Source organism: Pocillopora damicornis, chromosome 3 (genome assembly GCF_964200805.1).
Source record: "Pocillopora damicornis chromosome 3, jaPocDami1.2, whole genome shotgun sequence".
In the NCBI taxonomy this organism is placed as follows: Eukaryota; Metazoa; Cnidaria; class Anthozoa; order Scleractinia; family Pocilloporidae; genus Pocillopora; species Pocillopora damicornis.
Genome location: NC_142672.1, coordinates 21,606,195 through 21,728,628, shown reverse-complemented (window position 1 = coordinate 21,728,628; position 122,434 = coordinate 21,606,195). Strand labels below are relative to the sequence as shown.

The 122,434-nt window shown below is 38.3% G+C and overlaps 11 protein-coding genes, 1 long non-coding RNA gene and 1 pseudogene across 23 annotated transcripts in view; 7 read left to right on the top strand and 6 right to left on the bottom strand.

Annotated features, from left to right (window-relative positions):
- The first annotated feature begins 774 nt into the window (after nt 1-774).
- Nucleotides 775-14,396, top strand: LOC113684138 (death domain-containing ATP nucleosidase-like). 2 transcript variants are annotated; one of them, XM_089200864.1, is made up of 6 exons: nt 775-1,099; nt 8,989-9,722; nt 10,613-10,798; nt 11,781-11,921; nt 12,446-12,541; nt 12,998-14,396. In XM_089200864.1, exons 2-6 carry the CDS (start codon nt 9,002-9,004, stop codon nt 13,300-13,302), a joined length of 1,449 nt encoding a protein of 482 aa, XP_089056990.1. In that variant the 5' UTR covers nt 775-1,099; nt 8,989-9,001; the 3' UTR covers nt 13,303-14,396. The 2 variants fall into 2 exon arrangements, with proteins under 2 accessions (XP_089056990.1, XP_089056991.1); XM_089200865.1 differs by lacking the exon at nt 12,998-14,396 and having other exon boundaries at nt 12,446-12,806.
- A 619-nt stretch (nt 14,397-15,015) lies between these two features.
- LOC113684147 (cleavage and polyadenylation specificity factor subunit 3) lies at nt 15,016-30,209 on the top strand. The gene is made up of 27 exons (XM_027201489.2): nt 15,016-15,315; nt 15,720-15,783; nt 16,464-16,561; nt 17,545-17,590; nt 18,268-18,320; nt 19,176-19,205; nt 19,986-20,070; nt 20,165-20,257; nt 20,743-20,832; nt 21,303-21,363; nt 21,840-21,929; nt 22,911-22,991; nt 23,817-23,863; nt 24,067-24,114; nt 24,286-24,348; nt 24,601-24,696; nt 25,065-25,134; nt 25,783-25,859; nt 26,201-26,275; nt 26,368-26,445; nt 26,632-26,740; nt 27,249-27,283; nt 27,583-27,744; nt 27,931-28,018; nt 28,550-28,592; nt 29,458-29,575; nt 29,671-30,209. Exons 1-27 carry the CDS (start codon nt 15,239-15,241, stop codon nt 29,758-29,760), a joined length of 2,067 nt encoding a protein of 688 aa, XP_027057290.2. The 5' UTR covers nt 15,016-15,238; the 3' UTR covers nt 29,761-30,209.
- A 790-nt stretch (nt 30,210-30,999) lies between these two features.
- Nucleotides 31,000-33,447, bottom strand: LOC149048823 (forkhead box protein O-like). The gene is made up of 3 exons (XM_089200877.1): nt 33,314-33,447; nt 32,287-32,604; nt 31,000-31,382 (listed from the first exon to the last, which is right to left on the bottom strand). The coding sequence occupies exons 2-3, from the start codon at nt 32,404-32,406 to the stop codon at nt 31,137-31,139; spliced, it is 366 nt and encodes a 121-aa protein (XP_089057003.1). The 5' UTR covers nt 32,407-32,604; nt 33,314-33,447; the 3' UTR covers nt 31,000-31,136.
- Nucleotides 33,448-35,063: 1,616 nt separating this feature from the next.
- Nucleotides 35,064-47,043, bottom strand: LOC113671342 (uncharacterized). 2 transcript variants are annotated; one of them, XM_089200862.1, is made up of 7 exons: nt 46,885-47,043; nt 46,649-46,750; nt 46,294-46,419; nt 43,448-44,086; nt 42,824-43,230; nt 42,236-42,460; nt 35,064-35,331 (listed from the first exon to the last, which is right to left on the bottom strand). In XM_089200862.1, the coding sequence occupies exons 1-7, from the start codon at nt 46,907-46,909 to the stop codon at nt 35,176-35,178; spliced, it is 1,680 nt and encodes a 559-aa protein (XP_089056988.1). In that variant the 5' UTR covers nt 46,910-47,043; the 3' UTR covers nt 35,064-35,175. The 2 variants fall into 2 exon arrangements, with proteins under 2 accessions (XP_089056988.1, XP_089056989.1); XM_089200863.1 differs by lacking the exon at nt 42,236-42,460.
- LOC149048822 (uncharacterized) lies at nt 35,442-37,402 on the bottom strand. The gene is made up of 2 exons (XR_016184675.1): nt 36,796-37,402; nt 35,442-36,483 (listed from the first exon to the last, which is right to left on the bottom strand). It is a non-coding gene; the product is annotated as an uncharacterized LOC149048822 (long non-coding RNA).
- On the bottom strand, nt 37,406-39,196 carry LOC149048821 (uncharacterized; annotated as a pseudogene). The gene is made up of 2 exons (XR_016184674.1): nt 38,133-39,196; nt 37,406-37,804 (listed from the first exon to the last, which is right to left on the bottom strand). The product of XR_016184674.1 is annotated as an uncharacterized LOC149048821 (transcript).
- Nucleotides 47,044-48,614: 1,571 nt separating the features above from the next.
- On the bottom strand, nt 48,615-55,408 carry LOC113671341 (ras-related protein Rab-20). Of its 6 annotated transcripts, none has more exons than XM_089200856.1 (6): nt 55,073-55,408; nt 53,690-53,831; nt 52,636-52,719; nt 51,655-51,751; nt 51,064-51,120; nt 48,615-50,065 (listed from the first exon to the last, which is right to left on the bottom strand). In XM_089200856.1, the coding sequence occupies exons 3-6, from the start codon at nt 52,662-52,664 to the stop codon at nt 49,592-49,594; spliced, it is 657 nt and encodes a 218-aa protein (XP_089056982.1). In that variant the 5' UTR covers nt 52,665-52,719; nt 53,690-53,831; nt 55,073-55,408; the 3' UTR covers nt 48,615-49,591. The 6 variants fall into 6 exon arrangements, with proteins under 6 accessions (XP_089056982.1, XP_089056980.1, XP_089056981.1 ...); XM_089200854.1 differs by lacking the exon at nt 53,690-53,831 and adding an exon at nt 53,404-53,490 and having other exon boundaries at nt 55,073-55,251; XM_089200855.1 differs by lacking the exon at nt 53,690-53,831 and adding an exon at nt 53,404-53,437 and having other exon boundaries at nt 55,073-55,241.
- On the top strand, nt 55,402-60,162 carry LOC113671339 (uncharacterized). The gene has a single exon (XM_027187554.2). It carries the CDS (start codon nt 55,591-55,593, stop codon nt 58,960-58,962), a length of 3,372 nt encoding a protein of 1,123 aa, XP_027043355.2. The 5' UTR covers nt 55,402-55,590; the 3' UTR covers nt 58,963-60,162.
- Nucleotides 60,163-60,648: 486 nt separating this feature from the next.
- On the bottom strand, nt 60,649-65,516 carry LOC113671340 (E3 ubiquitin-protein ligase SIAH1A). Its single transcript, XM_027187555.2, has one exon. It carries the CDS (start codon nt 63,492-63,494, stop codon nt 62,661-62,663), a length of 834 nt encoding a protein of 277 aa, XP_027043356.1. The 5' UTR covers nt 63,495-65,516; the 3' UTR covers nt 60,649-62,660.
- Nucleotides 64,322-67,201, top strand: LOC113671338 (uncharacterized). The gene has a single exon (XM_027187553.2). It carries the CDS (start codon nt 64,322-64,324, stop codon nt 64,919-64,921), a length of 600 nt encoding a protein of 199 aa, XP_027043354.2. The 3' UTR covers nt 64,922-67,201.
- Nucleotides 67,202-68,563: 1,362 nt separating this feature from the next.
- LOC149048820 (uncharacterized) lies at nt 68,564-69,452 on the top strand. The gene has a single exon (XM_089200859.1). The coding sequence runs from the start codon at nt 68,689-68,691 to the stop codon at nt 69,307-69,309; it is 621 nt and encodes a 206-aa protein (XP_089056985.1). The 5' UTR covers nt 68,564-68,688; the 3' UTR covers nt 69,310-69,452.
- Nucleotides 69,453-104,078: 34,626 nt separating this feature from the next.
- Nucleotides 104,079-115,074, top strand: LOC113664812 (uncharacterized). The gene is made up of 15 exons (XM_089200846.1): nt 104,079-104,253; nt 104,339-104,430; nt 105,155-105,269; nt 107,242-107,348; nt 108,078-108,171; nt 109,402-109,474; nt 109,563-109,637; nt 110,372-110,436; nt 111,188-111,273; nt 111,401-111,438; nt 111,889-112,216; nt 112,501-112,551; nt 112,907-112,983; nt 113,186-113,260; nt 114,092-115,074. Exons 1-15 carry the CDS (start codon nt 104,195-104,197, stop codon nt 114,566-114,568), a joined length of 1,812 nt encoding a protein of 603 aa, XP_089056972.1. The 5' UTR covers nt 104,079-104,194; the 3' UTR covers nt 114,569-115,074.
- Nucleotides 115,056-122,434, top strand: part of LOC113664805 (atrial natriuretic peptide receptor 2) — a 36,198-nt gene continuing 28,819 nt past the window's right edge. Inside the window, exons 1-2 of one of the 4 annotated variants that reach the window (XM_089200838.1) lie at nt 115,056-115,185; nt 115,485-115,656. The gene's annotated coding sequence lies outside the window, so the exon portion shown is untranslated. Of the gene's footprint in view, nt 115,186-115,484; nt 115,657-118,731; nt 118,833-122,434 lie in introns of those variants that run through there. The other 3 variants (XM_089200834.1, XM_089200835.1, XM_089200836.1) reach the window with 3 other exon arrangements.

The following is a 122,434-nucleotide window of genomic DNA, read 5'->3' as shown; positions in this document are numbered from 1 at the left end:
GTGCCACACGAGAAACGATACGTTATGAAAACAAAAAGCAAATAAACTGAAAACCAAACATTGTAAGAGATACAAAAAGAAACGGGGGAATAGTAACAACTCCCGCTTGTTTCTTCCTCCATCCCCTTCCCCCCCCCCTCCCCTACCCACCCCAAGCCACCCCTTCGACACTAGTAAGGTGTTTCTTTCCATTTGAAAAAAATACCTTCTTCGTGATTGAGTTATTTAACAATATTATGCAATTTTTCAGTCAGGTCTTTCTATGTTTTTATTGCCACAGCCATAACTTCCTTCCCTCTCGGCAAGGAGAGGATTCCTATGTAAGATTACATCTAATTAAATTAAGGCGGTCTCGACATTCGTTAATTTGAAACACTCTCGGTCTTTTGGAAATTTTTACAAATTTATTTTGTCTCCTCTTTTAAGAATTATGAGACTTGACAACCGTTTTCAGATGATATCTGCCCTACTCACGTTATATCAAATGCAGTCGTACTTTCTCAGCGCTCAAACTTTCTAAATCCCTTTTCCTTCGTGACGAGCACCGTCATTTCTTAACAGTAGAATGCAGCCTGTCCGACTGGCTTCAAAAACCGGTCAGCTTTACAGCTAAGCATAAATATCTTGACAGGGTCAACAAGGAAAAATATACTTTATTGTATCTATGCAAGTAGAGAGCGCTCAAATTAAAAGCTTCTTCCGGCCTCGTTTTCATGTTTCTTTCCCTTAGCCATTGCACTAAAAATTATTTATGAAGCCCACAGAATCCCATTCCCTGAATGTAAAAGAATCATCACGTTACGAAACAAACGGGAAATTAATATATATCTACAAATTAACAACTTTAATCCATTGGAGAAAGTAACATAAAACCGCTATGAATCTACTTCAGAATGACCTTAGCTATGATTGCATGATTAAAGAATCTTATTAATTATTCTCTGTCATTTGCCAGTCTGAAACGAAACTGTCTGAGAAGTGTTAACTTTTCGAGTGGTTCCGTCGATTCACGAACTACCTACCAAGTAATATCGTGTGTCCTCACGGTCTTGTTCACAGAGTCAAGTACAGACATTTTCATTTTAAAGAGAAAGTGAAGGTGAGTAAAGAAAGTCGTATATTTTGACTGTAGACGAAAGCGGAAGCGCCAAGCATTATTCCTTCGCTATGATTTGAACCAAGACAAAGCGGGTTATTATCAATTTCAGATGACTAACTTTAGCATAGATAAACGTCCAAGAGCGAAGGCCGTAGATTAAAAACCCCTCAATGCATTTGTTTTAATTTTATACGACACAGGAATGAGCTAAACAACATTGGACGCTGTTAGAATTAAGTCACGCATATGGCCGTATGACTTTGTCTTTGTCAGTTATTTTCATTACTCCTCGATAGTTCATCTACTCGATCAATTCCCTTCCGAGCCAGTTAAAGTGACGATTATTTACAATGATTGCAGTTAAAAGATACTGATCCGCTTATTTTAGTCAAGTCTATAGTCAAAACGGCGATAGCTGATACTTGCCCAGACGCAAACAAATACATTAGGATGTCTTGAAGATAACAAATGGCTAAAACTGTTCGGTAAAGTTATTATGAATTTTAAAGCAAAGGAGACTAAAATCTTCTTTAAAATACAGGATCAGTTCGATTTACCATGCAGCTATCCGTGCTTCGATTGTAAGAATCTCAGAAGATCCTTTCAGATATGCCAGCTTCAATATGTGTTTCGCTAAGAGAAAATAATTTTTAGTCTAGGCGAGAGCATTACTCGCTCGATGTGATTTGCCCTGAAGCAAAGCGGCGATTCTACTCAATCCTGAGTGATAACTTTGTCGTGGAGGGACATGCAAGAGCGCGAATTTTTCACTGAGTTCATGGCTTACAACCACTTCTTCCCACTTTTTTAAATGCAAACAACACCTGGATGATTTGAACGGTAAGCAATAGAAATCCAGGCTGTGAGAATTGATTTGTTAGTTGTGCTTCGATTCTAAGAATCTTGAAAGATCAAATATATGACCTTTGGCTTACCCTATGAATATCTGTTTTAGTCATGAAGGCAAGTTTATCGATTTGCTCTGTCTCTCTCTGTTGAAAGGTTATGAATTTGTGAGCTAGACATCAAAACTTTTGTTTTCGTACAGTCGTACAATCGTTCTTCGGTTCTCGCTACAGAAATGAGATAAGTTAATCTTGCGATTTGTTTTGGTAAAACTTGCATTGCTCCTAGGGCTTCAAGTTATTATTATAAATGTAACTTTTCATAATTGTAGTAGTTCTGGTCTCTTTTTCTGAAAGGATTTTAAGACATATTACTATTTGTTCATATTTCATGCAGCCTAGGGGAAACGTAACAGCAACATATTTATTTGACTTGAAATTTCAGTAGACCAAAATTTTGTCATTTCGTCGAGTAGTGTAGATTTGAATAGTTATCCAAGGTTATCATAACATTTACTGTCAAGTGAGTAGTTAAGTATCATCGCTTCAGCTTTATCATTTTGCGACTCAACTTGTTGTGTAGCAAGATAGCCCTGAGGTAAATCCAAACGTTGTGATTGGTTCTTACTTGGTCTGTATTTTGCCATAGAACTGTTTCCACGGAGACGGTCAAAAGGCGTTCATTTTTGTTCACCGAAGCTGGCTCAAAATAAACAAGTTTGGCCCGAGTGCCACATAATAAACTACATACTATATGCTTGCTTTCTTGAACCGTACTGGGTAATATTCAGTTTGCACTCGTTCGATTTTGTATGCACCTCGCTGCGCTCTGTCCTTACTGTCACGACTTCGGGTCAATAATCCTCGGTACGGCCCTCGTGCTCGATTATTAAGAATAATGCTGTAACTGGAGAAGTTCTGTTTTAGCAACCAAAGTAGGGCTGTTTCGGTGATTGAAATACAGTTCTATTTTTGGGTCTAATTTGGCCCTTCTAGAAAAGGGTTGTTTTAGCCCGATTGCAGTTTTGGAGTCAATTCTTTCTTTAGAGAGAATGAAAATTGATTTCTATTTTGTGGCCAATTTAAGTAAACTTATGTTACAAAACAACGTAGATAAATGGCTAAATGGGCATCATAAGGACTGGAATAATGCTCATGACAGGAGCTGTTTTGAAGAACTATGTAAAACAGCCTCTGAAAAAAAAACTAAAGTGGTTGTTATATGATGTAAATAGGCCTTACTTCAGGCATTTCATATCTGTACCATGTAGTTGAATGGCTTCGTATGCAGTGCAAGTTTGAGTTGAGTTCACACGTGAAATTTCAGACCAAAATGGCACAACATGAGGTTCAATTACCACTTCATTACATCCATTTTGAAATCACAAATTCAGTTTCTATTTAGGATTTTTTAGTCTGTACAAATGTTTTGTTGATCCCGCAGTGAGCTTGTTTGTAGAAAATTGCAAAAGTTGTTTTTTCATTTTCCTGCAATTTGATTTATTTCTTTAAACAAACAATGGGTTGCTGTATTTTAGTTGATGTAACAAATAAACACATATATATACACCCGTTTTTTAAAATAAATACATATATATACACCTTTTTTTATCCATTAGGTGTTAACAGAACAAATTATAAGTACAATTTTTCAAAACTAAGTACAATAGTTGCTGTCCAAATGACAAAAAAATAGTATTGCTCCTTTGACGTGGAATATACATGTATCGTGCATCACCTTATTTTTTTTCCTGCCAAAATATTGCTTACAGTATACACTTACATGTAAGACATAATAAAGCTATACTTAGATCTCTACGTTACATACGTTACATACTTTACTGACATAATAGTTTTTTCTTCAGTTTCCACTTACGTAAGAATTTTCCCCTATGAGTAAAGTCAGATGCCAGTTTTTTCAATGTTGTATTGAAACTTTAAGTAGTACGTCTGTAAAATCGGGGTTATGTCCTTCCATAAACATAACCACTGTAAAATTCAGTTCAGCTGCATTTTTACAGGCAAGCAGATTGTGTGGCCCGAGAAAAACAGATTCAAGGGAGAATTCAACTTCAATTTAAGTTACTTCCTAAATCCAATTAGTGATAGCGCTCCAATGTTGAAAGATCCGGTAAAAAGTTAACAATTAGAAGCCCTGCACCTACGAAAACTGTAAAATGATCAACCAATGCCTAAAAGAAAGGATTCCACGGCTTAAAAAGCTTCAATCCTAACTGGCATATATTTTGATCACAGTAGTGTAGAGCAAGGGGAAAAGTTCATCATTAAAAAAATTGCACCTACATGTACTGTTAAATAATCAATCAATACAGAAAGAATTCCTCAGCTAAAAAAGGCTTCAATCCTAACTGGCATACATCTTGATCACAGTAGTGTAGAGCAAGGGGAAAAGTTCATCATTAAAAGAATCGCACCTACATGTACTGTTAAATAATCAATCAATACAGAAAGAATTCCTCAGCTAAAAAAGGCTTCAATCCTAACTGGCATACATCTTGGTCACAGTAGTGTAGAGCAAGGGGAAAAGTTAATCATTAAAAAAATTGCACCTACATGTACTGTTAAATAATCAATCAATGCCTAAGAAAAGGATTCCTCAGCTAAAAAAGGCATATACCTTGATCACAGAACTGTAGAGCAAAAGAGAAAAATTAACAAATGAAAGCATAGCACCTACATGTAATTTAAATATTTAATCAGTGCTTAACAGTAAGGATTCATCAGCAAAAAGCTTCATTCCCAACCGGTAAATCCCTTGAACACAGAAGTGTATAGCAAGAAAAGACTAATCAGTAGATGCACTGCACCAACATGCACTGTTAATGATTAATCAATGCCTAACACATGGGATTCCTCAACAAAAAGCTTCCCTCCTGATTGGAAATTACCTTGATTATGGTAGTATTGAGCAATGGAAAAAGGTAATCATTAAAGGCAATGCATATAATTTCCAGTAAAATGATTAATCAATGCCTACCAGTTAGGATTCCTCAGCTAAAAGCTTAACTTGGAGGTGGTAAATTTTTTTATAGAGAAAAAAATTTATTGTTAAGCATTGCACATCCATGTATTGTAAAATGATCAGTCTGAGCCTAACAGCAACAATCCATGAGTGAAAAAAAAGTTTCACTACTAACTGACTTATCCCTTGATCATAATAGTGCAGAGCAAAGGAAACAAATAATCATAAGATGCACAGCACCTTAATGTACAGTGATTGATCAATGCCTTACAGCAAGGATTCCTCAGCTAAAAGCTTCACTCCTAACCGGCATATACGTTGATCACAAGAGTGTGGAGCAAAGTAAAAAAAATCACAAGATGCACTGCACCCACTTGAACTGTAAAATGATTATCACTTCCTGACAGTAAGGATTCCTCAGCCAAAAGCTTTACTCCTTACTGGCATATACCTTCATCACAATAGTGTAGAGCAGAGGTAGAGCATATTACATGGCCACGCGTTGATACGAATTTTATCTTTGAGTGTAATGAGTGAGCGAAGCGACTATACCTATAACAGTAGGGATTCCTAAGCAAACATCTTCTCTTCTAACTGGCACCTACCTTGACCACAGTAGTGTAAAGCGAGAGAAAAAAAGTTAAGCATTTAAAGCAGTGAGCCTACAGTACTTTAAAACGATCAATCAATGCCTAAAATTAAGGATTCCTCAGCTAAAATCTTCACCCCTGGAAGGCATATACATTGATCATATGTAATTTAACGTAATGGAAAAATTTATCATTAGAAGCATTGCACATGCGTGTGCTGTAAAACGATCAATCTGAGCATAACAGCCAGGATTCATCAGTAAAATGAGGCTTCACTTCTTACTGGCATATACCTTGATCACATTAGTGCAGAACAAAGAGAAAAATAATCATAAGATGCATTGCACCTACATGTACTGTAAATATTCAATCATTGCCTGACAGAAAGGATTTTGTCAACAAAAAAAGTCTTCACTCCTGAATGGCAATTACCTTGATATCAGTGGTGTCGTGTCAGTTAGGGGAAAAATAATCACCTATACATAGTGTAGAATGATCAATCAATGCCTAACCGAAAGGATTCCTCCGCAAAGAATTTTATTCCTTACCCCATCTACTTTGATCACAGTAGTGTAGAACATGGGAAGAAACTAGTCATTTGAAGCATTGCACCTATACGTACTGTAAAATTATCAATCAGTGCTAAACAACAAGGATTCCTCATCCAAAAATCTTCATTCCTAATTGGTAAATACCTTGATCACAATAGTGTAGAGCAGAGGAAAAAATAATAAGAAGAACTACTGCTCCCACAATTTACTTGGATTAATCAATTAATGAGTAACAGTGAAGATTCCTCAGCCAATAGCTTTAATCCTAACTAACATATACCCTGATCACAGAAGTATAGAGCAAGGGGAAAATTAATCCTTAAAAGTAGTCGTATGTACACTGTAAAATGATCAGTTAATGCCTAACAGTATAGATTGCTCAGCTGAAAGCTTAACTCCTTGGTGTCTCATTCCTTCACCATAGTGGTGTAGGGCAAGGGAAAAATTAATCAATAGAAACACTGCATCTAAATGTACTGTAAAATGCTCAATCAATGCTTTAAAGTTAAGATTATTTAGCTAAAGCCATACTCCTTACTGGCATATACTCTGATCACAGTAGCGTGGAGCAGAGGAAAGTGTAATGTGATTGTGTGGGCCTCAGTTACTGTCAACTTACTTTTATTGTAAACAGTGGTACAACCAGAATTCCTCAAAACAAGAACGATAACCACACAACGTCGAGCCTGCCATGTGTCCCTGCATAACGCATGCGCGAGACCTATAACCGCAGACCTGTTATGTTTACAGAAAGAAGAAATTGATCATTTGAAAATCAATCAATCAATCAATCAATGAAAGAATCAATCAGTGTTTAAAGGTACGAATCTCTCAGGAAAATACTTTTCTCCAAACTGACATATACCTCGATCACATAAAAGTATGAGTATCGGATTACTTATGCTTACTTGCCTAGGATGAGGCCGAGTGGATAATCCCCGTAACGAAGCAAGCCACGTAAATTATGATCACGAGGGAATCGGATGTCCGCAACTTGACTCTTGTTTGCAAAAAGTTAAATCGCTACAATAAGTAGCTGTGTAAAACTCTCCGTCCCTTCGTTCGTTAAAACCTCTGACACTCTCTGACATGCGTGCTAGCTGAGAGAATGAGCTCTCAAAGATATCTGGGACTAACCAGTGTTGGTAACCATGCAGGCTTTTTTTTTTTTAACAAAAGCATGTCGAGTTAAGTACAAATAATACTTCTCAAATACTTACTTGATATTCTCCCAATAGTTTTCGATGGAAATCCATGTTTTAACGGCCTCTATGGTGAACCATTCGGTGGACTTCTCTATGTTTAAATGGTCGGTTCTAGTTATGAATGAACTCAGCTTTTTTTCTTAAATCCTGGCAGAGTAATCTCGCTGACAGAATAGGAAGCAGCTCTAACTGATCATGAGAAAATGTTTCTTCATACTGCAGCTGAACAAAAGGCATGGTGAAGCAAACGGTTACGACCAATGAGAGGCTTAAACGTCTGTGAATATATGAAAGTCATATACTTGAACTGCGGATAAAGACGTGAATATGAGCGATCTTCGCAGTAATGAACACCACTTGAGCAAGCACTGCTCCGGTATCGCAGAGGTCATGGGCTCAAATCCCGTACACGCCTGAATTTTTTTCAGGCCTTATTTTCACTACTGCCCAAGCAGTGTTCATTAGTGCGAAGATTGCTTTCATATTCTCAATGAGAGGCTCACAACCTTTTGTTCACTTTTGTTAGACAACCTTACGTTACAATTCGCCTTTGTAATTTCTAGCTGAGTTTGTTTTTGAGAGGACCATTTATGATGGCAATCCCTCAGGTACAGAATTCTACCTAACGCAAGACCGAAAACGGTCCATGAAAATGGCTGAGATAGCCCAGTTAGGGCTAACTGACCATGAATATAAATGCTTCTCCCAATTTGTGAAGTTATTAGACACCATTCCCATCAAATGTCTCTTGCATTGATATATGTCCTTTTTTCAGCTGGAATCCTCTTGTTATTTCTGGAGCCTTATCGAAATGTAATGAAACAGGAGCTTAAATGACCGGTGAAACATAGCTCTGAGATCGATTGAACACTACCTCGCATTGTCACTGTTGTTCCTAACTGTCCCACAATTCATGATCACTTATATGCGACGATGAAGCTTTAGCAAGGTGTTTATTAACGTTGTCATATTAACTATAGCAGGATAGTTTTACGATCCTTATAAATATCAAGTATCCTGGCGAAGTAACCTGAGACAAGTATATGTCTAGATTAAAGCTTCATATCGCTTCTTTGAAAACTCAACAGATTCCTCGAGCGACATGTTACAATATAGCCCGCCATGTTGAAGGGTTGAACTATCGGTTAATATCCAGCAACAACAATATGCCACTGAGGTGCTAATTTGCTCTTCCGGTTTGATGGAGCCTTTACCGGAACAGCAGGATAATTCTCTTCAAAACTTCAGAGAATTTCCTATCTAAACATTACTTCAGTTGTAGAAACACTGGAAAAAAAAAAACACCTCCTTTAACTCATGTTCACTTTGCTTTAATTATTTAATTTTTTTCTCAGGTCTTATTTCAGCTACTAGTTCAGTAGTGTTCATAGCTGCGAGGATCTCTTATATTCGTTTCTTCACCGCAGTGCACATATATGATTTTCATATATCTTACAGTCATTATTTTCTTTGATTAGTTATCCATCACTAAGTTCCTGTCCAGCTAGCTAGTTAACTCATGTCAATAATAATATCTAAACATTTTCCAAATAATTTGGCATATCATTTTATCACAATCGATTTTATGCTACATAAACCAAAGAGGTGACTGTATTTCTAAAATATTTTAGAACTCAGACAGCCAAAGGCTGATCAGCATTGACTCTGAGCACTGAAGATCATAACTATATTATTGATCAAATAATTATTCCCAGGAACCTGTTGAACATGGCGGACGCTACCATTACTGAAAGCACGAATCAAGCAACAAGCAAAAGAAAACCACCAGAGGTAGATGTTAAAGTGCCAGAGGTTGAAAATCTCCCGCAGCAATCAGAACCTTGGAAAAACGTCCAAAACAACTTTCTGCCGGTCCATTTCCTTTTGCTGACGGTAAACGACTGCGAATTCCGAAGCTGTCTTTCCTTTCTCAAAGAAGATTTTGTGAAAAGTTATAGCAAAACCCTTGGCTTTGTATACTTTGGAAGTATCCTTGACAACGAGAAAGTGAAGGTTGCAGTGATAAAATGCAATATGGGTGGTGCCGCTACCAGTGGTCCCCTGGTTGTTGTCCCGAAAGCGGTCCGCATCTTGAAGCCCAAAGCTGTGTTTAATGTGGGTTTCTGTGCTAGTTTGAACAAGGAGAAAGCAAAGCTAGGTGATGTGGTCGTGTGCTCAAAGTTAATAACCTACGCCTTCATAAAACGAGAGGAAGATAGGATCGAGGAGCAAGGTGTCAGAGTTCCTTTAAATAAGGGTCTATCAGGTATGGCCAGACACATTGGAGATGGATGGAAACCACCCGTGAAGAACTCAACCGGTCTGAAGGTGAAAGCAAGCACGAATGGCGTATTTCTGAGTGGGCCTGAGGTGATTAACGACCCAAATCGACTTGCTGCACTGATGAAACGATTTCCAGAAGCAACAGCAATTGAGATGGAAGGGGAAGGTAATAAATGAAAAGTAAAAGTACGTATTTCAGAGTATTTATATCTGTACAGGGTCATGTTTGGCCTTCGGTCTTTCTTTCTGTCTTTCTGCTTTTAATGTCTGTTGGTCTCTTTTTCTATCTGTTACACATGCCAGGATACATTTAGCTGCTGAATCAAGTTAAGGTTCAACATCATTTCATTTTTATTTTTTAAATCAATTTTTTTCAGGAATGTTGATGGATAATCACTGTAAGAAGTATTTTTGACTGCCTTGTCCTCAAAATCAATAAAAAGTGGCAAGTTACACTAAAATTTTAGCCCAACTTACATTCATAACCATAACAATCGATTCTCATTGAGCTTCGCACCTGCGAACGAAATAAATTATGTCCAAGTGATGGAATATCGGCTACAGTTGAACGGAAGTTGCAGGGGAAGTAAAATCCACATTACAAACATCAAAACAAATTAAAGCTAGAAGAACGAAGATTACAACTCTGATGCCTTTCGTTTGTTGTTTGTTTGATATTTTAGTTATTTTTCGCTCTCTTTATTTCTTCCTTGCATGCTCCCCATTACCTTGAATGACAACTTTTCATACAATCCCTTACTGTCTTTCTCTATGTCTCTGTTTCTTTCCGTCTAAGTGTCTCTCTATTTGACCTAGTTGTGTCTATTTCGCTGTTTCTATCTGTCCTTCTATGAGTCTCTCTGATAACTGTCTGCCAGTGTCTCTCTTTCTAACTGCTTTAAAATAATATGTAATTTCTTTAATCGTAGCACAACTGCAAGGATCATATCTTTGCTAATATTTACTGATATACTTATCCATTTACTTGTTTAAAAAGGCAAAGTGAAAACCCGGCGTCTATTCAGTGTCTCTTATAAACCAATGCTTTTCTTTAAGGTCTTTACGCAGCTGCCCATGATCTCAACATTGAATGGATTGTCATTAAGGGCGTGTCAAACTTCGCCGATGGAAAAAAGTCTGAAACTGATCATTGGAGACTATTTGCCAGTGTTATGGCGGCCTCTCTCGTTGCACACATTCTAAAAGATTCTGGTATTTTTGAGTCCTGGCCTCACTTCGAAGGTAATTATGCAGTTGGTTGAAAAAGTAGATACTTTTATCAAGGGAACTGTACATTAAAAAAAAAATCCACAGGCAAGTTATCGTCAGTATGACTAGGATTTGCTGTATAAAAACGCTGTTTAACGATGTCGCGCAGGCGAAAGTTGCATGATGTGATTTACAGTGGCAACCGATTCTCATGAACTAAACACTGCCAGTCCTGAGAGCAAAGAAACCAGTATACATCAAAACAAACAGAATAAAAGGAAATAAAAAGTTTTAAGATCATTCCTAACAATCACCGCTTGCGAGGTCTAAGGTTCATTGAATAAATATTAAATAATTAATTTAACTGATGGATATATGAAAAATTACACAATAAATAACAGGAGCCACAGACAGCCCAAGCGCACTATATGTGATTTTGGGGTTTAAATATCATTAACAGGAATACCTGATAAATTAAGATTGATTTTGTAAGCGTTAGTGTGTGCCGTAAAAAAAAGAATGATGATAAAAAAATTTTAAAATACACAAAAAAGTCTCCTTACCTTTATTCCGTGGCCGCTTTGTTGCTTCCGGCCATTTTAACGCTATTTGTCGAAATTCTTAGTACTGCGTGTTGTGCACTATTTTATAGCTTCTATTGTCATTTGTACGTTTATTATCATTATCATTTTTTTATAGGACACGCTTGAGTTTCATTTAATTTATTAGATATTCCTGTTAATCACCTTTAAACCCCAAAATCACAAACACAGTACGCTTGGGCTGCCTGTGCAGGAGCCAACCTATTGGTACAGAGACGGTTTTTGTCAGTTTTTATGCATAAAAGATGCGGTTTAACTCTTCTCCGACAATGAACCCATACTTTGGTGCTCCTTTGATCTATTCTAGTTAAGAGGATAACTGAAAGTGGTCTTTTTGAGCCTTTTAATTATCTTGTATTTTACGAAATGCAATATGTTTGACTGTAGGTACGATTTCTTGTCATTTTATACAGACAATTCGGATGCTGAAGATGGTTCTCCTCGAAAGAGACGACGGTCGTCATCTTCTTCCGGTTCAGACCCTAAAAGAAAGAGACGACGGTCGTCATCTTCTCTTTCCGGTTCAGACCCTAAAAGAAACAAAGCGACAGCAGGTAATAATGTTTAATTTTTAAGTACATTGTTGTAAGAAAATGCCTGCTCAAGAGTTTTGTTAAGTAGCGTGGAACAAATTAATTTAAAAATTTGTCCAAATATTTTGTGTTGCTAGCCCATAGTAGCAAATATCATGGCTAAAAAGCACAAGTCTTTAACCAGAGTATAAAATGCAAATAATGCCGGGTAGCGAGAGGGGAGGAGGAGGAAAGAGAAGGACGAAGAGAGAGAGGAGAGTAGGAAGAGAAAAAAGGAGAAATTGAAAGGAGGAGAGGGAGATATGGGATGGATGAAGGGAGAGAGTGAAAGAGGGAGGAAGATAGGGAGGGTGGAGGAAGATTGGAGACAAGGACAAAGGGATGGATGGAAGGAGGGAAGAAAATAAGAAGGAGTGGAGGAGGACAGAAAGAAGGGCAGAGGAATCGTAGGGGGGAGAAGTAGCAAGGAAAGGGGGAGGGGAGGAAGAAAAGAAGGAACAATGAAGGTGGTTAGAGAGTTAATCTAATCTATTCTCGTCTTTCAGGAGATTCTTTTGTACAAGGTGCACCGCAGGAACCTTCAACTCGAAGAGGACGGCGATCCACACGATCCAGTAGTAGTGAACCGCGTGCTACTCAAGGTATTTTACCAAAAAAATCTTGTTAATTCCGTAGATGATAAATCTAAAGGGAATTATAGGGTAATTCCCATGTTCACTAATTGAACTCAACAGTAACGCCTATTAACTCTGTCAACGCTTTGTTTGATTTTCGTCTTTAATTCATTTCCTTAAAGCAGCAGATTCAGCAAAAGTTATTCTTATTACATCATGATTATACTGAAATCGAGAAGAGAGACTCAATCACCATGGAAACAGAGCGACATTAAACAATTTAAGCCTCCTTTGTGAGTCTTTTTAATGCAAATTGTCCGATAAATTAGTAGTAAGACTTCATGGCATTCAATTCGGTCTGAAATCATGTTCGTGATAAACAAATCGGACTCCCGCTGCGCGTTCGTCCGATTTTGTCATCACTCGTATGATTACAGTCCGAGTTGAACTCCACTCAGTCCTATTACCATTACTTATCCTCAGCTCCGGTCAAGGCTGGTCGACCACCAGACGAGGAGTTGGAAGGGCTGTCTCTAAAACTTGGAGAAAATTGGAAGAAATTAGGAAGACGCCTGGGATTCGACGAAGCCGCAATAATTAACTTTGATCACGGCAATAGGAAGCTGGCAGACAAAGCTTTTGAAATGTTACTGGCTTGGAAACAAAAAGAAGGCTTGAATGCCTTTTACGAAGTTTTGTACGATGCCTTGTGTCACAATTTTGTGCAATGTAAACTTCTTGCAGAAGAGTTTTGTTGCGATAAGATTATAGAAAATGTCTCTCCTTAGTCTTCTGTTATAAAGATTAATGATGGTAACAGGACTTCGTGTCGTCCTATTCTGTCAGTAATCATACGAGTGATAAACAAAATCGGACGACCACGAAGCGGGAGTCCGATTTGTCAATCGCGAGTATGATTACTGACAGAATTGCACGCCACGAAGTCCTGCTATTAATCAATCATAACCATTACGATTTCCGGAAAAAAAAAACATTTAGGACAAACATCTCCAGTTGGGACAATGTCTAAAGCAAAAAATTTTGATATCTCCCAATTTCCAGGCTAAGTGATTGTTGCTATGGTTATTATGATCAATTCTGTGATTGGTGGTTTAGCTGAATGGTATGATTGGCTGCTTTAACTGTCCGATTACAGGAGTCCGATTACACTGTCCGATTACAACTGTACACAGTGATAAGTGAAATATAAAGCAGCTGATGCACCGATCACATTTGAGGAAATTGTAATGGTTATGATTCAATGATTTATATACAATTTCATATGTCTGTCTAAGTACTCCATAAAAGATCTGTATCGGCTTGCATTTGTAAACTCCGCTTATTTTCCTAGCTCTTGAAGATAGGAAAAATATTAGCTTTAGAGGATAGATAATCACTCTAATTTTTCGGATTTTTTTAAGAACCGCAGGTCAAGGAACGTGGCGGTTGGAATTCATTCAAATGTTCGTAACACACTAAGTACACTCCCAACCAAAATACCATTCATATATCCTTCACATTCTGTCATTAAAATGTACCTTCTCCTTACTATTCTCTTTGCAATTTTTATGGAACAGACAAGGATAATTGCGTGCTTAACAAATCAAAAGCTTTTTTGGTTGCTGATCATTTCCTTTATTCTCGAAAACTTATTTTTCAATTAATGAGTGATACTGTAAGGAGAAATAAGATGATAGACACAATTTATGTTTAAGGGATAATCGTTTGTGGCGAGCCTAGAACATGAAGTAACTTCTTGTTCTGGAGAAGGATTAGATTTTTCTTGTATCAATGCGGTGGATATATATGCTTAAATATATAACCCTCTTAGAAGCTAGGAGCTGTAGGAGTTAGGCTATTGATAAAGATCGAGGATACAAATGCACTCCTCAGCCTGAGCTCTCATATTTTTTTTATGGGTTATAAAGGTTTCGCCTCATTGCAAGTTCGCCCTCAACAAGTTCGCCCCTACTACGACCAGCTCTCCCCGTCACCGCTGTGCCTTTCTTATCTTCTTCTTATAAAATCGGTTTCTAAAATCATATCATAGTTCGTTCAGCACGAGAAATACATATAGAAGTTGTTTTTCTTCAACTCAAAACTGAGTCCTTGTGCTCCAAAACCAATGAAAAACAAAAAATTGTTTCTTCTATGTGGGTTCAATTTACCGCTGAACTTGCAGTTGTAGCAACCATATAACGTAACATAGCTTTTGAACGACATGAAATAAAACGAGTTATAGATCCAGGAAGAAGAGAGTGGAAGGACTACTATTTGAAGATAACCGACCGATCGTGTTTCCCTTTGTTGGCCTGAAACATTTTTTTAAAGATGGAAAGGTCAATTATTGCAATTTTTTCCATTGTATTAACAATTTTGACACCTGCCCGATTCCCCAAGAGATTATAAACAGTTTATAATCTCGTGTTTCCCATTCAAGTCATCAGTAAGCACGCTGTGCGTGCCTATTATCACGTCTAAAGATCATAAAGGAATAGAGGGGGTTTAACAGTGGTTCTACTTCAGGGAGGGGAGGGGTTGCAAGATATTGTGGTTTATTGACTGAGGTGAAAGTGTAAATTTCTCTCGTTTCGAAGGATACTGAAAATGTCAGCTCTTAAAAATCCTTACAGCGGCCAATGGAAAACCTATTTTGATACATTGCATGATTTTTACACCACACAACGTTTGCGCTGATCGCGGACTCTAGCTGTCGGTTTCAAAATGGCGGCGGCAGTGAAGAGAAAACCGGAATCTGTTGTGCCGCCAGAAGAAAGTGATTTGCTCAGAATAACGCCACTGTAAGTTGCTTTTTACCTCAAATCTTGAAGTGACTATGTAAATAAGTCAACGCATTTGTGTTTGATGGATACCGATCTGTTGCTGGTTGTAAACTGCATTAGAACGTGCGTCTGCACGTGTACTTAACCACAAAAACTCTTTAGTAACCTATCGCAATCGATTTCGGACGTTTTCGACATATTTGACCGTGCATTCTCGCAATTTAGTGGGCCTTTTTCACCAGTGACCTCAGATATCCTGGTGGACGTGTCGCTGTAAATAAATGAACAGTCGATTAACGGTGCAAAATATTATTTGTACGTACGTCATCATTGTTATTATAATGGTTTGCTGAGACGGAGATGGCTTCTCAGACTTTAGGCGTAGATCTTAAATTGAATTATTTTCCGGTATGTTTACTTAGGGGAGCTGGGCAAGAAGTTGGTCGGTCATGTCACATCCTGGAATTCAAAGGAAAGAAAGTGATGGTGAGTATTACTGGGTACTGAACCCTTTCACTGGCAAGATTGAAAATCTTACATTTTTTGCCGTGACTGTGGGAAACCCAATAGCCTAATGATTCATAGACTGGACTCTGTGCCAAGAGGTCTGGGTTTGAAACCTGGCTGGGTCATTGTGTTGTGTTTTATGAGCAAAATACCTTACTCTTACAGTGCCTTGTTATGCACAGGAGTAGGACTGGGCATAGGCATATTGACACTATATTATAGTCAGGGAAGCCTGACGAAATGCTAGGGGGGAACTTTGTGATGGACTAGCATCTCATCAGGAGGGAGCAATGATACTTTTAGTCACTTCATGCTGAGATAAGCTCCAGTTGGAAGAAGCACTTGGTTTAATTATTGACTCTTGACCTGTCCTAACAATGTAGTGTTGTATCATTGTTTGGTTGATGATTTTTTCAGTTCTTGTCACCTCTAGCTGTGTAACAACTCCTACCCTTTTTGTATGTCAATTCACTGAGTCCTCAGGGTTAATGATACTTTCTTTTGTGGACATTGAGGGTTATGCAGGCACAAATACGAACAATTTTGAAAGAGAGGAACCTTTGAGTAGTTCAACAAAAAAAGAGATGCAACAACAGATTTTATGCAACTGCACCAATCACTCAAGCTCTTTTTAACTCTTTAACATTTCCCACTTTTAGCTGGACTGTGGAATTCATCCTGGAATGTCAGGAATGGAGTCTCTACCTTTTCTTGATGAAATTGATACAGCAGAAATTGATCTTCTCCTTGTCAGTCAGTAAGTGGTTATTAAAGAAACCCAATTTGTCATAAAGGAAGTTTACTCATCATCATCAACTTATACAGTAGTTGACCACAACAAACCCTTGCTCAGTCACCTGATTCAATACTTAATACCGACAATTAAATTCTAGTCATCAAACTTGATCCTATGAAATATTGTACAAAGGGGGAAAATGCTGTCTAACAGATAAAACGCTATCCAGTGGTGAAAAATACTGCGGTATCTCCTGGATACTGGAGATTTATCCTGACCAGTGGATGGTGCTATACAAACTCATAACTACTAGGAGCCAGAGTATTTTTGTTTTGTTTTGTTTTTTTTGTTGTTTTTTGGAAGGGGGGGATTTTTCTTGTGTTTGGTGGGTGGGAGGAAGGGAAACTTAAAGTATTCATGTACATTGTATCTAGAGATCATGTAAATAATTCAATACGAGCTAATAATAGAAACTACAAGCACTTGATGACACCAAACAATAATATGAGACAGTTAAACATCAATCTTTTCTTCTTTATTTGAGCAATAACGAAGGGGTGCAAGCTTAACCCTTTAACTTCCATGAGTGACCAAGACAGAATTTCTCCTTACAATATCAATACAATATCAACCAGATAGGTGATGAGAATGAAGAAAAATATGAATTTGGGAATAATTAGTTGATCCAACACTAATTCTCTGAACTAATGTGTGAGAATTCTATGGTTGACTATAAGGAGAATTGCAAATTTTATCTGGGAATTAAAGGGTCAAGGGAAGGGTGAGAATTAACCGGTATGGCCTGTAAACAGGGGCTGGGGGAGGGGGGAATACCTGCAAACCAGAATAATTTTTTTGTAATTATTTGTAAAAGTGGACGCATGAAAAGGTAGTGGGGTAGGGGGTTAATTAGCAATATCCTGTGGTGTGTTTTTTATGTACTCTAAGTATTCAGATCAGTTTTGAACCTATGTGCAAGAAATTTTGTTGTTATCCATTTCCAGCTTTCATCTAGATCATTGTGGATCACTTCCTTGGTTTTTGGAAAAGGTGAGCAACCACCACAATGTTCTGATACATTGTGATGTGTGGAAACAACCTGGTCATTTAATTTTATGCTGAAAACTTAGTGTAAAAGTTCAGTAAAATTAGTTATTCTTGTTCTTGTTTGAACTCCAGCACAATGTTCAACGCTCTTCAACACAATTTTTCTTCAGCACTTATCCCTGAAATCTGTTTACCCTTAACCCTTTAACTCCCAGATCAAATTTGTTATTCTCCTTACTGTTGACCATACAATTCTTATAATGTTAGTTCAGAGAATTTAGTATTGGATCAACTGATTATCCTGAAATTGATATTTTTCTTTATTCTCATTACTTGTCTAGTTGTTGTTGTATTGATATTGTAAGGGGAAATTCTGTCTTGATCACTCATGGGAGTTAAAGGGTTAATACCCTGATATCAGTATGTATATTCTCTGCACTGTTCTATACATTTCCTATGGAGAATTGGTTTAAAAGCCAAGGGCATCTTTAGATGCCGATCATTTCCTCAAATCTTGTGACCTTAGCATGTGATTCATCAGTGATACTGTAAGGAGAAATCAGATGTGAGTCAGTCATTTGGATTAAAGGGTTGTCTTCAATTAAAATGGCTTTTTTACTCATAGTTCATGTTATTTAAATGGTGTTTAATCTTTAAAGGATTTTTTCTTTGCTTTTTAGACAACATTCAAGGGAAGGGTGTTTATGACACATGCAACCAAAGCAATATACAGGTACATTGCATGATTAAGATTATACAGATGAATATTGCATATTAGGATATACCACACGAATGGATGGTGTGCAGGTGATTAGCAAGTATTTTACACCTCCAAGCCATCAAAGAGACAAGATCATATCTTAAGAGTTTAATTTCTAACCATTTTTCAGTATATTGACAGAAATGAACTTATAAGCTTAAAGCTAGAACTTTTTGGCTTCTATGTAGTACATACTAAAACCATTATTCGCCTCAGTGTCCATGAAAGTGGTGAATATTTACCATGCCATTTTTCAGCATGGTAAATATCCACCATTATGAATTTTTCAACTCTGATTATTGTATTTCAACTGTTCTGATTGATTCACTCAACTCCAGTTATCAGCTTATACTCCAAGTCACCTTATATGGAAGGGCAAAGCAACATCTGTTGCAGAGCTGAAAAAAGGCTCCAAATATATCCTGCTTGGCTATTTACCATCTTATAACCATTTGCGCCCTCATGGAATGATTGTTAACTATTTCCCTCCACCTCCAAAGCCCCGCTTTCAAACAGAATAGGCACCAGTCTGCCTCATAATTGTTTTTCGATCATTATTTTTTTCATACATCAATTATCATTTTTTATTTATTTATAATTATTTTTTAATATATTTTTAAATTAATTTTTATATATTTTTATTATTGTTTTATATATCCATTTTTTTAGCACTACTAACATTATTTGCAATGTAACAATACCCAATACTTGATTATAGATTTATTTTCTTTAGCAGATTCTTTTACTGTTTCAATTAATCTTTCAGAATTCTTGGGAAAAATTTTTCTAGCAAGCAGTTTGAGTTTTTCTCTTTCCTTTCCTTTTTAGGTGGCTTCTTTCAGATTATGTCAAGGTTAGGTAAGTATCATTATACATTTCAAGCAAAGGAGGCCTTTGGATAGAGATTCTTCTTCGCATATTAACTAGAACATTACTAATTGCTATTCCAAGTTCATGTTCTACTACTAGTGTTCTTCAGATATTTAAGCCAGCTGCAACAAGAGTATTTTTCACCAAAGGTGCAATGACAGGCTTACTTACTTAAACAGCTATGTTTCAGCTGTTTCTACCTGTGTCAGCTCATGCATTATACAGCCTGTTGTGTTTGGCACGAAAGTGAGCATCCACCTTTTGAGGACACTCTTTAAATACATTATTCTCCTCTGCATCGGCCAGTCCCAGTAAGCTCTTCACAGATCTCTTTGACTTCCATTCCTGCTCTATGGCTTTTTTTATGAGCTGCATATGTAACTCCATTGAAGTAATATAAATTCAGTCGTTTCCACAAACTATACAGACACAGGACAGTTTCACTCCTGGATGTACTTTTCCTTAGTGTGATACCTCTGGCCTAGTTTAGCAAAACCCATCATAGATTTGTCCTCTTTGTTGGAAACACTCAGAAATCTCTGAAAAAATTATCCTTAGAAGTTATTTACTGGCATGCAACAAGTGGCTTCATGATTTAGTTGGTAGTACAGTGTAGTGCCCATCAACTATCTGGGAATAGATGTTGAAACCTCATTGGAGCCTTCAAATTCTCAGACTCAATGTATTGCAATGACTACTATTGCAGTGCACCTGGGAAGAACAGTTTGTCACGTGTCATTTTCATTACTGTTCATTATTTTTAATTAGCAACATTGCAACAGAAGACATGCTGTACACTGAATCAGATCTGGAAAAGAGCATGGACAAGATTGAGACCATTCATTTCCATCAGGTTTGTTTCAAACTACAGCTTTATCATTACATAATTGTAACTTATGATATCCAAAGTAGTATTTCTTCATCTTTTCTTTTTTTTACTCTTTTAGGAAAAGGAAGTTAATGGGATTAAGTTCTGGTGTTACCATGCTGGTCATGTTCTTGGGGCAGCCATGTTCATGATAGAAATTGCTGGTGTAAAGGTTTGGACAGTCTTCTAAAAGTTTTTTGTCAAACACTTACATAGTGGCTATCCTGTGCACAAGAACACAGGCTAACAGGCTGAAAAAAGTGTCCTTGAAGTGCAAGTTTTTTTATATCCACATCTACAATTTGATTGAGTGTCTAGGTACATTTTAGAGTATTTTAATTAAAAGAAACATTATAACAAATTTAACTTAAGCATAAACTACACAGTTTCTAAGATTTTTAAGTGAGATACATATTCATTACTGTCGGAAAGAGGTGGCCTCTCTTTCTATGTTACAGAAAATGTGAAAATATGTATGTGGGTAGCTGGCCTTTGTTTGAGGGTGCCAGTTCACAGAGGCTCAAATGCACTGTTTACTAATAATACTTACTGCACTTTCTAGAATGAATTATTGGCATTTATTCGTAATTATCCATTGAATTTTGCACCTAGTTTGCTATGTTTTTAACATTCTTTGATGTTGTTGTTGTTTTCCAGATTCTTTATACAGGAGATTTCTCTCGACAAGAAGATCGTCATCTGATGGCAGCAGAGATCCCTAGCATTTCTCCTGATGTTCTCATAATTGTGAGCTACCAATCATTTAAACTCATCAGTCTGTTAATTCATTTTTGTTGTGTATTTGGAGCATCCAGCAGTGTATTTAAAAATGATTTTGGCTTCAAACTTTAAACGTTTAACCCCTAAGAGTGTAAGTGTAATATCTTTAAGTATTATCACCACTGAATCAGACATTAAGTTCACGAGAATGAAGAAAATTATCACAAACTCAAGAAGCACTTGACTATGAGACAAATTCTGCATGTCAGTACCATAGGAAATGTATAGGGAACACTATGAAAAATTACATTTTGATGTTTGGGTGTAACAGGGTTAAAGCACAAGGTTTCTGTGACAAAAACAAGTACATGTAGAAATTTAGATTCTTTGTTTTACAGCCATGGCTTAAAGTATTAATATTTTAAAAACGTGAGATCAAATGTATTTAATTTTCTACTTTATTTTGACAAATTATTGTTTTCTAATAACAACTATAGGAATCTACTTATGGTACTCACATTCATGAGAAGCGAGAAGACAGAGAGAACAGATTTACAAGTATGTTCTTAAAACTGATACCAAAAGAAAATACACCCTACTACACCGTAATCCATTTTATTCACCCAAGTTGGTGGAGAGTTTTGCATCAAAGAAAACAACACAGTGACTCTAGGAAAAGCAGAAACAAGGTGTTCCAGTAGTTGAATTTTTTCTCTGTACCCTGAGATGTACAGGTGTAGGTAGACACACATTTGCCACAACCTCTCTCTGCATAAAATGCAGTACTATTCTAGTAGGTAGGCTCTTCAATTCTTATCAAGAGATGATCCAACAGCTTGATATGAGTACGGCTTACATTCACATTTAAACACTCTAGTTAATTACATGACATTTCATTCATTTGATAAATCATTCAAGAGAATGCTGAAATCGCAGACCAAAGTACAAGTACTGAATTTAACTACAGTATTGATCTATTTTTATGTAATTTGAAGCAAGTAGGCCCTTTTGTCAATCGTTTTGAATCTATTCAGGTACTGTCCATGATATAGTAAACCGTGGAGGAAGATGCTTGATTCCTGTCTTTGCTTTGGGGCGAGCTCAAGAGTTGCTTCTCATTCTTGGTATGTTAGGTCCAGTTTTCTTTGCAATTCTCTGTTATAATTTTGTAAATTTCCCTACGACTAAACCCCATTTTATGATTGGCCATAAAATGCAAAAAAATACCAACTGAGTAAATTTTTAGGGACTTACGGTTAGAGGAAGTGTTTTGTTTTGTTTGTTTGTTGGTTGGGTTTTTTTTGGGGGGGCGGCGGTTCTGTGTGGATTTTTAGTTGTTTCAGTTGTCTGATAGTTTCAATGTGCTTTTCTAAGCTAATACAGCTCAAAAAAGATGTAACAGTGATGCTTTAAGAAGACTTGTAACGGTCAACCGTTACAACTGAATAAGGGGGTAATTTTCTAAATAAACTGTGGTGCTGGGTCGGTAGGGCTGGGGGGGGGGGGAAGGGGGAGATTGGGGGCGTTACAAGACAATTGAGTTGTATAAATTGAGTTGATAACGTAAGTTGGCCGCCGAAGAGACCCTCTAAAGCTGACCTTTCGAGTGTCAGCCCTTTGTCAATCGCTATGACGAGGGGCTAGCGCTCGAAACTCAGCTTTGGAAAATCTTTACGGTGGCCAATTTATATTATCAACTCAATTTTTTATTTATTTATTTATTTTTTTTTTTTTAAACAATTTTATTTACAAAACAAGAATGCCGTTTTTAACGCCACTGGAACTACGCTTACTTTCTTGTATTTAATAATAAGTGCTTAAGTGTAGTTTGTAAATGATTAAAAGGGGTACGTTTCTTGGTGCTGCGTCGGTAGAAGAGTATAACTGGGTAATTTAGTATTATAAACTGAGTTGATAACGAAAATTGGCCATGGTAAAGAGTTTCAAAGCTGACGTTAGAACGAATGACAAAGGGCTAATGCTTCGCTCTGACGAAGGGCTAACGCTCGAAACGTTAGCTTTGAAACACTTTACGGTGGCTAATTTGCGTTATCAACTGAGTTGATAATACTAAATTATCCTATTTTGTAAATGGATTCCTGTAGATGAGTATTGGCAAAATCATCCTGAGCTTCACGATGTTCCAATCTACTATGCTTCACAACTGGCCAAGAAATGCATGTCAGGTGAGAGAAGAATACCAAGTTTGTAATTGTTTATGTTACGTTAACTATATTTTAGAACGTAGAATGACAAGAAGAATTTGTTTAACAATCTGGAGCTTCGTAAATTGGTGATCATTTACTCTCGCGACTTTAACATTTGATTAAAAGCAGATACTACAGGCCAGTCTCTCTTTGCGGTTGAAGGGTTAAAGAAAGAGGTTTGTGAGAAGTTAGTTTTCACAGTTTCAGAGCACTGGGCCCCCTTCAATTTTTCTTAGAGCATAACCTTGAAATGCGACACTTTTTTGAAGAAGAGAATGTAGGTACATAGAACACTCAATGTGGTCTAGAAAATATGCCGCTGAATAAGATACCAAGGAAATCATCAGATGAAGAGACGATCAGGTTACAGCGAGTGTTTCATTTTGTAGAATGTGCGAAACATTATTTAATGTTGCAAACATCCTATGCCCTGTTTAAACAACGAGAGAGAGTTGTATGAGATTGTCTGTCTGAACTATTTATCGGGTATTGTGCAACACCGTTGTAAAAAGGGGTTAAAACTAAGAGTAAACGAAAGGACTTTCCGCCGGGACAAAACAAATTACCGTTGACAGGAAGTGATCGTTGAAGACGGGGGCATGTTAGTGGAGGTAAGACACCGAGACTGTCACCAAGACTAAGTTAGATAAAAGAAAACCATATGCGAACCATACTCCTTGAGGCCGTCGTATCGATAGGAAAGTGTCCTCCGACAGGCTATTTCTTTTCGATCCAAAAACGTATAGGTTAATTATTGGCCGTTATGGTTTACACATAAGTATCGTTATTTGCTTTTATTTGCAGTGTTCCAAACATATGTCAATGCAATGAATGAGAAAATCAAGAAACAGGTAAGATGATTATCGTTGCTTCACCATCCAGGCTTAGGTTTAGAAAAAGTCACTGAAATGCAATTATGTACTCTGCATATTTGACGGTCGTATTGAAGAACTGAATGGTGGTAAAATGTTGTTCATTTTATGCTTGCTGATATACTCAGGACATTACCTTTTTACTAGGTTATTTAATTAAATCTTTTTGTGTGTTTTTGTAGATCGCCATTTCTAATCCATTTGTGTTCAAACACATATCGAACCTGAAGGTAAGTTAGTACTGTAGATGGTATGCATGTGTGCATGTCAATGCCATGTATTTACAGTAACGATAGAACACTCAAAGCGCATGTTCATCATCTGTTTGTTTGTTTGTTGATTTCTTGGCTGTTTGCATGCATGTTTGTTAGTTTATTCTTTTGTTGGATTGTTTTTTCTAGGGTATTGATCAGTTTGATGATATCGGCCCCTCGGTTGTAATGGCAAGTCCTGGAATGATGCAGGTTTGTGACTGACACAAAAGTTAAGATTCCAGACATAGCTGAATGTTTTTAAAGGAATAAATAAGCAAACTTTTTATATTTTTATTTGTTTCTTTGTTGCTGATTTCTCTGTTTTTAAGCTGCATAAACTATTAAAATCTTATCAAGGAGTAGCAGCAGCACACAAAATGGGCGTTGTGTCAATGATAGAAAACCGCGGCCCTATAATTTACTTCTTGTGCATGAATACAAACCGGTTTGCTTTGCACACAGAGTGGCTTGTCACGTGAACTCTTTGAACAATGGTGTACCGATCGTCGAAATGGTGTGATCATAGCTGGTTACTGTGTAGAGGGGACACTAGCCAAGGTATCGTGATGAAATGAACTATTCAGTATGGTGCCCTGTTAACGTCCTTTACAGTTTTACACTACTGTTTTATGTGACCAAGCAAACTGTTTATAGGAAACATGAAGCCATTTTAAGTTCAACAAAGGCCTGCTGGACGGACAAACGGAAAAGGGAAATGGGCGGGAAAGGAACCATTGTCAATAAATAAGTGTTCTTGCTAACGGCTCGATTACGGCTTTAAAACTTGAATGAAGTGAGCCAAGTTGCTTATTAAATCGCGTCCAACTCCTGATCCGATGATGCACTCGTAGAACTCATAATCTCTTTACCTTGTTTTGAGAGCTCTGTCATTAGTTTATTCTTAATGTATTTGCATTTTGTACCAGACTTTGATGTCAGAACCTGAAGAAATAGCGACCATGACAGGACAAAAGATTCCACGCAAATGTTCTGTCGGTGAGTACTGGTGTTTCTAATACTCAGAATATTTTCTTGTGGTACATGAAGCTATCTATTTGAAGAAAAGTTCGAGTTTCCTTCGAAGAAACGAAGCCTCGAGTATCAGACTTTTTTTCCATGGAGAGTAAACTTTTAAAATTTTTTACATGATGTTCCGACTACTCTCCGTCATGATAGAAGTGATTCGTGGTAGTAAAGAACTTTTCAGTGGCTTTTCGGAGGAAATCCGAGATGCAATAGGCTGTACCTCAGTGCGATCAGCCAATCATATGTAAGACTTGTGTGTAGTGACATGCATAATCTTTAAAATTCCAGTCGGTATCCAGTGATATGAACACCTGAATTAATGGTTTGTTCCTAGTTCTGTGAGATTAGCCTTTAAAGAGTTAATTGATAAGCGCTCTTTTCGAGCTATGGATGCACGCAGAAAGTTTGGAGAGCATGAGAGAAGAGTAAGAGTTGTTCGCGGCGAGATATAGTTGCTTGAGATATTTTTTCTTCCTGATTTTTTCGACTGGTTTTCAAGGTACTTTTATTGTAGTCTATTTGAAGTTTCCCAACAATGAATGTATTCCCTTTTAGTGCATTTCAGACCATGCATTAGTGTAAAAATAACAAATTGATTCTGTGATTTGTTATTTGCAGACTACATTTCATTCTCAGCTCACACGGATTTCGAACAGACAAGTGAATTCATTCGAATTCTAAAGCCCCCTCACATTGTAAGTGAAATGTAGAGAGTTTCACGAAATTTAAACAAGTTGTAACAACTCAGCCTCAGTTTCCTGTAGACCCTTCTTACTTTAGAAAAGAAAAAGACTCCCCTTATACATAGGCACAGAAAGTAAGTATTTAAGTGGTCCAAAAGGCACGAGTTAAAATTTCAAGTTCAAATGAATATTTTGACACAGTTCTAGATTGGAAAAAATGAGCAAGTCCCTGCTTATTTTAAGAATCCAAACGCGTGAGCGCATCATGGACAAGATTTTCAATACACTGGTTGGATAAAATTAACCTTAATCGTCTTGTGATTGCTTCAGAAAAGTTTGTTATATTTTCTCAGGTGCTGGTTCACGGTGAACAGAACGAAATGGGTCGACTGAAAGCCGCTTTGATTCGTGAATACGAGGACAATCCAGTAAGTTACGCCCGGGCAATGTTTTGTAAGTATTAGCTTTTTCAATAGATAAAGTGCTCAGACTATTTCTTATTTTTTACCTTCATCTACAGGATGCCAGTGTGGTGGTTCATAACCCCCCTAATACTCAAAGTGTAGAGCTCTATTTCCGGGGGGAGAAAATGGCCAAGGTAAGCATGATTTATTGTTTCGTGTTACTGCATGAATAAACTTGAGTGAATTTCTCCGACCACTTACTGTAACTCTTTTAAGGCTTAAAAGTCTTATTTACATTTGGACCGCGTCTTATTCTCATATGGAGTGAAATAGTGAACACTTCTTGAATTGACATATTACACTGCGTGCGACCCTTTCAGGTGATGGGAAGTTTAGCCGCCGAAAAGCCTGAGCACGGAAAACCATTGTCGGGAATTCTTATCAAACGAGGCTTTAATTATCATCTGATTGCACCAGATGATCTCCAAAGTAAGTCCGCTGACAATGTGCTGTGAAGCGTCGCACCGCACTGCATCGCGCCGCATTGCATTGTTCGTAATTTCCATACTGAAGATCAGAGGAAATACTTTAGTTTTACCTTGATGACTGCTCGCACATTGACTTACCTGTACCAAGCATAGCAAAGACGAATAAGAGCTAGTTTGAAGAACTTTAGATGAAAGCAATCTGACACCAGCTACCTGTGGATTGTAGGAAATAGTTGCACGCTCTTCAATCTCTAAGAATTTAAACAGAATTTCAAGAATATTACAACTTTACGTGTGCTGTTATCCTCTTATCTACCAAATCCAGACAAAAAAACTTTTCCTTAGCCTTTTGCCCGTAATGTTTGCCTTGGACTACTAAAAGACGTTTTCTTCGAGCCCTAATTAACCCAGGAGAATATGATAAGTTTCGATATTTATGGTTCCTCTACATGTAGCTTGGCTCCCTTTGCTAATCATTTATTTCATTTTTCCATTTTTTTTTTTTACAGATTACACAGAGCTATCCACGAGTGTTCTTACTCAGGTATGAAAATTAACATGACTCAGCATTATACTTTGAGAACTGGGAACGAGATCATCGAAATAACCAAACCGTACTGACATCATAATTCCCAAAGAAGTGTGCTGAGAATATTGTTGGTATACGAAATTACTTTATTAAAACGACATAGAATTTGCAAAAAAATAGTAGAAGAACACTGCAATGGTAGAAATGCACCTTTTGCAAAGCAAGATTGATTTGAATGACCGCTGCTTACGTTCTAAAGAGATTTTCTGTTTGCCCTGACCATTTTTTTAGTTGTATTTTCTTTTCTCCTCTAGAAACAAACTGTGGCTTTCCACGGTGCCTTCTCCCTTCTTCTGCAGTGCATGGAGAACTTAGCTGGTGAGGTGGAACAACTCTCATTACAGGGAGGCAAACTCGCGCTGAAAGTGTTTAAAGCTGTCACAATCGTTCAGGAGAAACGAAGCGTTGTTGTGGAGGTACACAATAGTGCTATTTGTTCTTCTCGGTGTGACTTTATATTAACTTAGATGAGACTTCCGCTGTGTTCCTAGCGTTTCTTTAGGCGAAAGCTGAGCAACATCTCTTGTGTTCTTGTCGTTTTCCTTGCTATTGCCATGGATATTATAGGTCTGTCGATTGATGACAGTCTTGTTTCCTTTTAGTGGATAGCAAACCCTGTGAACGACATGTACGCCGATGCTGTCCTGGCCGTGATTTTACAAGTTGAATCTAATCCCACAGCTGTTCAAGGTGACTGATTTGACTTGGACTGTTGTACTGAACGCATGTTTGCCTCTATCTTCAGTGTGTCTGTGTGATACACAAGTAACTCCTTGTTTCCAATTGGTGGCTGTAAGACTATGTAAGAAAGGCTTAGTTTGACCTCTGTTTTTTAGGCCCTCTTCCATATTTGACAATTAGGTTACGAACTCGATATTCTATCACATGATAATTGATGAAAGCGAAGCCCAGACTACCTATTTCGCCTGGAAATCGAGAGCGTATTATGTAATTGTTTAGTGTAAATATACTTGTCGACAGGTACAAGCTCATGTTTTTATTTCATATTTATAACACCACACAATGTTTGGGTACTCACTTTACACACGATCTATCGCGGTGTTGGGAGCAAATAGCACAACCAATCAGATTGCAGCATTTTTGTTAGAGCGCAGTTTAGTTTATATTAATTTTAATTAGTTGGTGTCGATAGCTCTGAATGTTGTCACGAATTTTCCATTGATCATCAACTAACTTCCCTTTGACTCTTTGTTTTGACAGCTGCTCGTGCTAAGAAGCCAGATATAAGTCAGTTTCCAGAAAGGTATTTTTTTTTGTCTTCCTGTTTCTGTTTTCGTTTCTCCTTATCTTAGATATGCCCTTCTCTAGAAATAGAGGTGGTCCTCTCTTTGGAGTGATACACCTTTATTCTGGGGACGCCTCCAACCAAGAGGCAATTTTTCAAACCACTGAAAAAAGGCTCATTTAATCTGTGTTTGTTGCCTTGGAGAAAAATCTCCATGAAAGGAATGGTATATTTAGTCTTAAGATTGTTCCCGGAATGGAGTTTCTACTAAATAAGATTTGTTGATTGAAATGACTCTGAGGCAGTTGCAAAAGCTGAGGATACTTGAACGTCGTTATGTCAATGATTAGATAACTGTTGATTCCCCCCACCGCTTCAGCCTCAGATTAACTTAGAGGTATTGTTTTCCTCGCCCTGACCACTACCGATACCAACTGTGACATAAGTTGGTAGGACAAAGTCCCTTATATAATTCACACGAATGGACAACCAGACCTTAAAGTGACCTGTCACTAATGGCGAGCTTTCTATCTTGGACTTATCGCCAGAGAGTTTGGCCTCCAATCAGGAATCAAACCTTAGAACCTCAGGTTACCAATGATCTCGTGGCTCGGCAGGCCATTCACTCAGTCCATGTATGAGAAGGAACGAGGAGAAAGAGAGAGGGAGAAGTGGGTGGGACTCCTGGTCTAAACATTAGCATCTGGAAAGGGGATCTCAGTTTACGTCTAGAAGTCAAAGTTAATTCATTGGAATTAACAAGTCCCCGCCAACGCCCAAACTTCCTCTCTTTGCAAACAAGCACCCTACACACTATTCAGGTCACTGAGTGATCAAAGTATTTGTTCATTTACTCGCCACCGGCTCTCCTTTTATCCAACAGACTGATGAGGCTTTTAAGCGGCACTTACGGCGAGGATGCTGTGACAAGAACCACAAAGGGAGACCAAATCTCCGTCAAGTTGGACGGACAGATAGCTGTCATCGATCTTGAGACACTGGTAAGATGTCAGTCAATTGTATGACAAAGGTTAACGAAGTCGCAACAGCGATTGATAGAGGGACTGATTGCTATTATCTTATTTTCCTTTCAAAGGAAGTAGAATGCTCGGATGAAAGTCTACAGAGTCACGTGGCCTGTACGGTGAAACGACTTCACAATACTATGGTACCTTGCCATTCCTGAGATAAATGGAGATGAACGGCACCCTCAGGATGAAAAAAAGCATGTAAAATCAAGTTAAAAAACGCATGTATTCGCCTGTAACTTTAAATCCTTCGTAGAAACCTTCACCTGCAGTATCACGCCTATAAAAATAGACAGAACTGTCGTTTGCATCTCACGGTTTCATTTGACCTTATGTTTTACAAAGAGCAAGGGGCAGGAACGCCTCGCTGTGTTTCTCTCATCCCCTGTCTCAGTTCATACCAGTTTTCATCAACCCCTTAAAGAACATTTGACTTGAGAACTCAAGAAGTCTCATTAAAACATTACTTAATTAATAAACGACAAAACGCATCTCTTTTACCTCATTGTTATAGCGGATATTTTAGCATCGCATTTACTTGTAAACCAATATGCACGAGAAACAACCTATTTCACTGGTAAGGAATAAAGATTTATTCATTTTGAAATTGGAATCGTAGAGGCTCCGGTGGGTTCGTGGATTCGAAGAAGCAAAGCAACTGACCGAACCAATTATGGGCAATTCAACTGAATTTTTATTTAATCCGCAAATTATTGCTGTGCTAGTCTTTATCAGAAAACTCTACAATAACTGTAGGGCTCACTTGAGCAATTACATCCAATTCTATATATTATTGAAAAATCTCGGATACTTCGCTGAGCCTGCCGAGTATTTGTAGCCTGTTTTACTCTTACAAGTAAGGAAATATACTGAAAAACTTATTTTCCGGAACAATTACATTCATTTGTTTCGGTTGATAAGGAATCTTCACCGCTGAGCTCACAAGGTCGTCGGAGCAAGTATTGTGCAACTTAATGGCTCTAGCTGGTCAAGAGATGCTTATTTCTGGTTGAGTAGCATGTATCACAGAGGTCATATAATCAATCAATTACGTAATCTCAAATTGGGTTTGATTACTGCAATGAACAAACCTACCCTCCATGAATAAATCACCAGATTTTCAGTTAAATGTATGAAACTTTAGTAGATAAGAGTGGTAACTTTCTTGAAGTGAACTAGACTAGTATTTCGGAGAAGTAATGAAAACATTAACCAGGGGTCTAAACTTGCTGATCCAGATAGATTTCCGATGCCATTGCTAGCCACTGAAATCGCAAGTGCACATAACTTCTAATATTTTAAATAAGAAAAAAGTAGGGAAATTGTTTTTACTCATGACTGTAGAGAACTAACCCTTCAAAACTTTGGTGAGGAATACAAGTGAAACTTAGAATGTCACTGTGAATGTCTTTAAGAATATGCACAAACAGTGGGTCGTCAATCTTATTATGTCAAACAGACTATCGATCGAAAAGTTCGATTCCTTGCATATGACTAGATTTATCAATTTAGTTTCCAGTGCCGCTCTTTGCGTTCACATCCTAATAAAGGGGCGAGAACACCATTCACAAACAGCCATTTGCGTTTGTGTTTGTTTGCTGTCCTTGTACTCTGGGTCAACTGCAGGTAATGACTCTAAAGAGCTAGTTCGCACAGCCGTTCGCTTACGTAGGAAGTCGTCACTCAAGGTCCACCAGCTCTTGTGTGACACGCTCCCATTTGAGACACGGGGCAGTCGCACAAAACGTTGCCTCACAGACAATGTATGACGAATTGAATTCTGAAAAGAAAAAGCATAGTGTATTATTGCACTTAAGATCCGCTATTTAGGTTTCAAGAATATTCTCCGTAACTCAGAGATACTTAGTAGATCACTTAGAAGAACGGTTTGGATAGCAACAATTTCAGGAATGTAAGCAAGGAGACCTTCTGGAGGATCACGCTTAAAATATGCACAATGAATTTAGTTCAACATTTCACAGGTAGCGAAGAAGTTAGTATCAGACACTGGGCAGCTAACCTTAGCGTCAGAAGGATGTCGCTGTTTGCTTTACAATGGATTTACACTTGTAGAAAATCACAAGAAGGCCACCAATTGGCAGAGAACGGCGATGAAGGAACTGATCAAACGGTGCCTTAAGTATGGTGAAGCACGTGCTTAAGCGAGGGAGAGGGTTTAGAGGCGAGATGTGATTGCATGGGAACAACGAGGTTGGCTTTAGTTGTATGATGACCCTCGAATAGACAGGGTCGGCCAGGGTTTTTGGGTATTCGGTATTCAGGGGCGTTTTAAATCGGGTATACGGTATATTGCAGCTTAAATATGGGTATTCAGTATATCACTTTCTTTGAATTTCAGGTATAAAGTATTCAAAGCTTCGATTATTTTTGGGTATATTTGGAGGAATTTGGGGTATTTTGGGGTATTTTGTCGATTTTTTTTCGGGTATATTGGTATTCCACTACCCCCCCTGGCCGACCCTGAATAGAGATTAGCCCTTGTGAAATTATAGAAGGAAAACTCGACCAGTGCCGAAAGATTTCACATCTCTAGTAAATCTGAGGTATAGCATGTATTGACGGGCCTGAATAAAATTTATTCCTATTTCCCCAGGCATAAATATGCTTCAATTTATGCGAAAGTTGGAATAGTTCTGTTATTCGGCAAATTGTGAGTCCTGTACCTTCCATCCGGATGAGGATATCTCCTCTCCTTTATTTTTGAAATATGGAATATTTAGTGTAATCCATCGATAAATCTCATCTAGTGTCATTTTCTTCTCTGCACAAGATGCAAGAGCCATCGTTATGAGATCTGAGTAGGAGCCTTTACCCCAGGGATTATTAGAGCCCGGCCTTCCTCCAACAGTGGCTTCCCCCTGAAGTTGATTTCGCCTTAACGGGTAGTGTGAGTAGCCATTTGACGTGTTCTTTGGGATTCTGATGACTGGTGGCTTCTTGTCACGTGAAGGGGTCGATGGACTGCTACTGGCCACCTCAACCTATGTCAGGAATTCAAAAGATAACCTAAACGACACTGATAGAATAAAGGCCCGGCCAAGCACGTGAAACAGTTCAACCCAACACTGTTGGATCGGGTTGTGAGAAGTGAAGTAGGTGGCCAAACAAGTGCAACATCGAAAAATATTGCAACCAAAAAAAAATGATCATTTTCATACTTGATCCAACGCCATTCGAAGTCTTGCAACATTTTGCAGCATATTGCTACACGGTGGCCAAACATGTGTCGCTTCAAGTTTCGCGTATCAATGTTGCAAGTTGTTACGTTAAAATGTTGCGCGTGTTTGGCTGGGCCTTAAAGAAATGACTCATTGATCCACTGAAACAAGCCACCTTAACCTGTGAGACAGAAATTTTAAGTATAACTCATATACTACTCAAAGAGAACACAGATTACTTGTCAAAAGACAGAAATTTAGGGAATAACCCATATAACACCGATAGGAAAAACAGATAATTTATCAACACACCGTAACTGGTCACTCTTACTAGGACAGAAATTTAAAGCATAGCCCACGGGACACCAATAGACAATTGAGTAAAGAGCTTACTCATCGATCCACCGCAACCAGCCAACCCAGCCCTATAGAGTTAATAAATGACTTATCGATTATTTTTTTCGTTGCAAAGTGTATTATGCTCGTTTACACTTTCACTTGTTGTATTATCACAAAGAAATCTTGGTTTTACTCCCTGTCCAAATGACTTCTTTCGGTAGTTTGAAACTTCATGCCTCGAGTTGCTTTTGCTTTCATCCTCTACACTGTTTGATGGGAAAGGACTTGAAGGATGGACATTTTCCTGTGGAAAAGTATTAGGGAGGGTTTCCTATTTTACGAGAACAAAAGAATATTGTTTTGATTGAGTTTGTTGCTCTATTATTCAATTACAAACGTTAAGAATAAATAGTTGAAAAAGAAAACGAAGAACGCAGAGATGACATAGAAACAAAAATGGCAACTGAAATGACTTCATATGTAGGCAAATAATTTCGAAAATGGCACACAACAAATTTCGTGAGTTAAAACTCGGAAAATCAGTTTTCTCTGCCCAGAGAATTCTGATTGGGTATTTCAAATTTCCACCTTAATGTCAACTGTACGCAAGGAGGTGCACTGTACTCGAAATGTATACAAAGAAATCAGGGAAATGAAAGAGAAAGTCGACACTTAATGAAGATTTAATGGGTATTTTGCAGAATTTGAAGTAAAATGTAGGTATATCAGATGTTCATTTAGTTCCGCATGTTCAATAAACGTTTTAAAAAGTCATTATCCTATTTTCTTTTGCCTATTCATAAATCTTTGACGTAAATTAAAGAAGCTGCATAGCGGAAAAGTCTCAGTTCTCCCCATTAAATTAAAGGACTGCTCCTCGATCCCTAAGCCAATTTATCATCAAAATTAGGAAAACGACTTATTTGGCTCGGTTAGTTTTGTATCCATTGCAAAATAACTTTGCAGTTATCGATATGGGTTTGACGTTTTTACTATTTACATGCCAATTTTGTTAGTTTTGAATTATTCTCTTTTGTTTCTGTTTTTTATTTTTTACGAGAGCCACATGTAGATTATCTTTTAATATTTCGTGCCATCCTAAATAAAGAAAGATTATTGTTATTAGTAGTAGTAATAGTAGTTATAGTGGCAATAGTATCAGTATCATTAGTATTATTATGAAAATTATTATTTTATGCAGTTAAAATGGTGAAACAAAACTGAATTAAAACGCATCTGTAAATCTCTTTAGACGTTTATTGCTACAACTGATGGTAGCCTCACATAATTTGCAGTCTTTAAAGGGAAACTAAATAGAAGAGAGCCACCCAGTGTAACTGTTAAGGTTACTTCCCACCTTCAGGGGCCAAAAAATCGATTTTTCTTTTCTTTGACTAAGCTGAATTCAAACATTCAACCTAACGTTTCCATAAAAAAATTTTCCGAAATCTTTAAAAGCACCCGAGTTATTTAGAAAAAACGTATCTTTCAAAAAAAAGTCAATAAATCTGGGAGGTGTCATAATCTCGGAGCTGGGCGAATCCCCTGGGAGGAATTTTCGCGGCAACCGCTCATGTTGGGGCTCGATTTTCACGTTATTTCCATATCTTGTTTGCATTGCGCACTTTACAAAATTTACACGTGGAAGCTCTTTGTTTATGGAAAAATCTTTGCTCATGGAAAAATAAAAACCCCTACTATCATCATACTTCATTTCATCATCGCTTTTTTCATCATAATCAGTATTGATTTAGTAACTCAGTTTTCCCCTCCCCCCCTTGGTAAGAAGTCTCCACTCTTGCTGTACTACGTCAGTCTTTCTTAACCCCCACTTACAAAAACGAACGCTTTTCATTCAACTAATTTCATCTTGTGTTTTTCACGTTATCATGTTCCTACCAATAGCATCTCTTTCTGTATGTATAGACCACATGCAACACACAACGTCACAATTTGCTCCGACGAAGTGCTAACGCTCGAAACTTCGGCTTAAGAAACTCTTTAGGGTGGCCAATTTACGGTATCAACTCAATTGATAAAACCAAATTATCTAAATCATTCATACATAAGAATAGTAAATTGTACTTCCTTTGCCATTTTATTTTTAGAAGCTCCACATTTTCCTTGCTGAATCGTTTGCTCCGTCTGAGCCATGTCTTCACTGCCATCTTCTTGACATGGAGAGGACTGAGGGCTCGAAGAAGCCGTTTCCTTTTGAGATTGAAATGTTTCCATTAGTTGGAAAAGTCGTGATTAAAGAGTGAATTAGGTAATATATTTGTGTCTCACCTATGTGCTAAACATGTTCTTCAAAATTGCTTTTAAGAATGGCTGCCTGTCAGGATCGAGAATTGTCCGTCAACGACCATTTTGGTGAATTGCTCATATTTTGCTCAAAGATACCCTTTGATAAACTATTTTCAAAAATCATGTTTTTAAGTTTCAGCGATTATTAAATTTTCATAAATTTGCGAAAATCTGAAAACGCGGTTTTCAGGCTTCCGGAGCTCAGGCTCCGCATGACGCACAGTCAAAAATTAACTGCAAAAACCAAGCCCCGTTTAAGGATGAAAATGGAATCAATCAACACTAAACTTCACACGATTTTAGGACAGCTATTCTCATTCAATTCTAGTGAGTGATTTTTTTTGGGCACATCGATTTTGGGATTACTTAAGCCCTTGAAAGAACATCCTCACAGACCGCGTAAAATGGCAGCGAAAAACGGGTGATATTTCACGCGAAAAAAATGTACCTGGTACCACATATTTTAGATTTTCAACAACATATTCGTGAAATATTGCTATTTTCCATTCACTGTGGAAAGTGTGATGCTCGGAATCGCATTGCTTCCCTTCGAAAATGGCAGAAGTGTTTGTGACTTGAGCGAGCAAAATGATGCAAAGTGTGTAAACAAACAACAAGGTAATTTAATCATATCGAGTTGTTCAATCTCCAAATTAAATCCGGCCTCTGCTGTGTCGGTTTGTAGCTCGAAAAATGTAAAGTGACAAGTAAATTATTCCGTAAGATATTTGAAAAGGTTCTACAAAATATTTTTTGGCTAAAAATCTGCAAGTGAAGTACATATTACATTAGCACCAACTCACATTCAAGTAATGCAAAAGATACATTCGAGAGAAGCTACTTAGTAGATTAGTACTTGATTCCATGCTGATAAATTAGATATTTTTTTTATCTTTTACTTTGAGAACTCATTTTCTGTAGGTTTAAATACATGGAAAGGCGACTTTTGACCTTCAAAGTAATTAAATGCAAGGCGACGGTTCTTGTTATCCTGGTGATTATAAATGTCACGCAACGTAACGCCATTGGAAACGTGTAGGGGGTGCTGAAACATACCTGCGTAGAAACCGCAAATGAAATAATTATGTCGTTAAATTATAGAAAGAAATCCCGCATTTCAAAATGAGCGGAAAGAAATGTAGGTTGAATACTCTCACGTCTGTCAGTTTGCATGTGTCGGCTACCAGATGAGTAAACTTCATTACCGATGTGAAGACCAGAAAAGGAAAGTGAGGGTCAATATTGGCATGATTAAAAGAAAAACAGAACAAAACGAAAGAACTTCTAATTACTCTACGAGCTTTATAAATGAGATAACTAGTAACTGACGATTAGGAACGAGTCACCGTTAATTCGTTTCTTCCTCACTTTTCTATTCTGCTGAACTAAAGAGAAAGTCAGCATCACGATGACTTTTGGCAAGTACATTTGCTGACAATCTCTTTTAGTAGAGCCAAGTACGGGGCCTTTTTACGCATGGGCTTTGATGGTATATGGTTTGCACATCGTCTGGCGTTTCTTCGATGGTATCCAGAGAAACCACTCGTACACCTTCCAAACCGCCATGGGATAGCAGAGCTTCCTTCAGGTCGCTGGCGGTGCAGACATCGTGGCCTTCATTAATAAACGCCCTAATGTGGCCTTTACAGCTCGCAGCTAGTCGATCTGCAGCCCCTTTCCCGCCTTACGGGTCGCTGAAATCAACGCGGACTATCTTCACTCCGGTGTTCGCTGAAATTTCTTGGCACTTCGTTAACGTGCGGGAGGAGTGGTAACAGCCGGCTTTATCTTGCCTGAAGTAGGCCTTGTTGATTTCAGGATACTCTTGCTTCAATGTGGCTAGAACATGTTGCATAATCGCGGTAACAGCAGAACTTCCTTGGGTACAGGACTGAATCAAATGGATAAAGGCTTGCCACTGTAGCACACCCTATATTCGTCTGTATACCACAGATATGTGCCAAGAAATACCCCGCTCACCAAACCAGTCTGTCTGTAACTCGCGATATCTCTGAGGCAAGAACTTCATGGCCCAGTCATTTACAATGAATACTGTTCCAGAATTAAGGGCATCGATGACGTCCAAACGAGCCTGCTCTTGATGGGTCGACCTCAGCAAATGGTACTTCCATGACTGGATGGCAAGCGTAGCAGAGCTAACGAGAAACAAAGCTTCGTCTTTGTCTTCTTCTGTGGTAAAAGATGCTTCATCGACCGCAGTAGATATGTCGTTCAGGGTCGAATGCAAGCTTTCACATTGGTCATAGAGCTCATCATGGTTGTGTTTGCATTGCTGCCGCAGGTCAGAATCTTCGGTGTCACTCAGAGCAAATACACTGCAATGACTTGCAACGGGAGAAGAAGAGATCACGTGAACCTGAGTGAAAATAGGAAACACAGCTTGACACAAAGCATGGATTACCATGTTACTGCAACATTAACGACAAAAAATATATGCAATATGTATGCTTCATGTTATCTAAATCGAATAACCTCAATAATCTGAGAAGATAAAATCTATTACAAAGCATAATTTATACTGATAAAAAACGAATACCAAGAGCAAAACCGACGTATATTTCCCAGTCAGGGTGGACCTGTCATTGGAACTGTGCTATACTTTCATCCATTTGCGAAATAAGATCACCCTGCTTGAAAAACATAATCCAATTTTCTTGGAACTCTTGACACTTTCGGTTGCTTACCTTGAAATCACCCTTCAGGTAGAATTTGGCCACCTTTAATGATTTCACGTATCGCACTTGCCACTCCTTTCCAAGACCAAGCTCCCCCAATTGAAGAACCAAGCCTTCTAGTTCATCGAACGCACGCGCCCCGTCTGCTGCAAAATAGTCAAGGCCTTGGAGAGACTTTCTGGTCGAGGCCTTGCACTCATTTAAAACACGCAGCACCGTCCGCTCGCTGAACGCCTCAAATCCAGTCTATTTCCAGTACTGGGTATACTGACGCACTATCCTTTGCGGTATCATGGTGCGAATAACATTGGGTACTTCAACCAGTTGTCCAGAGGAGAGCTTCAGTGTTTTTTGCCCAAATGGCAGATCTTGCACCAAATGGGGGCTTGTTATATAAGATAAGAAGTGATCCAGTTGTCTTGGGTCGACTCTTATCTTTGATGAAGGCTGGGGGGTCACTGAAGCGCCGCTTCCGTGCTGAAGACGATGCAGATTAGCTATGGTAAAACGATATCTACTTAAGCCAGGTATGAATCTCGAGATATCATTATAATTGGAAACACCACACATCATCGAAAGAATTTGCCGTCTTGTGTCCCACCCATGGGCTTTGTCATATGCCTCAGCTAAGACCTGGAGGTAGCATTTGGAAGTTTCGGAGAGTTCGTCCAGCCCGAGTGCTTCGTTCATGGCAGGATAAGAGACGACTGCTTGCCAAAGAGAACCTGCACAACTGGGTGTTAGGTCGTGGAGCACAGAAGAAAAAATCTCTGCGGTTCGTCTAGTATACCGAAGCTTAGTGCTGTCACTGGCCTTTTCCCACTCAACCCAAGGTTGAGAGACAGGTTCAATGTTTTTGGACACCAGATACTCGTTCAACTTTTCACGGGAATTTGGCTTTGAGGTGATGCTCTCTTCACTCGTTGAGGAGACGAGGCTTGCAGTATCGGGACTGAGAAACGTCTCATCATCCTTCAACCCCTGGGATGATATTTCCAGAAACATCAAGTCAGAAGATGACTCACTGCCAGCACTTGATTCCTCTCCTGGACGGTCTGTTTCCATCTCATGAACCTACGAAAAGGTTTGCTCTATAAGCATCAAATCTCTAAAACCGATTTCTTTGTATATGTTTGTAGGGAATCAGTTTCGGGTAATAAAAAATCTCAGCAGCACCAGGTACTGTTGCGGGACATCCAGAAAACAAACAAATGTGGGACAGGAATTAGCCTACCAAAGTGCGGCATAGCACCCCTCCCCTTTCCCACCCCTCAAATAAAAAAAAGTGACCGAAAAGCAGTGAGTTTACTGATCAACGAAGGAGCCTTGTCCCAGATTAACAACTGTGTTTGTCACGCTATGTTTGTGTTTGTCACGTGTTTTTTCTTCCTCGATTTTTTTTCCAATTTCTATGCTCTTCTAAAAATGACTATTTTCCTTTTAACAAACAAGATTGAGATCATCAATTCATATTTGAAGCTTATCATTGTCTGTTGTTCAGGTATCTGCACCACTCGAGGCTCTTTAGGGGTAGACACAGTACTTGCTCCAGCGCCCTCCGCCGGCGTCTGTTCATCTGCAACTTGCCTGCAGATAAACTCGTCGCATCGCCTACAAATTGCTTTTATTAAAAAAAAGCAAAGTAAATAACTCATATCAACAACTATTTCTAGGTATAAAGTAATCAATCTGTCATCAATCAATGGATTATCAGCTACTCAGACGAGAAAAAAACGTTGGCAATATAAATTGCAAAGTTTCCTCACAAATATAAAATTTGCTAGCTTGAGAAAGTTGAAACTTATAGTGCTTTTTTTTTTGTGTAAGGTATTACAAATAAACGTGAGAAAAAGCAATTTCATGAGAACATTTATCAACAGAAGCAATTCAACTTACTCGACCCAACTGAAACTAAGGTGTTGGTGTTGCAAAAAATATACATCGATTTTCGGCTATCCACACGGTTGCTTCCTTTGGCACTTGAGGACTTATGTGTCGCTAGATCCTTTGGAATTGCTCAAAGGGTTTTCCTAGTCCTCCAACGTATGCCAAAGTTTGCCCTATGGCGTGGGCAAATAGTCAGGGTAAGATGCTTTTGCTCAAATAAGAAAACACCTGTAAAAAATATAACACCAATTAAATCTGTTGCAGCACTCATTCATAAGCACAATGAAGTTACCTGAAAACACACAAAATCAATATTTACCGGCTCTGGCTAATAGCAGCTTCATTTCAGTTCTAGAACCTTCATCTGCACTCAGTCCAAGAGTCGATAGATGTCCAGTTACATCTTTCGTGCAATCCTCGAGTGTAATGCATTCCACCTGACCAGGATAATCAGGAGATCGCCCGCAAGGGGTCACCTTACCAACTAGCGTTATATAGCTACAGAGAGCCATAAAATGACAAGAAATAATAACTTCTGATGAGAGCACGTATGAAAGTTCAAGACTCGTCCGTGAAATAACTTTCCTTAGATCTGTTACGAAATTTCAACCATTTGCGCAAGAGCTTCGTGGGCAGTGATGACGTGACAGGCTTTACCACGAGAGAAAATTGTGTTTGAATTACAGCATCTTAGTCAAGATGGTGCGAGATGTTGGAAGCTCAATGAAAATACATCTGAGATTGAAGTATAATAGTGTTATCGTGTAGTTATCAGACCTTGAGTAAAGTTTTTGTTTTCAGTCTTTGGTATATTTCATGATGACAGCCCATTTAGGGTCTCATGTGGTGCGGCCAGTGTTTGTTGGGACCGGATGTCGGTTAATTATGATAAATAGGAACAATTCGCGTTAATACGCTGAACTGCTTGTAAAGAATGCTGTTCTCCTTCTGTATTCGCTGGAATTCTTGATTTATATATACATATATATCTAAAACAAACTAAAACAAAGCCCTTGCAGCTGAAATGTTTAAGAGTCATTCAACAGACTGATCAATTGTCACAATTTTCGTAATCGTAATACTTGTAATGGTGATCGATGAAATGACTGTAAGAACATTTTCGACCGTGATTTTATTTTCTCTCAGCTCTCACACAACTCTGAATGTACGACTTCACTATAACTCAATATTTTGTGGAATACAAGTCAAACATTTCCGGAATTAAAGTTTATTTTAAAACCTTTTTCCACCAGGGAAGGAATGATAAGATAAGCGTTTGTTTACACAACACACATCATTTTGCTCGCTCTGGACACAAACATTTGTGGTATTTTCGAAGGGAAGCGGTCCGATTCAAAGCATCAAAGTTTACTCAGGAAATAAATAGTATCATTATATTACGAATATCAAGTTAAAAAATTTAAAAATGAGGTACCAGGTACACTTTTATCGCGTTAAATTTAACCTATTTTTTGCTCTCATATCAAGCGCTATTTGAGGGTGTTGCTAAGAAGACTTAAAAATTCTCAGTATCAATGTGTACAGAAAAATTAATATAGTGAAAATGGATGGGAAGGCTTTTTCTTATATCGTGTGAAGTTTGGTGTTAATTGAATTCATTTTAAGCCTTCAACGGAGCTTGGTTTTTGCAGTGAATTTTGGACAATTTGATAGGCGGAAAACCGCACTTAAACCGCGTTTTCAAATTTTCGCCAATTTCTAAAAATTTAATAATCGTCGGAACTTTTAAACTTGATTTTTGAAAATAGTTTACCAAAGGATATCGTTGGGCAAAATATGAGCAATTCACCAAAATGGTCGTTGACGGACGATTCTCGATCCTAACAGGCAGCCATTCTTAAGTATCTGAGCTTATCCCGGCTCATTTGGCAGAAAGCGACAAAATTTATGGATCAAAGGTTATTACTATTCAGCGCTAGGACATTATTCTAGTAAGGAGTTCATAATGTTAATAGCTAGTGTCCTCGATAGCTCTCCACACCGTATACTTTAACAATTTTGCAACACCACCACCAAGTGTTGCGATTCTAAATTTGATCATCTTAGGTCCACACCAGCTTTTTCAGCTGCCAATTTCGACCTAAGTTAACATATAAAGTACGTGTGTATATGTGTATGTAAGAAGACATCAAACGGTAGGTGACTGGTCCTGCACCTAAACAAGCTAGAGAAAGAGATTGTTTGCCTTGTTTGATTATTCTCACCTCCACTTTCCCTTTCAGAAACTTTGGATACGTTTTCATTCTGTCACTGGTTAAGGGAAGTCCTCTGACAGGGTGGTTCAACTGCACAGGCAGCATATCATTGCAAACATTTTCAAAACGTCTCCAAGGGAGTGATGGCAGGTTCGGAAGTGCATTGGAAACCGTCATGTAGGGGTGATAATTAATCCCAGGGATAAATCGTTGCTTTCCATACCCCGTGGAAAACTAGACCATTTAAAATGAGAAATATTCAATTAACTTACTTTTATCTCTTTCTACCACAAACTTAACACTTTTCTCTCTGAATAAGTTTAATCCAAACCAACGATGAACTCAGTTTGATCACGAGAAACTAAATATCTTTATGAATATCAGTTGGCTTGTATGAATATTGACCAACAAACCAAAAATTGGTCTCTGAGCAGACCCCCATGGGTGCTGCCGTAGAGACGGTGAGGACATAAGCAGGAGAGACGCCGGCGAAGAGGATGGCCCATCTTGCAGGCACACTTGCTAACACGTCTTTCTGGTACGCTTCTCATGTTGCAGCACGTATCAGAGTTCGTCTCCCAAATAGTTCTAACTTACCGATCTAAAGTGACTTTGGCGCCTTGACATCTCAGCAGAATCCAATGTTTTGTGCACGGGTGAGTTCAATGAAATTTCTTTGCCGTTCTTCCGTGCAATTTCGGGCTCTACCATGGCTTCATCGCTACTATACAAGAAGCGTTCATAATCTTCATATGACTGGTGTTGACTTGTTCCACTAGTGAGTATGGAACATCTATTGTTTTCGCCATTAATCCATATATCTCCGAAATTGATTTCATCTTTCGTTTTCCTAACGGTAGTTACATATCGACCAGAACTAATGGTCTTTGTGTTCTTGCTTTTGTTTTTGTTATCTTCAACAGGGATTGTTTCTTCAATTTCCAGCACATTCCTCCCCAATATATCATGGTTTTTCAGACTCATTCGTAGTTCACCGAGTTCACCTAAGAAGAAAACGGGGACTTTTTATAATTGTAGATTAACCGTTTCCACTGCCAATTACCGATGAGTCTCACATCACTTTGATAAAATGTTTTTTCTTTCTCTCGATCAGGTAATACGGCATAGTTACTCTCTCCTCCCTGACAAAAGTTCATTTTTTAAAAGGGTTTTTGGTACAACAGTTGGTTTTTTTATCTTATTTATAAGCGTTAACCATACCTCTTTCTCTGTATTCAAATTTCTCAGTTTGAATTGGGTGGGCATGAGGTTCCTCTTTTGATGATCTCTTCCATGGTAAGTCATTCATTCCACAATCCTCCCTTTTTTCTGCATATTTACACCTCTCCTTCTTAAATTTAACGGCATTCTCTCGAAGGCGCCTGCACGGTATTCCTTTCCTCGAACGTTGTTTGGGTGTTCCCAGTGCACTTGGGTAACTACGATCAAACTGCGATAATGCGTTTCCCCTATCCATTATGTGTTCATGATTCTCCGGACAGCCAGCCAACTTACAATTTGTACTCTCTGACATCATCTCCGACTGCATGCGGGAAATACATCTATGCTGCCGAATTTTGACTCTGTGTTCATTTTGGCTGATACCTGGGCTATTGTTCTGCAGATCGTCTGTGTCACAACTCTCAATGAGAGTTTCATTAAAATGGCATCTGCGGGCAACCTTTGGCATCTGAACTTGACAATTTACTATCTTCACTGCATTTCCTCTGTCTGTTTTATGGTTTCTCATGTCCCATGCCATGATAACGTTTTGCCTTTTTCTACTCTCAAACTCGTCCCCAAAACTTGCTTTGCGTTTCTTTGCTGTATTTTTTGTCTTGCTATGACCAATTTGGCTCCCTGATAAGAACATTATATGATTGATAGACGTAAATAAAGAGTATCACTATTTTTCGTGAATTAAATTTCATAACGAATCAACTTATTGTTAATAATTTAGAATTGCAACGGCTGATGATCAACCCCTTTCGATGTTATCTTACAGAATCGCTTTTAAGTCGTGAACACGTTACTTTTTAAATTCAGGTTTTCTTATGCATTCAACTTAATTCATTTTTCCAAGAAAAGCTTTAATTGCGATGTTTGGAGAATTTCTTTAAGAAGGAATGGCTATCATGATCTTTTCAGCGCATTATGTCCATGAAATGCTGAGAGATACACTTCTGATGGCAAACTTTTGATTAAATTTGGTGACAACTTCATTGCTCTCCTCCTTGCAACTTCAAGCATAGACCTTTAGCTGCCGATGTGGGAGCTATGTTTTCTGTTCTTTTTCTTTTCGTTTTCAATATCTGTTTCCTCATTTGATTCTTAGAATGGAGATGGAAAATGGGTATGCTTTCATCATTTCATCATTTCACGCTTTATTCTCGGTTGAGCTTGGGGTTATTTTTATTAAAATTTTCTTGAAAGGGCTGGTGCGCACAACTGCGTATTGTATGTAAGAACACGGTACATTGTAAATTCTTCTACAGAAGAAGTTTCCTTTGGTGAACCTGTCTCACCTAAATAAACGAGTATCCTATTTACTACCAAAAGAGACGAACTACATACGATTCTGGTTTTTTGTCTCAGCTTCAGATGACGCTGACAACTGATGTGCTGGAAAGTTGGCTTAGTGTCTGCTAAATATTTCTCTTCAATTGGTACATACTTCTATCCAGGGTGAAATAAATCGCAAGTCCCGATGATGGTATTTCCTGGCTATTTTTCTTTGCAACTGGGTTCTATGTAGTGGGATGGATCAGAGTAGCCGTGGTGTATTGTTCCTTATGTTCCTTTCTTTAATGTGCCTTGGCCTATCCAAAAAGTTTTTCAGACATTCTTCTTTACTTAAATACCACGGACGGTAAGTGGCAAGGTACTGAGAAGTCCAAATAATCTGCTGTGAACTCTATAGTTGTTTCGAAGAGAGTTTTATTAATTTGCTTCGACTCTTGCCTAGGGACTTGTATTAAGATGTCAAGATGGACAGGGATGTCGGCATGTTCCTTGTCTACCACCGTAAACGAGATGATCTCGAAATTTTTCTTGTTTAGAAGGTTTTATCAATTTGCTTCGACTCTCTTTGCGGACCCTAAGTTAGGTAGTTGGGGGGACAAGGACTTCTGCATGTTCCTTTCTTCCACTGCGCATAAAAAAATAATGATCTCAATTTTTTTTTTTTTTTTGCTTTTTGAGAGGGGTTTTATCAATTTGCTCCGCCTCCCAATACGAACTCTTTTAAAATTAGATACCAAGGGGAACGAGGAAGTAGGTATGTTCTTTTTCTTCTACTGTACATAAAAATAATGATCTCGATAATTGTTTTTTTTTATTATTCTTGATCTTCTAATGCTTATGAGAAATAATTGCAAACTCTTGCTCACAGCCTTGACACCACAAATAAATTGATCGCACAGAGACATCTCAAGAAACGTTCTTGGTCTGAAAGGGACTGCCATTTATACTGAAAATCATGGAATGATTCACAATACCTCCTGAAATTCTTATATATATCTCTTTGCAGCCAAGCCATGCGCAACATAAACCAGTGAACCAATAGTACGGTAATACTGTGATTTATTACGGAAATCAATCGCAATCTTCTTGTTACGACGAAGTAATCACCGAATGAACGCGGCAAGATCAAAGAGTCTCTCGACGTAAAGGCAAGTCTAATGAGTTAGTCCAAAGTTAATTATTGTCGGTAAGGAAAGTAAAATCTAAGTTCTTAGTTCCATGACTCATTTATCTTGAATAACACAACAAAGCGCCATGCTATCAAAATCTTTTCGTTATTTTCATGTACAAGTGCTATGGAAAAGGTATTAAATAATCTAAAGTACCCGTTATTAGGTAATCGTAAAAGCGCACACATGTGGTTAACTTGATTTCTCATTAAATTAATAACGACGAAATCGTTACACAATCATTCAGAAAAAGACTTTTCACTAAGCAGTTTATATTTATTGAATTGATGCTTATCTGTATTTCAGTATCGATAAGAAGAATTGTATCCAATTATCGAAGAGTAGTTGACTCAGTGCGTGAGAAATGCTTCATACCTCTACTGTCGTTAAGCCCCTCCAATCCTTCATTTCCGTTTGTCACTTCATGTTTCAGATCGTTAACTGGCTTTTTTTCATCTTCTCCTTCGCTTGATGCCTTTCTTTCATTGATCTCACCGTCCTCTGCAAATTGAGCAACATTATGCAAATGCAATTATGAAAATTAACAAATCGGGAGTGTTGTATTAACAGCAAAAAGAAATTTTTTTAACTCCCCTGCTTTTGGATAAATTTCCTAAAATATTTTATCCACCTAACAAAGTTTTTTCCCCAGAGTGTTAAAGAAACTGGAAATGATTTTCCTATCCTCTTCAAAGTTTAAGACATGGCATAACCGCCATGGTTGTCTCACCTTCGCTTTGATGCTCGATTTCTTTATCTTCTAGTTCAAGTTTCAGCCTCTGGTTCGTGTTCTCCATTATCGCTGTCTTACTTTCGCCAGTCCGTTTGCTTCCTGTATTTAAATCACAAACATCATAATCAAAGATTTAAACTTTCATTTCGGACGTAAAATTGAGCGTTGTGCACAACGTTCAAGAAACCGTCAAAAACGGTGGAACATACCATCACAAAAACCAAACCACTTACCCTCAAATGATTTTTTTCCCATCATCGTGGTGCGATTTTTTTTTTTTGGCAAAAATATGCCTTACCGTGAAGACGAAAATTTTCCTTCGCCTTCAACGTTAGTTTTGATGGTGTTCCATCGAGAAGGCTTGCAAATTTAAACTGATCTGCTGGCAAATAGTAGTTAAAAGTAGCGGAAAAAAGTTGTTTTCCCGTCAAACAGGTTAATCAAGATTTGTACCCACCCTAATAACCAACAACATTACAGGCCTCAAATCGAGGTAACTTGACGTTGATACGAACACTTTTTGTCGAGTCGATTTTCTGCTTTTCTGATTTGTGCCGGAATATCATCCAACAGAAAAATGTGCGTCAATCACCCAAACTCCACGCTTGACCTTCAATAACTAAATGAATAGAGAATAGAAGGTAACTTCTTTTATTCTAAACTCTGTTTTGTAAAAAAAAAATCAGTAAGTTTTGACTTCAAATAAAAAAAACGAAATGACTGCATCCTGATACTTAATGTTCACGATAATAATGTTAATAACACGCATACAAATTATACCCACCTAATCTTTTTCCAGTGCTGCTGTAATGATATGAGTGACAGACCCCATAAGTTCGCTTTTTGAGTTATTAATTTTTTCAATAGAAAAAAAACTCAATGTTAGCGTGCAGAGTGGTATGTTTCTCGCAGAAATCAGATTGCCACATTAGGGTTTAGGGTTAGGGTTAGGGTTAGGGTATGTATCTCGCATCAGTCATAACAGCATTTGGATCTTGCACTAGGCATTTTTTTACGTGCTTGAATTGTATTCCACCAATCAAATTCCATTTTGCCTCATTATACTTCGCTCACATGCCTCACATGTCATTTCCTTGTAAGCAACCTGCATTTTATCACGTATTCTAAGCACACGATCCAACCCCACTGGCCATAGACTACATAGAACAAAATGCTACTGACAGGGAGTTTTCCACGCAATTCTCCCGCGTTTTGACTTTTTCTACGCTAAAATACAGCCCAGATTTTAACCACGTATTCCTCACACAGAGGGCAAAGTCCAAATAGGCAACAACCAATCAAGGAGCCTTCTTTGAAATATTATCCTTTCCTCTTGTTCAATGTATCTTTACTTTATTCGAGATCGCAATATATCTGTGGTTAGGGTCTATTGGAAATATAACAGACTTTCAGTTTTCTTTTCGTCGTTTTGATTTTCTGTCAGGTAGAGGAATGGCGGTAAGTGTTACTTTGTTTCGTCACGCAACGCACTTTCTCCAACGGGGAATACAGGGCGTTGTGCGACGAGACCAAACAACGGCTGCGAAGGAGACTACGGTGAGCGTGGCGCCGATGCACTTTACTTTTGCTTAGAAGTATTCAGAAAATAGAGACAAAAGACCACAAAATACCTGTGGGACTTCAGATAAATTAGGATTTTTTCGTTCTCTCAAGGTGAAGTAATGCGACATTTTCGTTCTTTTGAAAGTTATGCTCTTTTTGTTACAAAATTGAAAACATTAGGTACACAAAGTATCCCATCTCAACCCACCCAGCCGAAAAAAAAAAAAAACCCTATAACGCTATCCCTTATTGACCTCATGTCGTACCAATCATATTCGCGATAAACAAATCGGATACTCTCTGCACGGTGTCCGATTTTGGTAACAGACCGAATTAGACTCCACTCAGTCCTATTACGATTACTAATAATGATGATAATAATATCACAATGATAATATCATACAGTTACTCTGCGTCTTTACGATTTGATTTATTTTCGTCGGCCCACTTGGGCGTCACTTCGTGATTTTCTCGAGAGAAATGTTAGATTCTGTTTAGATTCTGCGTAAAAAGTTGAGTGTACCAGTGTCCGTCCCATATATCATGAAGGGTCAATTCAGTCCGTTGTTTTGTTCAGTTTTCTTCGCTTTCTTGCGATGGAGAGGATGGAAGCACGGACCGATACGGGCTTGAGTCTAAATCAGTAGTGCGAGGTACACAGGTCAAGTAAGTCTTGGTGAATGAATTTAAGCAGTAGGACTGGGTAAACTCATGTACTGTTAACACCAAAGCTAAAACAAAGCTAAAATAAATTTTTAAACTGCTCTGTCTAATGCGGCTTTTTATTGGTTTCTTCATAGAAGTTGCTTGAATTTATGTTTGTCGACCTCAAATTACAAAAGTTAGTGTTACTTGAACCAAATGTAAACTTCGGTTTTTCATTTTCTATTGCGAATTCTCATTCTGTTAAACCAAGAGAATGTAAACTGTTTACATATATCCTTGGTTAAACTCTGTTGAACCAAACATGTTTCGCTATTGTGAAGGGGGCAGAGGTTACAAACTTTAACGTATAACCTGAAAGAGCCGTCGCTTTATGATAGGTAACACAGGCCCCTCTCTATCATACTGCCTGCCTGCAAAGGCCCACACCAACCACCATCTTATGCCAAGTAGAACCGTCTCTAGATAAAATCAGATGCAAAATAGGGCTACTTCGTAGAGGATCTTTTCTGCAACAACCGATGTCCCAGTTGCCGTAGACTCTTTTCATTCAATCAAAAGAAAAGAAATTTTAAGAAAAATTGCTTGCAATCAAAAAGTTACCAGTTGATCGTGGTATAAGAAGCAGAGTTCATCGCGGTAATTATTTTCCATTCCCTGAATAACATTTCCAATCGTTCGAAACCTAGGTTAGGATTGTGGCTTTGGATATTCTCAGCAGCATTTCTTCGTACTTTCGTTTTGCATCTGTGACTTATTTTCAAGATCAATGCCCGTCGTTTGTCGCAATAACCTCTTTGCAGTTCCTTCATCGTCCAAAGGCAAACAGGTGTTCAATATAAAATCAAAAACTTTCTGAACGTTTTCACCAGATTTTGCACTCGTTTCAAAGAATGGTTTCTCGTTGAAACTACCGGTAGGTCTTCCCTTCTTTTCATTTAGTTCCAAAGCTAATATTTCGCCAGCGGAGGATGGAATTTCCCGAGAACTGCTCGTTATAATATCTTTTTTTGTGCCTACTACCACTACAAGACAGTTTGGTTCGGATGCGTCCAGCAGTTGTAGATAGCGCTCCCTTAGCGCGCGAAGAGATTTGCCCTGTGAAATGTCATAAGCTAGAATAGCTGCTGAAGCGCCCCGACAGTAAAATGAAGACAGGCCTGAGTATCTCTCTTCACCTGCCGTGTCCTAAAACGAAAAAGAAAAAATTATTTTAAGTATGCTGACTACACTTTCGATGAAACATCTTTCCACAGGCACTCTTTGCCTATTTCTTATCTTCTATGCTGAGCATCCGCTGCCCCCTCCTCCTCCATCCGCTGCCTTCTCCCCCTCCATCCGCTCTCCCCTTGTACAACCTTTTAACAGTTTTTTCCTGTAAACAAAAAATGTTTTTGTTGTTTTCCTTATGGAATACACACCAGTTCTCCAAAACTGGAGTACTGTTGGAAAAAGGAGATCCCATTTTGATCCTGATCACCTGTTATGTGTACTGGAAACCTTAAAAAAGTCGTAAAATAATGACTCGACCGGAAGCACTGATAACGTCGAAAGGCAACGATGACAACTTTTTCAAGTTAATGAATGGCTGCTTGATATTGGGTTTCAAAAGTAATCCGGGATTACCTTGAATTTGTTAAACGTCGCTCTGTGATTGTTCTACAAAACTCGTGGTATTCTTTCAACCAATCAGAAGTAAACCGAGTGCCACGTGTGACCAAACACCTGTGTTTTCCCACGCTTTTGGTAGATTGGTTTTCTTCGCTTTGAGTTCCCTTTGGCTGATGATGATTTTAACCTGACTGGCCATGTGATAGCTTTAGTTTTGGTTTTTCCGACGTCTATATCAAATTTGCTCTAAAAGTGATAATTAACAATCATTTCACAGTAATTGCTTTTATTCAAAACTGGATCATTGGATAATGCAATTCAAAAGTTTTCATTGGCCAAGCCATATGTGTTATGAGCCATTATAACATGAAAATGAGTTAATGTTAAAATTGGGAAGGTTTATCCATGTTTGGGGGCGTTCTTGATGAAAGAATTAATCCACTTGCACTAGTAGGATATGATATGATTATGGCCAACTCAGCATTCTACAGCGGCTATCTATCATCCCATATCCAGTGCGTGCTCATGGAATAATTGTTTAGTAATCTATAGAATACACATAAAAACACCATTACCCAGATGGCAACATTGTATGGTCCCCACTGCTTTAGAAAGAAAGATGCTCCAATAGTCTGTGGGAGACATGACAGTTAAAGCATTTCAGCCAAAAAAAATTTGACAATTTTAGGCATTAAATGTCTCATATAAACCTACATGTGGTGTAATCATATAGTCTATATGGCCATAAATTTCTTGTAGCCAGTAGGGGTTGGTAAGATTAAAGAACTTATTCCTGGTGGTCTGTCAACCAGTGTTCGGTCATTCATGGACCAACTGTCAGCCCCTCATGTGCTCACTGTTGCAGTTTGCTGAGTGATAGGTCTGGGATAAACTTAACAATGCAGCAATGCAATGGACTCAAGAAAGAGAAAATTTTAAAAAGGCATTAAAATTATGAAAATAGGAATAAAGGGTATGGGGGAAAAGATGAAGATTCAGTTACCAATAGGGATTCCACAGCCTAACTTTTGATTACCTTGTGGGTTCTCTGACTAACACTGAGCTTCAAGTTGTGTATTGTACAAGGTTCAACCTTGTTATTTTCTTAAAGAGGTAATTTTCAGACAATTCAATTCAATTTTCTGAAGCTCTTATAAAACACTTACACTGATAGTATCTCCTGTAAAGACTCCATTAAGATATCTTTGAATCAATGAGGTTTTTCCAACACTAGTATCACCAAGAATGATCACTTTCAAATCTCTGTCAAAAGTAACACCAAAAAAAGTAATTTTATGGAAAGTAAATCCTCTACTTCAGTTTGTTTTTCTTCAATATTTTTTACAACTTTCATTTCATTAATTTCATTTATTCAGTTCTTTGTTCATTCTATCATTCATTCATGCATTCAGAGAGTTACAATGAGTCAGCCATTCATTCACTTTGTATGGCATTGTGGTGCATTTTGCAGGCTACAGTTTACTTTAGCCTGCTGGCATGATTATTGAGACTGTTTTCTAGTCACTTCTTTTCATTATTTTTATTTCTTTGCGCCCAAGTCAATTTAAACCTCCCATAGCATTTTTTGCTAAAATGAATCTGTGGCAGGGCCCAAACATATTTATGTCCTTGGAAGAACATAAACTGCTCATTGTTTTATTAAACTGTCACAATCAAAACAAACACACATTTAGAAAATCCATTAAGCGATGACCATTATCGATTGTGGGCCTTCAAGGTGATCATGACAACAGTCAATCACCAAAGTCATAAAACCAAATCACTGTTACTCCTAAAAGTTTGATCATGCCACATCTGATCCACTTATTTATATCAACTTCATGACATTCTAGGGATATTTCAGGTGTTCACACTCTTGTTATCTTGTTAATCATTCAACTCCCATGAGTGGCTGAAAAAACTTCTCCTTACAATATCAGTACAATATCAAGCAGACAGTTGATGAGAATCAAGTAAAAAATACATCAGGGGATTAAGAGTTGATCCAATACCAAATTCTCCAAACTTACAAGTACATCATAAGAATTGTATGACAGACAGTAAGGAGAATTACATGAATTTAATAGTATCTATAAATTTTTTTTCCCAAAATGACCTGACAAGAATGAAAAACATATTTCTCTTACGCTTTCTTTTTAGTCGCTGACTGCTGCATCTTGAAGGCAAGGTGGCTCTGCTCTGTCTGCTTCACTCTCTTCAGTGTGTTACATCTGACAATTAAGAGAAATAATAAGTATGCACTTCTGACAGTTTTTTTTCTTTTTTTTTTAACAAATTACCTGAATGCTTGGTTTACTCTACTTGTTCAATGATTTCACAGGAAAAGCCACACTTCCTAATGGTTTTTCAGGCTAACTTCCATGGGAGAGGGGATGGGGTAGTACTTACTAGTAATAAGACCAGCAGGGATATGCCGCTCAGTGAGGTCACTTTTCTATGTGGATTGACTATAATGGGATTGTTCTTACAATAGAGTTACTAGCATGGGGTCACACATTTTTGGCATTTTGGGGGCTAGAAAATTCTGGTAAGCAGGGATTATTATTGCCATTAAATTTTGTCATCATATTACCAAATGTGACTACTGATGGGGTCTATAGTTGAACAAATAATGGGGTAAGGGTTTTGAGAGGCCAGTGGCACATACCCAGTAAAAATAGACCCAAGTAGCCTTCCCCCCCCTCACCCATTATTACTTCTTGCACAAATGAGATAAGTCTATCACAGGTTGTACCCTTAATGGGTATCTTGTGGTTTCAGCCATATTTTGTCAGTAAGTGCAGCCCCATTTGTGTATCAAGCTAAGATGTTCAAATAAAACATTTATTCTAGGTTAGCTATGTGATACACAAAGCGTATATCACCATGACCGCTAACCCTGTACAAGAGCTTACCATGCTTCATTTTGACTTTGGGTAAAGAGTAGCACTGAAAGAGTGTAGATTAAGACACACTCAGTAACAAGTCCCTGCTACAGTTCTCTGCAACAAAGCAACATGCATGTCCTCGTGCATTGCTCTGAAAACAAGTCCTTTTATTCAAAATTGCAGCCATAGCAAAAATTCAAACCAATTTCAATTCAAAATATTTTCATTCCAGCAACAGACATCACACCCCAAGTGATTTGCTACCCTGAGTGTTCTGACCTTACTATGTGTCATTAACCTACTATACCCTTACATCAGTATCCATGTTCTTCACACTCTTCTTTGTATATTTCCCTTAGTACTGATAAGGAGAATTTGTATAACAATCAACACTTCTTGGGTTGGGAATCATTGGCTATATCATCATGATCCTAATAAATGATTTAGCAGTCTTACTGTAAGGAGAAATTAGATGTTGGTCACTCTTAGGGTTTAAAGGATTAAAGAATGCAATTCTTGTGAACTTGAACAAGGCCTCTAAGCCTAATAACACTAATGAATAGGGCTCTTCAGCCAAGATCAGTCAATCCAAAATTCTTCACACTAACCAGAGTGAAAAAGCTCAAAAAGCTCAAAGGCAAATCACAACATCAGCTACCAGTAACCCCTGAACATCAAAAGCATCCCCAAGTCTTATTATGTGGATTGCCTATGTCCCATTGAGCACCTTTGGGTACTTTGCAGCCACTAAAATCAGCTGGATTACAGAAATGCATTTTAACAAATAGATTTCATGTTGCAGTGCACCTGTTTGGTAACAGACTACAGATCACACCAAAACATGGTAAGAACAAAAAGGGGCACACTAGGCATAGGCAAGTGTCATTGATAATCTTCAGCTCTGATCCGTCACTGTACAGACCTACCAAAACATGGAATCTATTTCTTTTATATGAAAAAAAAGCAATAGATCATGAATAGGAACCCATGTAAATGCACACATAGTTCAGCTTATCATATAAATAGGAAATATACAATGATTCCAATGAAATTGAACCAAGTTATTAAGGGCTTTCGTGTGACTAGAGTGGTTAGTTGGTGTAAGTAACCCCCATTACAGACTAGTCTTACATTTAAAGCCAGCTCGCATCCTGTCTACAGATTGGACAGTTTAGTGTAAGAAACCCCTATAACAACAGTCTAGTGATAAAAAAAAACTATCGACCATTTAGCATACAATATATACAGCAAGGGTAACAACAAATTGTCAAAAGAAGAACTTTGGAATCATGATCACAATCCAAGTGGATCGCAGGTAACAGAGCCGAGTCTGTTGTGTTCTCCCAAAGGCAATCCACAATAACCAAATATCTTCAGAAAGAACTCCTCAGAGAATTACCTGCGACTCAAAGGCCAACTGCGACAACGACATGAGAAGGCGTTTGTAAATGTTTACTGTACAGTAAACATTTAGAAACGCCTTCGAAGCTCATTGACATTAATTGAAACGGATAATGACACGAGGGGTCCTCGGTGATATACAGTTCAATAATTCCTAAGCTGAGACAACCTGAAGTAAATTGTGAGGACGAAAAAATCACAGCTTATTTACAAGAACATTAAGGGCCTCGATTCTCCACAAAGATACACGTAGGTTTCTAGAATAAAATTAGGTGTAAACAACTTCAGAACCTACCGGGAAGTTCAGCGCTCGTTCCTTGATCCTGCACATATAACGTAAAAATAAGCCAAGGCAAGAAAACAAGCTACATTTGGTATGATTGAAAATGGACAGCTTAAATTTAAAAGGAAAAGAAAAGGAAAGAATATGCGCAGTCCAACTCACAACGGATTGAGTTGAATGTGTTCATCCCCAGGCCTTTCAATCATAATAGCGTGCAATGTAACCAGTTACGTGCTCGAAGAAGCAATGACGTCAAAGGAAAATTAAAGTTAATTGTATTCCGCTATCCTGCTGTCACGAAAGACAGTGATGCATTGGACTTAGGATTTCGAGACATCTCAAGTGGATTGATTGACCAAACTCGAATCCGATTTAAAATTAGCGAGTGTGGAGTGCATTACGCTGCCTACCAAACTGATTAACAGCGCGATGGAACGTGGCAAATGCTTTCTTTAAAGTGAAAGCATTCTCCGTAGTCAACATAACTGCGTTGAACGTTTCCATCGATCGGTATACTTCTCTCGTTCAAGATGGTGTTAACCAGAAGCCGGACATCTCGCCCCACTCGATCTTCAACACAGCGGCTCAATGCAGCTCCAACTGGAGTTCAGGGGAACCAAACTAGAATAAAAAGGAGACCTAAAGGAGGAAAATCCAAACCCGCAGCCCAATCAAGTAATCCTACATTAGCAAGTCGTCTTTGTGACTTTATGGACGAACTTCCACTGTTCAAGCTGCCTAAGCAAGTGATAAAATTTATCTTGGAGTTAAAGGACCCTCACCCGAAAACAGCTCTCTTTATATTGCTTATACTTGTTGTAATCCTATTGGTTTATTTTGTTTCGATAATTCCTGAGTTGTTTAAAGTCTACGATAAGGCAACCAGTGTTTGGCTGCGGCTTTTTCCACCTGATTTACCAAGCGTTTATTTCAATGGAGTCTCGTGGCCTCCAAGGCATCGATGGGTTTGGCGTGAGGAGGAACTTTCGAACGTAACGAGACGGATAACGGCAATGTCCAAAGAACATGATGGAAAGCAGGTTCACATGTATTTGATCGGCGGTCCAGGTTCGGGGAAATCGGAACTCGCTAGACAAGTGGGGCTTCGTTTAAATGAATCTCTGAAGCAAGACCGTAGACCGGTTGACATAGTAACAATCCAGGCTGCCACTGTCACTTCGCTCATATCAAGCTTTGCCGACTCAATTTCTGCACTCAGCAAAAGTTCAGCAGAAAAGACGGACGGTATAAAACAATTAAAAGAAGAGCTGGATCATAAAATTGGCGGTTTGTTCGCAAAAGAAGGAGATGATTTGAAAACTGAAATGAAACTTAAGATATATTATGCAAAACTTTGCGAGCTTCTTAAACAACGAAACAGTCGCCCAGTATTGATTTTCGACAACGTGCGAGAGTTGAAGTGGTTGTTCAACTACCTTAACCTTGAGCCGGGAAGTCAGCATTTTACGACTTTTGTAGTTATCGTTACTCTAGAAAAGCGCGTGTCTTTGACAAGACTAAGTGATTACGTAGAAGTGCAGGATTTATACGAGGGTATGACCCTAAATGATTCTATTAAACTTCTGCAACTAATTACAGGATTAGACAAAAACAATGAGCACAATGCTAAGAAACTCGCGATTATTCTCGGAAGGCAACCACTCGCTGTCGCAACCGCGGCGATTTACATAGAAAGCGTACGCCAAGGTCCCCCCAAGCGTTCTACATACTCTTATTCGAACTACATATCTGAGTTCAATCGAGACATTGACTTCCTTGGAATGGAAGAGGAACTGGAATGGCAAGAAAGCGAGGCTTCGAAGTACGATGTTGCCATGTACACCGCTGCTCTAAAAGCGGTTAAGCATTCGGCTCAGATTGATCCAGTGATTCGGGAAATCACCTGTATTGGATTTACAGATACGTCGCCGCTTAGTCTATCCTACGTCCTCGACTTCTTGAAAACGAACTCGAGCCATCAATTCACAGAAGCGCAAGTCCGAAACTCCTTAAGGAACGTGCTTTTTAAAGTGGCGGGTCAGGAGAACCACCAAACTCTGCACACTCATCAGGTAATCCGAGAAGTTTTCCGTCGCGTTTGCAAGGTAAGTCGTTATAACCCGAGCTGCCTTAATTCAGCATTTTGCAATCTGACGATCAGTACTAATGCAGATTTCAGTAACAGCCAGCTGCTGATCTCAGATGTCTTTCAACGACTCGTTTCATCCTTTGAGCGGCAGCTAAATTTCACAACCTCATCTTTGCTAAACGCGGAAAACGCCACGGTAACAGAATCTAACATTGTTTTTGGCTCTGAATGTTTAGATATCCTGACCTCGCTATGCATATTTTCCTCGAGGGAAGGCTTGAAGATGGAAGATGTGATGAGAGTCAGTTTTTCAGACACCTTCCTGCAGTTCTTTGCGCACAACTCTGGGTATTGGCCAGGTTTGATCAAGGCCACAACAAACGAATTCAGACTAAATGAAATAGTGACTCTGGCAAACTTGCAGGCAAACAACGGCTCTCGGTTTGACTTACAGACAATTCTCCTTGTTCTAAGCCTGCATAGCGGAGCCTCAAAGTTGCAAAAAGAGCATTTCATGACCGCAATAAACAAGACTTCGACAGGGATTGCGCAACTTATTAAAAAAGTAAATGACGATACAGTTGTCTTAAACAGAACAAAGCCACTTCTTTTGAACATCTTAGGAGCGATGTACCGTGGCTTAGGGTATCCTTACCGATCAAAGGATCTTCATGAGCTTGCATTTGATTTTTATCGCACAAACGTCACTGACAACAGTACAGGAGAACACACTACAAGCAGTGATAACGACCAAGAGGTTTTCTTAGGCAAGGCAAGTACTCTACATAAACTCGGAATCATTTATCGTTACCTAGGTAACCTTGCCATTGCTCAGTCTGCGCATGAGTGGTCACTTAGTCTACTAAAGCAGTTATCCGGGGACCACCGAGTGTATATTTCAGGTTCACTTCTTAACCTAGCTGTTGTTTATAGCCGCCTTGGGAAGTACTATGATGCACTGCGGTTGTATAATCGCTCATTGATCATGCTGCAAGAGATATATGGCCCAAGTCATGCTAGCGTGGGGAGGCTTTATACCACCATTGGAACTGTCTATTATCGGCTTGGAGACTTCAATAACGCCACACAACATACAGAACGTGGATTGCAAATACTCGAGGACTTTCACGGAGAGTTACACCCTCATGTGGCCGAGGCACTGAATTTTCTCGGATTCATGTATAGAGATCAAGGACATTTAAGCAAGGCTAAGATTGTTCTGGAACGCTCCACGTCTATTAAGGAGAAGGTCTTTGATCCGGAGCACTTCATACTTGGAGAGGCTTTAAACGATCTAGGGGTGGTGTACACTCGTCTAGGTGAAGGACAAAAAGCCAAGATGGTCTTACAAAGAGCACTGCATATCTTTAATCGTACTTGGGGAGAGGGGCATACCTCAGTTGCGACGGCCCTAAACAGTTTAGGAGTCGCCCACAGCGCCTCGAGGGAGCTAGAAGAGGCGATTTTTTTGCACAAGACAGCCTTAAACATTCTCCTTCGAATGGACATGAGTGCCAACTTGGAACACTTAATTGCAGAGACAAGACAGCTCCTTGGCAACGCTTACATGGCGACGGGAGGCCTCGAAGATGCCAAAGACATGTATCAGCTTTCGTACTTGGGATTTAAGAAGATTTACGATTCCCATCATTGGAGAGTTCAAGGTGTTTTGAAGAGCTTAAGCTCTTTAGGGTACGTCTTAAACAAATCCTGCGAGACAAATGCTCTCTGTTTTATAATTAATTTAAACGCTTTTTTTGCCATCATCCTAGGTGAAAGGCTCATCACATTTGAACAGCTTATTTTAACGTAGTTTTTTCTTTGGGCTGGTAAAATTTTCGAGTTCTAATATTAGAAGTATGAGAACGTGTGTTAACCTCCCCTTCCACCCTCACGTGAAAGCCACGCCTCCGAATGAGATCTTAAACAGTCATAGCCAAATTAAAGGAAATAGGAAAAAATAGCTTCGTCTTAGTTTGTAAGCTGATTGAGCCCAGGAGCAAAACTTAATGATGTGGTGTGGACTCCCGGATAAGAATGGTTCTGTTAAAGACTTTTGGAGGTGACAGTAACGTGACAACATGACTAGATGTCGCTGTCACTCAAACAGTCCTTAGTCACGACTACCCCTACCCGGGTGGTCACCCGACTCATTTGCTGTGTATCTACACGGAGATCAGTGGAACTCTTCATATCCTTCGCTGCCGTCGTTTGGCGTAATACGGTATTGCCACAGGAAGTCCAAGCTCGCACAATGAGCCTCTGCAAACATGTAAATATGTCTATGGTTTTTTAATGGGCATGGACACACGCATTCTTCACGCAAAATTCAGAACTAGTTTCAAATAAATCCAAATTTACGTCCCTTTTTTGCTTGTTCTTAGGAGATTTTTTTAGACTGACGTTCGGCAGTTTAGTTCGTTCTTGATTCCCCTCTTTGCCCTCTGGACAGGATTATGCACCTGCATTCGTTTAGGTTAGTCAGGAAATCGATACAGGAACCAGTGGGAAGACCGAAAGGCACAGAAATACTGAAAAATATAAATAAAAAAGGGAATTCATAATTTTCTTCTCTTGACGTAATTGGTACTACTAATAACACCGGTGAGGGCGGATTCCTTCAGGGGAGGGGAAGGGGCAGTCGGCGCATGGATCGACCTAATAAGTTTTGAGAAAAGAGCAGAGTGGACTTGATGAAATAATGAATGGATTTCGGGATGTAATGTCAATCGAGAAGCACTTGAAGAGGTGTGATCGTCCTAATCTTGAACCTTTCCTTAGGCAGCTGGAAAGGAAGGACTGGACCTGGACTGGACTCTAAACTTGACCTTTGGATGTTGTTTTCAGTTGCTAATATTGATTACGTCACCAATAATTAAATTAATCAGTAGATAAGATATGCTGACTGATTGGACAAGCCTGACAATACTGATGTAAGTTTTGTAAGCTTAACTTGGATGAATGACCTCTTCTTGTAGCATGTACAAAATATATGGGAAAAGGACTCCAAAAATTAAGTAGTGAGACTTTCTTATCCAGTTGAAGGTCATATGAATACTTGCACAAAACTCAACACCTTCCTCTCCCCTTCCCATCCCCTCCCCTCCCCTCTTAACACAGTAGACACAGAACCTGATGCCGTATTGCAATTCCATGTATCTTTCCAAACAACATGGAAAGAGTAAATTCTACTGTTGTGATCACAAGAGCAGTTAGGAGGGTTCCATGATTGCTGTGATGTCATCTCTCTGGTGGGTTAGAAGAGGCAAAATCACATAGTTCAAAACCCAGTTGTTCAAGGAGTGAATAAAGCTATCCAACAGATAAATCTCTATCCAGTGGCTAAGTGTTAACAAAACATACCGCACTGTCTAAAGGATAGAGATGTATCCAGTGGATAGCATTGTTGGAACACAAGGTCTTAGTTTGCTCATGAAGACTTGAGGTTAGGATAAGCTGCATACATAATAAAAGAAACACTATTAAAAAGCAGCCCAGATTTCTTCAGTTCACATTTTTAATTCTTCTCTTCTTCTTCTTCTTCTCACCATACCAATGAAAACTCCCTTGTCACAAAATATTGTCAATAACTATCCCCTTTACTTTCGATAAGTTATTTACAGTTTAATAATACAGAGCACAAGACGCAAATTGTTAAAGGTAATTTACTTCCCACGACTGAAAAGTAGCTTTCAGCTTGAAAAAAACCTAACTAGGAATGTTTTTCAAGAAAGTTATCTAAATAATAATTTAATTAAATTGCAGCACTGAAATTGATAGCAAACTTTTCCTTTCCAAAAAGTAATGTAATTGGATTCTCAAAACATACAAAGGTATTTTGAAACCCTGCCTGTGCACCAGTCAAACACTATTCCTCAAAAAAATTTACACACTTGCAAGTATACAAATGATATCTCAAAGCAGTTGAGATTGATCCCTATCTGGAGATCTAGTTCCTCTTCAGTGAAATTAAGTTTGAAATTCTACTTGACATCAAAAAAGGACTGAAATGTGGTTTGGTACTGACAGGGAGAATTTGCTTAACAATCAAAGCTTCTTAGGCTGGCAATCATTTCCTTCATTCTCTTAAACTTAGAGAAATTAGACCCTGGTCACTTTAAAGGTTATGCAAAGAATTTCTGTCAAAAAAACCTAATGAAAAAAAAAAGAAATGAAGTTAAAGAAACTAAAGAAACAGAATTATATGACTTTCAAAATAGAGCTTGATTTCTTTTAAATATCATTCCATCAACACATCAAAAAAAGGAACAAAACATTGCAAGATGTGTAAATCTGTAAAACACCAATGTTTACACCTGCACTACTTCAAAACCTCCTCTGTTTGATCACCTTCAAAATTCAAACTCAAAATCTTAAAAAAAAAATACCTTTCATTTGATACCAACTAATACTTAATACATGCATACCTAGTTATGACAAGTCTACCTTGAGACCACAAAATGTGGTCTATACTGTGTAAACAATATGTTACATCCATCACTGACTGCACATGTAAAATCTCAGAATTTCAGCTTTTATCAGTCTAAAGGTGGTCTTTTTGGAAATAAATTTTCCTAATTTATACGGCACCATTTCAATGTTATGATCCTAAGAGAAAAATAATTGTCCTTTCAAGGACCAAAATTAAGGAAAGTATTTTTTTATTTAACATTGCCTTTGATATTTCCTTAAAGGAAGTGTTTGTGGTTTTATCATGTCCTGTTGACTGTAATTTAGATCATGAAGGTCACAGGAAGTCTTGAAAAAACATTTGCCACCAATCCTCTTTATTTATATCTCCAATCACATTTGACGCAAGATTGACACTGTATTGTTCCTCACATAAATAAAACTGAACTCACAATTCAATATTTCCTGGATGAATTGAGCTTGCTAATTAGGTTCTCAGGATATTTTGTTTTCCAAACTAAAAAAATACAGTGCACTTTTTAAGGATGTAAGAATATACAACTATTGAATAAAGCTGACGAACTACTCCCAATACTGACAAAGAACCCTTATATAGTACGAAATTATACAATTTACTTAATGTCTTGTCTAAACCCCTTACACTGTACATGTCCTTTTGTATAAATCAAGGACTTGAAAAGGTGCCTATGTAGCACTTTGACCAGTCTAGAGCAAGAATAACATAATGCTTGTTAGGTTCAACAGCTTATCAACCTGGTTGTGTTCACATACCTTAAGAATTTTTCACTCAAAAACTAGGTGGAAGGGGGAATTGGACTATGTAAACTTAATTGGGGGTAAACTTGATTTAATTGTTACTAAACCAAACACCAACTAGCAATTCTTTTCATTTCCTCTGATCACTTATGCTGAAAAGAGTACTCACGATCATTCCTAAAAACAATTGTTACTGAAGTACATTTTTAAGATTTAGATTTTAGGATTGGGAAGCAGATTCCCCGAAAAAGGAACAAAAGAAAATACAGTAATGCAAATAGTGACTTGGATTACATGTGACTGCCAAAGATACATAAATACCTTTTAACTGACCATAGATATCGTAACATTTATTCCCAGATTTCCATTGTCGGCAAATAAGTGAGCAATATTTGTATCAAATACGAGGCAATCGCTGTTTAAGATAGCAGAGGCGATTCCTTCGTGTATACTTCGCGGTGTAGCTTCCCAGGCAAGCCTTCGTCGGTTTCCATTTAATTCAAGACGATAGACGAAATTCTCTGCTTGTTTACGAGTTCCAATTAACTGTACAATAGCGTAAAACTGTTGAAGTCCCTCGATTTTCTCCTGTTTTTCGAGCACTAACATGAAATGATGTCCAAAGCAAGATTGCATCATTACCCAGTCTACGGCGCCAGGAAGGTTTATGTCAGTAGCTAAGAAAACAATGTCTTCTCCCTGAAGGGTTGTGATGGATTTATGAGCGTGCATCAGATGAGGCATGACCGAGTCCAGCGAACCTTGCCATTTACAAGAAGCCCCAGGACAAGGACATGAGTAGGGACGAAACTCGCAAGATTCTTCGTGTTCCGGTTTTTCATTATGTGGTAAGTTTACTTCACAGCCAGCCGAAGCATACTTACAGGGGAACGATACCGTGTTGGCAACCTTTTCCATAGCCAGATTTCGGATACTGCCCAAAGGCCCACGACATGTTGGGCAACAAGTCAATTTGGGTCGGCAGTTCGAGCACACTAAATGGCCGCTGCTACATTGAAGAATTGGAGGAAGAACATAATCAAAACACACAGGACATTCAAAAATACTCGCCAAGTCGGCATTCGTTGGTCCTCCAGGCTGAGATACGTTCATTCTCGATGGTTTCTGAGAAGGCTGCGAGCTTGGCTGTCGATTCATTGTTCCGAGGAACTTCTAAAACAGTAGGCTAATTTCAAGCACACGTCCTCGCCAAGGTCCATTTAAATCACGATAAATTTCAAACATGATAAATTCCTCTGGGTAGCACCAACATAAGCTCGTTAATATGACACGAAAGTGAGTTAAACGGAATTGATCAACGAGAGGAAATTACATTCCCTCGTCCTTCCTATATTTTGTTTTCGCGTGAATTCGTAAACTTGGTAGCCTCGCCTCTTCTCCGAACCAATGCCCAAAGTCTCCGAACCGCACCGATCATGCACGAGAAAGCAGGTCCACGATGCAGCACACTCCACGATTAATTTACGCCTCAAAACGCCTTTTAACGTTTTAGCATCCAGAGGAAACGCAGTGTTCCCACCGATCATTCTTCTTTTCAATAAAAGCTGGATCTAGAAGATGTTAAACTCTATAAATATCACGCACACAATGAAAAATACGATACCTTTTTGTCGACTAAACTCACGCCTGTTTATCATACACAGGCACTGCGCAGGTACTCCTCACGCAAACTTGTCACGAGAGTTTTTTTCGCGGATTTTCTTAATGCCTTTCGCACTTGCCTACTGTAAAATCCCTCTAAAAGCTGGAATTTAAAGAAGAGGAGGAAATCAACTGTCTCAAAGTCTAGCTTGACCGTTGAAAATTATGCTAATATATAGTTGTATCAAGCATCTGAAGTCACGCAGCCTCGAACCCTCAGGTTGGCTTATTTGTAAAGTGGGTTATTCGTTTTGAAAACCTGTGGCCGATCCAACCCGTTTTTTTGTTCGTGCCGTGGACACTCACCACCCACTGGCGAACAGATGGGTTCAGAAATTTCAAAGGAGGAGAAACAAAAGCGAAAAAACTTAGAACATAACCTTAGTAAAATGCAACGTAGCCTTCACGTGACTGCTCACGCTCACTACGTATCTTCGGAATACTACAGAAAGTGGAACGTTAGACTTCAATACATGTCTCTTGCGGTAGGTGCAGGTGGTGCCACAGGAGGCTTAGCATCAACATTTAATTGGAAAACGTTCGTTGGACATAATCCTCGCCTTGCACCACTCGTCGCTGCGTTTTCAGCAACTTCAGCTATCCTATCCGTTACCATACATTTGTTACCGAAGATCCAGAGTATGCCTGCAAATCTATATCAGATGCACTTTAACTCTGGAATAGAATGCCAGTATCTCGAAAAAAAGGTAAAGTTTATGTCGGAGACTGAAGTTTGGGATTCCAAAATACCGTGGGCATCACTGGCATCAAAGTACGAAACCCTGCTCAGGGACAAGAAAGACGTGGATAGCGTGATACAAACCGACTACTGGGCTTACCGAAAAGCTTTAAAGCTAATTGAGGAAAGAGATAGAGAGAAACGAGACCAAAGTGTAAGAGTAGGAGAAGGAACCATGCAATGAGCCCCAGAAACTTGAGAGAATCGTAAGCTTATCTGTTTATTATCACATATGTAAAACTCACAACTACTAAAGAAACGAATTGAAAACCAATTTCAGATTTACGCAAGGCACGTTTCGATCGATTTGTTTCGATTATCATTTGTAGCAAGAGATTATATTCTCTTTTTTGTAGTTAATTTACATCATAACATCGAAGTTATATTGGCCATGAACTGAAATTGGCAACAAAATATATAATTTTTAAATGCACCAGACGGATTAAATTTACAAAGACTAAAAGTACAAAATAGAACACTGATTCGGAAGGAAAAGCATGACGAGCAAAAGAGTTCGGTCGGCATGGATAACGGTAGACTATTCCAATGGATATGGGCGGCATTTTTAAATCAAAGGCTGTATAAAAATATTTTATGATCGTCTGTGACACTCAGTGCGACCTCTGAGTGTGCTACAGACCGTGTTAATCATTCAGCGTGTAGATTTAGTGAATGCAAATTGTGATAAACTTCAAGACTACTTCTTTCTGATTGGAACACTGGAGATAATACACATGAATCAAAATTGAGAGAAAAAACTATTGAAAAATAAGTGCACTTCAAATTGTGTTCCAGACCCTCGTCAGAGCTCGTCTGAGAGTATCATGTGATTTCTTGCGTGAAGCAAGCAGTCGATGCCACCAGACCATTCGGAAGTGAGTGGAGGGGGAGGGGGGCAACAAAAAATGTAAGCAGTCCAAGTAAAACCTGCCATGTGTACACTATGGCGAGTGCTTTTTCAACATTTCTACGGCTATAACTTTTTAATATTAAAAGTTCTCTCGAATTATGCCTTGTAGATATCTATTGCCCAGGTACTGCCAAAGCCTCAGTTAGCTGGCACGTGAATTACACTTTGCAGAGTGCCAAATAAAGCGTTTTTATTTTGGTGCTGAGATAATTATCTGTTGGACTTTGAATAATGGTTGCTATTGTCAATCTGTAATGAAGGAATGTATATCTGAGACGCAAAAGAGTAACATAACTTTGAAAAAATTGCCTTTAATTGTTACGACCAGAGACACTGCTGTTTTGAACCTTCTTAGCGACCCGTCTGATTACCTGTGGCATGAACAAGTTCATTTCTCTCTTTTTACCTCCCTCATTGGATTATTTAAACACTGATCAGGAGTTACAAAAAAGGCATTCTTGATTTGTATAAAATGTTTATATGTTGACATGGGAGCTTATGCTAGTGGACCATGTCTGTGTTCGGTTGTAATTTTTTTAGTTGAATTCAAATTGATAACATACATAACTATTTATTTTTTTCGTTTAAAAAAAGAAAAGAAACAAAACACGGGTATACCACCCATGCAAGAGTTAACTTTTTGGATGGGTAGGTTGGAAGTCTCCGCCATAGAAAAATCGGAAATGTATTGACCCTTTAAGTCCCACTAATGACCAAGACAGAATTTCTCCCCACACTATCAATATGGTATCAAGCAGATAAATAATGAGAATAAAGAAAAATATCAATTAGGGGATTATTGGTTGATCTAATTCCAAATTTTCCAAAGAAACATCACATAAATTGTATAGCAGACAATAAGGAGAATTACTAATGAAATCTTGGGAGTTAAAGTGTCAATAATTATAATAATAGTAATGATAATAATAATAATTATGTTATTATTAATAATAATGATTATAGAAAATAATAATGATAACAGTAATTTATTATCAAACCGGCAAAACTTTATTTAAATTCAAATCCTTCCTACATAATACATTGCTAAAGAAAGAGATATTTTATGTTTTTTAATTACATGTATAGAAAACATATCAAATTTGTTTTTTCTCCTTAAAACCCTGATCTTAAAAAAAGAGAAAAAAGAGAAAATTCTGCAAAAAGAAAAAACGAGTGACATATTTATAAATAAAGACTCATAGAGGTCTTAGAACAATACAAGAAAATGGAAATTTGTGTATATTATCAGATAGCAATAAGAATAGTAATAATAATTTTGATGATGCAGCTGAGACTATTACAATTATGGACAAAAGGTCAATAGTTTATTGTTAAAATCTTGTTGCATAGAAAGCCAAAAATCCTATGATGAAATTTCATGCTATGATGTCACCATCACAATTTGTTATGAACATGAAAAAAATGAAACGTTTTCACATATACAATATCGGTTAAAGCTAAGGGGTCATTGCACACTACAATGCAGTACCATGCTCACGTGATACGCGCGTGTGTCTGTTGACATACTCGTATGAATAGATTAAATACACGTATGTGCTTTCGTTATTTCTGTCAACATAATCCTTTGTTTTATCATTTAAACTTAATCCCCTGTCATTATTGAAGCTGGCGAAGAAATATTTATTTTTAAGTGAATATTTTGGTCCGAAACACTTTTTCTATGTCAAAAAGTAGAATCAAGACGAATACAGTTTTAACAATGACCGATATGACAGAATCTACTGAGCTTTTAGTTTTTAAAAGTCAAAAGGTTGGTTATAAAATTACTGTAAAAATTTCCTTGTGTATTTGTGTTGTTCTATCTTGGGACGAACTCAAATTCCGGTGTCAAAGCGGATTTGGACCCCCCACAGATTTGAACGGGGGGGGGTCCAAATCCGGACTACCAACACCAGACCTGACGTCACATGTGCAAGAGCGTTGAGTTTGTTGTTGATTCTCGTCCTGACTCCGAGGGTTTTTCTCCGGCTCCTTTAGTCTTCCTACCTTCACAAAAACCAACACTCTAAATTCCAATTCGACCTAGAAACAGTGGAAATGAAGTTCCACTTAGTGCAATGTCTACTACTGAATTCACATTATTCCTAACATTATTATTATAAATCATTGGCGTCTGTTATTCTTCTTTCTGAAATTAAGAAAGAAATAGTTCGTGAGCATTGACATTGATCACTTCTAGAACAGAACAGCAGGTGTTTTCACACGTGTTAAGTTAAAACTTATCATGTGTGAAAACATCCACTGTTCTGTTCTAGAAGTGATCGATGAAAATTAAAATTTTCATTCCACTGGGTAGCATCAACATAAACATGTTAATATGGCACAAAAGTGAGTTAAAAGAAATTTATCAACGAGAGGAAATTACATTCCCTCGTCCTTCCTATATTTTGTTTTCGCATGAATTCGTAAATTTGGTTGCCTCGCCTCTTCTCCGAACCAATGCCCAAAGTTTCCGAACCGTACCGATCATGCACGAAAACAATGTGGTAAAAAAAGTAGGTTCTCAATACAGTACACTCCACGTTTAATTTTCGCCCCCAAACGCCTTTGAACGTTTTAGCATCCAGAGGAAACGCAGTGTTCCCACCGATTATCCTTCTTTTCAATAAAAGCTGGATCTAGAAGATGCAAAGCTCCGTAAATATCACGCACACAATGAAAATTACAATACCTTTTTGTCGACTAAACTCACGCCTTCTGTTTATCATACACAGGCGCTGCGCAGGTATTCCTCACGCAAACTTGTCACGAGCATTTTTTGCGGATTCTCTTAATGCCTCTCGCACCTACCTTCTAAAAACTGGTATTAAGAGTAGAGGAGAAAATCAACTGTCTCAAAGTCTAGCTCGACCGTTGAAAATTATGCTAATTTATTGCCGTAGCAAGCACTTGACGTCACGCGGCCTCGAACCTGTGAATTTTCTTATTTGTGAAGTAGGTTATTCGTTTTGAAAACCTGAGGCCGATCCAACTCGTTTTATTGCTTGTGCCCTGGACACTCTCCACCCATTGGCGAACGTATGGGTTCAGGAATTTCGAAGGAGGAGAAGCAAAAAGCGGAAGAGGAGGAGAAACGAAAGCGGACAAACTTAGAGCGTCGTCTTGGCATAATGAATCGTCGTCTTTACATTACTCATCTAAGCCATTACGAATCTGCGAAATACTACAGAAAGTGGGACATCAGGCTTCAATACTTGTCTCTTGTGGTAGGTGCAGGTGGTGCCACAGGAGGCTTAGCATCAACATTTAATTGGAAAGCGTTCGTTGGACATAATCCTCGCCTTGCACCACTCGTCGCTGCGACTTCAGCAACTTTAGCTATCCTATCCGTTATCGTACAGTTGTTACCGAAGATCCAGAGTATGCCTGCTGATCTACACAAGATGCACCTTAAAGCTGGAACAGAATGTCAGTATCTCGAAGAAAAGGTAAAGTTTATGTCGGAAACCGAAGTTTGGGATTACAAAGTACCTTGGGAATCTCTGGCATCAAAGTACGAAACCCTGCTCAGCGACAAGAAAGAAGTGAATAGCATGATACAAACCGAAGAGTGGGCTTACCAGAAAAATTGGGAGAACGTTGACAAATGGGACAGAAAGAGAGAACAAAGTGTAAGAGTAGAAGAAGGAACCAAGCAATGAGCTCCAGAAACTTGGGAGAATCGTAAGCTGATCCCTTATATTTACTGTAATTGTAAACGTAAACCTCCTTCTCACTACTTAAGAGGCTGTCTCTCTTATTTCCACCCGGTCAATTTTGCGTCAAAAATAATTTTGCCTGAAACTCTGTTAACAGAAAGACTTTACCTAGGAAAGAACTAAATTGGATTTGGTTTGATTCGAAATAATTTTCTGACTGCATTACGGGCCATAATTATTTCCCAGTCCGTAGGGACCGTCGCAACGTCTCGAAAATTGAAAAATAGGCATATTTTGTAACGTTGTAAAATATTTGATTCGCATAGTTAAGCCACAGAATTTATGTCAGATTGCTTAAAAACCTTTCTAGTTTGCCAAGAAAGTTAGAATTTGCCCTCTCAGCAAATTTGAAAAGGCGAATTTTAGCATATTCTGACCACTAGAAATCGCCATCGGCCGATGGCCGTAAATAACCTTGATTTAGACGCTAAGTTTTGGGATTTGGGACCTGGTTGACGATTCTATCCTACACAGCCGTTAAGTTTAGACCTTTATAGGCAAAAATATGCAAAAAACCCTGTACGTTTTCGATTTTTCAAAAGTTATGACCGTTTGAATCAGCACATGTACGAGCATTCCCGATTTTTTCGCCATTTCGCGGTGAATCACCCATTTAACATCGCTGCAGAGCTGAATTTTTTCCAAAATCAGAATATAAACTCTCCATGTCAGGAAGCTGAGGGAGAAATGAAGGTTTTAGGCTTCTGAAGTGAAGAAATAATCGCTTAAATTTAGAACCAGTTCGATGTCATACTGTTCTCACAAAGGTCCGCACAAAAGAGAAGACCGCTGATAGCTTGTGCCGTACGTTGTGCCATATGGTTTTGTTTTGTATCCCAAAGTAATATTTGGGCAGAAAAATTTTGGATGAAAAGAATAAATGCTTTTACCTGGAGTTTGATATCATATAATTACTAAATCAATTTCAAATATCCTGAGCTTGCTTCTCTCGGTTCCGCGTCGATTGTGTCCACAGAACAGCAACCTGTCAATAGCCGGAGAAATCGGCTACCAACGTGTTAAAAACTTGACACATGCTTCGTATGAACAGATGTTATAAGTGTTGCTTTTGGTAAATTTTCAATCGATTTCATCAAAACATTTCACTGACTAATAGATATTATAATATATTACACTATAACAACGCCGTCAGAACTTGATATCGGAAGTAAAGGTAGTTTGTATCTGTAGAGCATATTCTACACTTTCAGCCACCGTATGAGACATTGTTTACATAAGTCTACTGAGAAACACACTGACAATCACTAATCACGTCCGACAGTTTGTCTATGAGGATCTGTTTTTTGTCTCTCAATTTTACAGGGATCTCAAAATGACTACAGATGGCTCTCAACAAAACAACATTGAATTTCTGAAGTGTGTTATTGTGGTAACGTTCACAGAGGTCCTACGTATCGTAGCGGATTGGATGTGAGACTTTGATCTCTTTGTTAACTTTGTCTACCAGATCTTATCTCTCAGAATTTTCCTGGACGCATTGGATATCTTCCTCCTCATCCAGTGATATCCCGATCACACCCTGATCTTTTCGCCGCATTGCTGCTAGCCGGGAGAAAAAGCTCTGAACTTGGTTCTTTGTAAGCTACTGCTCTCTAGTGAACAAACGTGCATTTGATTCATTTTTCGCATTTCGCATGTCCACTGCAACTTGGGCGGGGTCGGCCTTTCGCCCAGTTCTTTCTCCAAGTGTAAACCGTGCCGTTAGGTATTCTTTTACCTTCTCGAAAATCTAACGCTGCCCCTTGGTTTGCTTACGGCCCATCCTGTTCGTAAAGACGAGTGGGGCGAAGTATCCACGGGAGAAGTGAGTGGTGTACTAGAATCTAACGAACAGCTCGAACACTCGATACCAGCGGTATCTATCGACGAGAACTTAAGGGCCCAGTCCCTTTTGATTGCATCATACTGGCTTTAATCTGCTGACTGTATGCTTTCCAACGTCCAGGTGCAGCTCCAGCTGCGAAAAGGTTTCGAACACTTCAACACATCCAAACACAGAGAATTCAAACAATGGCGTTGTACTCTCTGTTTCCTTGCTGCCCTTTGAACGACGCTTGATCACACCCTTTTCAGGAGGATCATAAAACCCTTGAGATTCTATGGTTTGAAGGGACGTTTGACCTTGGTGCTTAATATAAATTACGTCATATGGAATGTACTTCCCTTTACCGATGCCATAACATTTCCAAACTCTCAGACCGATATCTCCATATTCGAATCGAAGTTGTGGAAGCTACTAAAATGCTCGATCTTATTTATACAGAGTGTTCTTTGATTCGTCTACTATTCTTACTGCAGCTGTTGTTCCCTTCACTGGGTGTTTCGTCAATGCGTATCCTCTGTCCAATGAAAGCTTTAAAAACCTCGCTGAAGACTCGCTACAGACTGAAGTCTCTCTGGTTTCGAAAAAGCACTTGCATGCCATACTACACTTGCAGGCCTCCAAAAAAAAATAAAGGGTTAGCGAGTTCACCCGCAATGATTAATGCGGACCTCTGTTATGCGCGATAGTGCAATCGTTCAGCTTTAAACTCCAAAACGCCAAACTTCGACACATAGACTTACAAGAGGAGTTTTATGACTGATTCTTGAAGAGAATGCAGCTGCAATCCAAAGTTTCAACGGGACATTAAGCGCGAAACATGGCTTTAGTTTTCGAGTTTAGTTCGCAACAACGAGTCAAAGAAGAGTATCGACAGATGCCGACCGCTTAATTTTGGAGGTATTTGCTGGAGTTATCATAAAGTCCAGTTCACCAGTTTGGGAAGCGAGGAATATCTGAAATTTCACATAAACCCATGATTTCTCCGGCTATTGACAGGTTGCTGTTCTGTGGACACAATCGACGCGGAACCGAGAGAAGCAAGCTCAGGATATTTGAAATTGATTTAGTAATTATATGATATCAAACTCCAGGTAAAAGCATTTATTCTTTTCATCCAAAATTTTTCTGCCCAAATATTACTTTGGGATACAAAACAAAACCATATGGCACAACGTACGGCACAAGCTATCAGCGGTCTTCTCTTTTGTGCGGACCTTTGTGAGAACAGTATGACATCGAACTGGATCTAAATTTAAGCGATTATTTCTTCACTTCAGATGCCTAAAACCTTCATTTCTCCCTCAGCTTCCTGACATGGAGAGTTTATATTCTGATTTTGGAAAAAATTCAGCTCTGCAGCGATGTTAAATGGGTGATTCACCGCGAAATGTGGCCAATTCCGGCATTTGTTTTGATACCACGAATCACGATGGATGCCGCCTACTTTTCGAAGGCAATACCTAGCTATTTGTTGAAGTTATCATGGATTTCACCAATTTGGTTATTAGAAAAATTCTGAAGTGAGCCATGAAGCCGGGCTGCAAAGCGGGTAAGCTGTATTTATGACGAAATCTGCTCCAGTGGTTCGATTTTGATGTAGGCGAAAAAATCGGGAATGCTCGTACATGTGCTGATTCAAACGGTCATAACTTTTGAAAAATCGAAAACGTACAGGGTTTTTTGCATATTTTTGCCTATAAAGGTCTAAACTTAACGGCTGTGTAGGATAGAATCGTCAACCAGGTCCCAAATCCCAAAATTAGCGTCTAAATCAAGGTTATTTACGGCCATCGGCCGATGGCGATTTCTAGTGGTCAGAATATGCTAAAATTCGTCTTTTCAAATTTGTTGAGAGGGCAAATTCTAACTTTCTTGGCAAACTAGAAAGGTTTTTAAGCAATCTGATATAAATTCTGTGGCTTAACTATGCGAATCAAATATTTTACAACGTTACAAAATATGCCTATTTTTCAATTTTCGAGACGTTGCGACGGTCCCTAAGGACTGGGAAATAATTATGGCCCGTAATGCAGTCAGAAAATTATTTCGAATCAAACCAAATCCAATTTAGTTCTTTCCTAGGTAAAGTCTTTCTGTTAACAGAGTTTCAGGCAAAATTATTTTTGACGCAAAATTGACCGGGTGGAAATAAGAGAGACAGCCTCTTAAGCAACGAATTGACAACCAATTTCAGATTTACGAAAGATACGTTTCAATCGATTAATCGGATGGCTAAACTTCAGAATACCCCGCAACTTTGGTCCGCCTCACTTACATGTGTCGGGAGGCTTTGAAGATCGAATCGGATTATCATTAGTAGCAAGAGAGGTAAAATTTCCGTACAGCTCCATACTATTGTAAAACAAATCTGTTTTCCCGGTGGAAATGTATTGTTTGTTCGTTTTGAAACGCCTTTTTTATATTCTATTCTTTAGTTTGATTGTTGACACTTTGATCACAGGCGACCCAAGCTCACGTCTCGAGAAAATTCATGAACGCATCACGCGTTGTGTGACTCGGTGTTAAGTTACGGGAGGAACCGTTGAAAATTTTAACACGTTATAAGGAATAGTATGGGGAACGAAATATGGTCGATTTACAACGATAAATATTTCGAAATATGAATATTTTACATGTAAAATCAATAAAACTTTCTGTATCCGTCGTAGTTTCTGGCGATTTCTGTCGTTTTAAGCTTGCTTTATTATCTCTGTTATCCATGTGAAAAAATTGCCTTTAAATGTTGTTAAGACTGGACCAGAGACACTGCCGTTTTGAACCTTCATAGCAACCCGTCTGATTACCTGTGATGTAAACAAGTTTCATTTCTCTCTTTTCCCTCCCTTATTGAATTATTTGAACAATAAGGAGTTACAAAAAGGCATTCTTGATTTAAATTATGTCTATATGTTGACATGAGAACACATGTAAGTGGACCAATTCCGTGTGTGCAATTGTAATGTTTTGAGTTGAATTCAAAATAATAACATCCATAACTATTTATTCTTTTGGTTGTCGTTTAAAAAACAAACAAACAGGCAGAACACAAACATACTACGCATGCAAGAGTTAATATTTTGGATGGGTGGGTTGGAAGTACGTCTCCGTCGTAGAAAAATCGAAAATATATTAATAGTAATAATAATAGTAATGATCCATTATGATAATAATAATAGTAATGTTATTAATAATCATAATGATAATATAAAATTACAATAATGATTCTAATTATAGAAAATAATAATGGTAACAGTAATTTATAATCAAATTGGCACAACTTTATTTAAATCCAAATCCTACCTTCATAATACATTGCTAAAGGAAGAATATTTTGAATTGTTTAATTACATGTATAAATAACATGTCATCTTTGTTTTATCTCCTTAAAACCCTGATCTTAAAAAAAGAGAAAAAGATAAAATTCTACAAAATTAAGAGAAAACCAGTGATCTATGTAAAAAAATTTTCAAAATTCAGATTCGTAATGTCTCTAAAAAATACAAGAAAATAGAAGTATATATGCAGATAGTGATGAGAATAGTAATAATAGAGTTGATGCTGCTGCTGCTGAGATTATCACAATTATGGACAAAAGATCAATGGTTTATAGTAAAAATCTTGTGGCATAGAACGCCAAAAATCCTATAATAAATTTTGTGTTATGATCTCACCATACAATTTGTTATGAAAATTTGATGTTTACATGAACAAAAATGAAATGTTTAGACATATACAATATTGGTCAAAGCTAAGGGCTCATTGCACACCACGATGCACTGCTATGCTCACGTTGATACGCGTGTGCCTGTTGGTATACTCATACGGATATTCACAGCCATTATTCATTACTTGGAAGGTTTATTTGGATCCAACATAATGACCAGCTCCCAGTTGGCTTGTTAGCTCAGTTGGTAGAGCGCTGCACCTGTATCGTTGAGGTCATGGGTTCAAATCTTGTACGGTACCGAATTTTTTTCAGGCCTTATTTCAACTACAAGTTCGGTGGTGTTCATAACTACGAGGATCGCTTTTACATTCGTTTCTTTAACTGTAGTGCACATATATGATTTTCATATATTTACAGTCATTATTCGTATGAATATATTAAATACACGTATGACCTACGTGTATGTGTTTTATAATGCTTCATTGCCTTAGCTTTGCTTCGTTTGACATTGTGTTGCAGAACTGAAAGAAAGTTATCCTTAAATTTAACTATCGTAAGAAAATTGCTGAACCACCAGCGGGGAGGGGCGATGATGCTGTGGTGAGGGCGCCCGCCTCCCTCTATTGTGGCCCGGATTCAGATCCCGGACCTGACGTCACATGTGTAAGAGGGTTGAGTTTGTTGTTGGTTCTGGTCGTTACTCCGAGGGTTTTTCTCCGGCTCCTTTGGTCTTCCTCCCTTCACAAAAACCAACACTCTAAATTCCAATTCGACCTGGAAACAGTGGACAAGAAGGGCCACCTAATGGAATGTCTATTACTAGATTCCCATTATTCCTAATATTGTTATCATTATTATTATAAATCATTAGCGTCTGTTATTCTTCTTTCTGAAGTTAAGAAGGAAATAGCTCGTGACCATTGACATTGATCACTTCCAGAAGAGAACAGCGGGTGTTTAAAAATAGCACAAACTTCGACGACATGTTTGACTCAAGGCATCGTATTTCGCACCTTGCTCGCTTTTGGCAATGCTGCAGTGCTACCGGTGCGGGAATAATTCGCTGATTCAAACGGTAAAGTATTCTCTCTTCGAAGACAATAATTTCTTCAAAGTTTTCATGATGCGCTTATCACACTTATTAGATTTTTCTGCAAGGTAAAGTTTTGTTCTCATTGTGAAATGACTGTGAGGTGTTTATTTATTTTACAAGGCCCAAATTCGCTGATTCAAACGGTAAAATGCTCAACTTTTGCTTGTTATGTCCCTAAATGCTCTACTTCCACTGGACCACGAAATAAGAGTACGCCTGGGAACTAGAACCCACGTCACTAAGAGTGATCTGGCCCGACCCCGGCCAATTAATTTTTAAGCTTCCTGCCACTTCTGAGTACCTTTATCCGTCTGGTAATTTCGCAACTGCGAGCTAATTTCATCGACGGTGATCCCTCCATCTCATTTTGGTGTTTGTGCCTGAGCGCAAAACGTTTCTTCGATTGACTTTTGCTAAGAGTCGACCCGATGGGTGGAAGTTCTTCCAAGACCCCTTTAGCGGATCAGGAACGGGAAAACATAGAGAATGACATCCGTGGAATACAACGTGACATGGAGGTACATTCACGAGCTCACAACTTGAGTGCAGAATACTACGGAAACTGGAAATCTTTTCTTGTTGTCCTGTCTCTTATCGTAGGTGGGTTATCGGCAGTATATAAAGGTCTCGGCGTGAAAGTGCCGCTACCAGACGATCCCAAATCAACAATGATTGCCATTGGGATCATCGCCATCGGCGTGGGCGCCTTTGTCATCCAACGATGCCACAGTGCGGCGTCTAATTTACATGAGAGACACTTCAGAGCCGAGAAAAAATGCCAGAATATTGCAAACAGAGCTAGGTCTGTTTTGAAGGAAGCGCACGAAAACAAAAAATCGACGAGTTACATAAAGGATCGATATGAATCACTGCTTAAGGATTCGGAAGACACCAGCGAGATAGAAATCGAACCTTGGGCTATTAAAAAAGCTTAGAAGCAATAAATGGAGACAGCGAGTAAATTGATACTCAGCAATAACTCTCAAAAGTCCTGAGACTAAGGATAAATACGAACTGTTGTACTTACCTACTTGTGTGTGGTACGCATGATGTTGTTCAAACCTTAGTTAAAAGTATTAACAGTTAAAGTCTGTTATAAAAGCTTTTGAAAGAACTTCTAACTGGGTTTTGATGAGAATTAAATATCTGTAAGATTATAAACTAACGAGTATCGATAACTTTCTTTGGAATAAATGAATGTAATGATAGTGGTGCAATATAGTTTTGTGTAATTCAATAATTGATTGAGGCCTATCTGCATCGGCAATAAAGTTATTTACCACGAAAACTTTTCTGTCATCGACATCACTTAACTGTCTAAAAGTGAGAATGTTTTGTCACGACTTCAAAAATTTTGGCTTAGGTGGACTATTCTTCGAACGCACAACCGACAAAATTTGTGCCGGGCGAGGGGTAAAAAACTGGACAATATCGACTAAATAACCAAAACCCGTGATGAACTTGTCGATCATTTGCAGTAAAAGCGGCTACCACTCTGGTAATTGAACTGACTTCAGTTTACCAGGAAGGTAATATTTGTCGTTTGTTGTGAAACCCATGGATTATAAAAATTCAAAACGACTTAAAATGAACCCTGACAGTTGAAGTTTAAAGCTATTGTTAAGCTGTGCTAACCGGTCTTAAAACCAGTTCAGGCGCTGAAAATTGAATATTTTGCAGTGAAATATAATACCAGTCATAACAAGATTTTTTCGAGACAATTTACGTCTTGTCTGCTGACGCGGCTAGGCTCGTAGAACTTACACGGAATGGCGAATGTAGTGCCACAGGATGCATATTTTTTAATCTGGGTTTTTGTTTACGACCTTTGAAGCATCCCCTACACACTACTCCGTGATTTAGAAATGGTTGCTGAGGTCAAAGGTGAATCTATGTTGTCACATTTTGACCATGCATTTTTCTGCCATTGAGGCCAAATTTGAATCTTTTCGGGAGAAGTATTGAAGCCATGAAGGGGAGGGGGGACTAAAGGCTCTGCTATGCTGGGCACCTCCCTAGAGAATCTTAATGAAGGGACGAGGATATCAGTTAGTGTTCACTGCCTGTAATCTTAATTTCGCCATTTACACGTTCCAAGTTCAGCGCCGCAATTATACTTCTTCCACTGAATTGACCTTCTCAAAATTTTACCACAAAAATCTTCAAATCGATTATGGAATGAGAGAGCTCTGTTAAGTTAGAGAAGTTTTGCGTCCAAGCATCCAAAATTTCAGGTCCTTGAAATTTCTCTCCACTTGTTTGTAATTTCTCCTCCAACAACTTTTTGCGGTCTTCATTGTAAGCGGCTAGTTGGATCTGCTCCATTGCTGCCGCTTTTTTCTGTTAATCGAACAGTTCTTTTTTCTTTCCTTTGTCGCCATCACTTAGCTAGACGCCTCCATCCCAAAAATAGTTTTTCACTCTTCCACACTAAATTTCAAGAAGGTTTCTCCTATTTTCACCACCACGGCACTAATTCTTTATACCGATGAGAGCGAATTTGCACCTAGCCTAGTAATCGCGCAGCAATTTTGTTACCGGATCACTGCACCGCGAGAACTCGGAAATGGCCTATGAAAGGAGCGCATTTCTCTCATACAACCCCTGCAAGCTGTACTCCTCCCGGTCCACAACATGAGAATACGCCTAGTGACTAGTTCCCACTTCTCTCAGTGTGACCTTAGCTTCCGGCCTAACACGTTCTCCGGCCTAAATTCAGGATAATTCTGAAATGTCATCTGATAACGAATTTGCTGATATCAAGAAAACAAGAGACATGTTAGGGGGGAAGACTGGGCTCGGTATACCAATGGATATTGTGAATGTGCAATGCAAGCTCCACGTTTGTGTGTCCTGCCCGTTTTTGCCTGGTTATTGTTTTAATATTCTCATTGTTATGGCCAGTATCGGCGTAGGTAAGTGTTAAATATCGTATGTAGTTGTTTTACTTTGAAATGTTCAGGAAAAGTGATATTTTTAAGACCCTCCTACCTCCATAGATCTTGGGTGGTGAGCTCTCGCCGCCATGAAGGTGGGCAGTTGAATAGAATTTCAATATGTCTTTTTTTAAAACATGTGGCGCATCTATATGTTTGTGGGCGGAACAGGAGGGGCACAGCAAAGCGGAAGGGGAAATTATCCCACTGCAATAAATTTACTAACACAACAAGCTGAATGTTTAATAAGCATTTCTTAGAATACTGAAGAACATTATTGCTGACCAAGAAGCAGCTAATATGAGGGGTGTTTTGAGTGGGAGTAACATCATTTTTCAAACAGAACACTTGTCGTAAACAAATTTCGCCTCAGCCAAGTGAGCTAAACCTTAGATTAACATTGATTTAAAATTTCTAAGGGTATGGTGTGAAATTTATTTTTTAATTTCTTTTATATTTTAAAGAGGGTCTATAAAGATTATACCAGATTCTTTTTTTCCACTTTGTGATGTATGGAAACCCCACATGAAAGAAATGCATGTTTCAGAATATGCACTTTAAGAGACTCGAGAAAGCCGTTAAAGTCCTTCTAACTTGGAAAATGGTCATGCATTTTTGTGCTGACGTCATTCCTTTGCTAAACTCTTTTATCCCCCTCCTCCACTCATTTGCTTTTTCATTCTCTTGCTCCTTTGATTCCTGTTAAACTGTTGACATGTTTGTCAAATATTCTACATATAATAATATTAAACATAGTTGAAAAGTGATTTAACCATGTTTTTAAGTTGTTTAGCATGAATCACTCTTGAATTTCTAAATACAGTGGTCGGTGGTTCTGTAGGAAGTGCGAGGGGGGTTGAAGGTGTTAATCGAAAGGAAGGATCTTTGAGGAACTACTCCTGAAAGTACAACAAAATTGCTGTGGATCTTCTTTTATCTATATGGTATGGTTAACAGGTGAGAGAAGTCTTTTTATCATATAAACTATGGTGTTATACAAGGATTTCCAGCCCTGAGAGAAGCCGTAACAACACAGGTGAAAAAATACGATATTTTTTCACGCGTTCGATATCGCCAATCGGCTGCTGATACGTCACTCGCCTTTTGCGCCACTCGGTCAGGTTGATGAATGAACGGCAAAGGCTTCACCATTCTCAATCCAATGCCATTTGTCGGAATCTTTTCGGAGTGTGGCTGCTTAAACACCGAAAAATTCCTATCGCTTACAGACAGTGACGTTCAAACTTTCCTAGAGGGGGAAGAAAATCCAAATACGAGAAGAAAAACCGAAAGTTACGAATTCAGTGGCTTTGGTAGTAGCATTTCTTTTGGCTGAGAACGAAAATCGACAACTGGAAGATTCGCTAAAGACCGATTTTAGCCGTGTACCCGAAACATTTCTTCTGTCGGTAGGGACTAATTCAAAAAACTGAGAATTTGGTACACTGAAAATTAGGCCCATTGTTTGTTTTTGTTAGTGATTCAACGCATGTTTTCATCTTGAGTGCGCCAATGCACTATACGACTTTTGTTCGGGGATTTTCTTGTCAGTAAAGGGCTACTATGTTTATATAATAAACAAAATAATAAGTGTTAATTGCGGATATGAAATTTCTCTTCTCGTGTCCAACTCGACATCTCACTCGTCCGCTGCGCTCACTCGTAAGCTATCGAGTTAAACACTCGAAGTGAATTCCTTATCCGCCTATGTATTATTTATTCTCTATTTAAGAGAGTGTTTTAATACAGAGGGAAGCTTAATAGAGAAGCAGGCCAAAAAATAAGTATCAATAATTCTAAATTTTTTTTTTTGTAAGCCACTTACTTTTTAATGATGAAATTACCCTCTCCTGCAGATTTCAAATTTAAAATCTGATGTATTTAGAAGTTGAGCTCCTCTGTCCTGAGAGTGATTGTTTAGATGAAGGATAATGGAAAAAATTATATTACAGTCTGAATTAATGACTTTTTCCAACTTCAAATCCTGGGTTGATCTCTTTGACTTTGCTTTTGATTTGTGGCCTAACACAGAGGGTGGACCAGCGCAAGATGTAGATTTAAATCTGGGTCAAGGTTATGTGGGCAGAAAGCCAAGTACCTCTGTCGGCAATCAACATAATTTCTATTAATGGAATAGAGAAATCCTGTTCCTAGGGATGTGTGGTCTAGGGGAAGTCATGAATTAATATGCCATTAATTTGTCAGCAATTTTCAAGCTTGAAAATCATCTTTACTTAGGTCTGGATTTATGGAGTTAGGTCTAAATGCTTGTATATAAACACCCAATTCAAAGCTCTCTTTTTCTTAAATCGTGTAATCTCAAAAATATTAATAGCGGAGTTCGCAGAGCGTAGCTCCATAATTATACAAAATAGTAGTAACCCATCAAGCCGAAAAAATTTGGATGTACGACCGTACAAAGTGCTACTTTTAACATGCGTGGTCAACTGTACCGCGGGCACGCTAACGTCACGATTTTGTCCAGTAGTCCAGTGGCTAGTGCACTGGGCTCCGAGTCAGACGACCCAGGTTCTAGTCCTGGCCGGAGCAAGGCGTTGTGCCCTTGAGACATGCGGGAAAAAAAATGCGAGCTCCGCTTTTAGGCTTGGCTAAATCTATATACTAGTGACACCAAAAATTAACAATCACCTTAGCGGTGAGAGGTGGGGGTTCTTGGATTTATTTGCACTTTTTGATTTGTTTTTCAACCTTAATCTCCAGGTGGTAATGAGCATAGTCAGCCAAAGTTGGTGAAGGAAAGAGGGTACAAGGTACTTTCAGCATATTAAACTACACTGTATAAGTGAGGTTAATTTAAATAGAAGAGTAAGGCTTAAAAATTTCACAACCGAAAAAAAGGACCTTTTCGTCCGGAATGACTAGATTCAAGGAATATGTGTACAAATTTTGTATTATTATTATTAAGTGGATACATATCCATTCATTGTTCCTGCACTCTGCAGTTTATACCCTCCTAAAAAAGAATACCATTCAAATGTCTTTCTTGAGATGCATTTTCTACCAGAAGTTCGATACAAAACCATCACTTTCTGCCTTGTGTCCGCCTTACAATGGTGTCTGCATAGAGAGAGTTGGCTATATATTTAGTTAGTGTCTGGAACATTTATTATTATCACACCTGAACGCTCTGTTGTGATGCAGACCAGCACTTATCACTATTATGGACACACATTTTAAAGTGATGCAAATAGCCCATGTCATTAAGTTGAGTTGCTTTTAAGCCAATCAAATAGTACCTGACAGGTCCAGTTATGTGCCTTGGCGTGCATCACGGAAAGGGCTGGCTCAATTAAGCATTATTTTAAAAGACTAGCATTCCTGGCCCATTTCCAGTATTTACATATAACATCACCCAATATAAAGGTGACATTAGCAAGCTGCATTTTATATTGCTGAATGTAATGTGCATATCCATAAAGCTCGCCCTGGTACATGTTCACAGCACACTGAGCCAATTCATGTCAACATCCCGCTATCTACAAATCTGTCTCATCCAACTTGGCACATTAAAGAGGTTGGTCATTTGCAGCTCTCCACTCTGACGAACCACTGACATTATCCTTCTGAAAAGATGCCCTATAACATAAGTGTCAATGTAATGAACATTTGATGAAGACTTTGATTACGTAATCGTTTTGCTTTGATTTAAAGTAGGAAAAAAGTTCTATCGTTAATTGTTTTTTTGTCTAGTTTACGCCCCAATTTTCCTAGTGTACTCGTTCACAGTTTGAATTACCAACTTTGTTAGCATTCCTGATAAACCAGTTTGCAATTGTACACATGAACTATACCCTTATAGTAGTACGCCCCTTAAATATCGAGTCAGTTGGAGTAAGAAGATCGACGGAGATAGATCAAAGTTTCTTTATACATAAGATTGTTGCAGTAACGTAACGTTGAAGTTTCTTTAAGCCTCTAGAGACAGGATCAGACAGAAGTTCCAGCGTATTGTATTTAGTTTCCTTTTCTTTTTGATTACGCTTGTTTTGTAATTAGCCTCAACCCATTTTTTAATCTTTTACATTGCAATTTCCCTTAACTAGTTTTCACCACATGTGTATTATGGTCTGAGATGATAGCATTAAACGTTGTTGAATCAACTTGTGTTGTTGATTCCCTACACTGTGGTTGACACTCCCCCTAACTCCAGTGGACAACACCCTGTGTCCGCTCCATTGGGTACGTGACAGTCAAAGTGTACAGTGTATATGAAGGAGTGAAACTTTGAATTATCAGCAAATTGGAGATCAGCAAACATTGCAGCTACATATATCATGAACGGGAACCATGTAAAATACACTAACAGTTATGATTTTCCTGAAAGACACAATAATTCATATTCATACAGTAGTTAAAAAACAATTCACTTCCTTGGGTGGTGCATTTTTGGAATAAAGTTGTTAACCTTGTCCTTGTCAGCAATAAATACTTCTTCATAATAGGAGGGCCTTTTCTGCCTGATAAAGTGATGACAAAGTTATATATTAGTTTGAAAAGAAAATTGTGAAGAAAATTAATAGAAAAAGTTTCCACCCATTGTACCCCATGTTACCCCAACTTAAAGTGTCCTCTCTTCCATTACAACAAAGTATTAGTCAACTGCCTAAATACTGAACAGTATGAATTAAAGTAATTTTTTCAATAGGCTTTATTTCAAATATAATTTACCATTATGAGAAATTTTAGCTGAAAGTGCTTTTAGTAGGTTAATCGTATTCATTTTATATAAAGTTCAGTATGTTTTTTTTTTGGTAAATAAAGACATTATTATGATAATTAATATAATTATTATTTGAACTTAAGTGTCTGTTTATGAATCAACTTGAAAATGTAGGCATTAGTAATGGCGACACATATGTTCCTTACAGTATGGTTAACCCTTTAACTCCCAAGATCTGATAGTCAATTCTCCCCTCCAGCTATTACATATTTCCTTTCATATTAGTTACAAGAATTTGGTGTTAAATCAAGACAACAACTTCTACTTTGTATGTTTGAGTATTCTCATTACCTGTTTGCTGGATAATGTATGGATAATGTAGGGAGAAATTAGATGTCAATCACTTCTAGGAGTTAAAGGGTTAACTTAAGATTGGAGCTAACCAGGCTTTAAACAACTTGGGCCTGCCTCTGTAGTCTAATAAATTAAGTTTTGAAGACATTTGAAAAAATAGCAACAACCATTATTATGACGTATTTGAAAAAAATGAGAATGTACCATTAGCACACAACAAATATAAATACATATACGTAATACTATATATTGTGGACATACAGACCTGATGATTTGTAATCAGCTTCATGTTCCCATCCGCATGACTTGAGTGTTGGGAGATGGAACATGAGGGGCAATCTATCTAGGTGAGGCCTGTTAAAAGGTGCAATTCATATTAACAGAATTTCCATTCCTTAGAGGCATGTGAAAAGATGGTTGTATTTATACAGGAAACCTAAGCAGAAACAAACATGCTTTCTAATTCTTCTTTACTTATCAGACTATTCCTAATTATTAGTACCATAATTACAAATCAATTCATTTTACATGTAAATTGTAATACTCACTTTAACAACAATCTTGGAGACAGAGACATCATATTTTCACTACTCCACAAAACATAAATTTATTACTATTACCACTAGTGTCCAAATTATAATGAAAAATGACCATTTCACAATAATAAATAATAACTAACCAGCATGTATGTGAAGGCATTCATATAATAACTTGTAAATATATATATATATATATATATATATATATATATATATATATATATATATAACCTTAATACTAACTTGTACTACTAGATCACAATAGTAAAAAGGACATTTTTATATGGATTGACCTTTATCTGTAGAAGAGAGAAGTAATAGTACCTTTGTGGAAAAAAAGAGCAAAATATACCTACTGAAGATACTTACTCTGGCATTAAGAGATGACATATCAAGTAGCTATAATTAAAAGACCTTTCTGAAGTCCCAGGCATTCCCATCTGCAAGTTGTGCCTCTGTAAAAACAGTTGTTGGTCAAAAATGTATGTTAAAGTGAAAGAATCACCAACTGGGTTTCCTAGCCAAAATCTGGACTGAACTATGTTTGCCAGTAACATAGCTAGCAAATTATCTTCAGGCACCCAAAACAATGCCATTGGGTCTGTTTAACATCAAAATAACTTGAAATTCAAACATTAAAAACTTGTGTAACTTTTTTGCTTTTTCTGCACACTCATAACTAACAACTAATAACATCCTGTGAGTTTTTACACACTTCCCAAAAATAATCATGCTGAAACCCAGACACATTTTTGAACAACCAACGAGCTTTGGTTAACTTTGTTTCTAATCATTAATTTCAACTACATTTTAAACATAAAATTGGCCTTACTGTTCATTATGACATCAAACTTAAGCATTCATCACAAATTTCTAGGGTACTTTTTAAAATTTTTAATCATGGATAGAACTGTACCGAAGTGATGCACTGTTCTTCCGTGCACTCATCATTACCTTTGTAAGTAATCACAATCAATGGTCCACGTGTGAAAATACCCGCAAATTCTGTACAAGATTTGCATGAAGGGCAGCATGATGGTATGGGAAGTAAAAGTCCTTTGTCTAAATAGCAATAAAATAAAAATGGCACCCTGGCATTGAAAGGAAACTCAGAATTCAGAATTAAGTAATGGTTCCTCTTCCAAGAATCTGGAATTCATGATCTTAAATAAAAAATATGTTCCTATTTACTACTATGAATACTCAAAAGTGAGAAAATTGTATACCAAGACTAAAGAAAAAAGTGATTTTCTAATTCCTATAAATTATTTTCATTATGAACACTATTAATTAAAATTAATGTGTGAACGATTATTTACATATCACCCTCATGATGAGGACAATGGAATGTTATTGAGGTAATTAAGAATATAATTGAACCATTTCCCCCTTATTTGAGGAGATTAAATTAACAAAACATATCTTTTGACCACTATTTTAAAAACGGTATGTGAAAAAAAGGACGTCACTTTATCATTACAATTCTTAAGGAATTAAGACACATCACAACACTTACTTATTGGTACAAGAGATGCTCCATCAGCATTATATCCTACTAAGGGGGGTATCAGTTAAAAACAACCAAAAGTGAGAAAAAATTGCCTATCATGCAAAGGCATTTTTGCATGTATGTCAATATCACATGGCCCACATAAACTAAGCATGTTGCAGTCACAACACCAAATGACAGAATCTCAACAAGATCCAGGTTGCAAGATCCAGGACTACCTTCCTTTTCATTTAGAACATTTATGACTTGGCATCTAGAGCTGGTCCAGTTTTCTGAGACATACTCTATTCTTGACTGCCAAGGTGACTGAGGGACACCCAGTCAACAGAATTTTCAAGCAACAGTTCTTTACATTGTTGAAGCTTCTTGTAGGCCAGAATAGTGTAACAACAAAAGAATAAAAGTGAAATCTGAATAAAACTGGAATCGAGCATCAAGTAAAAGCCAAAGTAATTTCTTCTACATGTACAGTCACTGTAAGTGACAGACTAAATAAAAAAAACCCTGGCTCAACAAACATAAGAGAGTTGCAAAAGATTGCTTTACTGGGTAGTGCATGTCACATTCTGACGAAGGAGGGGGGTTAAATCAATGAAGTAGAGCTACCATAGCCCTGTGGTACCTCAGGAGCAAGTTCGCCATGGTTGGCCTCAGCCCTACAAGAGACTTACCAAACACTTATCAGGATAAAATAGTAATAATAAAGATAATGATAGCAATATGAGTACGTAAAAAAACGATAAAAAAAAAAGAAAAAAATTTATATCCATTTTGAGCTACCTGAGATTCTGGTAGAGGATTTAATGTCAGCGTCGTCGCGTGAGCTTCTCTCATCATCGTTGTCGCAGTCATAAATATATGTTATTCACCAGCCAAGGTCGGTCCGCATAAGGAAAAACTGCGCCGGAGGTATTGGATACGGCCTCGGGCAGTAACCAAGACAGAGGGCACATTTTTTCCCAATACGGACCGACCTTGGCTGGTGAATGACATTTTTATTTTTTTTTCTAAAACCTAACAAATGGTTGCGAAAAGAACCTAAATGCTAAAGGGCTGTAATTACAGCAAGATTCTCCATAAACGGTAAAATTTATGAGCGAGTAGATGGTAGAGAAAACAAGGGCAAAGCAAATGAAAGAGAGAGGTTACATCAAAACATATTTATTTGCGTAATAATATTAAAAGGTGATTTAAAAGGCTTCCAAGAAAACTTCGAAACATTTTTCGGATACCGCCCGCGGTGAGTAGGCCGAATGTGGAGAATACTGCCCGCTCTCGGAACCAATCAGATTGAAGGATTTGTAGAATACCACCCGCTCACGAACTGAGGAAAAAATAAGGACTTGATACTGCAACAAATTGGGTGAAACATTTATTGTGTGCGCTTTATTTGAGTGACCTTACCTTTATGTGACAGAGAAAACGTAAGATACCTTTAATCCTTTAAAGAATGTACTCCTAAAACAGCAATGACTACACTAGGAAGAGGAAGAAACATTCAGATGAATTATCATAAATTTTAGGCCAGGGTAAACTTACCGGGTTGAAAGTTGGAGTTCGAGCTAAAGCTAGCTGACGACGTACTAGCAGCACTTGAGAAGCGAGGTCTGTAAAAATATTTTAATTTTTTTTGCCCAGATATCAGGTCTCGAACAGTTTCGGTTACAGTAAGCTTCTTTGGTTTTTTGGATTTTTCTGTCAGCCATCGACAATCTTTCAGCGCTCGTTATAATTCTTTTTCGGCTTGATCAAGCACCCTCTTTTTCTTCGCCGACTCTGCAATATTCAAATCCCTTCAAAACACCCATAGTACCTTTAAAGTAAGTCAATCTAACATACATGTTATCAGCGGATGCATGATCACATAACATTTCAGGATTATCTTGATAGGCCACTTTTTAGTTCTGCACTTAGTTGCCAGGCCTTTGATTTGGAGTGAGGTTGAAGGCGACCTTGATGTGATAGAGACCAGGATCTAGTTAGCATGATAACAAAGTAATTTGCATTTGAAAAGCAGCTAGGTTAAAAAAGGTTTGTATCATAACAAGGTCAACCTTAGCCTCACTCCTGTTCAAAGGCTTGGCAACTAGGCATGCACAGCCAGATCCCTCCATTTCACCTCAGCATTCGCGCCTAGACTTGATAAAAGGTTTCTTTGATTCATTTTTGGATTATCACTGCCGAGTGCCAACCTGATGGGTGGATATTTCTCAAGAGAAGACGAAGAAAAAAAAAGACAAGAGGAAGAAGAACGGAAAAAAGCAAAGGAAAGAGAGGAAGAAAAACGGAGAAAAGCTATAGAGGAAGAAGAACGGAGAAAAGCTAAAGAGGAAGCAGAACAGAAAAAAGCAAAAAAAAAACCTCCATAGATTGCAAAAGGAAATGGAAGTGCAATCATTTGCCCACAGTTTGAGTGCACATTATTATGAATACCTGAGCAGAAACACATTTGTCGCATGTCTCATCTTCGGCTTAACAATCGCATGCTACATGGCTCTCGTCGCTCTCGGCTGGGAGGCAGATGTTAACACAACGCTTACGAGTGTTGCCATTGGGATCGGCGCCGTCGTTATCTTATTAGTTATTCAAGATTACTACAGAAAGGTGGATTATTCAAGCAAGATGCATTACAAAGCAGAGAAAAAATGCCATAGCATTGCTGAGATAGCGGGGTCTGCTTGTTACTCCAGTGAATCGGCGAGTTCTCTAAACAAAACCTATGATGACCTGCGGAAGGAAGAGGGAAACTCCAGCGAGATAAGAACCGAGCAATGGGCTCATGACATAGCATCGAGGAAATACAAGTAACTACACCGCAATAACTCTTTAACTTTTTTTAAAAGATCAAGGAGTTAAGGATAACTAGGAACTGTATTGCGATCTCTATATCTCTATGTCTGCTACTACGGTGTTTTTCAAACCTCAGTTCAATTATTCATAGCGGAAGTCTTTAATAGAAATTTCTGAGCGAATTAACCACTGTATTCCGATAGAAACTTGATTCAGCTAATGCAGAAAAGATATAGTCAAAATGTTGAAATTTGTGAGGTTCAAGTTTGTGAGGTTTCTGCGAAACATCAACATAGAAAATGAAATAGCTGAACGATACCACGCTTTGATATTATATCAATTTAATTTAAGTAGAGAAATGGAAAATATCACTCAACTAGTTAGATTAAAGAGTGTCGAATAGTTCCTTCGAGATTTAAGTGATTGTAACACCTTTTTAGGGATGATTTAGTTGATTAATAAAGATGTTTAGTTCCAAAACGTAAGTGCGAATTTAGTTTCGATTTTGGTTTGCGTTCCCGGATGAAAAACGTCCCTAATGTTATGTCAAGTGTTGCTAGGAAACCGAGGCTTTGTTCTGATAAGGCGCCATATTGAAAAATTGCCCTGTTCAAAGCTCTTTACTTTTTAACAAGATTTATCCTCTCTGAACCATGCCAACTGCTGTTTTAAAAGACAAAAATATTGATAAAGAAGAGGATAACTATATTTAAGGTAGTGACAGGAAAGAGGTAACACTTATAAAGCAATTTCAAGAACTGTAGGTTAAATGATAAATTCTCATTTTTGACGAAACAGGATCACAAAGAAAGTGCTGATTCAATTTTGCAAAGATCACATTGTACAGAATGCCATATCTATATTATTTCCTCTACCTTCATTATAAAGGTACGTAATTCGAGATAAAAATATCCAATGTATGCTTCCTTTTTATAACTTAGGGCGTTTAGATAAGTGTTACATGAAAGTTCATGTGTAATTTTTATATTATTTTTTTATTATCAACTTGAAAAATCAATGTCGTTTCATCAAGCGAAAGCTTGGTGCACGTAATCTTTTTTCGATTTTTTTTTTCCTTGTGACTAAATGTCCGGCAGCCGGGCATAGTCTCAAATGGACTAAATGTCCGGCAGACATTAATTTTCAATTTCCTCTCAAACTTCTTATAAGTTAAGAGTATCAGATGTTTCTGTAGAAAAGTCAAGCGACACCGAAAATAATTTGAATAGGTAATCACACGATTTTGAGAGCAATTTGGAATAAATAAGCACGAGTAAATTTTTTTAAAGACTAACAAAATTGTACGAGCCCGAAGGGTGAGTGCAATTTGTGGTCTTTGAAAAAATTAACAAGTGCTTATTTATTCCAAATTGCACGAGAAAAATTATGTGATTACGTGTTAATAATAAACATGAAAAAATACGAGATAGCTTATCTTAATTAAACATAAGCAAAGCGCGCGCATCAAGTGCAAAAATAATTTATTCAAATCGTGCGTTCGGTCAAAACAACCGCGTACGATCAAAACAATAATATGCAATGATATCTTCAGATCTTTAAGGCGCAAAAACGTTCAAAGTCCGGCTAAACAGTGCAAGGAATTGTTCAGTCTGTGTCCGAATCACTTTCGATGAAATGGAATCGTCGCTTCCGAGGTTTAACCATGTTTGTTTTAATTTCGGCGTTGGATCGCTCGAGCAAAGTGTTAAGCTGGGTCGGTTCGTAATTTTCGATTTCCTTGGCAATTCCCTTCTCTAAACACCACTTTTTCCAAACCGACAATCAAAAAGCAGTGCTTTTTACAGTGTTTTCGTTGTTTGAGTTGTTTTTCAGCCGCGGTGGCGAAAGAAAACTTACCTAAAACGCTGGCCATTGTTTCGCTCACAAATTTCCAAATTTTGTTCCGACATCCAAGGCTCGCATTTGTTTGGCTGTCTGTGAGTTTCTTTGATTATTGACCAATCAGAATGTCTGATTTGTTACCTTCTTTGCACTGAATTAACCCTCTTCTGACGTACATTGTCTCAAATAGACTAAGTGCCCAATTTAGTCAGAAATATTCGCTGCATTCCCACAGAAACTTCATGCAAACGAAATTAGATGGTTTGATACTTTTTAAGAAATGCCAAGTGCAGTTCTATAAATTAGGATGGTTTTTTTTATTGAACAAATTTTTCTAGGTTTGTGCAAACATCAAATAGCTAGGTTGTTATGTTATGCTTATATGTGCCAACAATCTAGTATTTTCATATTATTTGTAATGATTAGCTATGATTCCACAATCGTCGACTACGTAATTTCCTTTTTTGAGTCAAGTGTCATAAGTTCGATGAAATTAGAGAGTATGCAAGTTGTCCTCAGACGCAGTCGATTAAGATCAAAGTTACAAGATTTGAGGCAGAAAAATAATAAGAATTTACCGGAGAAAAGAGGTATGATTTCGCTTTCGTAATTTTTATTTGCATGTTTTCGGATTATGTTTGTTTTCTCGGTTATTGCGTGAATTAATTCTAAATAGTATTATCGTGAACGCCCTATGTGTACGAGAGATCGCACAATAGCTCATGTTATGTATAGTTTCTAACCGCTCTTAATAGCATGTTATGTCGTAAATTACCTTTCAGTTTTGACGTTTTCAAGTACCGTAATCAAGAATAAAGGATAATTCATTAGATACAAGGATGAGTGCTTGAAATCAGTAAATCTCTACCTCCGATCAGATATGTTTATGCCCTGAGAACCGAAACCCGCTACATTATTATCACCTCTAAGATCCTTTAGTGTCATATTAGCTGAATCATTATCACAGGGTTTGCAAAGATAGAAAACCTTGAGGAGTACACAGGCTTAAAATGCTTATGGTTGGAATGCAATGGAATCCACAAGATTGAAAATTTGGACAATCATAAAGAGTTGTGATGCTTGTAAATACTATTGGATCTTTCTCAGTCAAAATCTTTAAGGTGACAGTACATACTATCCAATGTAAGAGCTGTTGAGGTTTTCTTGCCATGGTATGTATATAGAAACTCACTCTGGCTTCATCACGTCACTTGTTTATCATCATTGAACAACATAATTACCAGCTCCCAGTTGGCTTGTTTGCTCAGTTGATAGAGCTCTGTACTAGCATCAGAGGTCACAGGTTCAAATCCCATACAGGCCTTCAATTTTTTCAGGCCTTATTTTCACTACTGCTTAAGTAGTGTTCATTACTGCAAAGTTTGCTTTCATATTAATTTCTCTCTCAGGCTTGTTGGAAACCAAACATACATTCACAATCATTTTAAGTAAACTAGGCAATATATGTGTTGAAAGGGTTACATTTATTTCTAGAGAAACTGTGGTGCTGCATCTGTGGGGTTATTACAAGATAATTTGGTTTCATTTTGTGAGTTGATAATGTAAATTGGCCATGGTAGAGGGTTGATCTAAAGCTAACAGGGACCAATTTGCCTCTACTTAGGTGGCTAATTTTGAAATATGGTTCAAATGTTTTCAACCATGGATGGTCATACTACACATGTAAATAAATTTGCACAGGCATGCTACGTTTTCCTTCCTCCTTAACGAGAAAAACATGACAAAAACAAACAATGACAGCATTAGTGAGAATAGAGAAAACGCTTTGTATCCGTTTCAAAAAGTTCATACAGTTGGCAATATCACGCCAGGTTCTCTCGATTTTTTGTGCAGTGAAAATTATATTTCAAATCAGAAAAGTTCATGAATATATATGTCAACTACGTGTCCTCTTCAAGCGCTGATTGGGAAATGTTAAATTCTGGAATGGATAAAGTCGAACAGGAGGAGTTGGAGATCGAGTTCATTTAGGCACCTAATGCTTCGGATAATTATTAAAAAGAAGTATGCAGAACGGTATTTTGTGTTTTAAAGATTTTCTTTGTTATGAAAGTAATTGTAAATAGTTCCATCTTAACGCAAATGTTGTTGATATTGGTTTCGTTTTTATGTCATACAACGAAATCGATAACGAGAAAAAATTGTGAAAACGGAATCTCGTGGGATGGACAATTTTTTTCGGAATTAGGGATCAAAATTTCCATCGCTTCAGTTTGGGATCAGGGATCAAAATTTTGACTAAAATAACGGGATCATTCACGTAAAAATATACCTCGTTACGACCCTGCGATAGACTTTGCTCGCACATCGGCAATTTCGGTTACTTGGACAATAACAGTGCAACCTGATTCTCGTACCTTTGTTTTACGCTCCGAAGGTAGGCGTGATCTTGGAATGGTGCTTTGTATCATTAGCTTCAAGACGTTCAACACTTCGCTCTTGCGCTTCACGATTAGGTCGATATCGCGGTCATAAACAGTTGATTCTTTAAGAACCGAGTCTGCATTTTACCCCTGATCTGCAGTCTTCAGTCTGCATTTTACCCTCAGTCTGCACTCAGTTACCTCCGGTCTGCAGTCTAAAGTCTGCAGTCTGCGTTTTACACTGACCGATATAAAAAGTCGATCTGACCATAAAAAAAGTCGACTTGACCATATAAAAAAATAAAAAGTTGACCATATAAAATTTCGAATTGACCATATAAAAAGTAAACTGGGTTACAGAAATACAAAACGAATACTGAGTGGTTTGGCGCCCCATAGTTCTCTCTTCGAGGACAATAATTTTCTTCAAAGTTTTCATGATGCGCTTATCACACCTACTGGGGGTATTAGATTTTTCTGCAAGGTAAAGTTTTGTTTTCATTGTGAAATGACTGTGAGGTGTTTATTTGTTTCACAGAGCCCAAATTCTCTGATTCAAACAGTAAAATGTTCACGTTTCAAGAGAGAGAGAATGGATGCCCATTTATATGATAAATTTCCACCTACAGGAAAACGCACAGCTGCGAGACCAACCTAATTCGTGTAACGGAGGACTGGAGAAAGCAGTGGATAACAAGGAATGCCAACGGACTTGAATAAGGCACTTGACTCGTTGCATCATGGGCGGCTAGTGAATAAGAAACTGGAAATCTACGAGTTCTCCAATATGTCCTTAGAACTAATGCATTCCTATTTAATGGAGCGAAAAAACTGCGTTAGAGTTAACAATATGACAAGCACATGGAAAGATCAGTTCAGGGGTTGCCCGCAAGGTGCACCACTCGGGCCCTACTATGGAACTTGTTTCAAAATGGACTATCTCTGAACGTGCACATCAGTAACTTGTTCATGTACGCCGATGATCATTAGGTTTGTCAAAGTGGATCTAATACCAAGGCAATTTTTAGAATTCTTGGAGTAAACATAGATATCAGCTCAGTTTCACTGAACGCACATCTGTAAAAAAGCGAGTAGGAAAATAGGGGTGCTAACAGGGTTCTCCTTATCAGACGGTACCCAGTAAAATTTACCACTTGTAAGAGCACTTATTACCCCCTACAAACGCTCAGAACCCTTAAAAAATACACAATTAGGATGAGCTAACCTGGTAAGATAGTGTAATAACAAGCCAACAGTGTGCACTATTATAGATCATAGATCATAGATCTGTGCTTTTGTTAGCTACCACTTACAGGTACCTTTCGAATTTCGAAGCATGGGTGATTTTTCGCGGGCTTTCTGCTAAATCTCATGACATTTGTCAGTTCTCTGCACGTGCAAATGTGGTGTCGTTTAGTTGTTCAGTTTCCACGATGAAACGGCAGCAAACAGTGCTGTTGTTCCTGTCCAGGAACAAGAGGTCACGAAGAGTAGCTGGTAAGCTTTACAAGAATTTTAAGAGTAAACAAAACTAGCGATGGAAAAGCAGTCAATTGCCAGAAATAACCGCCTTGACAGCTCTACAATTGCCGGCTGTATAACGAACACGTGGGAACAAAGCTAGTCTTCATCGTGAAATTCTACTTGAAATGTGTTTTTTAGACCACGATTTGAAAGAAGCCTTGAAAATAAAATCTCTCGACAACGTAAAAGTTCTGAATTTGAGACGATTAGAACACGAATTCAGCTATTCGATGTGATTTGATTTCATAGCGATGCGATTCGTAGCTGACACCGCTGATTTTCCAGCGATATGCCATGCAAGTGACGCCAAAGATATCACCCGGAATTGAAGGGAGACCAGTATACGTTTATGCGGTTCGGAAAGGGCATAGTCAAATATAATGCTTTTAACCAAAATTTATTTTTGTTTTTTCAACCTCTGAACCTAAAGGTGTGTCGTTCACATTATGAATTTTTCGATGGAGAATTTTTGATAGGCGCGATGTACTGTATGCTTTAGGAAATGACAAAGTTGAGAATGACCAGCACTCTGAAGCTGCAAATGTGCTTTACTGATTTGAAAAGGCCCCTTACCTGTTATACTGAAAACTAGGGAGAACCCAGTACTAATGAGACTACGTAATCTAATCTCATGCAAGACCTGTAGTATGACCTTCAAGAATGTTCTAGAAGTAGCTGTGTCATGCCAAGTCATCCCTGAATCAATATATAAATAGAATCTGTTGTAATGTTACGGAACGTTCTAGATCCTCAACCGTGCCTATAAAAGCCGAGCTTGTAACTAGATGTAGAGAGTAGTTTAGTTGCTGGTATAGCCTGTCAGATATCAATAAAGGTGTACGCTGCAGAATACAAGACGTCCACACTTCAAGACCAAGCTTCAACTGTACCTAACTGCAATTTTCCTCACCTGACGTGTTGCCAAACTGTATGGCATTTTTGTAAGCAATCTAAGAGACGAAAGCTGGAGAGACTGCAAGAATGTGCTTTCAGAGCAATTTACATCTGTAGGACGGAAAAACTTATGAAGATTTTCTACGTAGTGTAAACTTTCCTTCTCTATACAATAGGAGGCTTCGAGAGATTATAATTTTAATGTACAAAGTTAGAAATAGTTTGGCCCTCGACTACATAGGTGAACTTTTCAATTTCGCAAACAAAGGGTACTAATAAATGCAGATTTTGATATGTAAAACACTCTATTAGCTACCTGGGCCCATACCTTTGGTCCAGTTATTCTCAAGTGATCGACAGCGACCCCCGCTGGACAATTTTAGTTGGAACATCAGAAAGAAAGACTTGACTTGACAAGTGGACCAATTGTAAATTAAGTATGAACTAACCACATTTCCCGTGGAATTTTGTCACTGTAATTTTATAAATTTGTGAATATTTCAAATACCAGTTTTTCTTGGAACTAAGTGGTATTAAATTAATAAATAGTGCAAATCTTTTTTTCAGATTTTTATTATGGACGTTCCTTGTTTTCAAAATGATTGTAAATTTTAAAATGAATCTTTAGCACCCGTGGCATCCCTGTTTTAATTTTGTATTTGGAATATTCTCTTAGTGTCCACAATTAGCTAATATATAGCTAAATACTCTGACACTTAAATAAAGTTCATTCGTTTAAGTTTTGTTTTTTTTATATATCCCTACATGCTCTACTTCCCCCAGACCACAACATGAGAGTACGCCTGGGAACTAGAACCCACGTCTCTTAGAGCGACCCCACCTATTTCATTTTTGTTTAGTTTCCGGGTTCGTCTGCATTAGAGTTAAAAGGTTTCTCCGATTCGTATTTGGATTATCGCTGCCGAGTGCCAACGTGATGGGTGGAATTTTTTCGAAAGAAAAAGTAAAGAATTACATCCGTAGATTGCAAGATAAAATGGAAGTGCTCCCACGTGCAGAATATTATGGAACCTTGAAGTGTCTCCTATTTGTCCTACTCATCGTAGGCATATGGATAGGCTACGAATTTTTCTGGAGAGAAAAAGTAAAGAATGACATCCGTGAATTGAAAAATGAAATGGAAGTGCGCTCACTTGCCCACAGGTTTTGTGCAGAATATTATTGAACCTTGAAGCTTCTCCTAGTGTCCTACTTCTCATCGTAAGCGGCATATCGACAGGCTACGATGCTCTCCGCAGAAAGAAAGTGCCGCATTTGGTGTTCGCCCTCGCCTTTGCCACATTTTGTTTTCAAGAGTACTACGATGCGGTGGATGATTCACACGAGAAGCATTACAAAGCAGAGAAAAATTGCCAGAGTATTGCAGACAGAGCGAGGTCTGCTTGTGATTCCGGCGAATCGGCAAGTTCTCTACGGAATAAGTATGATGGACTGCTGAAGGACAAGGGAACCTCCAGTGAGATAAGATACGAACAGTGGGCTTATGAAAGAGCATCTAAAGAAAAAAAAAATAAGGATGGAGATTAAGGACCAATAGGAACTGTAGTGTGTACTCTACATCTTCCCTGTACTGTGATGTTTTTTAAACCTTAGTTTGATTATTAATAGCGGAAGTCTTTGATAGGAATTTCTAAGCGAATTAACGATTGTATTTCGATAGAAACTTGATTCGGCGAATGCAGAAAAGATATCATGCAAATGTTTTACTCTTCAGGTTCAAGTTGGTGAGGTTTCTGCGAAACATCAATAAATAGAAAATTGTCAAACAATACAACGCTTTGATGTTAATTTTTAGGTAAAGAAATAGAAAATATCACGCAGCCAGTTAGACTTAGGAGTGTCGAATAGTGCCTTTGAGATTTAAGTGATTAATTGTGATACTTTTTTTAAGGACGATTTAGTATATAAATAAAGATATTTAGCTTTAAAACGTAAAGTGCGAATGTAGTGTGACCAGTGGTGAGTGGTTTCGATTTGGTTTGCGTTCTTCCCCATAACAAGTGTTGGTAGGAAACTGAGCCTTCGTTTTGACTAGCGACTAAATAGGTTATATCTTAACTCTTTGTTCGTGAGTATTGTTAACTGCGTGTCTCGAAGCGGAACAATGAAATATCAATGCGAGTGAAAACACGGATGTGTCAAACACGCGTTGGTAGGAAGCCGAGCCTTTGTTTTGACTAGCGACTAAATAGGTTATATCTTAACTCTTTGTTCGTGAGTATTGTTAACCGCGTGTCTCGAAGCGGAACAATGAAATATCAATGCGAGTAAAAACACGGATGTGTCAAACAAGAAATGATTATTTACGTAGCGAAGGGAAGGCAGCCTTTCTTGTTCAGCGAGGTCGTTCTGCGATATTCCGGCCATGAAAAAGTAATCTGCTGACCAGCTCCGCTGACTAATTAACAATGACAATGTAAACATATCAGGTCTGCGGTTATAGGTCTCGCGCATGCGTTACGCAGGGACACATGGCAGGCTCGACGTTGTGTGGTTATCGTTCTTGTTTTGAGGAATTCTGGTTGTACCACTGTTTACAATAAAAGTAAGTTGACAGTAACTGAGGCCCACACAAACACATTACATGGTGTCAGAAGTGGGATGCCGAAGTAAGTAAGCAAATTTGATGACAATTTAACTCGCTACACTGGTGGAAGTGGAAGAGTGAACAACACGATTGCTTGAACAAAGCAAAAATGGCTACCGCCTCGTTTATCGACAAAGGTCCCTCCATGGATTGGAGCACAGACGACAACCTATACAGCTGCTTTAAAATGTGGAAACAGAGATGTGAACTGCTATTCACTGGCCCGATGGTGAAAATAGATGAAGAAGTACAGTGCAAACACCTTCTGTACTGGTCTGGCGAACACGGAATGGAGCTATTCAACAGTTGGGACTTATCAGCAGATGACCAAAAGAAGCTAAAAACTACTGGGAGAGATTCGAAAACTACGTAAAGCCTCACTCGAACGAGCTGATCGCAGCGTGGGAGCTGCATAACCTCCGTCAAGGTACCTTATCACTTGAAGAATTCATTGCTAAACTAAGAATTCTAACTAAGAAGCTAACTACCCAGCAGAGCATCCCGATCGATTTCTAAGAGACTTCCTGGTGCTTGGCATGAACTCCGACCGTGTTAGAAAGGATTGTTTTAAGAAAGGAAATACCCTGTCATTCAATGAAGCCAGAGAAATGGCAAAAGCAGAGGAATCAGCTGATAAACAACTTCAGTTGATGAACACAGCCGTAGAAGTGCACCCTGTCACTTTTGAGAACAGAAGCCCAAATCAGAGGGACCACTCAAATGCAGCGGGTGGTACGAAGCAAACCCAAAATGGCAATCGATGGGGCAAAACACCAACCTGCAGGAATTGTGGCTGGGGTCCTCATGCACGTGAACAGTGCCCACCAAAGAATGCAACGTGTCACTACTGTCAGAAGGTAGGACACCTAGCCAAGGTATGCCTGTCAAAGCTTAGAAAAAAGAATGTGCATGAAATTGAAGCTTTCAGTAGTAGCAATGCTTTACCCAACTCAGAGTCCACCCAGCCAATAAGTGATTATGTGTTTTTGGGCCCAATTGAGGCAACACCTCTATCCATGAATGTCCATTCCATATCCTGTAGAGAAAAGGCTCTACTAGAGGTGTCCTTGTCGCTGGGGCCAGAAGGAAGACAAGTCAATACACTCTGTAAAATAGACTCAGGGGCAGAAACCAACATTCTACCTAAGTCCCTTTACCAACAGTTGAATAATGGGAGGATGGGTTTAGCACAACCCACGATGAGACTATCCGCATATGGTGGAGTAGAGATTCCTAACCTTGGATCTTGCCAAATATATGTAAAAGGCCCTAACAACCCCAGCCCTAAACCTATTCAAGCAGAAGTTGTTGATGTTGATGGCCCAGCCATAATTGGTAATATGTCAGCACAAAACCTGAACCTCCTAAAGCTCAACTGGCCAATAACCGCCAACCAGTATAGCGATGATCTGATCAGCCACAGAGGCACACCCACCCCTCAAGTAAACCACACCAGGCCCACGCATAATCTGCATACATTTAGGCTATTTGACATGGGAGGCAAGCAGCACCCATTCCCATTAACAAAGGACTATTTGTTAAAAGAATATGAAGATGTATTTACAGGAATTGGGTGCTTCCCAGCTGCACCATACCACATAGAAACCGACCCCAAAGTGCCCCCAGTACAACATGCACCAAGGCAGGTTCCAGTACAATTACAGCAAGCCTATATGGAAGAACTAGATCAATTGAAGAAATGGGGCATCCTTTCTGAGGTTCGCAACGAGTACACCCCATGTGTTAACTCGACTGTCGTAACAATAAAACCAAATGGATCGATTCGCCTGTGCCTAGACCCTCGGAACCTGAACAAAGCTGTTAAGCGCAATCCCTACTATGTGAGAACGATAGATGATGTGATACCGAAGGTGAGTGGCTCAACCCACTTCAGTATCTTAGATGCACGCAGTGGGTTTTGGCAAGTTAGCCTAGATGAGGAAAGCAGCAGACTATGCACTTTTAACACCCCCTGGGGAAAGTACAGATGGACCAGGCTTCCATTTGGTCTCACGTGTAGCGGAGATGTCTTTCAAGAGAAAATGGACATGGTCTTCGGTAAGTTGGAAGGACTAAGTGGTATTGCGGATGACACATTCGTCTATGGTATAGGTGAGGCAGAACATGACCAGCGAATACTTAATGTCCTCGACACAGCGAGGGAGAACAATGTGAGATTCAACCCAGACAAATTTCAGTTCAAGGTAAACGAAGCATCCTTCTTCGGTCTCACATGGACTCCTGAAAGAATCAGACCTGACGAAAACAAAATCAAAGCAATCCGTAACATGCCACCTCCAAAGAACCTTGCAGAGTTACAATCTTTCATGGGCATGATCAACTACCTGAATAGATTCTCACCCATCATAGCCCAGACTTCAGAACCTGTAAGACAGCTGATGAAAAAAGAAACGCCATTCATGTGGCAGGCAGAGCACCAAAAAGCATTTGAGAGTCTTAAACAAGTAATTACTGAGGCACCAGTCTTGGCGTACTATGATCCAGAGAAAGACAACCTGATCCAGTCGGATGCAAGCCTTCAAGGTATTGGATGTGTGCTGATCCAAGACAGTAGACCAGTGTGCTATGCAAGTCGGTCACTAACCGAGACTGAGTCGCGTTACAGCAACATAGAGAGAGAGCTACTTGCCGCCTGTTGGTCATTAGAGAAGTTCAACCACTATGTCTTTGGCAAAAGTTTCATCATTGAAACAGGCCATAAGCCGCTGGAAAGCATATGGAAGAAGACCATAATGAGTGCCTCACCGCGGCTGCAGAGGCTTTTGCTGAAAATGGCAAAATATGACGTAGAAATTAGATACATACAAGGAAATGTGATAGCGGATGCTCTCTCAAGGATCAGTTACATGGAACCTCCCCTCAAAGAAGACGAAGTGCCTTTGCTTGAAGTCAACGCCATCACAAGCACTCTACCAGCAAGTCCCGCCAAACTGGAAGAAATACGACAGTGCACCGACCAAGACGTCGTACTCGCACACCTTAAAGATGTTGTGCACCATGGCTGGCCAGAATATCCAAACGAATGCCCCCAAGACTTAAGGGAGTTTTGGAATTTCAGAGAGGATCTCAGCGTTGAAAATGGCCTCGTTCTCAAGAGACACCGCCTCGTGATTCCTAGTAGGCTCCGCCCACAGATGTTGCAAATAATACACCAAGGACACATGGGAATGGAAAAGTGCCTCCTAAAAGCAAAAGAAAGCTTATTCTGGCCAGGCATATCAAGAGACATAAAGGAACTAACAGCCAACTGTGCCACATGCATACAATTCTCTAAACAGCAGCCAAAGGAAGCGCTATATCCCCACAGTGTGCCCAGTTTTCCGTGGCAGAAACTTGGTTGCGATTTGTTTGACTACCAAGGTGCACAATATCTTCTAGTCGCAGACTACTACAGCAAATACTCCATCCTAAGGAAGCTGAACTCAACGACATCTGCTGCTATTATCAATCATCTCAAGTCAATATTTGCCGAGCATGGAATACCAGAATCCCTGGTTACAGACAATGGACCCCAATATAGCAGTCGAGAATTTGCTGCATTCTGTGATCATTGGGGCATTAATCACATTACCAATTCCCCACTATATCCAAAAAGCAATGGATTCATAGAACGGATGGTCCAGACAGTAAAAAACCTGTTGAAGAAATCAGATGCCGCCGGACAAGATCCTTATCTCGCACTTCTGTCGTATCGAACCACGCCTGTTGACAGCAACCTACCCTCACCAGCTAAGGTTCTAAACCAAAGAGATTATCGCACACAACTACCTTGTAGTGGACGACTACAGCGCTCTCAAACCATGGAATGTAACCAAGAGCAACTACAGCATCGACAAGATGTCCAGAAACAGCAGTATGATGGGAAGTCCCCTCGTGAACTCCAAAAGCTAGTACCAGGTCAAGAGGTGTCTGTGTTCCAACCGCGAACCAAGACTTGGGTTCCAGTAGAAGTAAAGCGAGAAACTACCCAGCCAAGGTCATACGTAGTAAAGACAGCTGGTGGTTCAGAGCTAAGGCGCAACAGAGTACAACTGAAACTGTCGGGTGAAAGAGTATCAACCTCTGAAGAACAAATGGAGAACAATCGGGACACTTCCTCTCATCAGCCCACCACACCTATGGCGACACCCCACGAAGTTTTGTCATCGGAGCCACCACAGACACCCCACAAGCCAGCTCAACCCACTGAGAAAAGTGATGGTCTGCCTTTGACAACCAGGAGTGGCCGTGTTGTAAGGAAACCATCTAGATTGGACTTATAAACTTCGTTGCAGACTGAGAAAACATTTCAGTTTAAAGCTATTATAAGCTGTCGTTGTGTTATACCTAACTAGCCAAACATTTTGTATTGTAGTTAGTCCCGCTGCCACACCCATTAGACTTTTCAGGGTGGAGATGTAAACATATCAGGTCTGCGGTTATAGGTCTCGCGCATGCGTTACGCAGGGACACATGGCAGGCTCGACGTTGTGTGGTTATCGTTCTTGTTTTGAGGAATTCTGGTTGTACCACTGTTTACAATAAAAGTAAGTTGACAGTAACTGAGGCCCACACAATCACATTACAGACAATTAACAAATTCCAACGAATCGGCGAGTTCTCTAAGGGATAGGTATCATGAACTGCCGAAGGACAAAGGAAACTCCAGCGAGATAAGTTACGAACAATGGGCTTATGAAAAAGCATCGAAGAAATAAAATGGAGAATGCGAGTAACTACGCCGCAATAACTCTTTAACTTTTTATAAAAGCTAAAGGCATTAAGGACAAATAGGAACTGTAGTGTGTACTCTATATCTTGTCTGTACTATGATGTTTTTCAAACCTCAGTTTGATTATTAATAGCGGAAGTCTTTGATATAAATTGCTGAGCGAATTAACAATTGTATTTCGATAGAAGCTTGTTTCGGCGAAAATGCAGATAAGATATCGTCGAAACGTTTTATTTTTCAGGTTCACTGAGTTGGCAAGTTTTCTGCGAAACATCAACAAATAGTCAATAGCCAAACATTTCAACGCTTTGATATTATATATTAAAGTTCACACGGCAACCAGGTGGACAATCAGACATAGTTTGAAGCTACACTGGTTTGCAGATTAAATGAATGTAACCGAAGAAGTTACAATTCATAGACCCAACGTTTCGACACTCCTGTCTAGTGCCTTCATCAGGGGTGATCTAAACGCTGCAACAAGAGGTCCTTTTATATGAGAGAATTTTGAATAGCCACAACGTTAAAGTTGCTCAAAAACCTTTTCAGACTTTGGGGCATATTTTCGCCAAACCTAAGGGTCCTGTCACGAAAGAACAACGAACCGACGCCATTTATTCTATTCCTTGCAATGACTGTGACAACGAATACATCGGACAGACCAAACGCCAGTTTGGTACACGGTTAAAAGAGCACCAAAAAGCGGTTTTTCTTTGCAAAAAGGAAAATTCAGCTTTATCGGAGCATACTTGCCTAACCAACCATACAATTGGGTGGGATAATTCTAAAATTATCACCACTAATCGGCGTTACCACCAGCGCCTTTGTTTGGAGGCTTGGCACATTAACTCCGCCCACGCTCCTTTAAATCGTGACGATGGCGGTCTGCTTCCTGACGCCTATTTACACCTCGTCAGAAAAAAAGGCCACTAATTAGTGATCATATAAAAGGACCTCTTGTTGCAGCGTTTAGATCACCCCTGATGAAGGCACTAGACAGGAGTGTCGAAACGTTGGGTCTATGAATTGTAACTTCTTCGGTTACATTCATTAAATCTGCAAACCAGTGTAGCTTCAAACTATGTCCGCTTTGATATTAATTTTTAAGTATAGAAATGGAAAATATCACTCAACTAGGTAGACTGAAAAGTGTCAAATAGTTCCTTTGAGATATGAGTGATTAATTGTAATAGTCTTTTTATGAATGATTCAGTAGATGAATAAAGAGATCTCCAAAACGCAAGTGCGAATGTAGTGTGACTAATTGTGTGACCGGTTCTTCGATTTTGGTTTGCGTTCCCGTATGTAAATCGTCCCCCATGACAAGTGTTGCTAGGAAACTGAGCCTCTGTTATGACAAGGCGCCATATTGGAAAATTGCTCTGTTCAAGCTCGTTATTTTGTAACAATATTTATCCTTTTTGAACCATGCCAACTGCTGTTTTAAAAGACGAAAACGTTGACAAAGAAGAGGATAATTATCCAAGGTAATGACAGGAAAGAGATCACACTTATTAGGCGATTTGGGTATAAGAACTGTAGGTTTGACGAATTCTCATTTTTACGAAACAGGATTACGAAGAAAGTGCTAATTCAACTTTGCAAAGATCACAAATTGTACAGAACACCATATCTTAATGATGTTCTCTACCTTCATTATAAAGGTACGTAACTCGAGATAAAAGTTTGTTATATATGCTTCTTTTTAGTTAACTTAGGTCATCTAGACAAGTGTTACATGAAAGTTCATGTGTAATTTTTAATCGTTGTCATTTTTTATTATCAACTTGAAAACCAATGTCGTTTCATCAAGCGAAGGCTTGGTGCCCGTAATATTTTTTCTGTTTTTCCTTGTGGCTAAATGTCCGACAGCCGTGCACAGTCTCAAATAGACTAAGTGTCCGGCAGACATAAATTTTCAAACAATCTCGTGAAAGGTTCTCCTAAACTTCTGAAGCTACGAGTATCAGATGTTTAAGTAGAAATGCTAAGCGACTCCTTAAAATAATTTTTGTTTTTAGTGAACGAACTTTTCGAGTTTGAGTATGCTGCAAAAGCGCTTGGCGTCGACGCTTAAGAAAGTATTTGTGGACAGACTGATGTGCATGGTCTCAAGTGCCCAATTCAGTCAGAAATATTCACTGATCATGAATTCTCTCTGTCACAAACTTCGTGCAAACGAAATGAGATTGTTTGATGCTTATAAGAAATACCAAGCTGTTCTTGAAATCACAATGGTTTTTTATTGGAAAATTTTTCCAAGCTTGTGCCTACCATAAAATTGCTTGATTGTTATGTTATGTATATATGTGCCAACAATCTAGTACTTTTCAATTATTATTACCTTTAAGTTCCCTTAGTGTGATATTAGCTGAATTACTATCACAGGGTTTGCAAAGATAGAAAACCTTGAGGAGTACACAGGCTTAAAATGCTTATGGTTGGAATGCAATGGAATCCATAAGATTGAAAATCTGGACAATCAGAAAGAGTTGCGATGCTTGTAAGTACTATTGGATCTTTTTCAGTCAACATCTTTAAGGTGACAGTACATACTACCCAATGCAAGACCTGTCGAGGTTTTCTTGCCATGGTAAACTCTCTCTCAGGCTTCATCACTTCACAGGTTTATTATGAACCAGTGTAATGACCAGCTCCTAGTTGACTTGTTAGCTTAGTTGATAGAGCTCTGCCCTAGTATCACAGAGGTCATGGGTTCAAATCCCATGGAGGTCTTCAATTTTTTCAGGCCTTATTTTCACTACTGCTTAAGTATTGTTCATTACTGCAAAGATTGCTTTCATATTAGTTTCTCTCTGGCTTGTTGGACACCAAACATACATTCGCAATCATTTTCAGAAAACCATGCAGGCAATGTATTTGTTCAAAGGAGTATGTTAATTTTTAAGGAATCTGTGGACTGCTGCATCAGTGGGGGTATTTCAGGATAATTTGGTTTCATTGTGTGAGTTGATAATGTAAATTGGCCGTGGTAGACAGTTAATCTAAATTAACTTTCTGGGCCCAGTTGTTCAAAGGCCGATTAGCTCTAACCCAGGATTAAATTTTAATCCAGCTTTCTTTATTTCTTTGTTCAAAAGTCTTTTGGGGAAAGTTTTCACTATTCTTTTTAGAACATCCAATGATCAAATTGCAAGCAAAAAGATTTGAACTGAATTTTCTCTTAAAGTTTTCAGACCTGAAATCAAATTTCACACTAACCCTGGGTTACCTTAACCCAGCTTTGAACAACCAGGGCCTGATCATTAGCCTTTTGTCAAAGTGAAATACTCAACATTTGGGATAATACTTGAAATGTCAGCATTACGAACTCTGTACAGTGGCCAGTTTACATTATCAGTTCAGTTTATAAAAACTAATTATCACATATGTGCAAAACATGTCAAATATGCTGTCTCCTCTGCATCAAAGACCCTTTTTAGCTTACTTGTAATATTTCAACACCACTGATAACCCTATATCACTTGCGGGGTTTTAGGAAAACATCAGTTAGGATCAAGAAAAATCATGGGGTACAGGCTTTCCTAAAACACTTTTCACCTGTATCACAGTTACAGGCTTTTTGGAAGCATCAATTAGGAAGTAACATACCACTAAGTGAACACTTTTCATGACTATAATGATACTAAACATTTACCAATGACAATTAATACTTATACATTCTGGTCTCTTACACATTTTATATGTTTGAAGTATACCAATTAACCTAATGGCAAACTTGTGGGGTTCTGAATCCAAGGATCTGGCCACTATTGTTTAGGGGATGCAGTGTTCTCCGTTTTAGGCAGTAACCAGTGAAATTTACTGCCTGTTTAACTCTGATTACCATCGAAATTGGATTTCTGTACCAGTTTGACTGATGAGGAATCAAGGTTACTGTCAACAGAGTAGGGTGCCTTCACAAAAAATCATGGGGTACAGGCTCCCATAAAACATTTTTTTCAGCTGTATCACATTCTTTTAAAAGATTAAAGATTTTGAAGATTTTGTAAAATTTTTTTTGATGAATTAACTTACTACTTTCTTTAGGTGAAAGCAAAAAAATGAAATTTTAGTTAACAAAATTTGACCAGATTTTGATGACAGTTAACCTTTATCCACTGGATGAAGCCTGGTTTGAAATAGAAAAGAGTTATTTTGTTATACTCTTGAGCAGCTTTCACAATACCTCTATATTCCAGTAAAGCCAAAATTATTCTGGGAGGTAAACTGCATTGCACAAGGCAACTGCAAAGAGTTTCATTGTAGGTTTTTACCTCATTTTTTTTTCTCATAGCTTTGTCATCATCCAATAGATGGTGTTCTCCTATACAGACCACATTAGAATTCTATAACATTTAAAAGGGTTTTGTGGTTTTACATTGAGTACACATCCATGCACATTCATAGTGGACCACATCTACTGCCAACTTTGTGTTAATTGGCTGCATTATTAAATATTGACTTTGATTTAGGTACCTACAACAGAATCTCATAACAAAGATAGAGAATGTGGAACATCTACAACAGCTGGATACACTTAACGTCAGCAACAACACCATTTCTAAGATTGAAAACATTGGTGAGTTTGTTCTTGCTATTGATTGCATACTGTATACCTGTATAGTCCTGTGCAACTGTAGCTAATTTTTTATCCTTCATGTAGTTGCAACACTAAATATTGCCCTCTGACACACTGACCTCCCCAAAGATACACAAGATCTTGTCAGATTTTTATTTTACTTTCTGTAATGATTTGATTTACCACCTGCTGTGCTTAGAGTGTATTAACTTTTGGTACCTCAAGGATAAGCACTTATTCAAAACAGGGCATTTTTTAAGGAAAGGGCACTATAAATATTTCTTTTTTGAGAAATAGCAGATTGTGCAGAACAAAGCTTTAATGTTTATTTGAAAACAATCAATAAGATTTGAAGGTGGACATGTTGTTCCTGGATCTTTCCTGGGTAAAATTAAGGCCAGCTAAGCAATTGTCAGAAAAAAAATTTAAGTCATTGTTCATTTAAAGGGACTGTATACTCATGTGGCCACAATAATTAGGAGACTGAGACATAGACCACTGTTTTTGTAGTGAAGCTTTAAAGGAGAAATTAAAGGAACATGAACCTGGCTGATCTCAATGTTCATGTACCATAATAGTGCTGTCTCTGAAATGGAAAAGGGGTGCCTATTGGAATGATAGTGCTTATTCAATAGAGGCCTTTGTAAGAATAGGGGTGCTTATTGAAACAAGGGTACTAAATTGAATCACTGTGGTACCTCCATCCTGATTGTGCAGTTTCTTCAACAGGAGCCATACCAAAACTTAGCACTTTACAGATATCACACAACCGTTTGTCAACTGTTGATGACTTGAGACATTTGTCAGAATGTTGTAATCTGAGGTAATGTTGATTTTTTACTGTTTATGGTTCGAACTTACATGTAAAGCCTGCAAGGTTGGCATTCAAAAGTGGGATGGAGAGAGTGATATGCAATCATATGTGCAGATCCAAAACTGAGCATCAAGTCTTTGTAAACCTTTGATTCCCTTTGTCTTCTTGTATGCCACACAGGCTTCAATCCTCATCTCAATTACTGAAACATTTTCTCTTGCCCCCCTCATCAATGTTGGTAACAGGAAAATGTGACTACTGGTACTTGAAAAAAAATGGACATTGACAGACTAGAGGAGATAGGTGTTTCAACAAAATGTGATGGGGGTTTGGTTGTACTTGTACTTTTTCATCAACCTAACATTCATAATTACATACTTCTTGAGTAAGTGGGAGAGCAGCATGGGAAACTTCTACCTCCTACGTACCTGGTTTGAGTATTCTCCTTACCAGTTTACTGGATAATGTATGGATAATAATATGTTAATCACTTCTGGGAGTTAAGGGGTTAATTCAAACTACATATCCAAGTCCATCTGAATGTTAGAAATCCTGTTCAAGGTGACCCTGTTGTTGATCTCTGTATGGCTGTGTGAGGCTCTGTAAATAAAAATTTGTGTAACCTTTTTTGAGTTATACAGTAAATGGTTTAAACCTGGGGATAACATGTGATAGTGTATTCCTGAGAAGGACTGTTGTTAGGAGTAGTGATTGGCATTTCGACAACCTGGGCAAAAGTCATCAGCAGAGTCAAGGGAATAGTTGTTGTCAATCGAGTGTACTAAGTCCGGTTTGTGTAAACTGATTAATCAGTTAAGCCGTGATTTTTAGCTGTAAGACTCATTGTCTGTCCAAATCTGTCAGTGTCAATTCAGGAGACAGAATGGTTCGCGTTAACTTTCATTTTTTTTTTTGCTTGTTTTATATGTATATTCTTCTTTTTTAGAGTTTATTTATAGTGTAGATATTGCAGATGAAGAACCTCACTTTGTCAGATACTCTGCAATAAATCATCATCATCATCATCATCATCATCATTATTATTATTATTATTATTATTATTATTTGCAGGTATATATTAAATTGACATAACATGCATCGATCCAATCATTTATCTGTTCTGGTACATTTTCACTAGCTTAACCAGCCATTCGCGTTAACGTTTAAAATGCTCAGTTTAATATATATATTTTTAGGAGCTTGGTAATTGTGACTGAAACATTTCCCTTGCTTTCACAGTGTTCTTGATGTTTCCCACAACCGGATTGACGACCCTGATGTCGTGAAGGTCTTTGAATCCATGGAAAACCTTGTAAGTTGACGGTAGTAGCATCTTAAGATGGAAAGTGTTTGATCTCATACACTGTGCATTTAACGCGGTTTGCCTTGTTTTCTTCCAGCATGTTCTTAATATGATGGGTAACCCGGTCATCAAGAAAATCAAGAATTACAGGAAGATTTTAATCATCAAAATTGTAAGTTTTATGTGAACAAAAGTTTCAAATAAGGCGCCTGGCTAGCGTTTCTAAAATTTTGTCAGACGTATTACTCCGTATTACAGACTAACACGATGGTGAACGCCTAACACGGCGATCAAACATCGAGCATACGCAAGGGGATCAATTCTTTCCTGCTGCGCGCCAGTTTCCCGCGCAAAATTTCAAAGGAAAACATCAGAAACAGGCACTGCTCGCAAAGTAAGCGAAAGAAAATTGAAATGTATAGAAATCTGTAAAAAGCAAAACTAGGGAAACGAAAAACTCGAGACTTTTGAACATCAAAGGTCGATACATTGTTGAATAAAGGGAGTGGTGCTGCGTCGGTTGAAGAGTATGACAGGGTAATTTAGTATTATCAACTGAGTTGATAACGTAAAGTGGCCACCGTAAAGAGTTTTAAAGCTGACGTTTCGAGCGTTAGCCCTTTAAAACTCTTTCCGGTTTTCCGGTGGCCAATTTACGTTATCGACACAGTTGATAATACTAAGTTACCCTGTCAATATACGTTTGACCGACTCGGCTCAAACCACTTACTCTCCATACATATTGTAGCAGCGATCTTGTTTTAGGCCGGAGTAGCACATTGTTACAACTAAATTGTGTTGAAAACGTTCGATTCATAAGCGGAAGTGGGTAAAATTTGTACTGTATTTTACTCGAAGTCGTCCACTCAGATTGTTAAGGATATAACCTTTTCTCATCCTATTTAGAAAGGTCTCAGATACCTCGATGACAGACCAGTTTTTCCAAGAGAAAGAGCTTGTGCTGAGGCATGGTAAGAATTCAAACCCTTTTTTTCTTGGAGGACTTAGTGAAAACAATCTCAAATACGATAATACCCCCTCACTAAGTGACGCGAGTAAATGATAAACAGGGAGATTAAGGTTTGCTTGGAGGCCTGTGATTCTATAACGTTTACACACATTTTCAGGGTTAAGTTTATGAGAAACTTAGAGGTAGTACTTGTAGGTGCGTACTTAAAATGTTTTTCCACATTGCATTTTAAGATCATTTGTATTTCATTGGTGCACATGGCTGCGAGTGAGCAACTAAAAGATGCAAGCAAAGACTTAATTATATTTTAAGACGCATTATGAAGGGGAGCAGTAACCCAAAACCAAAACCAAACCCATCGTTCAAAAGCGATCCACCCATTCGCTCAACTACTGAGTGTTGTAGAATAGAGTGCATTTCGATTAAGTGTCGTAAGACCAAAACCAAAGTTATTACGAGGGCCAATCAGAAGGAAGGAAAATGCCCCTAAGGAGCCAATGAGTGCACAGAAAAAAATCAAACAAACTACCCAAAGCGCGGGAAAATGTGAGTGACCAAGCCGCGTTTGGTTTAAGGTTAACATCTGATTGGTTGAGAGAGTGGCGCAAATTTCTTGGACCATTCAGAAAGTACAACGAAGCAAAACCGATGCAGTTTCGAATTACCTTCGACACTCAAATGAAACCTGTTGTAAACCCAGTGTTATTTCGGATATCTGTGGGCATTCGATGGAAAAATTCTCTATTACTCAGGGAGAAGGGTGGAGTGGAGGCTGAACGAGAAGAAAGAGAAAGATGGATCACACGAGAACAACAAAAAATTATGGACAGTTTTAATGGTAAGAGGATTCAGCCTTTCTTAACGAAAGATTTATGGTTTTAAAAATTTATGAAGTACTTTTAAGTTAAGGTATTATTTGTCAGAGGGTATATGTTAATCTTCTTTTTAAACATTGTTTCATGCAGCAATGGCGAAGATAAGGGAACAAAACGAGCTAAAGAGGGTAAGACATACACGTTCTTGGTTGGTTGGAAATACAACAAATGACATAAATCTTCATGTGGCAATGAAATGAAACTCAGTTTCACTCCTTAGATCTCCCTTGACCTGTGTGATTTTGAAGGGCACCCAAAAGTTTGTCAGCAATCGACCACCTTACGAGCAACTATTTTTTTTCGTTCAAAGGGTAAACAAATAGAAGTATCCAGTAGTCAGTCAGTTCGACATGATTGGAATGTTATTGAAAGTTGTGTATAGCCAGGTTTGAAAAAAGACAACAGTAAAGAGGTATTTGGGGGTGCTTATTTAATGCATTTGTGAACTGTGTCTTTTAATACACCAATCTGTTCCAGCTGGGTGAAAAATGAAAATGATTTAATAGATATTTTGTGTCAAAATTCCACACAATCTGAGTGCAAATTTTCTAAGATCACATTTGTGTCTTTTCGAGCAGAGGCAGCAGCAAATTACATCGAACGATGAGAACAAAGAAAACAGCGATGGGGCAAGCGATGAAAGTAAAACGCGTGCTGAAGAAAAACAGGAGTCTGAAATTGTGTCACGTGATGTTAACACGAAGACCACTGACCCTAAGGATGAAGGCGACGATGATTGTTCAGCTTCAGAACCTGAGACGCCTTCTGTTCAGGAAATAGAGACTGTTACAATCGGATCTTCCACTGAGAACCAAGTGCTAGCTGATCAAGGAATCTTTAGTGGATCTCGACAGCTTCAAGTTAAGAGGGCTGGTCCTATGATTACAGAAATAGTTGTGGATGAAGGTAGTGAGTCGTGCAAAAACAATTTTTGTGATATTTTATATGTATTTTGAGGGGAGGTAGTGTTCGATATTATATGACAGATGTTCCTGAAGTATGCTAGTAAGCACGACAAGCAACAATGTTAGGTCATGACATAACAACGTGTGTTGTTGCAGATATAATGTGAATAAGAAACCCTTTTCATGTAGCTCATTCATTCGGTGCACGTGCATGACCAAGTATAGTTTGCAATTTCAAAGCAAAAATTATATCAATGTTTTACAATTAGCTTTGCTCGTTTCTAGATGAGGAAGAGAAACGTAAAGGAGAAGGAGTGTTGATCACAGAATTAGAAGGTACGTTCATGTGTAACTGGACTGAACCAGCAAAGTAAATTGGTGTTTGCTTGTACTACTGTTGATTTTGCATCCTATTTGATAAGAAGGCTCCTACAACACCATCGGCGCAAGCACTGTCATCTTTCCCCACTCTGTAGTGTTGTTTTTGTTGTTGTGATTGTTATTCTATTGTTTATTTCTAACTTAACTTAAGTGAAAGGCAACACCCCCACGTTCTGTTGATTTCGCCCATCACTAGCTTGTCCTTTTCGCTTTTAGCTCGGTGTTGACAAACAACTAGCATCTTATCTCAAGTATAACGTATTCAGCGTTGCTCTTTTTTTAACGTATCAGGTTTTCTTTCTTTCCTCAGAAGATGACATTGAAACGATATCACTGCGAGAGGTTCCTAGGGAAGAGTCACATGATTTCCCTGATCCCCCTGAAGAGGTTTGTTAGATTTTCAATATTTTGCACATAACACAGTCGACCTCACTGTACCATCTAAAAATAAAATAAAATTTTTACTTTTTCCCCTCACACCTAAGAAGAATTCATTAAGGTTATTCAGACAGGTCTTGTTCCGCTGACAATATGGAATTTAAGGTTGAACAAGGGACTAAAAATAACTCCCTATGTAATTCTATCGCAGGATTTGCCCGAGTTGGAGGAAATTGATGTGACGGATCCGTTCTTCATTCGCAGCTTAAACTCCTCTCATACCAAGGTTAGATATGAACAAAAGTTTATTTACTTTTTTCATTCGAGGACCTCTCAGTTTTGAAGAAAAATTCATTCACACTGCCCCACCTCATTATTACTGGAGTACACATATTGTTCTTGGCTTCTTTCACTCTTCAGTTGTCAAAGCTTAAAAAATCTCAGCAAAAGCTTCCCATTAGGTTACGTCTTCCTTTTTTTTCGCTTATTCCTTGCCTATTTGCTGGGCTAATTTATTCGTGAGGAGAATTCGCATACCATTCTCGTCAAAACTACATAAGTTTGTTTTTTCCTCAAGGCAGGAAAGCGCCAAACCAACGCCAAAACGTTTAGCAAAAGGAACGAACAACGATCACTCTTAAGAATGTGCTGAGGCCCTACGTGCTGAGGCACATTGTAGATGAACATCCCCTGTGTCTTTGTTGAAATTTACCTACGGCTTAAAATTCTTTTTAGGGCTTTAATAGCCATCCATTATTCTTTAGAGTGCCATTCGGCCTTCCATCATGAATATGTAGGATACTTGACGTTTGTGTAGCAATATTTTGGTAATGCTTACGCATTCACCTCTAAGATGATAAAAAACCATTTGGTTTTACAAATTTAGTGATTTAGTTATAATGTAAAAACGCAGTAGGAGAAAAGTCGATAATCGAATTTTCTCCTATTGCGTTTTTATATACGTTTCGTACTTAAAAGGTCTTCTATAGGTCCCTTGTTTTATTAACGTCGTCTTAAAGAACTCCATCGTCAGAGGTGCACGTACTTTTTCTTAAAAAACATTAATGGTTCAGAGCCAGTTTCCAGCTTCTCATTTATGTTGATTTTTTTTCCATAGAGAAAACCACTTATTGAGGAGATGGACAGTAATTTGGGATCGCAAGAGAGACCGCTTATTGAAGAATACCGACGAGAAGAACTCCCTTTCAGTGACCAAGAAAAAGCCCTACCTGCAAGGAAACCTTTGATCGAGGAAATAGACGAAAGGTTTGCACAGTTGGAAACGTCTTCAAAGAAACCAAGTAAAGCACTTATCGAAGAGCTCGATGTGGTAGATGGCAGGGAAGAATCAAAGCCACTTATTGCAGAGATATATGACGAACAGACACCATATGCAGATACTGCTGGAAGGCAAGAATCTGGGCTCATCGCCAAAGCTTGTACCCAGTCTACGACTGGTCCATCTTGGGAAACACTGCAAAGACTCGCTGAACAAGTTGGATCGACGATAGAACGGGAGCCACTTGATATGAATAAGGAAAAGAAGGCTTTTATGAAGAGGATGCATGACACCAACTTAGGAGACTTGGACTAAAAACACTAAAACAGCTGAATGTTAACGGGCTACGTTACAATATTTGAGTCATACTTGCATTTGATGACGTGCAAAGCTACCTTCATATGTGTATGGAAAGAGAGGAAAACACAAAAGAGGCAATGATAAACCAAGAAGGAACAAGAATGGAGAAGATTTACAATGGATTGCATGTGATGGACTGAAATTGCTCAAACTACTTTGTGAAAATGCTCTTTTAAGAATAATTCATTAGCAGAAGGCTGATGAAGATGCTCGTATTATTGTTTACGACCATCACATAAGGCTTTGTATGATTATGTGACAACACGGTAACAACAAAAGTACTTACTTTGGTCCCAAAGTGTTCCGTGCATTTGAGATTTGTCTTAAAACACGGCGACAGGTGGTTGCCACATAGAGCTTTAAATGTTGTCAGTTGCATGCTAATGTCACATCAGGTAAGATGCGCGATCAAAAGCAGCCGCATTTTATGGTCATAATTCACATAAAAATCGTTTAAACGATCTTTGCAATGCTTGTCTTTGTCATCCTTTCAGTGGTTCAGGGACTTTTTTCTTCGATGGTATGAAAAGTTCGGAAAAGGCCCAAAGGCCATGTTACAACCCTTTGGTTAGGTAAGAAATTATATTATGCTTGCATGATAACGTCTTTTGGAGCAATTTGTAATATAAAAAGGAAGGTCTACTTCAAAATTAGGGGGCAATAGCAGTCTTGCGGAGTGATCTACCAATCAAAACGGATAACCGTAAGAAGAATTTTTATTGTCTAAAGATTTCCAATCACACAGGCGGTTAAGAAATATTAAATTTTAATTGACCAAAGACAATTTTCCTTCTAGTCTGATCGATGGAAGATGGGCTTTTTCTAACTAGCAGGTAAATGAATAATTTCTAACTTTTTTCGTCTGTTTCAGTATATATCTTCTCGATCATCGATTGCAAAGTCAGTAATTAGCCACAAAAAGTACGCGTCAAAACTGCTGATATGAAACTGCGGTGGAAATAAACGGCCGTAGGAAGTAGAGTTTCCAAGCGGTTCGCTTCGTGGAAGAAAGTAAACTTGTGTCTTTCAGATCCTCACAGAAGGTACGAATGTTTGCACCATAATCATCCACTCGAAGGTAGCACAATTATCGCTCCAATACAAACTCACTTGAATATCAGTTACTCTTTTGAAAGCAATCGATATCGTGACATCAGCCATTAAAGTCTGAGGTGGAAAGAAATCCCATAAGCTCTTTATTGATTCATGTTCTATCTCTAGTGATCGAAATAAAGAATTCCATTTCCGATGAAATATATTTTCACCAACCGGACGAGTGAATTTTCAGTCACGTAGAAGTGAGAATGACGAAGAGTCGTTGTTTTGAAGTATTCCACAAATACATGCCTCCTCTTTAGAGAAATTGGCTTTTCTTCGAAGGAGCAAATTTTCGTTGTTTATTTCTCATTTTCCATGTTGTCACTTCTCACTAAATTAACAAAATTTCCAACATTGTTTGTTGGCTTATAAAAAAAGTCACATAAATCTTTGAAATGCATTTTCAATGGAAAGGTAACACCCTAATGTGCTTTTTGTGCCTTTATCATTGTAAAGACCGTTCTGAATATTTTTTCATGCGAAATAATAGCATTAATTACGAAAATTGATGGGCACATTTCCAGTTGAAAGCAATAGAGTAAAGTTGAAGTTTGGCAACGCTGATGAATTCAAAATAACAAAATAAAATTCAGTTGTTTCTTCTTTTAAGTTGTACAGAGCAGACCTTTCTATTTATCCATCAGTCAATACATGGCGTGAGGTCTTCGAAACCGGACATTTTCCAATTACACGATGCCTTTTCAATATTTAGTAACTTCATTTTTACTGCGAAATAAATTGCGACAATAAATGCATTAATGTTGTATGAGAAACTTCAGAGTATATCGTTCTGTCTCAAACGAAGCTTCAATTATGAATAAAGTTTCTCTGAAGTTGGTTTAAGGTGTTTTCTGTTTGATCGCGTGAAATTATTTTTTAAAAAACAAATGAGTCAAATAATCTCCAAATACATTTCTTTTCTTACATCTGCTCTGCCCAACATGATTGATAAAGTGTTGTTCAGCGGGGAGTCGTTGGAGATGAGGTAGCCTTATCGTTTGCTGTGATAGCGCCAGGTGATAAACACATTTCAATAATACAGCCTTCAGAAGTGAATAAAATAATTCGTGTTTGTACGGTTTGCTCATTGTGAACTCTGGTTAGTAAATGATAATAGAAGCTTTACATTTCTATTTTACACACAAAAAGAGCATTTTTGTGGGTGGCACTGACATATTTCCCTTTTAATGTGGCTCAGAGCAGAGTTATCATTTTTAAACACCAATTCTTTGATAGAACGTAGCTTCCACACTGCTCTTTTGTTTCCCTACAGATATGTGGTATAATGAAAACGGCCTATTATTTCTCAACAAGTAATTAGTTTTGTACATGTGAGATTATCATAGCAACTGATCATGAACAGCCTTGAACCCTTTGACTCCAAGAGTTACTGGTATCCAAAATCTCCTCACAGTATCGCTATTGAATCACGCTTTAAGGTCATGAGAATGAAGGAAATGATCACCGACCAAAGAAGCTCTTGACTGTTACACAAATTCTACTTGACAGCATCTTTGGAAATTTGTAAAGAACAGTCTGAAGAAAATGCTTACTGATGTTTAGGTGTAAAGGGTTATATGAAATTTGTGTGCCTCTAACTTAGGAAACAGTCCAGTGACCACTATCCGTATTGTTAGGATACTCTCGCTGACCGGAACAAAAATTCGAGAAGAGATCGATCCGTACAGCGAACGGCCTAGAAACGATGCTTTTTATTCGACAAAAAAAAGCAACAACAATGACAACAACAAAATTTGGTGGGTTTCTGTAGTTCGACTTCAGTAACCTTGGAGATTTCTGGAGAAATGATGCGATGGTCAAGAACCTGGGTTGACTTGAAAATTCTCGTCTTGAATTGCCATGTTTAATGCTGGTGTCGTTCACGTGCCTTGTGATGGTTCAGCTAAAAGGAACGAACAACGAAACCAGATTGAGATACCAATCCGAAAGATCAAAGTTCGCGGATAGATCATTCAAATTACAAGTTTAGATTGGTTTGGTCCTCAATGGAACAGAAAATCGAATACGTCGAAAGATTAAAGAAATAGAGGAGAGAAGGAAAGAAAGAAAAAGCAGAAAAAAAATGGAAATGAAAAAACAAAATTAGAGGAAGACTAGGGAGAATCTTATTATGTAAATTTTTAAGTTTTCCAGTCAAGATGGACAGATTTCGCCCTCATTATTTTTGTGTATGTGTTTTTGTAGACTTCCAATTCTTCTCGCTCCATATAAAACGCAAACATATACAACCACTTTGGTCAATAATTCAAATTTATCAGCAGTATGTTAATATTTAACACAGTGTTCTGTCGAAATTGGATGAACGAATTATCAATATTATCCACCAACCGTCGGCATTCTTTTAAAAGAACACATCTAGAAACAGTTATGAAATGTAAGATTTTTTGAAATTAGTTTACAGCTCATATAATTATATATTTTGGACCGATTGTTGGCTTGGAGTGTTTCTGGATCGACTGAATGGGATACAAAAGGCAACAAGGATCAAAGCCGTATTTAAATTGCAATTTACTGACGTCAACACGTTTCTTTAACAATGGTGCAATTAAAAACGCTGAGATAATACGAACAAGGTGTAATGTCTTTTCTTGAAAGAAACGAACCTCAATTTTTCACAATGATTTTCATACTAACAGAAAAGTAAATTAACTACATTAGTTATTTTTAATTTTGTATTTAAAAAAATATTGGCGTTTTTTTAACGCTTCGGTGAACTGATGGAAGTAACATTTTGTCACACTACTTTCCCCGTAAGACTTCGAAGTGATCGTAGCGTTGAAATAAAACATGTTCCTTCGGCAAGAGAACAGACGAAATAGATGTAACTGAAAATTATAATCATAACAAAAATGCTGCTGCAAAAACAATGAGCTTATTTTACAGCTTAACGCTAATAAAACGCGATTGTAAAAAATAAAAAAACGTTATTAGTTAAAACTTAAAGTGTTAAATTAAATTTATTTCTCCTTATATTGCTGTCAATCAAACGAATTGGATAGTCAGAGTCCCAGCTCTGTTTTCACTTAGGAGAGCGAAAATTGACTCACGGATCACAGAAGCGCTAAACAGAGTGCGAGATTTCAGACGAAGACCTGCGACGGTAAGATATAAATATAGACGTCTTTTTGAAAACAAAAACATAAACAAAAACAAAGCAAAAAAACAAAAACGAAAAAACGACGAACGACGTGCTTTTTTATCCATGAAAGAATTCATATTGCTTTAGCCATAATTTAACATCATCCAGTGTAAAAAATTTTTTAACAGTTAAATTTATAGCCGTAAGTTTTAACTTTCAGCCATAGATATACCTTATTTTCAATTTTTATTTCTCGGGCTAAGGCCTTATCTTAGCCACAGTGTCGATACGAATACAATCAGGAGGGCGTACTGATTATTTCAGCAAGAAAACAATTTCGGTGCAGTTTCCGGCAACCATTTTTTTCTCCTCAAAAAATACCTTCTGCTTATAGAGAAAAATGTCCAGAGGTTAGGAAGAATCTTGGCCGACTTCCAGCAATCCTTTTTTTTCTGCGAGATCAACGAGGGCAATCTTGGGCGGAAAGAATGGGACCATCTTAGGGTCCAGGTGGTCTGAAGTTTGGGCTAAATCACCGCAACGTGTGCTAAAAATACACACTTACGACTTGGTTATAAGTCAACTCAAAGAAACTTGCATATGTTGAAAAAAATATTCATTGTTTCATTTCCTTTACCCGGAGCCAGCACCTCAAATTGCATCTAATCAGTGTAAAAAACAAATCTTCGTTATTGTAAGTTCTGCCATGAACATAAGTGATATGATGGACACAAGTATCTTGAGTAAAGTTTTTATGCTTTGGGCCAATCGTTTTCAGCACACAATGCTTGAATGTGCGACTAGTAAAGTTCGTAGTCTACAATTGTATCACGAAACTGATTTATGGTGCATTTTAAATTCGCAAACTGCCTCAGCCGTGGGAAAGCGAGTGGCAACTTGTAATTGGTTTAAATTTTGCAACTTATTGGTCGAAAGGTGGCGATTAGATTCTCGATCAATCACAAAGCGAATTAAGTCATGCAAAACCAAAGCAAACCAAAACAAACAGCTTTCTTTCGTTTTCTTAGAATGATTCGTTTATTGTTGGTCTTGCAAGAAATGATCTCTTTGAGACGGCTGGTGACTCAACCTGTGAACCATCAAAAACTCGACAAAACCGAAATGTATATAATGTTGTCCTTTCGAAAATTGAAGAAAATCAATCACTTAATTGGGCAACGCACCTGTTTTTCCAGCAAATAATGTGAAGCCTAATACTTTTTCATGATATGTGATAACATTTTGTTCAGCGTAGTAATAGGGCAGTAGTTTATAAGTTTGGAGTCAGTATTTTACTTGATAGTTAAGGAAACTAGGATGAAAAATGAGTCTGTTTCATCGTGTGGAAGACAGGACTTTAACTATCTCATCTCTACCTCATCGCCCGCAGTCTGGCTAGATTGTGCAAAAAACTTCTCATGTGTATTCTTGACTTGGGTGCTCTTTCCTCAAACATGCTGATTACTCACATGGTAAGCCTCAGCCTCTCCAACTTTCTAGCAGATTAATCGACCATAATCTTAACCTTATCCCTTTCTAAGTCCCTTTCCGAAAAAAAAAAAAAAACGCCTCTTAGTCCTGGTTGATGCTTGCCACTTTCAGCCACTTTCTTCTCTCGCCTTTCTACGACTTTTACGGTAACTGTTACGTCTCAAGCTCGTTGGCTAAGTTTCCATAGCCAAAAGTAACAGAGGTGTATCTCCATGTTTTCTTCTTTGGACGGAATGCTTGTTTTTCGGTCGCTAGTCCTTGATTTCAAAGAACGCGACGCACTTTGCTTAGACCTGTATTTCTCAACCCTGATTCCAGCTCCAGCGCTGTCCATCAAGCCAAACATGTCTTCAACCTTGCCTTTCCAAAACAGACTGAGATTAATGGATGCTTTGTGTACGTTTGGCTCAGCTCTTAGAGTGTCATATGCAAGCAGTGCTTACACTAAAGTTCTTGAAATGACTAACAAGAGTGTGCTACCTTAACAGATTACACCTGCCAATCACCAGACGTGCCAGTCCTACCGATCCTCTCCACAAAATGACGCATATGTTGGTGAAAATAGTTATACAGAATTATATATGTACATATTTGAAAGACTCTAATTTCAAAATCAATTCCCTCTCTATTGAGAATTGGTAACAGAATCGTCTTGTTGAGTAACCATACTGGTAACGCCAGGTGTTGTCACGTTGTTAAAATCGTCGGAGTAGACTTAATTTTGCGTTTGTAGTTTACAATCCGTATCACACTTCTTTACAAGTCATTCTCGTTTCACCATCGTTCATTTTGTCCTTTTTTTATTTCTCCCTGTTCCCATGTTTGTTTCCGTGAATTATTTTAAGTTAAGGACACTTTTCCTCGGCGCAGGAAGAAGAAGCGAACCGGTCAGGGAAGTAACCTATTTAGAACAATCGTTTGCACATAGAAATTGAATAAATGTCTTGTCAATGCAGTATATTCCTTCAAAGATTTCTTTCTTGCTTCTGCAAAATTCCCTTAGAGTTACGTCACTCGCAAGTCTACCGGACTTATGTTGTGACACAACGTGTTTCACGTGCAAATGATTTTGAAAATCTAATAGATTACGCTTAAGAAATTAAAAACCTTCAATTTTTGGAAGTAAAGTGGCTAAACACGTGAAAATGGACATTATTTTAAAATTTACATCAATTGTTACGGAAAAACAGAGCAGATCATCTCCTATGCTCATAAATATCTACGAAAATGAATACAATCTAATCTGCTATAACAAGAAGTCATGAAGTTTTCCAATCTTGTAAGTCAGTCAAATGAATATAGGGGGGGTTAAGTTTCTAACGAAACTGTAGTGCTGCTTTGGTGGGGGGGAGGGGGGAGGGGGGAGGGGGGAGGGGGGTATAAAAAGATAATTTAATGTTATCAGGTGAGTCGATGCATGAGGTAAATTGGCTAATGTACAGAGTTTAGCTGACGTTTCGAGCGTTAATCCCTTTGTCAGAGCTCAGTAACTCCGTCAGCGTGACGGAAAAGTAAAATTAATCAGTAGGGGATAGTCGAAAATAAAGGAGATTACGAAAAATACAGAAATAAGAAATGATGGATCGGTAGGAAGTTAAGATAAATGTAAAAAATTAAATCTTCTCACTCAACCCTTTTTGAGTGACATCTTCTAAGGACCCAGGGAATTCGTGAAACACTTGATTTTCAGACTCCTTTTTCATTAAATTGTTTATATATTATTTTAAATGATTTTTTTTTGTTATGGTATTTTCATCTTTTTTATTCCTTTTTACATCCTAGAGAGTTGGTATTACGCTGCAAACAATCCCGCGGCAATAAGTTTTAGCACAAAAAGTGTTACAATGTTTTTGCATTTAGGTTCATTTGAGGATTGAAAAGAACTAAATGGCTACATTTCCTAGACGAAGATAACACTACATCAATGAATTTGCATTATTTTTTGTAATCGTCACACCGAGTTAAGATATTTAGAAAAAGAGCATTAATGTTATTGCATCGAATTGCAAGAGGTAAGAGGACACTTTCGGATAGTCAATCTGGAACTTCTATTGGAGAAACTGTTCTCATTGAAGTGATATCATATGTGCTCTTTTGTGAATAATTAGCAGAAATTTTATTGCCATCATGCA

What these genes read in the sequence shown, in the direction of transcription:
- LOC113671342 (XM_089200862.1), bottom strand. Translation starts at nt 46,909, where the DNA reads ATGATGGGAAAAAAATCATTTGAGG. An exon ending in GGGAAAAAAATCATTTGAGG is followed by an intron (nt 46,751 to 46,884) that starts GTAAGTGGTTTG and finishes ATTTAAATACAG; the next exon opens with GAAGCAAACGGACTGGCGAA. An exon ending in TTCTGAAAGGGAAAGTGGAG is followed by an intron (nt 35,332 to 42,235) that starts GTGAGAATAATC and finishes CAATCTCAAAAG; the next exon opens with GAAACGGCTTCTTCGAGCCC.
- LOC113684138 (XM_089200864.1), top strand. Translation starts at nt 9,002, where the DNA reads ATGGCGGACGCTACCATTACTGAAAGCACGAATCAAGCAACAAGCAAA. An exon ending in AATTGAGATGGAAGGGGAAG is followed by an intron (nt 9,723 to 10,612) that starts GTAATAAATGAA and finishes CTTTTCTTTAAG; the next exon opens with GTCTTTACGCAGCTGCCCAT. An exon ending in AAGAAACAAAGCGACAGCAG is followed by an intron (nt 11,922 to 12,445) that starts GTAATAATGTTT and finishes CTCGTCTTTCAG; the next exon opens with GAGATTCTTTTGTACAAGGT.
- LOC113671338 (XM_027187553.2), top strand. Translation starts at nt 64,322, where the DNA reads ATGGGTTCAGAAATTTCAAAGGAGGAGAAACAAAAGCGAAAAAACTTA.
- LOC113664812 (XM_089200846.1), top strand. Translation starts at nt 104,195, where the DNA reads ATGCCAACTGCTGTTTTAAAAGACGAAAACGTTGACAAAGAAGAGGAT. An exon ending in AATTATGGACAGTTTTAATG is followed by an intron (nt 111,274 to 111,400) that starts GTAAGAGGATTC and finishes TGTTTCATGCAG; the next exon opens with CAATGGCGAAGATAAGGGAA. An exon ending in GTTGATCACAGAATTAGAAG is followed by an intron (nt 112,552 to 112,906) that starts GTACGTTCATGT and finishes TTCTTTCCTCAG; the next exon opens with AAGATGACATTGAAACGATA.
- LOC149048823 (XM_089200877.1), bottom strand. Translation starts at nt 32,406, where the DNA reads ATGGCTCTTGCATCTTGTGCAGAGAAGAAAATGACACTAGATGAGATT. An exon ending in TATCCTCATCCGGATGGAAG is followed by an intron (nt 31,383 to 32,286) that starts GTACAGGACTCA and finishes TTTTCTTTTCAG; the next exon opens with AATTCAATTCGTCATACATT.
- LOC149048820 (XM_089200859.1), top strand. Translation starts at nt 68,689, where the DNA reads ATGGGTTCAGGAATTTCGAAGGAGGAGAAGCAAAAAGCGGAAGAGGAG.
- LOC113671341 (XM_089200856.1), bottom strand. Translation starts at nt 52,664, where the DNA reads ATGCAGCAGTCAGCGACTAAAAAGAAAGC. An exon ending in TCAGCGACTAAAAAGAAAGC is followed by an intron (nt 51,752 to 52,635) that starts GTAAGAGAAATA and finishes TACTTTTGACAG; the next exon opens with AGATTTGAAAGTGATCATTC. An exon ending in CATACAATGTTGCCATCTGG is followed by an intron (nt 50,066 to 51,063) that starts GTAATGGTGTTT and finishes TTTTCGTTTTAG; the next exon opens with GACACGGCAGGTGAAGAGAG.
- LOC113671340 (XM_027187555.2), bottom strand. Translation starts at nt 63,494, where the DNA reads ATGAATCGACAGCCAAGCTCGCAGCCTTCTCAGAAACCATCGAGAATG.
- LOC113684147 (XM_027201489.2), top strand. Translation starts at nt 15,239, where the DNA reads ATGGCGGCGGCAGTGAAGAGAAAACCGGAATCTGTTGTGCCGCCAGAA. An exon ending in GCAACCAAAGCAATATACAG is followed by an intron (nt 18,321 to 19,175) that starts GTACATTGCATG and finishes TTTCCTTTTTAG; the next exon opens with GTGGCTTCTTTCAGATTATG. An exon ending in CTCCTGATGTTCTCATAATT is followed by an intron (nt 20,833 to 21,302) that starts GTGAGCTACCAA and finishes TAACAACTATAG; the next exon opens with GAATCTACTTATGGTACTCA.
- LOC113671339 (XM_027187554.2), top strand. Translation starts at nt 55,591, where the DNA reads ATGGTGTTAACCAGAAGCCGGACATCTCGCCCCACTCGATCTTCAACA.